At 36.4% G+C, this 144,179-nt stretch overlaps 7 protein-coding genes across 13 annotated transcripts; 3 read left to right on the top strand and 4 right to left on the bottom strand.

The window, feature by feature from the left end:
• Positions 1–11,148: 11,148 nt before the first annotated feature.
• Positions 11,149–18,881, bottom strand: olfml2bb (olfactomedin-like 2Bb). Of its 2 annotated transcripts, XM_067363181.1 has the most exons (8): positions 18,476–18,881; positions 17,923–18,189; positions 17,617–17,724; positions 16,361–16,522; positions 15,716–15,905; positions 13,874–14,305; positions 13,613–13,789; positions 11,149–11,861 (listed from the first exon to the last, which is right to left on the bottom strand). In XM_067363181.1, the coding sequence occupies exons 1-8, from the start codon at positions 18,617–18,619 to the stop codon at positions 11,272–11,274; spliced, it is 2,070 nt and encodes a 689-aa protein (XP_067219282.1). In that variant the 5' UTR covers positions 18,620–18,881; the 3' UTR covers positions 11,149–11,271. The 2 variants fall into 2 exon arrangements, with proteins under 2 accessions (XP_067219282.1, XP_067219283.1); XM_067363182.1 differs by lacking the exon at positions 17,923–18,189.
• A 4,678-nt stretch (positions 18,882–23,559) lies between these two features.
• si:ch211-267e7.3 (ADAMTS-like protein 2) lies at positions 23,560–46,650 on the top strand. The gene is made up of 18 exons (XM_067363531.1): positions 23,560–23,926; positions 26,961–27,103; positions 29,782–29,857; positions 30,085–30,187; positions 30,512–30,657; positions 31,611–31,734; positions 32,230–32,310; positions 32,400–32,575; positions 33,105–33,537; positions 34,957–35,305; positions 36,237–36,340; positions 36,430–36,556; positions 36,696–36,909; positions 38,661–38,816; positions 38,916–39,086; positions 39,212–39,388; positions 45,503–45,647; positions 46,529–46,650. The coding sequence occupies exons 1-18, from the start codon at positions 23,828–23,830 to the stop codon at positions 46,648–46,650; spliced, it is 2,946 nt and encodes a 981-aa protein (XP_067219632.1). The 5' UTR covers positions 23,560–23,827.
• Positions 46,651–47,246: 596 nt separating this feature from the next.
• LOC137003300 (putative defense protein 3) lies at positions 47,247–51,180 on the bottom strand. Its single transcript, XM_067363409.1, has 5 exons — positions 51,087–51,180; positions 50,761–50,950; positions 50,152–50,276; positions 49,824–49,918; positions 47,247–48,280 (listed from the first exon to the last, which is right to left on the bottom strand). Exons 2-5 carry the CDS (start codon positions 50,948–50,950, stop codon positions 47,869–47,871), a joined length of 822 nt encoding a protein of 273 aa, XP_067219510.1. The 5' UTR covers positions 51,087–51,180; the 3' UTR covers positions 47,247–47,868.
• Positions 51,181–51,941: 761 nt separating this feature from the next.
• On the top strand, positions 51,942–55,817 carry LOC137003780 (putative ferric-chelate reductase 1). Its single transcript, XM_067364063.1, has 5 exons — positions 51,942–52,067; positions 53,879–54,068; positions 55,179–55,321; positions 55,467–55,564; positions 55,673–55,817. Exons 2-5 carry the CDS (start codon positions 53,879–53,881, stop codon positions 55,815–55,817), a joined length of 576 nt encoding a protein of 191 aa, XP_067220164.1. The 5' UTR covers positions 51,942–52,067.
• A 188-nt stretch (positions 55,818–56,005) lies between these two features.
• agla (amylo-alpha-1, 6-glucosidase, 4-alpha-glucanotransferase a) lies at positions 56,006–85,390 on the bottom strand. Of its 3 annotated transcripts, none has more exons than XM_067362851.1 (34): positions 85,314–85,390; positions 84,079–84,225; positions 83,041–83,251; positions 82,763–82,932; positions 81,219–81,422; positions 79,351–79,532; positions 79,161–79,272; positions 78,019–78,145; positions 77,649–77,751; positions 77,475–77,572; positions 77,079–77,218; positions 76,547–76,734; positions 74,530–74,653; positions 72,473–72,636; positions 72,281–72,382; positions 72,029–72,184; positions 69,058–69,208; positions 68,419–68,543; positions 68,007–68,119; positions 66,825–66,959; positions 66,383–66,513; positions 64,748–64,884; positions 64,506–64,639; positions 63,818–63,993; positions 63,195–63,297; positions 62,606–62,831; positions 60,037–60,148; positions 59,814–59,949; positions 59,568–59,680; positions 58,957–59,168; positions 58,556–58,653; positions 58,380–58,467; positions 58,157–58,290; positions 56,006–56,644 (listed from the first exon to the last, which is right to left on the bottom strand). In XM_067362851.1, the coding sequence occupies exons 2-34, from the start codon at positions 84,155–84,157 to the stop codon at positions 56,527–56,529; spliced, it is 4,602 nt and encodes a 1,533-aa protein (XP_067218952.1). In that variant the 5' UTR covers positions 84,158–84,225; positions 85,314–85,390; the 3' UTR covers positions 56,006–56,526. The 3 variants fall into 3 exon arrangements, with proteins under 3 accessions (XP_067218952.1, XP_067218950.1, XP_067218951.1); XM_067362849.1 differs by lacking the exon at positions 74,530–74,653 and adding an exon at positions 74,120–74,243; XM_067362850.1 differs by lacking the exons at positions 74,530–74,653; positions 85,314–85,390 and adding exons at positions 74,120–74,243; positions 84,486–84,578.
• A 787-nt stretch (positions 85,391–86,177) lies between these two features.
• On the top strand, positions 86,178–94,776 carry frrs1a (ferric-chelate reductase 1a). 4 transcript variants are annotated; one of them, XM_067363506.1, is made up of 15 exons: positions 86,178–86,408; positions 86,524–86,663; positions 86,952–87,046; positions 87,161–87,305; positions 87,407–87,589; positions 88,175–88,273; positions 88,449–88,596; positions 90,606–90,719; positions 90,964–91,079; positions 92,156–92,242; positions 93,143–93,240; positions 93,366–93,424; positions 93,542–93,685; positions 93,893–93,951; positions 94,131–94,776. In XM_067363506.1, the coding sequence occupies exons 1-15, from the start codon at positions 86,213–86,215 to the stop codon at positions 94,221–94,223; spliced, it is 1,776 nt and encodes a 591-aa protein (XP_067219607.1). In that variant the 5' UTR covers positions 86,178–86,212; the 3' UTR covers positions 94,224–94,776. The 4 variants fall into 4 exon arrangements, with proteins under 4 accessions (XP_067219607.1, XP_067219606.1, XP_067219605.1 ...); XM_067363505.1 differs by having other exon boundaries at positions 93,890–93,951; XM_067363504.1 differs by having other exon boundaries at positions 87,161–87,317.
• Positions 94,777–105,224: 10,448 nt separating this feature from the next.
• On the bottom strand, positions 105,225–113,701 carry palmda (palmdelphin a). Its single transcript, XM_067364062.1, has 8 exons — positions 113,657–113,701; positions 112,407–112,487; positions 112,174–112,292; positions 111,266–111,380; positions 111,074–111,098; positions 110,854–110,970; positions 109,185–110,069; positions 105,225–105,265 (listed from the first exon to the last, which is right to left on the bottom strand). Exons 1-8 carry the CDS (start codon positions 113,699–113,701, stop codon positions 105,225–105,227), a joined length of 1,428 nt encoding a protein of 475 aa, XP_067220163.1.
• Positions 113,702–144,179: the final 30,478 nt, after the last annotated feature.

The raw sequence follows: 144,179 nt of genomic DNA, 5'->3' as shown, positions 1-144,179 counted from the left end.
GTCTTCATCTAGAGGGTAGCTCTCTAGCCCTACTTAAAGGTGCAGTCCGTAACTTTTTTTGGTTAAAAATGATCAAAAAATTTTGAGCAAGTACATAACCAGCCAGTGTTCAAAACTATCTCATTATCTTAGGTTGATTCACAACAGTAAGCTTGTAATAATGTTTTATAATAAGAGCAACATGGTGGATTTCCGCAGGAAATTCGAGCATGCAGCAGTTCATCTGTGCGTCATTACATCACGTCCGTAAACAGAAAGGAAGGAGTCCCGTACAGTCGGTTTTATCATTTATAGCATTTTCTCACAGCAGCTGGAATAATTAAACTTATCATTTTGATGGCGGATTGTAATCCAGAAAGATCCAAATGACAATCATCAGTGACAACTGGAGATTCACCCGTAGCCAAAAGCAAAACACTTTGGACTGTGGAGTGGATACAGAAATTGAAATCTACCGGTAATGCTAATATACACATAATCATAGCAATGCTGATGTTGTTAACATATACAATTTGAGAACAATATAACATTAATAATAACTTGCACGGTTTGGCATGATCCGAGCTAAGGGATCGTTAGATTTAATCATCATTGGCAGCGCAATTTATTGTAATGCTTTTCTCCTCAGTTGGTCAGAACAAAAGTGGCAGACATGTTACTTGTTATTTTCCTGTGAAAATTCTTATATTGGTCATACTTTCAAGACGTAGAATCTGTGATTCTGAAGTACAGTATCCACACCGGTGCGGTGACTGACAGCAAGCATTAGATTCATCCGCTCTGACGAGCTGTGCCGAGGCACAACGCACGTACAGATAACTGTTCTGCATATGACTGCAATCACAGGTTTCAAACAAGAGATGGCGACAAAGAGGAAAAATCGCGGACTGCAGTTTTAAACTCCAATAAACCATTGGAGAGGGCATTAAAGAGGAGTGTGGGATGCATGGCGTTTTACCCAACGTGACTCACTTTACCATAGCTTCGTGCTCACTGTTGACTGATGGCAACCCATCCACAGGGAAGTACATTATCCTACTTGACCCTTATTAATAAGGGAGGATAAAATAAAGATCTTCCTCATTAGTAATACCCTGATAAAGAGCTTCCAGAAATTTAAGCAGAATAGCTGACTGGGATGACTGATTCATCTCTGTTGAACCAGTCCACTCTCCTACCAAGTGAAGAAGGGTGGGATGTCCTTGAACATAACCGACCACCAACACCATGAACTAAAAAGTCTCTGCTTTAACTCTTTTAGAGCTCTCTGAAGTTTTTGATACCATTGATCATTCAATCATTTTGAACTGCATAAATCAGTTTGTCGGGATTCAGGGAATGGTTTTTAAATGGTTTGCCTCTTACCTGGAGCAAAGATCTTTTACAGTAAAGCTTGGTAATTATTTTTCCTCCCCAGCATCCATTGACTGTGGGGTCCCTCAAGGATCCATATTGGGTCCAGTCTTGTTTTCACTATATATGCTCCCCTTGGGAATGATTTTTTATTTTTTTTTAAATGGTATCTTTTACCACTTATATGTGGACGATACGCAAATGTATGTACCTTTGAGGCCAAATAGTAATGACTCAGGAGCAACACTTAAATGTCTAGAGGAAGTAAAAACTTGGATGGCCAGTAATCTTGTCCAATTATCCAGTGATCTTACCAATGATGACTTGTCCAGGATCTTTCAGAAATCATTTTAATATACTGATTTGCTGCTCAAGAAACACACACACACATACACACACACACACACACACACACACACACACACACACACACACACACACACACACACACACACACACACACATATATATATATATATATATATATATATATATATATATAATTATTAATATCATCAATGTTGAAAACAGATTTTGTCAGTTCAGAAGAACAGCATTTATTGAAATAGTTTTAAAAACTGTCACTTTTGGTCAATTTAATGCTTCCTTAATGAATAAAAGTATTAATTTCTTTAAAAAAAAAACAAACAAAAACAAAAAAAAACACAATCTAGTATATGTTGAAAAATGAAAAACAATCAAGAGCAAATGTGGAGAATCAGCCCTTACATGATTCCCTTATGTAAGACACCATGAATTGAGTTATTTATTTTACTATTTTATTAAATGGACAGTGGAGCTGCTGTAACGAGTAATTGACTGTAGAAACACTAGAGTTATGGAAAAATTGAATCAATGTACAGTTACTTTGGTTGTGCTCTTTTGTTCTGTGCTGTCATGCAGAGCAGTGAATCATCTTTCCATTTTAACTTCCCAGCTGAAGACTGAAGGTTATACATGTAATTTGCAGTATCCATCTAAAATATCCCAGTTCCAGCTAAAATATTGCTAAAGAATACTGATACACTGCATTTTACTGTAGAAACAATTTTCATAGCATGAAACAGGATTTTATTCAGTATGTAAGGCTGATTGCATGGTCAGCAACAGAGGCCCCTCAGGGGACTGTCCCAGGCCCCTTCCTGTTCAGTCTCTACACATCTGGTTTCAGATTAAGGGCTGAAATGTGCAATTGTTGGGTGTATTGTGTTAGACAAGTGCTACAGTTTGTGGCTTCTGCCACTCACTCAACTCACTTAAGTTTATTTTAAACAATATATACTGTAGGCTCATTTCAGTCTGATTTTGACAACCATTTAGGCATGGATTTCTTTCTTATCCTGTCACAATGTAATTCAGACTTTGCAGAGCCTTTATTTTAAGAGGCTGTTGTGGGGAGTTAAAACTACACTGAGCATGACAGCAAACCCCTCACCAAAACAACCCGTTTAATTGTAAGGGTCAGAGAGAGGGTGGGAAATTGTCATGAAAAACTGAGTTATGACTTTTTTTGGCACTTTGGTGGGAATATTAACAGAGTTTAAGAACATTTTTAGTTTTAAAAATGTATTACATTCAGGATGGAATAATTTATATTTTATTTGTTGTTTTCAATTGAGTTCTTTGATTGCTGAGTGAATGGTTTTATGAAATGGTTGCAATTTTTTGTATTTTGTAATGGAGGTTAAATGAGTAATGCAATGCACAAATGATCCCAACTTTCACACTCTGCATTTTTTTTTAATGAATAGGTTATATTTACTACATTTTAATAACTTTAATAGAATTTACAAAATTAAATTTGTTCTTCAGTGTAGTTTTGTGTGTGTTCTTCAGGTACAATTGATTCATGTAATGATTGATGCTTATTGAGGTAGACATGCTAATCTCAGAAGATGTGTTGTGTCATAATAACTATACACTCTTAAAAATGCTGGGTTAAAAAAACCCAAGCTGGGTAAAATATGGACAAACCCAGCAGGTTGGGTTAAAAGGCACCTATTATGCCCTCTTTCACATGATGTAATATAAATCTCTGGTCTGGTCAAGTTTCATCTTAAAATACCCCACAAATTTGCCCCTATTTGGGGGTTTTATTGCTGGCTAAAAAAATAAATCCAAAGTTGTTTGAAAAAAATGGCTGGGTGAAAACAACCCAATCCTTGGTTTTGTCCATATTTAACCCAGCAGTTTTTAGAAAGTTTTTTTTTTTTCGTTAATGGGAAATTAAATTTAACTTAATTCCTGAAATATGTCAGAAATGTGCTAAAATTCCAATAAGAAAAACTATTACAAAAATTATCACAGTTTGAATAGGAAGAAAAAAAAAAAGCTTTTTGGCTAGCTTTTTTGGCTTTTATAACCTGCAGTGCTTAGTGCTGGTAAAAGCATGCCTTCCTTTCAGCCCAAATGAGCATAATTGCATTCACTTCAAAGAATTATCTGTAATGCCTGATCTAATACAGATACAGCGTGTTGAGTTCCCCTCTGAAAGGTCTCCAGGAATGCCATGTGTTTGATGGCTGCATAAACAGTCCGACGAGGTTTGGTAAAAGCATTCTCTTGATGCTAATCTGATAAATCAGCATTGAGTCTCACAGTGAAAGGAGTCCTAATGCCATGCAGGGATAACACTCCCACAATTAGCCCTATTCAGACAGCCCCTATGAAGTTTCAGACCTGATTTCCAACGTAATTTCAAGCCGATGACTACTAGATGAGCATACGAATGTGTTTCTGATGATATGCCAGAATGGGGCTCATGGGAACTTGAGAGAGAAAAGCACCATGCCTGATTTCAATCTCAAGGCTTTTTAAGTCTCCAGGAGGGGTAGTTCCTCTATGGGGTTTATATGCATGTGTGTGGAAATGCATGTTTGTGGATACCGCCCTACATGTTTTCTTGTTCGAGAAGCCGTTACAATAGGGAACAAAAGACTATCGCAGTTTCCCTTTAATGCCGACGTTAACATGAACTGCCACCTGTAAGTAAGCCATTTGTAGATTGATTTTTCTACAAAGTGCAAAAACCGTGGCATAAAAGCCTAAACTGAATAGACTTGTCCAGAGGTCTGGCTGACCAGTTGTTTTGAGTCAGAGTATTAGAAGACAAGATACAGTTCCTCTTGGGTCAAAGCTAAAGAAAAGAAGCTCTGCTCCCAGAACCTTCACTGGCTGATTGAATGTCCAGAGCACATACATACATATACAACTGACACAGTGATAGAAAGCACAGACTGGGACCGCACTGGCTTGGTAATAACCCAGCTGCTGTGGGAAAGAAAATCTGGACCTAAAGGCTTTGTTGGAAAGCATTTGTGAAAAAACAGCCATCCAAAGAGACTCTGTTTTCCATAATGGCTGAGTGTAATTTGCTCAGAGTTTCTCCCAAGTCCAGTGAGAAATGAATATACATGTGCTAAATGTCTTTGATGGCTGCAGCTCCATGCTGATTTAGTAGAGGACTAAATTGTTCTGTTATTCTATTTTGCTATTGTCTTCTTTCATTTTAATTATTCTATATTAAACAGAATATTTATTAAGTTCACACAATTTGTGATGTCTTTGAGGTAACACTTTAAAATACTGATCCTTCATTAATGAATAACTACAGGAACAAATGAGTAATGCAGTATTAACACTCTAGTAACTACTATTAACTAACAATAAACTCTGATTAATGAATTAGTAAGTAATAGTGCTCAGTTGTTGGTGGTAGTTCACTATTAACTAATCAGTAACTACTGTTTTTTCATTCCTCCCAGAGAACTACTAAGTATTGGGAGTGATGACTGATATTTATAACCATTTTAACTAAGTAATCTGCTATATATTGCAGTTATAAAAATCTCATTGGTTTACATTACAAGCAGAATTTCCTCTTACTTTTCGGCCATATAAATATCAGTAATGGCACCAAACTGCAGATTTTGCTCAGTATGGGCTTTAGAATGAAATTGAGGTGTTTTTTTCCACCTTGAATATGAGCTTCATATACTCACTATTTTATGCGCCATAAAAGCCTGTTTCAAATATGATACAAGAAACACATATGAAAACTTTTCTAAAATGTATTTTTATAGTTTGTCTGAATGTTCAATAAACTGTTCCATTTCAAAAAATTTGATTTTTTACTTCATTTGTCAGGCTTTACAGGGTTAAAAAATTGGACAAATTCAATACATATTCCCCCGGTTTACAGACAAGGCTTAAATCCAGACTAAATTGCATGTTGAGATGTCTTACCGGAAAGCAACTTGCAATGACACATCTTAAAATATCAGTGCACAACGTGATCTCATGAGAATACGTGTATATTTACGTTAAGTGTGGTTCTATCACACGTACATTTATTTACGTTTTCATATACACAAAAACGTACAACATTGACGTATTTATGGCACTAAAACGTACAGATACTTACGTATTACCAGCAATAAAAACATAAATCATCTAACGTAAAGTGTGCATGTATATGAATTCCCATGTAACTTAGCCTATTAATATTAAAATCGTGCTGAAAACTCGTTTCGGGGATTACATAATGTTAAACGAGACTACACTTTGAAACCTTAAAATCAATACAATTTCTGTAACTGTTTAACCATTTTGTAATATTTAGCTTTAACACAGTCAAAGCCCGCGTTCGTTATGATTCAAATTTGAAAGTACTGTAGCGCCAGTGCGCCTGCGCCACCATCGAGAAGCGTTACGACCTGGTTTACGGCACTAATATCAAACACTCATTGGTTCTCACTTGCTTCGTCACAGATTGCGACATGCCGTGTTTCAGTGGATTGACGTTTGAAATGAGTGCGCGCCTTCACACAGAGAGAAGACAGATTCATAATTTCACGGATTAATAAATCAAATTCTGCTCTGATAAAAAACTATTACCGCCAGAGAGGACTGCGACTGGAACATTTGAACTTATTTTAGTACCACTTTTGACATTTTCTCAAAAAAATAAATGATTGTGATTAACCTTACACTTGTTTGCCTGTTATTCATTTATTTATAACACGTTATGTAGTTTTAAGAAATTGTTATGGGTAGGTTTAGGGGTAGGTGTAGGATTAGTGGCTCAAAATATCATTTTAATGTTATATTTTTACTAAAATTGTCATTTTCCTACACATTTCTGTCCATTATGTTTTATTCATTTAACATTTTGTATAAAACGGGTAGGTTTAGGTTCGGGGTGGGGTTTAGGGATCTTACATTTATCTAAAAAATGATAAAAAGGGAAAATATACATACATTTTTAATGACATGAAAGGTTCGTAAATATTTTTGGTTTTATTCGCTGTAAAAACGTAAGTATTTTTACGTTTTGGTGCCATAATTACGTCAGTATTGTTACGTATTAACAATAAGACCAGGCTGCAGTGCCATTGTTTTGTTTCAAGATGTACACCAGTAATGTTTTGGTTTTTTTTGTTTTTTCTAAGGCACGTTTATAAACGCTACTTAAATGCTCTAATTGAACTGAGGTCTTATCCTGGCTTAATCTAAGCCCTGTCTGTGAAACCAGGCCAGTATGTCCTGCCTCGACATCCTATTGGAAATGCATCAACACAGGAAAGGACATTGTAAAGCCATTTTTTACATAGTCTATAAAGACAGTTTTGTAAGTCTAAAACTATTAGTGGTCCATGAAAACCACCTGGTAAGTTTTTGAGTTTAAAGAGGCCCACAGTAAGAACCAGTCAAAATCCCAAACATATTTCCAGAAGTTCTTGACAATATAGCAAAATTTATGGCCTCCCCTCTCTCATCTTACCTTATTTTTTGCATGACATTTTTAACCTCATTCGTTTGGAGTTCATTTGAAGTGTGTTAGAGAATTATAGTTGAATTTGGCCTGTGGGTCAATGTCTTTGTCCTGTTGTTGTATGTTTTGTTTGCTCTGGAGGATTGCCCAGACAAGTTCAGTGGCCCCCATTACTGTGAAGACATGTCTTTTAAGAGGGAAGATGCATGATGGGCTTAGATACGCCTAGTGGGAGCATTTCTCACTCCAGCTCATTGCATGACAACAACATCCCCTCACCATCCTCTCATGTTAAGGGTCAGCTCTCTGAGGAGCTTCTCAATATGTTCGCTTCCCATTTTCTTCCAGCTTGGGTTTTCCTTTCTTCTTGAGATACAAGGGAAAGTCTACAAAATTGTCAATTCATTTAAAGGGTTAGTTCACCCAAAAATGAAAATTCTGATGTGTGTTCTACGTCAGAACTCTGGCTCAGTATTCACACTTATGCGTCATGCTCATGCGGACAACGTCGGCCAAAAATATCTTAATTTGTGTTCCGAAGATAAACGAAGGTCTTACATGTGTGGAACGACATGAGGGTGAGTAATTAATGACAGAATTTTCATTGTTTGGGTGAACTAACCCCCTAATTCAGATAAACCTTTAATATTGAATATTTAAACTAGGAAAAAAACACTAAAGATGCACAAGTCATGACAGTCACTGATGATTTTGTTTGGTAGACTGATTTTAATCACACATGCCCCTTACGTTAGTGAGGATCCGAGTATAATGTCTTCAGTAGCCTATGACTTACTCTGTTAGCTGTCATAGAGCATAGATCCTAAATCTGGTCCTGGTCGTAGTTCATGAATGCTTTGGATTAAAGACCTAAGATTGATCTTTTTAACTCTTGCACCATTAACGGAATTTTCCAGCTTTCCGTGTTTTCACTGTTAGATGATAGGGGGCACTATTACGAATCTTCTGAAAATGTAGAGACTGGATCAAAACACATGCAAAAAAGGAGCAGAAACAAGTGATAAAAGCATTGAAAAAGAAGAATATTTTGTTGTATGAATATCTGAAAAGAAGAATATTTTGTTGTATGAATATTTGAAGATGCAAGAAATCGCATCCCAATATTGGGATGTGATTTCTTGCATCTTCAGATATTCATACAACAAAATATTTTAGGCACCATAAAAGTTTTCTGAAAATGATCAAAAATGCTGGTGGTGGCTGGCTTTTTTTTTTTTTATGCTGGCGGGGAAAGAGGTAATGAAGACACTCAGCAGGTTATTGCAGAAGAGAAAGCACTGAACATGTAACAAAGTGTAAAAAATGTATAGAATTGTAAGTTTACTGTAAAAAAATCTACGGAATGTTTTATTTAAACAAAATAATATAGTTTACAAAATAATTTGTTAGAAAATGTTACAAATAATTGCTAGAAAATCACAGCCATATTTGAAGTTCATCACAAAAATGTAGCACACTAAAAGGATTTTAGGGGCCATTTCCATGGTAACGCAATGTCCGATTGCAAAATGGTTTTCACAGGATACATTTTTAGTGATTCAAATGATTTTCTAATGACCTAATTATATGTGATAGGGAAAAAGGCAATAAAACAGCGTGCCAAGTGTCCCACTACCAGGAAACTATTAACAGGGTAAAGCACATAATGGTGAAGTTATGGCCAATTGGCGAGTGTCTCTGTTTTCTTTACTAAGGAAAGCCAATTTTTACTTTCATTTGGCACTTGCTGAATGGTAATTTTGGACTTTGGTTGTTGCAAGTCTTTTGTCTGGGGTTCATGGTAAAAGAATTCTGAGCTATCCAACAGAAAGGCTGAACCAACTGAATAAGGTCAGACGAATATTAACTAACTCAAAAGAATAAGAGCAGGGAACCTCGTCATCAACGTTAAAACATGAATGAATGAGTGTGTTGGCTTAGATTAGAGTGAGTGAACATATGAACTCGGAGTATAGCTTGACACCGTTAGCTCGCACAGACAGACGGTGGGCCTGGCCAAAGTAAAGCCTCTGTGAAGACCTCTGGGATTTCAAGCTCTGCTTCTCCAAAGCTCTGCAGATGTGGCTGCCATTCAGGGCCCTGTTAATATGTAGTTGTCTGAATGATTCCCCACAACCCTGCTGGTTAGCCAATTTGTTTTCTAGCATTCTCATAATACTTCAAGGCGATTTAAACCACTTTCTTTCAGTTGACATATGTGGAGTGACTATCAATGACATTTCAGAGTTGTCACTTCAACTTGTCTAACACTGAAACTCTGTCAGGCAGCCATGTTCTTAATCAAGACTGACATTAATGGAGCAGCTTTAACTTTCACAGTAAGGTTTCCAAAAACGAAACTGATTGCATTTTATAAAGAGAAAGACTGAGCATGCTTTTTTCAATGAGAATATAACTATTCATTATAACTATTAATAGCCTTCTATTATAACTGATATTCAGTTATTCCTTTGATTGATCATACATGAGCTAAGGGACATAATATATTTAAATTTTTTGTAGTGTTGTTAAAAAAATAAAATAAATAAAATATATAGGTGTTAAGTCAGCATTTAAATGCAATTTCCAACAATTTTAAATATGGAGCTTTGTAGCCAATCACTGACTGTCTGTTGAACTCAAAATGCAATGGCTTAGTTACATTTTTTTGTAAATTGTAAAAACTAAGTTCTAATTTTTGCTATACTGAAATCGTCACAAACAGAACCATGACATTTTACTGGTATTGGTACCAGCTACTGAAATTTTGGTATGGTCTATTGATTTGTAATTGTTGATATTTATCAATTCCACAAGGTGCTGTCCAGTCCTCTTTCTCAACTGGTTTTCCAAGGAATTTCAAGGAAAGAGGGAAGGAAGTGGAGATTACAGCAGGGTTTGCTGCTTCTAATAACATACAGATGTATACTAAAGTCAATGTGAAATCTTTATACATGTTGTGGCGGGAGGAGCAAACGACAGACACAGTGGGTGTGGCGTCAGGCCTCGGAGAGGCTTTTACTTGACAGAAATAAACAGAAAACCCCAAAAAACAGAAAATAAGTGTTCAAATAAACAGGGACCTGGTGTCCTTGTGCCGGGGAAACGTGAAGGAAGGGTACTGAGCGAATAGGATGGGTCCAGGTAAGGGGGCGGGGTCCGGCGGCACAGCGGCTCGTCCTCTTTAAGCCAAGACAACTGAGGGGAATACCGGCCCGGCGTCCTAACCTGTCGGCGGCGTTACGCATGCTTCTCCATTCCGAACCGCGGGTCCGGCGACTCGCATCTGTGGCGGTGCGGGAGTCCCTCTGCGTTCCCTTCCTGGACCCCAGAGGACACCAGCGTGCATGTACAGGGGAAAGAGACCGGTCTCCCGAGGAGAGGAGCGTTCAGCTTTTAACAGCGGCGGTGATGAGGCTTCATTATCTTCAGGTGTGCCTCATCACACGCCGCCAGACCTGGGTATATCAGCGCCCCTCCTCTCTCTCACACCCACTCCAGTTGGGAACCTGGGTGAAGGGCGGCGATTTAAAGGACGGGGTGGCGCTGACAATAAAGGAGAGGCAGCCGTTTCGACACAATGTTTAATGCACATTCCTAGTCTTTTTGTGCAAAATTCATTATTTCCAAAGATAAAAATGTTTGTCATATTCTTTCATCAGATTTGAATATCTCCTCCTATTCAACCACCTGTTAAACAGAAACCACAAATGTTCTGTTTAACTCTGAAATACACCATATTATGGACGTTTATTGGGTTGTTTGCGAATGACGTTTCATGTTGACCTTAAAATAACTTTAGACTGAGGCAATGACACTCCACAGGTTTAGAAGAGCTTGCTATAAGGTTTATTTTAAATTACATTATATACAACATACATGTACACTTCAAGAAAGCAGTGAAAACCTTGTCATGAAGCTCAATGATATTTTGTAACCCTTTGAGAATAACAAGCATCCATTAAAAAAAAAAGCAATAACAAAAGACGTGCAACAGACAAAAAGACAAAAAATAAGACCTGATGAAATATTCATAAAAATATTTTGTCATGTAGACTGATCTACAACCCACTTAGACACAATCATTTGACTATTTTATACAGAAAGTGCTGCACGCAGTACCTTAATAAAGTGTTAAATTACTGTTAATAAGCAAATATTACATTGTAGGTCACTTGATGGCCATTGTCCCACGCATAAAGCATACGTTCCTTAGGGTTGTAGTCAATTTGTGTGGTGTGGGAGTAGTTGTTTATAAAAGGGAGACGGGGAATCATCTGGGTGTGTGTGTGCGTGTCGAACGCGTAGGAAATATTGGCATGCGTGCGCTCAAAACTGTCAATGGCGTACAGAACGCCGCAGATGACAAAGCAGTTACCATAGTAGTTCCTCCTCAGGCCTGTCCTCCAGCTCTTCTCTTTCTGTAAGTCAGAGGGCTGAAGCTTGCTTAGGATGATCACTTCCTGGTGAAATCCCTCTTCGTCCAGAGCTGGGTACACTAACCATAGCCCACTCTCGTCCACACTGAAGTCAATGTCTGAATGTCCTCCCCAACCCTCCGCCTCCTCTAATACAGCGTCATGAAGGGTGGTCCAGGCTGCTACGTACCGGAGACGAAGATCAAACCTGATTATATCACGAGAAAACGCTCTATTGTAGAAGAAAGAGCCACCGTAGACGACATGACCGGTGCCAATCCAGTTATAAGGGATTTTGTAGGTGTTGCTAAACTGCCCTATGAGAAAAAGAGGAAAAACAATACTGTACTGTACATCTTGATCCTGTTGCAAGGGACCCCCTTCTTAAAATATAAAGGCATATGTGGGTCAATGACATGACGGGTCATTTTTCTGGCCTTAAAAATAATAAAAAACAAAGATATGATATATCCAAAGTATGTAAGGTAGTACAATCCAAAAGGTTTTAATTATATTTTACTACATATAAAAATACTTTAAAGATTTTTGAAGTGTCAAAATGTCATTCGGTCTAACTATCCAAAAGCCAATACAGCCATTTCATTTGTGATTAAAATGAAATCTTAAAATGTAATAAATATTTATATTTTTATTCTGGCATGATTTTATAACATCATATATCAACATAGTGCAAAAAGGTATTAAAATTATGTGTAGAAGTCGTTGCTTTGTTATGAGGTTTTGCATGGATCAATTCATGCGGTCAATATCATGTGACAGGATGTGACATCATTCAAACACCTGCAAAGGATCACATGGTCATGAAGCAAAGTAACTAACTCTCTCTTAACTATTTTAAAAATTCATGTTTTCACTTGCTCATATGCAAACATCAGGTCATTCGGTACATCCGCTACAAAACATGGAAAATGTTGTAATATTTTAAAAGCTAAATATAAAATGTTTGATTGTCCTTTTGCTAGCCAGCTAGATATCAGCCTGTTAGCATGTTTGAAAATATCGTCATTCGGTATAACCAAAAGTGTCTTTCAGTAAAACTGAAATTTTGGTTAATCCGAATTACTTTTTTGGTGACAAATTTTGCCCATCTTGTAAAAAAAAAAATGACAAAAGCAGCGTTAATTGATTATAAAAACCACAATCTTTTTTTAAAAAACCTTATTCATCATTGATCCTCGTATATTTGCATGTATAAAGAATCATTAATTCTACGTGAGAAAAAAAAGTATGATATTGAGATATGTTATCTCCAAAATTGAATAATTGGCTTTTTATATTGTAACTGTACTGCTGAAACGATTCAGATATTATCTGTAAGATGTACTTTGTTTTTTTTTTGTAAATTTGCTGTACATTTTTTGTAGTGTTACTAAAGTAGATATATTACTTTATATGTTACGTTATACTATATTACTATTTGTATAAATGTGAAGAGTTTCAAACTAAAAAAAATCTAAGTAAGATTTATTAATGTTTTTGAAAGAAGGCTGCATTTATTTGACCCAAAATACAGTAAAGAGAGCAATACTGTGAAATAGTATTACAATTTTGTAACTGTTATATATTTCAATATATTTTAAAATGTATTTTATTCTAATTAAAGAAATCATTCAAATATGCTGATTTGGTGCTCAAGAAACATTTCTAATTCTTATTAATGTTGAAAGCTGCTTAATATTTTTTGTGGAAACCATGATACTTTTCTTCAGGATTCTTGAATAGATGAATAGAAAGTTCAAAAGAACAGCATTTATTTAAAAAACAGATTTTTGTAACATTATAAATATCTTTAATGTCACTTTTGATCAATTAAATGCATCATTGATTTCTTTAAAAAAAATTTACTAACCTAAAGCTTTTGAACAGTAATGTATGAACAGTTTTGTTATTATATTTTTACAATTATGGTTTCCAACTGTAAGAATATAAAATTTGATTTAAATCTTTTTTATTTAAATTTACACTTTGTCAGAAATATTCTGCAGACCCCAAGTTGAAAATATATAGTACAGTATGCTTCAAACGACTATTTTAATGTTAGATGTACCTTGTTTAAAAGTGTCCATATCACGGAATTCCAGAAGCTGGTCCCCAAAGTAGTAGTCGGTCACATAAATAACTTTTCCGTTGCCTTTTGGGTCTTTCATCCAAGCACCTACATTCTTGCCGTACGTGTTGTGTGTAACAGGATCAGCAATGCTTGCCAATGTGTCCTTGCAGATCCCTGTAAACAATAAAACCAGATAGGAAGAATCTATATATCACAGGTCATATGGCCTTTAAGCTAATTTTCTGTAATCAAGCTTACCTTGTTCTTTGGTCTTCTTTGGGGCTTGTGTGCTTCTCTGAGTTGTAGCTTCATCCCAGCTAAGTTTGTACTTCTTTGTGGGTGCTGTAACACTGGCCAGCTGTTTTGGCACTGCAAGAGGAGTTGCGATGGTCTCTGTCTTAGTGCTTGTTGTTGTTGTGGTAGTTAATGTCATTGAGGTTCGTGGGATGGCCCTTGCTGTTGTTATTGTGCCTGACTTCTTGGATTTTACAGTCTCTCCTTTAGTTTGCTTTGTCACATTTGCAGCAGTAGGGTCTCCATTCTGTTGGTTGAGGTTCATTAAGGGGGTCTGGGTCACTGCTGCAGCAGTTCCAGGTCTTGTAACAGGTGGCTCTTGCTTATGGAGCTGGTCCTCAATAATTAAATCCACCGAGCCTTCACCACTTACAACCTCATGGACTGCTGTGGCAACTATTGAGAGAAGAAACATACTGTAAAATGCTTAGTTTAACTTGTTTGTAACATTTCACCTGTAGTCTGAAAAGAATGGGTCTTACAGCATCCTGAATGTCTACCCAGCCTTTTAAAAATTAAAATTAAAGTAAAGACATTGATAATGTTACAAAAGATTAATATTTCAAATAATAAAAAAAAAACTTCCTATTCATATAAGAATCCTGAAAAAGTGTTCAGAAAAAATCTGTTTTCAACAATGGTGATAATAATTGATAAAAAAAATGTTTCTTGAGCACCAAATCAGCATATTAGAATGATTTCTGAAGGATCATGTGACACAATATTAACAGTATTACTGTTTTACTGTATTTTTTGGTCAAATAAATGCAGGCCTGCAAAAAGAAAAAAAACATTAACCCGAACTTTTAAATGGTAGTTTATTTAATGCATAATGCATAATGAATTTAATGCATAATGAATTTTAAATTATTGATTTTATACTTACAGTTGACTATAAATTAATAGTTATTATATATAGTTTTAATTTGATTAAGGAAAAATGAAAATAATGTCATTAATTACTCACCCTCATGCCGTTCCACACCTGTAAGACCTTCGTTAATCTTCGGAACACAAATTAAGATATTTTAGTTGAAATCCGATGACTCAGTGAGGCCTGCATAGGGAGCAATGACACTTCCTCTCTCAAGATCTATAAAGGTACTAAAAACATATTTAAATCAGTTCATGTGAGCACAATGGTTCAATATTAATGTTATAAAGCGACGAGAATCAGCGTGTTAAATCAGCGGTTCGGAGCGCCAAAATCACGTGATTTCAGCAGTTTGGTGGTTTGACACACGATCCGAATCATGATCTGACACAGAAGAATCATAAAGCTCCGAAGCTTCCTGAAGCAGTGTTTTGAAATCGGCCATCACTATATAAGTCGTTATTTAGTTTTTTTGCTGCACCAAAAATATTCTCGTCGCTTTATAATATTAATATTGAACCACTGTACGCACATGAACCGATTTAAATATGTTTTTAGTACATTAATGGATCTTGAGAGAGGAAATGTCATTGCTGGCTATGCAGGCCTCACTGAGCCATCGGATTTCAACAAAAATATCTTCATTTGTGTTTCGAAGATGAACGAAGGTCTTACGGGTGTGGAACGACATGAGAGTGAGTAATAAATAACAGAATTTTCATTTTTGGGTGAACTAACCCACAGATTTGTACTGTTGTTTTTCTTATTTTCATATACCTTTTTGTATACTTCATATCATATACCTCATATACCATATACATACAGTACATAAGAGCAGCAACTTGAGGTCCCAGTGTAACAACATACATTTTAAAATAGATATAATCAAAAGTAAAAAATTTGGTAAGTAAAATGAGCTGTTGGACACTCACTGTGTTCTTCCCCCTCACTATCCTCCATTGTGCCGGTTTTGTAGAAGGTCATGCTTTTGATGGTCATGCCATTGGGATCTGCTTTGGTCTTCACAGGTTTATGCGGCTCTTCCTGACCCCCAGAGTTGCTTCTCTTTAGCACAGGCTTGCTGGAGCTCTGATTCCCAACAAACTTCTCCTCATATTTCCTCTGGTCAGGAATAAACAGTGAAAGTGTCAATTAAATTATTGTTTTCAAAAATGTAAGTGATTAACCTGATCACTGTTTCAAATTATTGCATCAAATAAGCAGCATTAATTGTCTCTTTCCAAACGGCCTATTTTGTGGTTGCATAAATCTTCTGGATGAGATGCGGGGAATTTGTGGTGTATTAATGACTTGAGCATGCTGTGGGAAAGTTGTATGACTGTAATCGACTATTTCTCTACTGACATATCTTCAAGCTCAATGGAACAGTAAATTCGACCACTCTTTCCACTGGGCAGGGTTTAGTGCTGGTGGCTTTGCCCTTTGCCTACATTTTATGTATGACATTTGCGGTTCGTCTTCATTTTATGTTTTTTATTTGTCATCTATGTGAAGTGAGACAAATATTAAGGCATTTGTAATGGATTGTGCTAGCGTGTGCTGTATCTGTACTGTACCTCAGTGTGAGCAAATGCAGCTGCCACATTCTTCTGCAGTGAGGGCTCCAGCACGCTGAGACGTTTCTTCTTCTCTTGCCGCTGGTTGGTGCGAGGCCCCTTCCCCTGCGCTTTTTCACCTTTCACGCTCACTTTCTCCTTTGTCAGGTTTCCGGAAAACGACTGTAGGGAGAATGTAAACACAATAGATGTCCATGGGTGGCAGTTCCGCCTAAACCACCTGAACTCAATCCCCCTTTGTCCAGTGGCAACATTTGAAAGCACACAGTGGTTTCTGTTGCCGTGGTAATACTGAATAGTGCACAGAAGCAACATTGTTGTTTTGGGGAACAGTATAATTAAAAATAATTAATGTGACACCCATGTTCTTGTTCTTAATATACCATGACTGGATTGGTCTTCCTGTGATGGTGCTTTTTTTTTCTAACACTAAAAAAACTTTTTAGTTATGGCCCACACAGCAGGTAATTCATTTATTGATTTATCAATGCATTACAAGTAACTTAAGTAATGTAATTAGATTACTTTTTTCAAGTAACTAGTAAAATAACGACAAAATATCTAAGTTACTTTGTTTTCCCATGTATTGACTGACAGCTCTCCCGTCCCCATGTTGAGAGAAATTGTAAGTGCTGAGGCATTGTGTGAACATGATGGTTATTGTAGTTCTAGACTACATGTGAGCAGGCATTTACACTTGCACAAAAACAGTATTTCTCAAAATGAATAAAAACTGTGAAATGCAATCTCAGAATATTGCACAAACCTGCAATATACAGGTATATAAACAAATATACTTTATGTATTTAATCTCACTTTATTGCTGAAGAATGTTGAATTTTCTTCTCCTGCATCCTATTATTATTCAATTCAGAATGGCAGCACAGCTGAAAGGTTTGTTTGAGCTGCACCCTCTACTGTACAGGAGTAAATTTGCATTTCTTATTGCTTATTCGTTTCACTTTTGGTGTGAAATTTGGTGGCCTTTACATTTGCCAAAATAGAACTTTTTTGTTGTTATTAAAAACCAGCAAGCCCAGCGCTGATGAGAAAAAGTAACGCAAAAGTAATGTAATGCATTACTTTCCGTAAAAAGAAACAAGTAATCCAATTAGTTACTTTTCAAGGAGTAACTCAATATTGTAATGCATTACTTTTAAAAGTAACTTTCCCCGACACTGAGATATGCTTTTATCAGAGCCATTGTTTTAATGTTTGGATTTACTATTAAGAACAAGCATTTGTATTGCACTCACTTTCTCTATCTTATCAACCCGTTCCAGAAGTTTTGTTGTGACAGAGTGAAGCTTTAACAAATCCATCCCATAAAATGCTCCCTCTAGCAGGTCCATTATGGTTGAAAGCTGAAAGATCATAAAATAAAAAAATGAGAATTTAGAGGGTTATTAGAAGTTTATAATACTCACTACTTTATAAGTCTAAAACAAGTCATCAAAATAAATAGGATAAGTCTGGTTTTAAAAATAATATTATCCCAGTATTATTAGGGATCATCTATTAAAACCAGTGCAGTTGGTTTTTGTTAAGATGATTCCCTTTACCTTGATATCATCCCGCCCAGCCTCTTGCAGCTTCTTAAACCTAAAGTCTCCTTCACAGGGGTTCAGGGCGGACGGAGGGGCGATGCAGGCACACTTCTGGCAGCTGGGTCCTGCAGTGACTGTCTCCACTGTGTAGAAGTCCTCAGGCTTGGCATGGCCTTCTTCAATGCGCTTGCATGCGCTCCTGCTCAGAGGCCTTACCACACATTTACACCGACAGTCTGAGCCCTCAGATAGAGTCTTCACTTTATCATAGTCCCCAATGAGCTATTAAATAATGGGATAATTATTATTTATAAAATATAAAAATAAAATAATTATTACCCTAATTAAAGTTTTCAAGTATTTTAAAATAATGTTTTATAGATAATTCTTCTTATTCTTATTATATTATGTACATATATGACTTGACATATACTGGACTATTAGAATAGAAATTTCTATAGTATTTAAATACAATTATTGTTAACATTATTATTAATGTAAATTACACTCACTATCACATGTTCATGTAATTTCATTTTTAAAAATGTAGAAAACCAAGAAAAATGACCTGTGTTAAGATGTTTTCTTGATTGTCCATTTCATCTTCTAGAGTTGCACGGTTTTCTATATTGTCAGCAGTTTGTTGCTCCGTCACATTTGCACGTGTAAAACAAAAAGCGCCACAGCAAAAAATGAAAAACAATAATCCCATTATAAAAATGATTCAGACAAGAAGAGCTGCTAAAGCAATTTTAGTAAGATGTAAAGGATACGTAATTTCTGTTCGTCCAAGAAAAAATGCAATTAATCTTCATGTAATCTATGTATGTCCATTTGTCAATCAATAGTCCGTTAATTAATGAAGATGTAAAAAGTGCCCCTGGTGACGTCAAAAGGGTCCTAATTTTGGTGAAAGCAGTTGCTTATGGTTTTTACAGACGGAAAGAAGACCTTTAGTGTGTTGGATAGCCGGTGATGAATGGATATTTGAAAGGTTTGCAGTATGAACAGAAGTCAGTGGGCAGGAACCTCAAGCAGTGTTTGAAGACAGGGAGGAGTTCTGCTATTGGATCAATGACCCAAACATTTAACTGCTCTACAATAAATAAATGCATTACCAAAAAACAAAAAGACAACAGCAAAAAACGGCACAGATATAATTAAAATAAAATGCCCTTAGTTCATGGTAAAAGTATTCAAAAGCATTTCTCTATGGAAATTAATTATGTATTAATTATGAGATAATTCGCTAGAGGTTTTAGATAAATTAATCAGTTGTTTATGAGTCAAAATACGTCTACCTATTTTTTTGCAAGTCACAACGATTCACTGAAAGAAACGCCAAATGCCAATGAAGCTGCATCTGAGGTAGAGCGTTTACGCCATCTACTGCCTTTTAGATCAACTGCAAGTTATCAAAACAAATGGGAAAATGTTAATATGCAAGTTACCTGTGAGAATATCATTATATAAGACTACTTGGTTATTTTAACACTGGGTAATGTGTTCATATTTCAAAATTTATTATTATTTTTTTTTTCAAAATGTGTATCAGACATTCATATTACTATAAAAAGATGTATCTTTATCCAATGTTTTTAAGTGAGAAATTCTTTGTCTTTTCTAGGACAGCCAACTAAGCGCTAAAGATTAAGAAAAACATCAGGGATATGCTTATGTTACACTCATAATTTAATGTTATTCAGACTACATATATGACTATAAAACATGATATGCAATTAATTTGTCATTATAAATGTCCCCTTCATATTACTCTGTCTCTTCCTCTCTCATGCATTCTCACATACACATGCTCTCACTATTGCACAATGCACACATTTATATTGGTGGGATATTTTTTGTGTGTGTGTGCCAAAGTTATGTATCTTTACATTTTGACAATTACAGAGAGATGTCATTTGTTTGTAAGATTTAAAGGGATAGTTCACCCAAAAATGAAAGTTCTGTCATCATTTACCCTCAAGTAGTTCCAAACCTGTATGAATTTCTTTGTTCTGCTGAACACAAAAGAAGATATTTGGAAGGATGTCAGTAACCAAACAGAGCCTGCCCCCCATTGACTAACATAGTATTTATTTTTCCTACTATGGTAGTAAATGAAAAGTGTGAGTAAATGATAGAATTTTTATTTTTGGGTGAACTATCCCTTTAAGGTGACACAACATTACCTTAATTACCTTAATTCACTACCAGAGAACCACTTACTAATGTTTTTTCCCCCTCAGATGTACTTAGCAGAAGTACAATTTCTTACCAAAAAGTGCATATAATTTGTTTTTCATGACTATCTGAGCAGCTAAGGATACAAAGAAATACAACGCAAGTACACTTTTCAAGCAAAACATTCAAAAATAATATTAAGAAAACAATATTTGTTAGGTTTCAGACAAGAAACCAAAAGATATATAGTTCAAAAAAGTATTTACACATTCTGGTTGTCAAAATTTATGAAACATGCAGTTACTTGAAACTACTTAAAGTTACTTGAAACTACAGCAGTTACTTTAAACCACTTAAAGGAACACTCCACTTTTTTTGAAAATAGGCTCATTTTCCAACTCCCCTAGAGTTAAACAGTTGAGTTTTACCGTTTTCGAATCCATTCAGCCGATCTCCGGTTCTGGCGGTACCACTTTTAGCATAGCTTAGCATAGTTCATTGAATCTGATTAGACCGTTAGCATCGCGCTTAAAAATGACCAAAGAGTTTTGATATTTTTCCTATTTAAAACTTGACTCTTCTGTAGTTAAATCGTGTACAAAGACCGACGGAAAATTAAAAGTTGCGATTTTCTAGGCTGATATGGCTAGGAACTATACTCTCATTCAGGCGTAATAATCAAGGAACTTTGCTGCCGTATCATGGCTGCAGCAGTGCAATGATATTACGCAGCGTCTCTCACAAACGTCTCCATGGTTGCAAGGCACGTTCCCTGTGCAAGCAGGGGCTCACAGGCGCTGCGTAATATCATTGCACTGCTGCAGCCATGGAACGGCAGCAAAGTTCCTTGATTATTACGCCTGAATGAGAGTATAGTTCCTAGCCATATCAGCCTAGAAAATCACAACTTTTTATTTTCCGTCGGTCTTAGTACACGATTTAACTACAGAAGAGTCAAGTGGTAAATAGGAAAAATATCGAAACTCTTTGGTCATTTTTAAGCGCGATGCTAACGGTCTAATCAGATTCAATGAACTATGCTAAGCTATGCTAAAAGTGGTACCACCAGAACCGGAGATCAGCTGAATGGATTTGAAAACGGTAAAACTCAAATGTTTAACTCTAGGGGAGTTGGAAAATGAGCCTATTTTCAAAAAAAGTGGAGTGTTCCTTTAACATCACATTGGGAGCAGTTAGAAGTCACTGCAAAAAAAAAAAAAAAAAAAAATTCTAAAACGATTAAGACCTGCTCTGAGAAAAGTTCTAGTATGTGATTTTTTTTTGTGATATTTTGTATCTAATGTAACAAAAGTGTCCAAACCCATTTTTGCAGTCACTGTAGTTTAATTGTAAATGCTGAAGCATGTATGCATCACAACTCCTTATACATGATTGCATCATGATGAAATGGATGTATAAATACTAATCCAATACTGTCATAACTGTCTAACATTAATTCAGCACAATGATAGCGTCATGGATTTTAGGGTGTCTCTGACACTCTAAAATGCCTGACAGATAACTCTTTGTGTTTAGTAATGCTTGATCATTACGTTTCATATTATTTTAGTGGGAATGTCCATATGTCAGTGTCTGTAAGAGGAAGGTTCTTTTAGTTTGGCAGCTCTGAACAAAAGTCTATTGTGTAGGCACAATGCCCTTTAGCAGTGTGAACTGGCGCTGAAGCTGTTCTTGACATTGACTTACACCTACAAGTATGCTGCTATAGGTCTTTAATCAAAAGTCATGTTTTTCATCACAGGTGTCTATTATTTCATATATCAAGTATCTGTAACCGCCTGGCAATGGTCCAGTGTCTCTGTCATGGTGGAGTCTTAATTGATGGAGTCTAAACACACACACACACACACAGATGTTGGGTTTTCATGTTTTACGGGGACATTCCAAAGACATAATGATTTTCAAACATTCTGCATTCTTAGATAAAAAATAATAATAATAAAAAAACATCACTTAGTATGATTTATACGCTGTTTTCCTCATGGGGACCAAAAATGTCCCCACAAGGAAAAGGATTTCGGATATTGCCATCTTTGTGGGGACATGGTTTACCCACAAACACACACACATAAATGCTTGTTTAATCTTAACTGACCACAACTTATTTTGCTATAGACTGGATTGCTTTGATGTTTTAACAAATATAATATATTGGAATTAATAGCAACAGAGTAGTGGGTTTAATTATCCAGCTGTCATTTCTTAAGTGGAATGCACAGTCAGGGAAATCAGTGAAAGGACACAAGGCTCTTTGGTGGGGTGTCTGAACTTGCCTTTGTTGTCATGAGAACATAGTTTCATTATGTAAAGCGATACACATTTATGTGACTGTACCACATCCAAGATGCAATAATGTGTATTTTCCCCCTTCGTAATCTTCATGATTGTTGGTTGCAATCAGCTTTTCACCAGAACGTTCTGGTGTTCTGACTGTAAAAAAATTATCTTTACAAAATAAAGAACACTATAAATTGATATGTAATGCCATGCCTTGTATGTTCATTAAATATAATTTATCTGAAAGACTAATTAATAAGGTAATTAAGATTTTTATGCACTTTTAGGGCATGTACACTACCGTTCAAAAGTCTTATGATCACCAAGGCTGCACTTATTTGATTAAACAGTAATATTGTGAAATATTATTACAATTTAACATAACTGCTTTCAATTTTAATATATATTAAAATGTAATTTATTACTGTGACGGCCAAGCTGAATTTATAGCAGATATTACTCCAGTCTTCAGTGTCAGTTCAGAAATCGTTCTAATATGCTGATTTGCTAACATTTTTTATTTTTTTCAGAGTTGAAAACAGTTGTGTTTAATATTTTTTAGGGAACCGTGATACATTTTTTCAGGATTCTTTGATGAACAGAAAGTTCAAAAGAACAGCATTTATTTGATGTAGAAATATTTTATAACACCATAAATTACAGTCACTTTTGATCAATTAAATGTATCCTTAATGGATACAAATGTTAATTTCTGAAAAAGACAAAAATCTTGCTGACCCCAAACTTTGTGTGTTCAGTGCAGTAGATATGATGTTAAACATTAGACAATATGCAATTTGCATGTTTATGTGCATCATATATTCAAAAGATGGCACAGATTTATCTACATTGTCCTTGAGATATTGATGCTTAGACCTGAATATTTACTACTATTTCATATTTTGACAGACAACCTACAACCGAAAGTAGTCATCATGTTACAGCCATTGAGCATAATAAAAGCAGTTTGCTACATGCAAATGGTCCAATAACCCCTTACGATTTTAAGATTCAACCCCCTAAAACTTTTCTTTACGCATGTTTTTGGCTCAAATTAGTGGCAATAACATAAAACTGACAGGCTGTGATCAGGTATAAGACTATAATCATGTTAAAACATGCCAGGTGATTCTGAGTGAGCTAGTAGCCTTTGTGTAACTTTGTCCTGTTATTAGTAGTAGTTCACTCAGACCTTTTACATGACTAATGTAGGCAAACTTCTGTTTCTGGGTCCTCATAGAGATGGATGCTGTACTTTGAAATCTACAAGGTCAATCGCAGTGGGTCTGACCAGCCCCCTTTCTTTTCTTCCAGCAGGTTGTAAAGCCATTAATGCATCAAGGCTTTCGTTCACCGTTAGACCTCAAAGTGCGAGCCCCTCTCTCTCTTTAGTCTTTGGTTAAGATCAGGGGGGCGAGGTCTCCTTGTTCTCAAATGAACCATGTACTGTCTCTGGACTGCAAGATTCGGACATATTCTACTACACTACTTTGTCTTACACTTATGGATTATTAATACAGCAGCAGGTGCAAATGTTAAGGTAAATCGTGTTCGGTTTTGTATATATCGCTGTGAAACACTCTTTGGGCTTGAAGTCGTATGCTTGATCTACTAAGGCTGGTTTGAATAAGCGCTCAGTTAGAAATGCCGGTTACAATGCGGGAAGCGAGAAGAGCCTCTGTGGCGGGCGTAACGTCAAACTTTCACACCAAAACACGGTTTTGACCACGTCCAGGAGCACGGCATTGCTCTTTTATAACGCGTTGCGTGCTCCTTCGGATTCTGAGATCAAAGCCCAGCTAGAGTTTTTATGTCTGGAATTTCCCAAATTAAAACTGCACATTATTATTACTTTTTTCATCGCGATTTTTTTAAACCGCACGCACGTTTTGCTCATTCGCGAGCACATTTTTTTAATATTGAAAATGTCTTTTTCACGTGCCATCTGGACTCCGTGCCGGTGACAACTTTTCTTTCTGTTGCATGTTTTGAGTTGATTCGAGGTGAATCTAGTGATGGGAAGTCCGCGACTCATTTCCGTGAATCGGTTCTTTCGAACAAACTGGCAGCTCCAGTAGTACTGAAAAGATTTATCTTGAACTCTGTCATGGAAACTAGCACCTTAATTAAACAATTTAATGATAAATTAAAAAGGAATTTATACCTGTTTGATAATACGTTGGACCAGCGGTTTGGAAAGGATGGATGGATGATTCAGCTGCGGGCGCCATCTTCAGGTCAGACGTGCAGACGTCAGACTTTCACAGTGCATTATGGGTATTCTGTTGTCATCTGTTCTACGCTCATTTTTGCGGTGCATTAGGGGATTGAATGAGTGCTCTCGATAACGTTCTATGGTTTTGAACAACACCACTACAAATGGCCTCAAAAAATGCACCCTATTTAAAGGTGCGAAGTGTAAATTTTAGTAGTATCTATTGACAGAAATGCAATATAACTATGTTTTCAGTGGTGTATAAACACCTTACATAATGAACCGTTATGTTTTTGTGACCTTAGAATGAGCCATTTCTATCTACATACACCGCGGGTCCCCTTACATGTTTAGTCGCCATTTTGCGCCGACATGTTTCTACAGTAGCCCTAACCGGACAAACTGCTCTACAAAGTGCATTTGCTTGACTGGCTACTCTCTTCTGTCTCAGACGACTACATCTTTGTCCTGTGTTGGCCATCGTAGCTTCTCTATATTGCAATTCGCAACCTCACCGCTAGATAAAATTTACACACTGCACCTTTAAGGGTATAGGGGACAATTTGGACTCAGTCTTAGTTTCAAAGCGCCTTATTAAAAGACTGATTTAGTCGACATATAAATATGTCACCGCGAAGTTCCATTATCCTGTTTACATGTTGCAAGTTTACATAGGCTATTGCTGTTTTATTTTCGTCTGTCCAGTTCATTTTCTTAAAGACATGATTCAGCACATTGCGGCAAAAGTCATTTAGATCGTAAATATAATTTGCGTACTAAACTGGTTAAAATTCATTTACATCGCTCAGCTGAAAAATGACTTTCGAGAACAGCTGATTCAGTCTGATTCGTGATGGAATGGTTTAAACAGATTTTGTAACAGGTTTTTCTACCGATTCACTAAAAAGATCTGAATCAAAAGAACAATTCGTTTACGAATCAGACACAAAGTAAAGCTTTTTGTCCTGCTATGGTTGTCCATAAATAGAGCATTGTCATTCGCTCAGTTGTTTGGTCTAACATTTATGGGCGTTATAGTCATAGCCAACATGCTGTTTGAAAGTAATACTATTGCTACAAAAGATGTTTTGATGCTCAGTTCGGTGTGTTAATAACCAGTTCGACCTGACCGGCGCCGTGTTCTAGCATCAGCAGACTAAACTCAAATAAAGTGACATTTCGAAACTCATCAGGCCCATATGGTCTCACTAGGGGGTCTCCATTTTAGGACTGCATTAGAAAGTGGGGAAAAGTCTATTGTCTATTTAGAATCTAAACATCTACAGGGCATTCAGATAAAAAACATATGGGCATGCAGACTCTTGTTTGGACAAGATCCCCTTAAGATCCCCTGCGTTTGGGGCGGGGGACACTGGAGTGGCTCTAGCCAAGCTGTTTGGGTTTGTAGAGGGGGCTGCCAAACCCCCTTACTACAAAACATCCCATGATTACGCATTTCTACAAGCCTGCAGTAATAGTCAGTGTTCTTGCTTTAAGGGTCATATTCTACTGTAATCACGCTTCTAAAGAGACTCAGTCATGAAAAAGACAGTAAGTACACATCTATGTCAAAATGTCACTTTCAAACAAGTCGATTTCATGCTTAAATATACCATAACTTTCCAAATGTCAGTTGTGGACTAAACAGCGCACTGTTCGGGATGGGTCAACGGGTGCATAGAGCTCTAGGAAGAAAATGGTCTTTGTGTAAATCCTCCTCCTTATACCGAAAATTCAAACGTTGACCATTAAAGCTGGTTTGAGATCAACCATGCTGGGCAGCTCTTCTCTTTGAGAGCTTCACAAGACTTTCCAAGGAGCCGTGCCTGTGCTGTGTTAAAGTTCACTGATGCACGGCTTGAAGAGGAGTGATTAACCTGCTGTCTAGACAACAGGAGTCTGCTTAATTTGCCTACAGTCGCTTGCCCTTTCATCTGGGCCGTTAGGGGGGCTCCATCCACCTTCGTCTCCGTCTCTTCCCTAAAACTGCCCTCCACTCATCTCCCTCTCCCTCTTTCTCATTCAAGTAGCAAAGTCTATCTCATCTTTAATGTCTAGGCTTGTCTTGTTTGTCTGAGTTTCATTGTGTGTTTTCCTTAATGTCCTATTTTTTTTCTGCTCTCTATTCTCTCTACTGTAATCATTCTCTCACTGTAAATGCTTGAGTCGAACATTGGAAACGAGACCTGTGCAGCAACAACATTTGACTAATATTAGTGCCTTGATAGTCATGACAGCTTTTATCCACAAGTTACACAGAGACGTGGTTGTGTCTGACAATAATTGCCATTGTTTACAGATTTTCCATGTTATCATGCAAGTGTGCAGCAGTGAAGCACTGTGTGTCTGTCTTTGCCAGGACAGCAGTGAGGGGAGGGAGGATTTCCAGAGGCAGCCAGACGAGGTAGCTCAGTGGTGGGGTGAATGGAGCAGCTGGTCCACCTGTTCCCGTACCTGTGGAGGAGGAGTGCGCTCTCAAGAGCGTCACTGTCTGCAGCAGAGGTAAAGCACTCTTAACTAGTACACACATGCTCTTTCAGATCCAGCTCACCCGAGGAAAAAAGACTCTCTGAGTCTTTACTAATCAGAAGTGACAGGTCCAAGGTTCTCCACTATGGGTTGAGAGCTGTCAATTTGACCCTGGTCTGAACCCACTTTTCACACCGGGTAATGTCACCCACGATCAACTTGTAGGTAACAAAATTAATTTAATGTTGGATTATTTGGCCCTGAATGCTCAGTCTCTCTTTAATGGTTTTACTTAGATTTCATGAACAATTTTGATCTGTAACTGGTTTACATTTAAAGCCAGCATGAAACGGAAGTTGTGATAGTCTTTTCTTCCTAAACGCCTTCTCAAACAAGAAAAAATGTAGAATGGATGGTTGTGGTTTGTTATTGCTGTGATCTCATGATGTGAGTGACAGGTTGTCCTGGCTTTGTGCCAGTAAACACGTCATCAGAGAAGAGATGTGTCAGCAAAAGGGAGAGGAAGTTATTTTGATTAAAGATTACAAGGGCGCATGAATTTTTTAACATTTATTATTCATTTTAGTTTATTATTTTCTTCAAAGAAAGAGAGAAAACAATGAACAGTTGTCCCATCTATTGAAGATAAACCTTGTATAAATCAGCGTTTCCCTTCCTCAACCTATACCAGAACACAGACTAACTCAAGTGAACCCTCACATGAGAAAGGGGGGAAGTGGGAGAGAATTCCCCTTTGACTAATATCCTCCAGAGCACCCAGAGGAATGTCATGTGGAATTAAAATCAATCCACTGGTCCACATGACACAGGGAATTCTGCTCAGAATGACAAACATATTTATAAAATGGCTTTTAGAGCAAATGGTCAAACATTTTGGGGAGATTCCATTGGAGATAAGGGCCCTGGCTGAGCCAGTCCAGCTGGCTCCCATTAGCACTTCCCAGTATGGTGGAGGCAGCGAAAGGTGTGTGTGTGGGGGGAGGGAACGGACGGAGAGAGCTAAAAAGATGAGGAGAATCATGGAGACGTTTAGAGAGATCCTAGTGGCGTATGCTGTGTTTTGGATGCTGGTTACCAGTATGGGATGCTGATGTTCCCATTTGGGCTGTTATTGTTAACAAAATCATTAAAACATTTATTGATTTATTTTTTTAGCTTCACTTCAATGAAAAAAAGTTAATAAATATTAGATGAAAAACTTCTAACTAAACGCAAGTTAGAAATGCCTTGGCAACTAACTGAAATAAGTTTGAAATGAAGCACTAAAATTGCCAACTGGAAATAAATACATGCTAAAACTGAACAGAAACTGAAATCAAAACTAACCTAAACTGTATAGTAGTAATATTAAAAAAAAAAAAAAAAAAAATGACAAAAGCACAAAATTCTAAAAATTAAACTAAAATGAAAGGTGCTCTAAGTGATGTCACACGTTTTTAGGCCAAAACATTTTTTGTCACATACAGCAAACATCTCTTCGCTATCCGCTAGCTGCCGGTCCCCTGAACACACTGTAAAAAAATGCGGTCTCTGTAGTCGCCACAAGCTCCGAAAACGGCAATAAAAACAAACTGGTGCAGTCTGGACCACGAAACATAATAAACATGCTCCAGCCAATAACCGAAAAGAATGATTTTAAATGCGCGTTCATGACTGTTTCAGGAAGCACGGAGGGGAGGGGGAGGAGGAGGAGGGAGGGTCTAGCTAGCCTCTGTTTTGTTTGACAACACTTCGAACGTCAACAGGAAGTTACTCTACCCAGGATCGCTTAGAGCACCTTTAAAATGAAAACTGTAAATAAAAAATAAAAGCTCATTCAAAATATAATAGTATATAAATAATACTAAAATAACACTGGTTTCAAACTGAATAAGCTCCAGCCTTGACTGGTTTAGTCCAGTACTGGTGTAGGCAGTTTTTTTTCAATATGAATGATAGCCAAAAACAATTGAAAACTGAAAAACGCATGCCAATTTTCTAGGAATATCAGTACCATATAGGTTATTGGTCCATATTCAAGATTTATTGGTAATAGCTGATATTAGATATTTAATTGTGCAGCTCATTTCCCCTATTTTTACATACATTTTTTAAAACACCAATAACACTGTTAAAGGCACAATATGTACATTTTCGCCGCTAGAGGTCGCTTATTCAAAATAAAGGCATAGCTTGATGACACCTTGATTTCGCGGACTCCTGGGAGGTGTTGTCTTCTTCACGTCTACAGCCAGTGGAAAAGAATAGGGACGGGACTCATGTAGAAATCATGTTCATGGATGAGATTATTAATTTTACTGTAGTATGAAGCAGAGCAGGGGAGAGTGCTGTGCGAGCAGAAACAAGGCCGCTGGAGTGATTGCTAATGTGAGACGAGCGTGACACGCCTTGCGAGCAGCAGAACTTTTATTATACCGCATTATTATACCGCATACCACTTTTATTATACCGCAATCATTACATTTTTTTGTGATGCCTAAATTCACTTGTAGCATTTAAAATGATTTTATAGTGTTGTATTTTATTAAACATTGTTATACTATTTTTTTTAAGAGAGAACAGTGTAGAATTTTAATATCGTCCATTTATTGGTTGTCCGCCATTACACAGTTTCTGTAGATCCTTTCATGAATGAGTAAAAATGTTATGTCTCATCAAGATGGACTTATATGCAGATGAACTGTTTTCAGACTGACGTCGACCCACAACATCAACAGTTCCTTCTGCACTGGACTGTCCAAACAGTATCAGCTGTGTAAAAACCAGGTATGACACAAAGTTTATGAGATCTTCATAAAGATTATTGTGTATAATTAAAGCATGACCTGTAATAATGTGTTACTGTGTTACTGGGTGGAATACTCCATCCGAGCCAACTGGCATAACTGTGCATTTTTACACATGTTGGCTTGAAGCTTTAATATCTGCAGGCTGTTTGACCTGTTGCCTGGCTCACGAACTGTGTCTTTATTGTTGTCTGGATGTTTGCCTAGCCATGCCCAAACAGCAGAATCAGCTTCAAACAGCACCAGTGCTCTCAATTCAATGCCAAAGCCTTCGGCAGGAAGCACTATGAGTGGGTTCCACTTTATCCGGGTAAAAAACGTCCCTCAGTGTTTGCTTTTCCAACTCACTCTCTCTCTCTCTGTGTTTTTTAAAATCACTTTAGTATTCTGAGCTAATTTGCTCTCCTTCTCTGTCTTTCAGCCTTTCGGTGTTCTAGACTCTTCTGAATTTCTTGTCTTGGCCCCTGGCCAGCTCTATTATAGCTCACAGATGCCCCTTTAGGATTATTTCCTCAGCCCATAGTCCCCTATGTACAAAAGAGGCCTCTCAATGCCATAAAGACCTTTTATCTCTAGAGGAATTCTCTAAAGCCTTGATCGTAATGATGTTTTGCTGATGTCACCTCCTGTTCAGATGATTACATCAACATCTCCAATAAGCCATGTGACCTCCAGTGCACCACAACCACAGGAGAAAGGCAGCTGCTGGTGCCTGCCCACGACGGGACATTCTGCAGGGACGGCATCTACCAGGGTGTTTGCATCGAGGGCCAGTGTCAGGTGTGTCAGAATAATGTTTGGTGCTAATATTATTTCAAGCTTTAAGAAGCCAAGGTCCTGAAAGGTGAGAAGAGCACATTAATGCTATATTTAGGATGACTGACATTCTAGCAAAGCCGTTTTTAATTTTTAAAAATTTTTATTGGTTGATAGCATTGGGTCTCTTTTGTGTAGAAATCGTGAATCATCATTAAGTTCACACTTATTGATTTATTTATTTACACTAATTTATTCTAAATGATTATAAAAGCCAGACACGGACACATTAAATCTGTTGAGCTAAAATGTATATTTTATTATTAGTATATAACTGGACTGTAAAATAAAGTGCTACCATAAAATTAATGTAAACATACACTATTTAACGTTTGTCCCTCTAACTGTTAAAAAACAAAACGGCATGCATTTTTTTGCGGAAGAACATTGTTTTGGTTGTGCTTCGGCTCTGTGCATTTATGGCACCTGTGAACACATGGAAATCCAAAAATATTGTCATCTGACCATGTAAATGCAATATTTTATGCTGTTGTTTTGACTAATTGGAAACACATTTTTTAATTAATGATGTTACAAAAGTTGTTATCATGATAATTGCTATTCTGATATGGTCAAACGTTGCAATTTTTTTATAACTGATATTTTGGCAAAAAAGAGAGAGAGAGAGAGAATATCCTACTATGCATAAAAACACACAAAAAAGTCAAACAAATCATTTGCTACACATTTGCTGTTTAGGCATCACAACATTATCATATAAAGGAAATTCATTTTAGTATTTCTAGAGATTATATTTAACAGTGTTATTATGTTATTAGTGATTTTGAAGCGTGACCTAATGGGATAGAGATCAGAGATAGGGATCAGGTTTAAGCTGGTGTCATAAAGTGATCACTGTTGAACTTGTGTTTGTGAGATCATGCTCTGTGCTAACTATTCTGTTGTCTTGGTTGCAGGTGGTAGGGTGTGATGGGAAATTGTATTCCAGTAAAACCATAGATAAATGTGGAGTCTGTGGTGGAAACGGTGGTTCTTGTTATCGTGTCTCAGGATCTTACCGGAAAGGGATCACACAGTTAGGTATACCTTACGCTAGCATTGAGGGTTGATTAGACCATCTCCGGTCAATTTTGTTACCTTTTATCTATGCATTTAATAAATTAAAGGGATAGTTCACCTAAAAATGAAAATTCTGTCATCATTTACTCACCTTCATGTTCTTCTAAACTTGTATGAATTTCTCTCTTCTGCAGAGCACAAATAAAAGATATTTTGAAGAAAGTTGGTAACCAAACAGCTTTGGTTCCCATTGTATTTTTTGTCCATATAATAGAAGCCAGTGGGAATCCAAACTGTTTGGTTACAAACATTCTTCAAAATATCTTCTTTTATGTCCTACAGAACAAAGAAACTCATAGTGGTTTGGAATGACATTGGAGTTAATAATGACAGAATTATTATTTATGGATGGACTATCCCTTAATGAAGATGTTTCATCTGACACAGTCATTAAACACAAGCATTATTTTAATGATAAATGATTTAAAATGTATTAATTTGTCTTTGTGTTTTTAGGATATGTGTTCATAACCAATATACCAGTTGGTGCCACTGATATCCAAATCATAGAGCGGCGGAAAACTGAAAATATTTTGGGTAAGAGTTTCCCCGTTGTATCAGTCAAAATTCTGGTGGGCAAAGAAAACAATAAAGAGTGATTAAATGTATCTTTCATCATCTTCCAGCTCTGTCTGATGAAGCTGGTCACTTCTTCTTCAATGGGAACAGTGTGATTGACAATCCACAGAACTTCCATGTTGCTGGGACAGTCTTTAAGTATAGGAGGCCGGCTAACCTCTTCTCTGATGGCTTTGAGTACATCATGGCTCAGGGTCCCACCCATCAGGCCCTGAATGTCATGGTAGGTATATAGGTATGTAAAATCACAACCATGTTTTTTTTATTTTATCTCATATGTGATCGTCTGATAATATCTCAGACAGTTTGTAGTATGTGGTATTAAAGACAATTAATATTTAGTAATATTTAACTGCACTGACACTATCGAATGAGAACAAAATTTGAATAATGCTGGATAATGACAGTAACTTCAACACTGTTATTGAACAGAATTGAATCAACACTTGAGCTGAATAATGACACTGTTGTCTTCAGTAGAGCTGCTTATTGCTGAATTGAGCTGGTTTCATAATTGATAAGCTTTGCAACATTGACAAGTTATTGAACTGAACTGAAACAACACTGAACTAAATTGAGCTGAATGACTATTATCTTCTGTAGAGCTGTTTTACAGCTGAAATTGATGAATTGTACAACATTAACACTGTTATTTCCTGTTTATTAATGTGAAGCTGCTTTGAAACAATCTATAAAGCAATAAAAACTGTGACTTTTTTCAAGTTGATAGTCTGTTTATTGTTTATGTGCAGTATTACAACCTCAATGGAAAGATGGCTCACATCACATACGAGTACACAGTTCCTCGAGCTGCGGAGCTGAGGGCAGCACCTCCCATGGCCTCCACCCCTGAGCAACCTCAAATAAGCAACCTGATGTCAAAGACATCCAAAGACCCTTCACCGGCAGAGCAGAAGGTTAACACGTCCTCTACGGAGCTCTCCTCCACTCATAATGAAATCGAGGCTCGTAAGGAATATGGAAAGAAAGACAATCAGAGCACTTCTTTGGTAGCCCAAGATAATGATGAGGTGCATGTGGGCCATGAGGAGCTGTTGTGGGGACTTCAGGCCTCTGTAAACTTCAGCGAGCTCCCTGGTCTGGTGTTGTTTAGACCTGCCAGTGAGGTCCTCCAGAACGAGCTTGATGATGAAATGCACCATCTTGAGGCACAAGGCAGTTTTGGTAAGTCATTTTTAGGGGGAAACATTTTGGGTTCGTTCATTGGCATTTCATGTCGCTTTCACATAAGAGGTTTTGGTGCAGACATTTGTGTAAAAGCCGTTTTGCTTGGGAATTGCCCTTGGGTCTGTTTGGAAAAGGGGGTTCTGTTCATGTGAACTACTGTATGGTTCATGATTTATGTAAATGCGGGAATATTTTGGCAGTATGAAACAAGAATAACAAAAACAAACATTGTTCTCAATTTCAGCTTTTGTTGAGGGGAGATGGTGATAAACAGTTGTAGTTCATACTCAAGGTGATTTATCAAGTATAAGTATTAAGCAAATAATTTGAATCAACATTCAATATGAAAGCAAGGAGGGCAATGAAATTTGGTTTTGAACTTAAGTAATTGTACAGAGTGTGAAACATCATATAAGTGCCTATATATTTTAGTGTATGCATGCACTGTAACAAAAAGTATGTTTTGAAAAAGAATTATATTGCGATAAATGCTGTATAATAATTATATTAAAACTAATTCTGATTAATTGTATTACTGTTTTTCACAGATGTAGTTAGAGTTTGTTAAAGAAACATGCTAAAATAGTTTTTTATACTTTATTAACTTAAGTATGAAATGTGTTATTTTTCTACAGTACAATTATATACACTACCTTTCAAAAGATTGGGGTCAGTAAGATTTTTTTGTAAGTAAGATGTTTTTGAAAGAAGACTCTTATGCTCACCAAGGATGCATTATTTGTATTTTATTAAAATAGACATGGTATACACATTAATATTTTGCAATATTATTACAATTTAAAACAACTTTTCTATTTTAATATATTTATAATAAATAATTTATTCCTGTGAAGCTGGATTGCAGTCTTCAGTGTCACATGATCCTTCAGAAATCATTATAATTTGTTATTATTTTCAATGTTGAAAACAGTTTTTGTGGAAACCGTGATACATTCACTCTTAAAAATGCTGGGTTGTTTCAACTCAAATTTGGGTCAAATATGGACAAACCCAACCATTTAATTAAATATTTTAACCCAACGGCTGAGTTTGTCTATATTTGACTCAGCATTTCTTAGAGTGTTGTTTTCTTTGATAAATAGAAAGTTCAAAAGAACAGCATTTATTTGAAAATAATATTTTATGAAATAAATGCCTTTTTGATCAATTTAATCCTTCCTTGCTAAAGAAAAGTAAATATTTCTTTCAAAAAACCGACCCCAGACTTTTAAAGGTGAGTGTATATTTTATTATTAAAAATACAGTAAATGTTTCTATTATACATTCTTTTTAAGTAACTGAAAAATATCCAAATTGTCAAGTGCACATACTGTAAATATTGTATGTGAACAGAACTTTTATAAGATAAAGGAACTCTAATCATGGACTAATTAACTATGCTTTGCTGTTGTCCAGGCCCTGATTCCAACTTGATTGATGGTGATTCGTCTAGTTCCAGTGATTCCAATCACACCTCTGTGCCAGTTCTGAAGAGTCTCTTCTATGATGGGGCGTCATGGCCCTCAGGCTCCAGACAGCCCTGTAAAGATGGTTCTGCACTCTCAGGTTGTGCCATAATCAAGCTCAACTCCAGCTCTTCACTGGACAACAGCCTGACACTGGAGATTTACCCGGGCAGCCTGGACATGCACGGTTCAGATGGAGAGCCTCAGTCTGAGCCCAGGACTAATGACTCCACAAACCACCGGTCCAACCTTCTCCAGCTCCACCAGGTGGAGCCAGTGCAGACCCCCCACAGTGAGAGGTCAGACAGAGGGCATATGAGTGGATTGAGCCTTTAAATGAATGTTCTGACATATTTATTGCCATGGTCTGGCTTGAGTTGTTATGAATGGAAATGTGCACCAATCTTTCAAAACGTCACTGCATCCTTTCCACAGATGTGCTTGTTAGGGTAGAAAAAAGGTAGAAAGCTTTTTCTTTCCCAGCCTTCAACGTTCTATTCTCAGAGGGCAAGTTAACACGAAATTATGAAAAACAAATGAGTCTTTTCTTAAATTATGGATATTCAGGAACTGAGGGGATTTACATTTTCTGCTGTAGTAACTGTATTGATGGTAATGTAGTTCAATGAATCAAATTCTGGTTCAGACTTAAGCAAACATACAAACTGTGAAAACGACGAAAGTGTCAGGGTGGGTGAATTCAAGGTCTGATGAGTTATGTGCACTCGTTTTAGCCTATGTGCGATTAAACAATAGGCTTTAGTTTTTTTAAAAGTTATAATTTTGGCCTTTCTGGCTTTATTCGATAAGACAGTTTGAATTGAGGCAGGAATCACAAGAACAGGATTGGGTTTTCCAAACTACACCAGGATTTTTACGTCATTTTCTTTACAAAAACAATGTATTTACTTTACAAAAAGAAAAATTCAAGCAATGAGAAAAATTATACAGCTATAATATAACTAATGTGTAAGTGAAAACAAAAACAATTTACATATTTTGTCTGTATGATAGCATTTAAAGGTCTGTTTCCTTGTTAAAATAGTTGATTTGTATGTTAACTAATGTAAAACATTGTTTTAACACAGTATAAGCCAAAAATAGTATATAATATATAATATTTCAGTTGTGTGACAAGAAAAAAAAATTGAATCAGTCATTTGAACCAGCACCGCTCATGAACTTTTCTTCTTCTGCCTTTTCTCTCTCTCTTTTCTTCTACTCTGGCAGTAATGAGTTTGAGGTGGAATCTCTGGATCATGACATCAGCATGTCCGATATGTACAGATGGAAAGTATCTGCATATGCACCGTGCAGCTCAACATGTACCACAGGTGCAATTACAAGCACACAGAGCATATACACAGGCACTGATACACATTTGCAAACACACAACGAACCTGACCTTATGCTCTGTCTATAGGTATAAGCGCTTCTTATGCCTTATGTGTGAAGTATGATGGGTCAGAGGTGGATGAGAGCTACTGTGATGCTTTGACCAGGCCGGAGCCCACACATGAGTTCTGCACAGGGAAAGAGTGCCTGCCTAGGTTTGATACGGACACTTCATGCCATTACTTGAGTTGTAATATAATTTGCTATACAGTGAAGTAAATTCTTAAGTAAAGCTATTTGGAAGCCACAGATGCTGATAGATCTTAAGTTGGGTTATTCTGTATTCTGAGGCAGGTGGGAAACTAGTCGCTGGAGCGAGTGTTCGCGGACATGTGGGGAGGGGTTTCAGTTCCGCACGGTGCGCTGCTGGAAGATGATGGCGCCGGGATTTGACAGCTCTGTTTATGATGAGCTGTGTCTGGCTGCGGAGCTGCAGAAGCCCATGACACGGAAAGCCTGCAAGAGCAAAAGCTGCGGCCCGCAGTGGGAGATCTCAGACTGGTCTGAGGTCAGTGTGCACTTTATTTTGAATTTGCATGTGAATCGAATATTAGCTGCCAAAAGTGATGTATTTCTGCACAGTTAGTTGCACTGATCTCAATTTAGTTTATTTGTATAACGCTTTTCACAATACATATTGCTCCGAAGCAGCTTTAAAGAAAACCCTTGAGCAAAGGAAATACATTTATACTAGTATAACTAGTAATTATTACAGTAATTATACTAGTAATTATTACAGAAATAATATACTTTAAAAGAATATACTTAAGTGTGTATTGAATGTAATGTTTTCAGACACTTAATTGAATGACAATTGGAATTAAATTAAAATGTATTATGGTTTAAATTTATATTAAATGCAATTAGCTGAGCTTTTTTAACCCACTTAAGTACATCTTTTTATGTAATAAGTCATTTCAATCACTTTTATTGTTTTTGAAATATGGTTAAAGTGTACTGACGAATGTACTGACAAACATTTATGGTAAAAGAAAATACTTTAATGTAATATCTATTGAAACCTCTATGTTATGCATTTACATATATTTGTAATTACACATTTGTAATGATCAAGTTGCAATTTAGTACATTAAATTATTAACTTTAAATGTAACATCAAATAAAGTTGATAAAATAAAATAAGTTAGTCAACATCATAATAAATGTACTTCTTTAAAGCATGACAATATTTTATTAAAGCATAATGATTTAAAATGTACTTTGAAGTAAAACTTTGTTAATTTGATATTATTACAAAGTGCACTTTTTAAAAAGTGCACTGAAGTGTTTCAATAAGCAGTCATGAATGTGTACTCTTTTTAAGTACACTTAAGTGGTCTTGAATTTTATTAATATTATATTACCTGCAAGTACAGTTTTTCTTTTTACAAGTTTACATTCAGTAAAATTAAGCACACTGTTAATAACAAGGGATGTGCTTTACAAATCCATTGGACCCTTCACATTTCCGGGGTTCTCAGAAACAGAAGTCGTCATAGTTGGGTAAACTTCTATAGCGGTGAATGGTAGATGACAGCAAATATAATTTTTGTATTTGCATTGGCTGTAATAGCAAAAGAAAAAAATCCTCAATAGCATTTCCATGACTTTTCAAAAGAGGGAAAAATGTAGAGAAATTGATTACCGCAGTCAGATCATATGTCAAATTTGCCATCACTTTGGAATCCTCCTCACACAATGGACAGACGAATGTGGATAGTGTCTTTGTTAGACATTATTTCAATGGAACTCTCAACTTCTCGTATGCATGGATCCAATGTTAAGATTGTGAATTTATGGCCCGCTGCTTTTGATATTGTCTCAATTTTCTGAACATCTTAACCATAAATCTCTTTTGTTTTGTTTTGTTTTTTAATTTATTTTGTCTTCCTTCTGTGTTTGTATTATATTTTTATTTCTATTTTCTTGAAGTCTACCAGGGGTGGGATGATTTGGGGTTGGCTCTACATTTGTATAATTGTATTCTCGAATTTCTTTACTTTAAAAAACAAACAAAAAAACTCAAACAGCTGTTAACAAAAAATTTGCCATCACTCCCCAGCCTTTGTATTAGAAACGAAACACCCTCACAGCAGCGTTACTTCGTTTTTTGTCATTTACTGCAAACGTATAGAGTTTCTAAAAAACGTAACTAGATATGCAATGTTAATAACTGTGGAAACGCGTCATTACAGTCCATTTAAAGGGTCCATAGTGAGCCAAATGTGGCAGTTATCGTAGTGAATTTCATTCTGATAGTGTTCAGCACGGTGTGGCGGTCGTGGGGTGAGAAGCCGTGAGGTGCGCTGCTCCATGGAGGCCAGATTCTGTAACGAGTCCACCAGACCAGTCAGCCAGAGAGAGTGTGAGGGGCCGCCCTGTGACCGCAGGTGGACCGTCTCTGACTGGGGGCCGGTGGGTTTCAGGAAACATCCTGTAAAATATCACATAGAAACTTAAAATAGATTGTCCTTTAAACATGACATTATGTGTCTTTATTTCTCCCTCTCTAAGTGCTCAGGGCCGTGTGGGGAAGGCAGGATGAGACGCTATGTGGTGTGTAAGAATAGTAATGGAAAGGTGATTTCTGATGGGCAGTGTGATCCAGAGCTCAAGCCTCTGGCGGTGCATCCGTGTGGAGACAAAAACTGCCACGCCCACTGGGTGGAGCAAGAGTGGGAACAGGTGAGCTGTACTGCAGTTTATGAATGCTTCCCATCCATCTGCTACGCAGTGTTATTTTAGCATTGTTTATATATTATCAATATATTGAGTTTTTTACTATAGTATTTTGTGTTGAACCTTTCCAGTGTAATGCCACATGTGGCCGTGGGGTGAAGACACGTCAGGTGGTGTGTGCAGGGCTGGAGGGTGGTGTGTTCAAGGAGTTCCCCGAACGGATATGTGACAGATCCCTCAGACCTGCAGACAGTGCGGCCTGTTTCGAGAGACCCTGCTCCAAGTGGTTCACCACTTCCTGGTCCCAGGTTAGGAGTGGTTATTATAGTTTAACTGCTTTAGAAACTCTTCTTGTTGAATTTTACATTTTCTTCAGAATTCAAGAGTTTCATGCCATGTGCAGCAGGTTCATTGGGATGTTTACATATGAGGCACATGCTGTGACAGTGTAGTTCAAAATACTATGTATTACACAAAATGTCATGTGCCAAATGTCATAAAGTCACAATTGTGAGACTTATAGTCATGAGAAATGAGGTCTCAGTAACAAGAAAAAGTCACAATGATGAGAAACGTTTAGAGAAATGAAGTCTCCGTTACAAGAAATAAAGTCACAATGATGAGAAATCAAGTAGTTGCAATTGTGAGACATATAGTCACATTGTGAGACATGAAGTCTCCGTTACAAGAAATAAAGTAACAATGATGAGAAATCAAGTAGTTGCAATTGTGAGACATATAGTCACATTGTGAGACATGAAGTCTCCGTTACAAGAAATAAAGTCACAATGATGAGAAATCAAGTAGTTGCAATTGTGAGACATATAGTCACGTCGTGAGACATGAAGTCTCCGTTACAAGAAATAAAGTCACAATGATGAGAAATCAAGTAGTTGCAATTGTGAGACATATAGTCACGTCGTGAGACATGAAGTCTCCGTTACAAGAAATAAAGTCACAATGATGAGAAATCAAGTAGTTGCAATTGTGAGACATATAGTCACGTCGTGAGAAATGAAGTCTCAGTTACAAGAAATAAAGTCACAATGATGAGAAATCAAGTAGTTGCAATTGTGAGACATATAGTCACGTCGTGAGAAATGAAGTCTCCGTTACAAGAAATAAAGTCACAATGATGAGAAATCAAGTAGTTGCAATTGTGAGACATATAGTCACATTGTGAGACATGAAGTCTCCGTTACAAGAAATAAAGTCACAATAATGAGAAATCAAGTAGTTGCAATTGTGAGACATATAGTCACGTCGTGAGAAATGAAGTCTCAGTTACAAGAAATAAAGTCACAATGATGAGAAATCAAGTAGTTGCAATTGTGAGACATATAGTCACGTCGTGAGAAATGAAGTCTCAGTTACAAGAAATAAAGTCACAATAATGAGAAATCAAGTAGTTGCAATTGTGAGACATATAGTCACGTCGTGAGACATGAAGTCTCCGTTACAAGAAATAAAGTCACAATGATGAGAAATCAAGTAGTTGCAATTGTGAGACATATAGTCACATTGTGAGAAATGAAGTCTCCGTTACAAGAAATAAAGTCACAATAATGAGAAATCAAGTAGTTGCAATTGTGAGACATATAGTCACATTGTGAGACATGAAGTCTCCGTTACAAGAAATAAAGTCACAATAATGAGAAATCAAGTAGTTGCAATTGTGAGACATATAGTCACGTCGTGAGAAATGAAGTCTCCGTTACAAGAAATAAAGTCACAATGATGAGAAATCAAGTAGTTGCAATTGTGAGACATATAGTCACATTGTGAGACATGAAGTCTCCGTTACAAGAAATAAAGTCACAATAATGAGAAATCAAGTAGTTGCAATTGTGAGACATATAGTCACGTCGTGAGAAATGAAGTCTCAGTTACAAGAAATAAAGTCACAATGATGAGAAATCAAGTAGTTGCAATTGTGGGACATATAGTCACATCGTGAGAAATGAAGTCTCAGTTACAAGAAATAAAGTCACAATGATGAGAAATCAAGTAGTTGCAATTGTGGGACATATAGTCACATCGTGAGAAATGAAGTCTCCGTTACAAGAAATAAAGTCACAATAATGAGAAATCAAGTAGTTGCAATTGTGAGACATATAGTCACGTCGTGAGAAATGAAGTCTCAGTTACAAGAAATAAAGTCACAATGATGAGAAATCAAGTAGTTGCAATTGTGGGACATATAGTCACATTGTGAGACATGAAGTCTCTGTTACAAGAAATAAAGTCACAATAATGAGAAATCAAGTAGTTGCAATTGTGGGACATATAGTCACGTCGTGAGAAATGAAGTCTCAGTTACAAGAAATAAAGTCACAATAATGAGAAATCAAGTAGTTGCAATTGTGAGACATATAGTCACGTCGTGAGAAATGAAGTCTCCGTTACAAGAAATAAAGTCACAATGATGAGAAATCAAGTAGTTGCAATTGTGAGACATATAGTCACGTCGTGAGAAATGAAGTCTCAGTTACAAGAAATAAAGTCACAATAATGAGAAATCAAGTAGTTGCAATTGTGGGACATATAGTCACATTGTGAGACATGAAGTCTCCGTTACAAGAAATAAAGTCACAATAATGAGAAATCAAGTAGTTGCAATTGTGAGACATATAGTCACGTCGTGAGAAATGAAGTCTCAGTTACAAGAAATAAAGTCACAATGATGAGAAATCAAGTAGTTGCAATTGTGAGACATATAGTCACGTCGTGAGAAATGAAGTCTCCGTTACAAGAAATAAAGTCACAATGATGAGAAATCAAGTAGTTGCAATTGTGAGACATATAGTAACATCATGAGAAATGAAGTCTCCGTTACAAGAAATAAAGTCACAATAATGAGAAATCAAGTAGTTGCAATTGTGAGACATATAGTCACGTCGTGAGAAATGAAGTCTCAGTTACAAGAAATAAAGTCACAATAATGAGAAATCAAGTAGTTGCAATTGTGAGACATATAGTCACGTCGTGAGAAATGAAGTCTCCGTTACAAGAAATAAAGTCACAATAATGAGAAATCAAGTAGTTGCAATTGTGAGACATATAGTCACGTCGTGAGAAATGAAGTCTCAGTTACAAGAAAGAAAGTCACAATGATGAGAAATCAAGTAGTTGCAATTGTGAGACATATAGTCACGTCATGAGAAATGAAGTCTCCGTTACAAGAAATAAAGTCACAATGATGAGAAATCAAGTAGTTGCAATTGTGAGACATATAGTCACGTCATGAGAAATGAAGTCTCCGTTACAAGAAATAAAGTCACAATAATGAGAAATCAAGTAGTTGCAATTGTGAGACATATAGTAACATCATGAGAAATGAAGTCTCCGTTACAAGAAATAAAGTCACAATAATGAGAAATCAAGTAGTTGCAATTGTGAGACATATAGTCACGTCGTGAGAAATGAAGTCTCAGTTACAAGAAATAAAGTCACAATGATGAGAAATCAAGTAGTTGCAATTGTGAGACATATAGTCACGTTGTGAGAAATGAAGTCTCAGTTACAAGAAATAAAGTCACAATGATGAGAAATCAAGTAGTTGCAATTGTGAGACATATAGTCACGTTGTGAGAAATGAAGTCTCCGTTACAAGAAATAAAGTCACAATGATGAGAAATCAAGTAGTTGCAATTGTGAGACATATAGTCACGTCATGAGAAATGAAGTCTCCGTTACAAGAAATAAAGTCACAATAATGAGAAATCAAGTAGTTGCAATTGTGAGACATATAGTCACGTCGTGAGAAATGAAGTCTCAGTTACAAGAAATAAAGTCACAATGATGAGAAATCAAGTAGTTGCAATTGTGAGACATATAGTCACGTCATGAGAAATGAAGTCTCCGTTACAAGAAATAAAGTCACAATGATGAGAAATCAAGTAGTTGCAATTGTGAGACATATAGTCACGTCGTGAGACATGAAGTCTCCGTTACAAGAAATAAAGTCACAATGATGAGAAATCAAGTAGTTGCAATTGTGAGACATATAGTCACGTCGTGAGAAATGAAGTCTCAGTTACAAGAAATAAAGTCACAATGATGAGAAATCAAGTAGTTGCAATTGTGAGACATATAGTCACGTCGTGAGAAATGAAGTCTCAGTTACAAGAAATAAAGTCACAATGATGAGAAATCAAGTAGTTGCAATTGTGAGACATATAGTCACGTCGTGAGACATGAAGTCTCCGTTACAAGAAATAAAGTCACAATGATGAGAAATCAAGTAGTTGCAATTGTGAGACATATAGTCACGTCGTGAGACATGAAGTCTCCGTTACAAGAAATAAAGTCACAATGATGAGAAATCAAGTAGTTGCAATTGTGAGACATATAGTCACGTCGTGAGACATGAAGTCTCCGTTACAAGAAATAAAGTCACAATGATGAGAAATCAAGTAGTTGCAATTGTGAGACATATAGTCACGTCGTGAGACATGAAGTCTCCGTTACAAGAAATAAAGTCACAATGATGAGAAATCAAGTAGTTGCAATTGTGAGACATATAGTCACGTCGTGAGACATGAAGTCTCCGTTACAAGAAATAAAGTCACAATGATGAGAAATCAAGCAGTTGCAATTGTGAGACATATAGTCACATTGTGAGAAATGAAGTCTCCGTTACAAGAAATAAAGTCACAATGATGAGAAATCAAGTAGTTGCAATTGTGAGACATATAGTCACGTCGTGAGACATGAAGTCTCCGTTACAAGAAATAAAGTCACAATGATGAGAAATCAAGTAGTTGCAATTGTGAGACATATAGTCACGTCGTGAGACATGAAGTCTCCGTTACAAGAAATAAAGTCACAATGATGAGAAATCAAGTAGTTGCAATTGTGAGACATATAGTCACGTCGTGAGAAATGAAGTCTCCGTTACAAGAAATAAAGTCACAATGATGAGAAATCAAGTAGTTGCAATTGTGAGACATATAGTCACGTCGTGAGAAATGAAGTCTCAGTTACAAGAAATAAAGTCACAATGATGAGAAATCAAGTAGTTGCAATTGTGAGACATATAGTCACGTCGTGAGAAATGAAGTCTCAGTTACAAGAAATAAAGTCACAATGATGAGAAATCAAGTAGTTGCAATTGTGAGACATATAGTCACGTCGTGAGAAATGAAGTCTCAGTTACAAGAAATAAAGTCACAATGATGAGAAATCAAGTAGTTGCAATTGTGAGACATATAGTCACGTCGTGAGAAATGAAGTCTCCGTTACAAGAAATAAAGTCACAATGATGAGAAATCAAGTAGTTGCAATTGTGAGACATATAGTCACGTTGTGAGAAATGAAGTCTCAGTTACAAGAAATAAAGTCACAATGATGAGAAATCAAGTAGTTGCAATTGTGAGACATATAGTCACGTCGTGAGAAATGAAGTCTCCGTTACAAGAAATAAAGTCACAATGATGAGAAATCAAGTAGTTGCAATTGTGAGACATATAGTCACGTCGTGAGAAATGAAGTCTCCGTTACAAGAAATAAAGTCACAATGATGAGAAATCAAGTAGTTGCAATTGTGAGACATATAGTCACGTCGTGAAAACTTAAGTTTTAGATATAAGAAAAAAGTTACAATGATGAGAAATCAAGTTGCTAAGTGACTATTACAAGAAATTGTGGAATTTAATCGCAATTATGCAAAATGAAGTTGTGTGAAAAGATAAAAGTCAAAATTGTTAGATAAAGCCACAATTATGAGATAGTATGGGATTTAATTGAAATTATAGAAAGAAACTTTAAAATACAAGACGTTGTGTGATTTAAAGTCACAATTACAAGAAATTAAAGTTGCAATTACAAGAAATAAAGTTGCAGTTTTGAGAAATAAAGTCTCGATTATGAGAAATAATGTCACAGTTCTGTCACTCAAGAACATGTCCCATGTGAACGCCTGCTTTAGGTGCTGTCACATTTACCATTGCTTGGCGAAGTTTTGTTGGTGAAATCCAGTCTTTTAAATAGGAATCCGCACGATAGGGCGTTTCATGTGAGGGGGTAAAAGTTCCCCACAATTTTGATGCTCATGTACAGGTTCAGGTTACGCAAATTCACTACAATGACCAACAGGTAGCTTCTTCTTTTATTTCTGTGAGGGGTGCTACATGCATCAAGGACAACATACCTTTTTTGCCTGTGGAAAATGAATTTTCCCTAATGTTTCAGCACTTTAAAAAGCGTTTCTGTATGGCATCTGATGCACATGACTCTAACCCAGACTAATTATACAGGGCTTCTGTAAGACCAACTTTTTAGAAAATATTTACTTTTGCACATTGCACACATTTGCACAAGTCATCAGTGCAAACAGGCTGTGATTTCTCTGTTCCGGATAATGGTTAATTAAAATGTTAACCGCTCACACTTGTATTTGTGTGTGTACCTGTGCCCTGCAGTGCAGTAAGACATGTGGGATTGGAGTGCGTGTGCGAGAGGTCAAGTGTTATCAAGGAGAAGAAGTGGGCCATAGCTGTGATTCAACACTGAAACCAGAGGCCAGGCAGAGCTGTGAGGTGCAGCCCTGCACCACTGGACCACCAGGTACTGTTATAGCAAACCACAGCACTACAAATACAAACAAACTGAGGTCTCCAGACCGGCTTGAGATGGCCTAAGCTTGGATACGCACAGCAGATTTTCAACAAGACAGGCCCAGAGAAAACTGAAAAGAAATCCAATCTATCTTTATTTGGAAAGATGCTATAAGGCCGCACCCTGGCAAGGCTGTTATTTGATCATGCCAGTTGTAAGTAGTTTACGCTGTACCTTTTAATGAAACACAGCAATGGGTGCGTGTTAAAAAGCTTGGCTCAATTAAAAGCACATGTGGATCTATCTTGGCACAACGCAAACTAATTCCTGTGAAATTTAGACCAGATTAATGCTTTGTTGTTTTTAAGCTTTGCAGGGCAAGTGCATCATGCATGTTGTCAATTTGGCAGCCAATTTTGTGTTTTTGGACAGCAGTGACATTCCTTGTTCTCAGTTAGCGATTTAGTAGGGAGAACACGGTACAGACCTGCACTCCCTGATGTTCATTGAGATCTACTTTAAGCACTTTTCTCAACATCTCGGCAAAGATCAATCTTTTGAAATCTTAAATTAATGAATTAACTAATTAATGAATGTATTTATTTATTTTACAGTTTTGTCTTTTTACATGAGAAAAATAAATGTAAATATTTAAATGTATGTATTCATTATATGACTTTCTCTGTTATTAAGCTAGGATTTTTTTAAATGAATGAATGAATTTATTATTATATATATTCTTTGATATAGGTATTTTAACATTTAAAAATAATAAAATAAATACATTTATGTATTTATATAATTCAAATGAATGAGAATAACTTGATTCAAAATTCATATCATCCACATTTATGTCTTTTAAAATTGTCTATTTACTATTTTTTCCCCAGCTGAGGATGCTTGTCAGGATAAAGCGACAGCTAACTGTGCCCTTGTCCTGCGGGTGAAGTTGTGCACTCACTGGTACTACAGGAAGGCCTGCTGTCTGTCCTGCAGGAACAAGAGCCAGTAAAGGCTGTCCGGCTCCTCAACTGTGGCCTTGCAGTTAATGTGAAGACCCTCCTCCACATACTGGACGCACTGAACCCAGAACTGTACCACTGCCTGACCACAGTCCAGCCCTACACCCCTCATTGCTGTCACTCTCTCCTCCATATTGAAAGGTGCTATATCAAAAGGGCACTGGCCCTTAAGTGGTCCTGCAGGGACCTAGTAAAGGCAGCTCCTATAACTGGACTGCAGAGGAGCCGTGGGTCTACTGATGATAGAGACACACTGTCCTCTGATCAAACAACTGTACCGGTTCCTCCTGTGTACTGTAGAAGCCTTGATTCTGCTCTTACACACTTCTAAACACATCGTATGATATATGTACAAAGTTTGTTTGTTTTGTTTTTGTTTGTATTTTGTGTCCACTTTTGATCTAGAAGAAGAAATAAAACTAAGAGCGGTTTTGAGGTCTGAGCTGTCTTTTTTCATACATCCAGACTCTCGTGTTCACACATACTGGAAACATTCATGCTTTTGTAATTAACCTGCTAAAGAAGACACTCAGTAGATTATTGCAGATGTGAAAGCACTTCAAATGAATGAAAGTTTACTGTAAAGCAAATGTACTGTATTTTATTTAATGCAATATATATATTACAAAATAATCTGGACTCTCAAATTGGTAGAAAATCAAAGCCATATGTCTAACTAAGGTGTGTTCCAAATTTGAAGTTGATAGCACAAACATTGAGCTTGTTTTCATGGTAATGCAATGTCTGAGTTTTGAGGGTTTACACTTTCAAATGATACCTAATTTATGATCATTACTAAAATATCTAAAGGCAAAACTAAAAACTAAACTAGAAGACAAAACTAAAAACTAATAAAAAGGCAAAACAGAAAAAAGTTCACCATGTTCCACTACTGGGACACTGACAATTAACAGTCTAAATAGTCTTAACATTTAATACAAGCTTCATTATATACAGTAAATATAAATATTACAGTAGGGTACAATGTGTCTATTACATTGCTGATCAAAATAATTATTTTGATTTATATTACAATATCAGTATATAATTGAAATATTATTTAATATATTTTGAAATCATAAAAATTGCTTTTTTTTAGCCCCATTGTACTTCAACAAATATATAAATCTGTTTTAATATTAAACTAAAAGTATATATATATATATATATATATATAAAAACTGTGACTAAGGATTTTGTCCAGTTTTTTAAATAATTGCCAGCAGAGGAAGAAGAAAAAGACACCATGTGAGAGAAATGGATGGACTATCGTCAGTTGTTCTGTTGGGTGTCGAGACTGTCGCGTTGGTTGGGGAGACTGTCGCGTTGGTTGGGAAGACTGTCGCGTTGGTTGGGAAGACTGTTGTGTTGGGTGGGAAGACTGTTGTGTTGGGTGGGGAGACTGTCGTGTTGGGTGTCGAGACTGTCGCGTTGGTTGGGAAGACTGTCGCGTTGGTTGGGAAGACTGTTGTGTTGGTTGGGAAGACTGTCGCGTTGGTTGGGAAGTCTGTTGTGTTGGGTGGGGAGACTGTCACATTTGGAGGATTTGTCGCCAGGAATCTAACAGGATCACTTTGAACGCCAACCCAGAAGATAGAGGAATTCTGCACAAATGTTGCCCTGCAAAAACCCATTAAATTAATTTACATTAGCAATGACAGCAGAAAAAAAAAAACAGTTTGTATCACTGTGTATCATATAATTAATTGTTGAAGGCGTCTTTCATTGTGTCATTTCTTTAAAATACAACCAGATTAAAAGATTTATGTTTAGTAAATGAGGAAAGGGAACAGTAAATCTTCTACTGCAGCATTATGAAAGCAATGCTTAAAAATGCTTGAAATATAATTAAATTACTTGGGACCAATCCCTGCTGAAAAAAACACCACATGCTGGTAAGGTAGGTTTTGAAGCTAGTATGCTGGTTTGAGCTGGATTATGCTGGTCCTATGCTGGTCCATGCTGGGATAGGTGGTCAAATTGATGTTGTGTGATCAGTGTAAGGAGATAATGACATATACAAACTAAGTTTGGTGTCCATATGCCAAAACATTGAATTAGCTTATGGCACCATGCCATCAATTTCGTTGATGCATTATTCAAGAAGTTTGGTCAGTATTTTGTTTTTGTCAGCATGGTCTGAAGATGATCCCAGCAGATTTTTTTGAAAATCAGACCAAGGGTCTAGTTTGAAAAAGTTCAGAATTCAAAATGGTGGACAGCAAGTTCGACTGAATATGGTATCATTGTTTTCGGTATGACTCAAGGAATCTATCAAGAACAGTTTCATTAAAATAGGCAAAATTAATCAAAAGCTTTTAGCATTTTTTGAAATTTCATTATAAATTTTGACCAGAAGGTCAAATGTTCAAAACATTATGAGAACCTTCAGGGCATTGTCTTGATAACACATACCGAGTTTCGAAACAATATGCTAATGTGTTCAGAAAATACAGTATTTTACAACAAACTACAAAATGGCTGACGCCCAAAATTGCTGATAAAATAATTCTACTGCACTGAATTAAAAGAGACCTTTTTTATGATATTTGAACAAACCGTTCAGAAGTTATGAGCAAACTTAGCCATTTTTTTTATATCTCCTAACCAATAGCTTGTACTATACCGAAACATTGCCTCAGGTCATGCTTGTGATGACTTTTACCAAGATTTGTCTCAATAAACTAAAGCTATGTGGAGATATATCCTCACATCCAGTCTGGCATGCTCGTCCTTAAATTTTTTTGTCTATTATTCAAGAATGGTTGAGTTTATCAAAAAGCTTTTAACAACTTTTTGCCAGCATGGTACGTATATCTGAGCCAAAAAATTGGACGAACCGTGTATGACGAGATTGAAAAAGTAGGTTTTTCAATCGAATCCTCTTGAGCCAATCAGAGGAAAAAATCATTTCTACCCCTTTATTAGCACAAATGTAGGTGCAAATTTGGGCAGTTGGTGGTGCTAAAGGGATTGAGTTAGAGAATCCAGAATTGCTGTGGTTAATATTGACACTGTCCTCTTTCAGTGTGCCAAACTTGATAATTTTCTCACAAGCGGTTCTGTGCTGCCATAGATTAAGTGGAAGAAGAAGAAGAAGAAGAAGAAGAAGAAGAAGGAACATTAACAGATACAATAGGTGCATTTGCACCTTCAGATTTACCTGAACCAAATATCTGTGTTGTTGCTGTTGGGAGCTTTCCACTGAACCACAATATTTGATTTGTCATCATTTGAAGTATGACTGACAGCTGAGTCCTGAAAGACAGAGAATGCTGGTTCATCATCGAGTATATATTTATATATATTATATATCGAGAAATATTTTCATTCCTTCGTTGCTATATACAAAATATGTATCCAGCACTTTAGGCTATAATTATGTAATGCAAGGTCAAAGCTTTCTAAAGTCATAGAGGTTTGGAATTACATGACGGTGAGCAAATGAATGTTCATTTCTGGGTGCACTGTCCCTTAAATAAAAATCTTACATTGGTTCCACAGGTGAGTAATTGAGTATTTTTTCCCATGACTGTGAAAGTTCCTACTGGACCCTTCTCATCCCTGGCCTGAAGAAGAAAGCCCCTGAATCCAGTCTCATTTGCGTGTAGTGTTACTGACAATAAAACAGTTATGTTAACTGTGATCTTGAATGAAACTGACGCATACATCCAGTAAAAATTTCAAGACACTGCGCTGAAAAAAAAAAAAAGATCTGTATGTTTTTACATTACTTTAACTCATGAAAATAATTTAAGTAATTTCAACTTTTTTGTATATACGTTTACGAGACTCAATTCTTTTTTAAAATATAAAAATTTCATAGAATTTAGGTTGAAATGAGTTGTACAGCCAGTTTGATTAAAAATTTAAAGCAGCAACTGAACTTAAGTTTTTAAGTTGAAATAGGTCAATTTTTTTTTTTTTTTTTTTTTTTTTACAGTGTTGCTGAAAATCATTTCCAAAATGGCTAGGAAAAGTGGTTATTTCTGAGAAAAGCTCTAGCATGTGTTTGCAGATTCCACTCATGGCTTGATTTATTGTTTTTAATGAAATTTAATTTATACATGTTTTTACAGATGAATGGAGCTGTTACTAACCTGTGATCACCTGACCATCTGTGTAGTTAGAGGCATCTGAGGTGACAGTATATGGAGGTTCTAATGTAGAGGGATTAAACCCATGTCCAGGAGTCATAGACATGCATGCCTGAGTCACCTGTCCATTTCTGTATGCCGTTAGAGTGTGAAGATTCAGCCAAAAAACCAGGATGAGAAACTGTATATACATCTAAAACAGAATAAATAAATTAAAAAAAATATATATTGATAACAAGAACGAATAATAACATTAACAATTATTGACATTTTAATGAAAACATTCAAGTTAAGTTCACTATTTAATGTTTTAACCGAGAGTTACTAACCTTCACAAAACCAAACAGCAGTGTTGCTTTCCAGGAAATGTCATTAGCGGGTTTGTGTCAGAAAGAAGAGGGATTTATAGGTCCTTGATATCAGGAGTGCAAACAATGAGCAGGCAGAAAAACAACTTTATTGCTATGGGTAAACAATAAAGAAAAGGGAGTGGATATGTGAAGTATGAGGAAATAAAATTGGTGAATTACGAAAAATAAAAGTTGATATTTGAATAATGAGGAAATAAAACCTTTGCCGCTCTTCTACATATACATCTTGACTTTTTCATGTCTATTGTACCTCTTAAATGTGTACAAATGGATGTATGGAGTTGAGAGCTTATCTAAAACTAACAGAGATCAAATATGTTATAGATTTTATCCATGTGACCTTTGAATATGTGACATGACATATAAAAAAACGGACAGGCATAGTACATTAGCTTCTAAGAACACCATGTAAATATGAGAATAAAAGTTAGCATTGAATAACTACTAAGTTAAAGTTTTCTGATATTTTTCTAATAAAGATTTAGGAAGTTTATAACAACAACTATTCCTTTAAAAATTGATTCTCTATTTTTTATTAAAGTATGAGCAATTTTAAGATACATTTTCAGATATACTTTGCATTCATGAAATTTTGACTTATAGATTCAATGAAACTTTAAATCTAAATGTTACTGAAAGAGAGTAAATGTCCCAATCACAACCAAAACAAACTTGAAAACTAGAACACAATATAAAGCTGCGACACAAATTACGCATGCAAAATCACAAATACAAAACAGCTTTTACGCCCACGTGAAATTCAATCAGTCTGTATTTATGGGATAGAAATTTCCATACTGTCAATACAGAGGCTTCAAACAAGCCCACAATCCCTCTGCCGTTTCTGGAGGAGCAAACTTCTCACTCTTACACAGTAGGTTTTTCTTTGCTGTCTTTGAATCTAACAACCGAAGAACATGTTATGTAGAACAAATTAAGGTAAGGTAAATTATACATTTTTTTTTAAACATATTTTATTGGTTCTAATCAGTAACTACAATTTTTTCATACCTCAGAGAACTACTATACAGGTTTGTAATTAATGTGAATAATGGATAATGTATAATTAAATCTAAAGTAAAGCTCATGCAACCCACTGACTCAAATAACACCAAATCCTTCAGAAGGAATTACTACTTATTTAGAACGGTATTTTAAAGGTGCCCTAGAAGCAGTTTTTACAAGATGTAATATAAGTCTAAGGTGTCCCCTGAATGTGTCTGTGAAGTTTCAGCTCAAAATACCCCATAGATTTTTACTGCCTATTTTGGGGCATCATTAACTATGCACTGATTCAGGCTGCGGCCCCTTTAAAATGTGCGCTCCCCCGCCCCCCGAGCTCTCGACTATAATACAGTGCATTTTCAAAGTTCACACAGCTAATATAACCCTCAAATGGATCTTTACAAGATGTTCATCATGCATACTGCATGCATGCGTCGGATCATGTGAGTATAGTATTTATTTGGATGTTTACTTGATTCTGAATGAGTTTGATAGTGCTCCGTGGCTAACGGCTAATGCTACACTGTTGGAGAGATTTATAAAGAATGAAGTTGTGTTTATGAATTATACAGACTGCAAGTGTTTAAAAATGAAAATAGCGACGGCTCTTGTCTCTGTGAATACAGTAATAAACGATGGTAACTTTAACCACATTTAACAGTACATTAGCAACATGCTAACGAAACATTTAGAAAGACAATTTACAAATATCACTAAAAATATCATGTTATCATGGATCATGTCAGTTATTATCGCTCCATCTGTCATTTTTCACTATTGTTCTTGCTTGCTTACCTAGTCTGATGATTCAGCTTTGCACAGATCCAGATGTTAATACTGGCTGCCCTTGTCTAATGCCTGGCATATGCAAATATTGGGGTCATACATATTGATAATCCCGACTGTTATGTAACAGTCTGTGTTATGTTGAGATTCGCCTGTTCTTTTAAAGAAGGTCTTTTAAACAAATGAGATTTATATAAGAAGGAGGAAACAATGGAGTTTGAGACTCACTGTATGTCATTTCCAAGTTCCTTGTTATTCAACTATGCCAAGATGAATTCAATTTTTGATTCTAGGGCACCTTTAAAGTGAAACACATATCTCTCTAGTAATGACTTAAGTCATTGTAAACTTTTTTTGTAAGGTTTCGGATAGTAATTCCTTCTGACAGATTTGGTAACACTTGAGTCATTACTAGTGGGTTACCTTGATCTTCACTTTATAATGCTGATCTAAATCATTTGTAATTCCTTTAGAAGGATGTAGTAACGTTTGTCATTACTATCCAAAACCTTACAAAAACCTCAGTCCAGTCATTACTTGGGTTATCATATCATTGGGCTCCAAATAATTAGTAATTCCTCCTGAAGGATTTGCTAGTACTCGAGTCAGTACTACAGGGCAACCATGTTCTTTACTTTAGAATTAACTATGCATTGTGCATTCATTTTTTTATGTATAGTTCTTAGTAGTCCTCTGGGAGGTATGAAAAAATAGTACTTACTGATCAGCTAATAGTGAACTACCTCCTTCAACTGAACATTATTACTTACTAATTGCTTGTTTGTTTGTTTTTTAAATACTAATTTGTTCCATTTCAATCAATCAATCAATCAATCAATCAATCAATCAATCAATCAATCAATCAATCAATCAATCAATCAATCAATCAATCAATCAATCAATCAATCAATCAATCAATCAGTTACATAAATAAGCCTTTGTTTTTGTTTTGTTTTTAGATGCATGTTTACATTCTCCTGGTCTTGTGTGTGTGTCTGAGGGGGGTTACATCTTTCCCTAATGGGAAAGTGGAGGAATCCTGTGAAAGCATGACCCCCAATCACCCTGAATTTAAGCCCCAGACAAGCAGCTCTCCTTACAAAGTCTCTGTGAACAGCACCACATTCACACCAGGACAAACCATCACTGGTGAGGGCAGTTTCTAACTGCTGCTTCTTCTTTATAGGTTTTTACATATTAGGCTTAATCGGTTACCCATTGTTAAATGAATGAGATTTTTAAAGATTGACAAGCACTTTCTTTCCTATGCTGATGTATTTCCTTTTGAAACGGGAAGTTTGGGCTTGTATCATAGGGCTTGTCCCTTTAAAAAAATGCCAGTAGACTTTCTTTTGTCACAGCTATGAACATAATTTGCTACATGCAAATAAACTGCAAATGATATTGATGGTATTGAGGGGGGACTTTATCATTCTAGGGAGCATCAGATTAGGCAAAAATCTGAGCAGTTTACAATGAGTTATCAATATTTAAGTCTACACAGAAAAAAATTGTGTAGGATTTACTTTGAAATCATTCTCACTCAGAAACTGCTAGTACATTTCATAAATAATTACAAAGACACAGCAGTGACATATTGAATTAAACATGACATTTTTAAGTAGAAAGAATTTTCTTGTAAAATATACCCCAATAATATTTTTTTTTTTGCACTGTATACATTTTTAAATGCATATATCAACTAAAAGTGACGTTGTCAACATTTACACTATCATATACCTTATGCGCCAGAGAAACAAGCACAGAGTCATCTTTTGATTTTTTGTGTTTGAACTTCCGTTTTGTAGCTTTGTCGAGGAGCAATTAGATGGGGAAGTGGATTTATTTTGTAGAGTTAACGAAAGTTGAAGCAGATGTCAGTAGACTGAGAAGATTTTAAAACAAGCAATTCATTCATAAATTCGTAAGATCTTACCTTCATGCTTTCAAAATACAAACCGGAATAGGCGCAGCGCTGAAAAGAGGCAGGGCTATACAAGGTCTATAGATGACCTCAAAACTAATAGATATGGACTAAAAGCCACATTCATGGGGTTTTCTTAAAAACTATCATATGTAATTCAGCTTAAAATTATGCAGTGTTATTAAGAGTAATTTCATGGTCTCACATTATTCCACATCATTACCATAGCAGTTTCCTCAATGAAAAGCTCATGATTATGTAAGCAGCAGGGGTCAACTTGAGTTACGCTGACAAGCCTGGACAGGTCAACATACATCTTTGTGTTTAACTCTCAGTAACCCTGCAGGCGGCAGAGAATGCCTCCGAATTCCAAGGCTTCATGTTACAGGCTCGAGAGGTGGACAGAAAAACTGCAGTGGGACGCTTCACATCAATAAATACCGTCCAATCCCGTGCCCTGAACTGCTTTAATATAGAGGTGCTTTATTGTTATTTTAAGATGGAGTTAATGTATTACATTACTCATTCGTATTCATTGCAGACATTTAAATATTAGCTGCAATATTTGCTTTAATGCTAAAATGAGGCATGAGTCATGGAAACACTCTGGTTTTGGCCCTCAGAACTCAACTCTCAGCCAAGCATCTGCAGACAAGAAATCCCATTTTGAGGCTACATGGGAAGCACCGACAAACTCCTCCCTGGGTGATATTCAGTTTGTGTATGCATTTAACACTTGTTTAAATAGCCAGATTATACATTTGCAGTCTCTTAAATTAAAATGAAAACTCCTTGATTATAATTGTCCATTAATTCAATGCCCTTACAGTGTGACGTTTGTCAAAGACTATCCAGTTTTCTGGACCATGGTGAACAGCTCTACAATTCGGTCAACGTCTCCTATCAACACTCCATCTACAACAAGAGTCACTGTGATTCTACTTGCACTAACATTTACTTCGATCAACATTTGATAAGTATAAACAGTTCTATAGAAAAACACAGATGTTTTATATTAAACATAATAAAACTTGATGGTAAACGTTTTTAGTGTTTATATAATATAACCATGCAGTAATTGTGGAGAACGCAAATGCTTTAAACATGTAATAAAATAGCTGACAACAAAAATGTCTGCACTTTCTGAATTAAAAACAAACGGTTATAAAGGATCTTTAAACTTTTTTATTTCACATTTATCCCTGTTTTTAGTTTTCCTAATAATTCAGTCATTTCGAACATGCAAACAAAAACATTTTGTGAGTTTTAAAAGGTACATCCTAGCCTTACAGCAGTGTGAAAGATGTTTGTGTGCAAAAAAAAAAAGGACAAACATTACACATTGACATACTAACAATGGGTTAATTATAGGTTATACTAGACAAGTTCTGAATATTCTGACAGAATAACAACAACATTTTGACTATGCATCTCAAATCAGCTACATTAAGGGCAAATTCACAGTCTCTAGTGGTCTAGTAGAAGCTGGATGAGAAAAGGAAGGACAATGAAACAAGGGACAAGAACATCTTATTAACAATACTGGAAGTACGGTATGATGTGTTGTACTTTACTCTGTAGCTCAGGGTGTGTTAACGTGTCCTCAGACCTGTTCAAGTAAAGAGCACACAAACAAGATTGCACAGGAACACTTGTAAAAAGATGAGGACGCATGATCTCTGCTCATAGGTCATGAAGAACCTCAAGCACAGCGGCAAGAGACCAGGCCTGAGTTTCACAGCTAAAAGGGCAGAACTGGCCGTTCTCATTAGTGAGCTCTGGCAGTCCCTTCCAGGATGACCTGAGGAACAAAAGACAGATATATCAGATCCAGATGACACATTTCTGCAGATTTGATCTCCAAATACAGCATAAGATATAATCATTTATTGTTCCATTCACATTTAAAAACGTTCAGCATAGTTTCTCAGTTATTGGAACTGCATTCTGATGACTATAGTGGTATTGAAATTACACACTTTAAAAGGTGCCATCGAATTTAAAATTGAATTTACCTCGGCATTGTTGAATAACAAGAGTTCAGTGCATGGAAATGACATACAGTGAGTCTCAAACTCCATTGTTTCCTCCTTCTTATGTAAATCTCATTTGTTTAAAAGACCTCCGAAGAACAGGAAAATCTCAACATAACACCGACTGTTACGTAATAGTCGGGGTGTATGCCCCCAATATTTACATATGCCAGCTCATGTTCCCAACATTATGAAAGGCATTAGACAAGGGCAGCCAGTATTAACGTCTGGATCTGTGCACAGCTGAATCATCAGACTAGGTAAGCAAGCAAGAAGAATAGCGAAAAATGACAGATGGAGCAATAATATCTGACATGATCCATGATTACATGATATTTTTAGTGATATTTGTAAATTGTCTTTCTAAATGTTTCGTTAGCATGTTGCTAATGTACTGTTAAATGTGGTTAAAGTTACCATCGTTTATTACTGTATTCACGGAGACAAGAGCCGTCGCTATTTTCTGCATGAGCAATTAAAGGGGCAGCAGCCCTGATTCGGCGCTTTTTTAATTATGCCCCAAAAAAGGCAGTTAAAAAAATTATAAAAAAAAAAAAAAAAAAAAAAAATCGATGGGGTATTTTGAGCTGAAACTTCACAGACACATTCAGGGGACACCTTAGACTTATATTACATCTTGTAAATAAACGTTTGATGGCACCTTTAAATTGGATTACTGAATAATAATAAAAAGTGTTGAAAATAGGTGTTTAGTTTTACAAACTTGTGTACTGTACATTTCATTTACCAAGGTTCATTTTTTGAAGCAATATTTGCATTATACCAGCCATTTAGAATGCATCTGGATGTTTCTGAATGGTTAGTGGATAAATTTATGTAGCTGATTTAACTCATTGACTAGTATGTGATGTGTTAATCTTTTGTGCAAATCCAGTGTTGAACTGACCCTTGTTTGTGAAGCAGTTCGGTGTAAAATGTCGGCATGATGACAACACTCTACTACAACAACTCTTCCTCTTCTCTAAAGCAGCCCAACATGGCCTGGTTTATGTAAATTTTAGGGTTAGTGATGTCTCTAACCCAGGAAACAGCTGGTTGTAGTCCCTACCAGCCGTTTGTTGTAGTTCTTAAACAGAGAATTCTTTAAAAGAAAATATCTCCCTTTGCATTGAACTTTGAGCGTCGTAAATTTGCAGATGTTGTTTATGTTCTAACAGCAACATTACACACTAACTAAAGTTAAAAAAGTGAAACAATAATCAACCACCCCTTTAAAAATCAATTTTGGTCAACAAAATAATTAAGAGTTGAACATTTACCGTTCCATATGGACATAATGGCGAGAGAGGACATTCTTCACCAAATACACTGTTTTGTCATAAGTCTCTTTGCCCAGCTTTTTAGCAAAGTAGATCTTTGCACGGAGGAAGTATCCGATAGGCCAGAGCCACTCCTGATGAGGGTAAATAAACAGAAAGGTAAGTAATCCCTAAGATTGAAAAGCTAAAAATATGCAGATGAAGCAGTACATATGGATCTTACAGGGCCTTGATGATAATTGAAGCCTCTGGCAAGGTTGTAGCTGTCATTGTCCAGAGAATTGTCATAAACGCCACAGTAAACCATGTCACTGTTCAAACAAATGATCTTGAGTCACACACAGGAAGAGGTAATGCAGTATAATTAATGTAAGGAGATAGGAAAACATGGACTCTCACTCTGGGTCTAAGGTCTTCATCCCAAGAGGTCCAAGCAGTTTCTCTTCTGTAACATTCAGTGCTTCCCAAGCGTGCTCCACAGTAAACAGCTCTGGAGCCTGGGAAGGGAAACCATTAGAAATATACAAACTTCAAATCTTTTAGTAACCAACTAATAATTTGCTGCATACAACTGATTTTCACTGGCACTTTTGAGCATTATGATGGCAGTTTTTCTTAACCATATAAAAATTCAGCATGTCACCCTCTCAAACTTTCAAATCTTTGATGCAACATATAAGTCAAATTAACATAAAACACAAAAATTTTAAATGCTCTAAATCATGATAAATGAAGAAGGAATCTTTGATCTTTCAGATCTGATCAAGCCCTAGTGTGCTACTTTTAGAATGAATCCTCACCACCACCATGGCAATGGTAAAGTTGGGTCTGAGCTGGTAGTCACACCAGGGGCTGGAGGCTCCATAGCTGTCTTTGTAAATCCCCCGCTTATGGACCAACTCAGGATGCTTCTCATTGGGGTCATTCAGGTCATGGGACACATAGAACATCTTCTCAAAGTTCTCTTGGATTTTTCTGTCCCACTCTTCATAGGACACAGAGAGCTGTTTGCCTGTAAGTATAACACAAACACGGACACTTTACAGCATCCTATGATTTGAAATGGAATCTCGCCGAGTTATTTGAAATTTTCACAAACAATTTACACACACAAATGATTGGGGGAAATGATACATGATTAATTCCATAGATTATTTATACTTTTTTTTGTACTGAATTAAATATATTTATAGTTGTCATTACTCTCAACTTGTCTGCCATTATGGATTAAGTTTTTCATTGAACTTGTTGAATAAGGTATCTTAAATGGAAGCAACACTTCGCTTTCTACTTTTTGAAGCCTTCTGTGCATTAGGAGCATGCCTGACGATGCCTTAAAATGCTGTCTAGGTAGGCAGCTTACTAAGTTTTGGAACAAAGTTAAAGCACTGTCAGGGCCATCTGAGCTCACCATCTTTGTGTATGGTCACAGTATTGTAAGGAAACAGCCCTTGCTTATGTAGCTCCACCAGCCAGCGCAACGTAGATTTGCACAGACCCACTATTTCCACAGCTGAGCCATCTCTACATTAGGAACAAAAGAGTCATATTCAATCATGGGAACAGACATAAAATGTGAGACAGAGAAAAGAGATCCACTTATAAATGGAGTCTTATAAATAGATTATATGAGGCTTTAAAAGATTTCAGTGCATGCCTGGGTGTAGCCGGAATCCCTTTATTGCGGGCCCTCTCGCTCTCTCCCATTTTGTCCATCCAGGTCCCACAGTTAAACCGATTTCCACCATATACAAAGCCAGTGTCGGGGTTCACCTTGGCGACTATATTGAAGCCTGAGAAAGTTCATAAAAAAAATGGATTCATCCGTTTTTTTTCAAAGAAATCTAAAAAAGCCTAAAAATTATTTTAAAAGGCTTTACCTTCATCTCTCATGTTGCGGTCAATCTGTGGTCCGGCGTTCCTCTCTCTGAACTCTATACCCTGCATGTGGCGCTCCATGGCTTCATGAATGACCTCATACAGCAGCTGATCCTGTGGCATAACCAAAGCAAAACAATACTGGTGACATCAGTAAAGCCAAAATTTTTATAGAGTACATTCACAATGCCTGAAATAGTCTATTTTCTTAAAGGGGACCTATTATGCAAAATTCACTTTTGCATGGTGTTTGGATATAAATGTGTGTTGGCAGTGTGTGTACACAACCACCCTATAATGATAAAAATCCAACCTTTTTAATCCCCATAAATCATAAGCAGTGTCCTGCACCCGCAGTTATTAACAGCACAACCAACCCGATATCTAGATAGGCAATCATTTTAACCCGTACCTGATCCAACCCATTTGACATAAAATACGCGACCCGACATGAGGTAGCCAAAAATAATTTTCTCATCTAGCCCAACACAAGCAATAAAACCAACATTAGGCATTCTATGTCGCTGCATTTAATGAAAAATTGCGTTAACAAAAGTAAAAATAGTAGAACAAAGAATGTTTTAGTTGGCCTATTTTTAACTAAGCTTACAGCTAGTTAAATATTTTAGCAGATTAACTCGCCATTTAAACGCGGCTGTCTCTTCTGAAACTGAGCAGTGTTTACCTGGCCGCTGGTCCTATTTGCAGCAGCATGAAAAATCTCCTAAACCTTTTATTCAAATCGTGAATAGCCTATATTAAATACACAAACTGAGCAAAATGCACTCCCTTTAATATAATCACTATAGCTTTCAATCAGATGCCGCGCGATTGGCTACCATGCTCAGCGCTGCAAATCGTGCCGGAAGCCTTTAACATTCTTCAGACAGAGCGTGAACACAAATAAGCACGGGACCATTTGAAAGCAGCTGTCAAATGCAACGAATTGAGTTGGAATAGTCTTTGCTATTGGACCCGCAGTCCACCCGTGCCTACCCGACACGTAAATATTATTCCATCCGTTACATTAAATTTGGCGGGTTACCCGTCGGGTATCTGTCCGCGTGCAGGACTCTGGTTTGCAGGTTCCTGGCAATGTGATGTCACATTAGCCACAGGCCCTGCCCACGAATGTTGACAGACACTGAAGATGAGGTGGATTAATTTTTCAAGAAAATGCTCCCTCAACCAATATTACCGAAATTTGTTTATGTCTATGCGAATATTTTCACACCGGACTGTTTTGTGAACGAATGTCAATACAAAGGAACAATACAAAACAGAGGTTGTGCTAAAAATGTGTTACTCAAGGACAGATAAGTACAAACTGTTTATGATCCAGCTTACAGTATCCAGAGTGATACTGGATACGGCAGTAATAAAGGTGAGAGCACTTTATTACAGTTCATCGGAGTTGATTTACAGATATAAAGTTTACCAGTTTATTAAGCACTACCCAAAAAGGCATAAGGTCTTTATATATTTGTTTACTGTTAGTTGTAACGATTGTTTCTGTGTAATTCACTGTGTATGTTGATAATAATGTAAGGGAGAGAAAGAGTTTATGGATAATATTTTAATGCACACTGTTTTATTAAGCGCTTACAGTGATTTTCTAGAGAAAAAAGATGCTTCTTATTTTGTGTGAAGTAAAATAAACATTATAAAACTCATCTGTAAACAGGCTTGTACTAATATAGTGGATTAAAAACAAGAAGACAATATAACTTAAAACTGTATTTAAACTAAACTATACCTGTTCTATCTCCATTCAGCATATATTTGCAGTTTCTGTAATTATAGTGCGTCCTGACTGACTCCTGACATCGAAGAATCAGCTCTTGAAGCTCCGCCCTCTTAAGCAGAGCGAAGCAGCTCATTTGCATTTAAAGGGCACACACTGAAACGGCACATTTTTGCTCACCCCCAAAAAGTGGCAATTTTAACATGCTATAAAAAATTATCTGTGGGGTATTCTGAGCTAAAACTTCACATACACACTCTGGGGACATCAGAGACTTATTTTACATCTTGTAAAAGGGGGCATAATAGGTCCCCTTTAAAAGAAATGAAAACTTTTATTCAGCAAAAGAACTGTACCGAACTGTAATGGGCAACACTGTGACCACAATGAGGAAAAACAGTTATGCTTGAGCATTCTGTCCTTTTTTAGTGTTGCATCTTGTGACATCATGTCCTGTTTATTGTTCGTTTATATGTCTTTGGTCCATATTGCGTTCATATTTCATTTGAACCGCATCACAATTTTATTAAAAGTAGGCCGAGACCCATCTTTTCAGCGGCCTCTGTCCGCTTGTTTGGTGTACACCAGGGTTAGGATGATAGCATTCACAAATGAACCACACTAACAGAGCAATTGCATCAGGGTTCGTTTTAATCGAACCAAACATATAAGTGTGAACACACCCCTTTCTCAAGCAGCTTTGCATATCTGCAGCTAAAATTAAATTGATCTTGTTTTAAGGATAAATGTATACATTTAAAATATATTTTAGTGGAAATCAAGGCAAAAATACTGGTCAAAAAACTATTTTTTGGTGGTGTGCTCACCACAGTGCCAGGTGGCAGGGGTTTTGAGTCGTCTGTGGGGTACATCCTAGACACGGGACACTGGAGGATGTCATTGCCATTGGGCACCATAGTACAGTAGTCCTGAATGCACTGCAGCCACCACCACACTGCATCACGGCAATTAAAACGGGCCCCTACTCCCTCTCCCAGCAGGTTAGGGATCAAGCCATGTCTCAGTGTGCCTGCAAAGCCCAGGATGATGTTCCTGTAAAGCAGGACAAAGAGAAACAGAAATAACTAAGAGGGAAAAATCTCATCTTTACTTCCCACTCAAGAATAAAATCATTTTCCTTTTTCTGAGTCTGAGGTCATCCATATTAGCAGAAGGGGAAAATAAACAATTAATGGTTACATCACCAATCTTTCTCAAATGTTTCTGGATGGATCGATAATTTATGTATACGCTGAATTTACACCTGAACCTGCCAAAAATGTGTGCTCCTGCACTGTTGCTGAAAACCTTCCAGAGTCCCTAAATCAAAATCAAATTGTGAGATACCTAAAGACTCTTACGGCTATTTTACATTGTTCTCAGTGGATTGCTGTAGAAATGAATTGAATAAAGTACCTGGCCTCCAGGTGACGGCCGGTGACCAGCATCAGTCCTCTCAGGGCGATAAACGTGTCCCTACCCCAACAACGAAAAATTCCAGCAGAGAAATGTGGCAGACCTATGGAATGTGGAAATCAAGGCCAAGAATAATGACACAGAGCTTAAACACTGTACCTGTACACTGTACCTTTCAAAAATGAAAGTTCTGTCATCATTTGCTCACCCTTATGTTGTTCCAAATCTGTATGAGTTTCTTTCTTCTGTTTAACACAAAAGAAGATGTTTTAAAGAATGTTAGTAACCAGACAGTTGTGGGTAGCCACTGACTTCCATAGTATTTTTTTTCCAACTATGGAAGTCAATGGCTACCGTCAACTGTCTGGTTACTAACATTCTTTAAAACATCTTCCTTTGTTTCCAACAGAAGAAAGTAACTTATACAGGTTTGGAACAACATAAAGGTGAGTAAATGATGACAGAACTTTAATTTCTGGGTGAACTATCCCTTTAAGTTTAAACCTACAATCCTACGTTAGCAGCCCAGACACTTTGGCTATTCGGCAAGCAACACTCAAAAATTAATATACTCTGGTGATCTGTGCAACTTGTGACATATTTATGATTGTCTATAGAGTCACCTGCAGCCAAGGAGACACAGCACTGCTCCTTTTGCTTAGTGATTTCATTGACACGGTAAGGCACATCGGTCAGGGCTGGTGAGAGAGGTGGAAGAGCTGGAAATCGTCCCACGCCACACATTTGGACCGATCCCAGAGCCAACAGCTTCACAAAAGATGAGCCATTCTGCACAAAACTAAACACACACACACACACACACACACACACACACACACACACACACACAATAATAGCAATCTTATAACAGCCCAAAGAAAACAACCCCATGACAAAATAAGAAACATATTTAAAGCGTAGGTAGGATTGATCTTGGTAAAGTAAGTAAACCATAGTAAAGTAAGAACACCATAGCAGATCTAGACAAGTCGTGCAGGTGAGGAAGAGGATGGCTAAAGAAAATTATCATGTTACACAGTATTAAACTGGACCAGGTTGCAATTGGAATAAATAAGGTTGCTAAATAAGATAGGAGATAGAGATCAATTGATTGCCTGTTTGGGAGAATCAATCAGCTACTCAAAAAACTTTCATGAATGATTTATTTTTTCACACCCTGAAATTCTTTTTTGTAAGCTGTTTTTAAAGGTGGAATCATAATAATAATAATCATACAGCCTAACAATTTGAGGATGGGCGAGGGTAGACAAACACCAGGATGATCATTCTCATTCTTGTTTAGAGACTGACCTTGACATCTGTTTGAAGGTCGCATCAAGTGCAGTTGTGTAAGCCCCAACCAGGATGGCATCAAAGTAACAGGGGATGAGATAGCGAGGGATGTGCTTCAGGTAAGTAAACATAGCCTGGAACCACTGACCCACCTAAGCACACGTTAGATACAAATTTACCTACTGGATTTACAAGTAGGAGCAGCAGTTTTTAACTCTGGCTTATATACAGTATTTATTTTTATCGCTTGACTCATTTACCTCGGCCAGTGTGCCCCCGCGCATCATCAGTCTATTGCTCACGTAATCGATCATCCAATCCCCTTGCCTTAAGTTGTCACAGAACGGGTGGCCAAGATCATTTTTGGGTCGAATGTCTGCCATCACCGACAACAGACCTGAGTGGGTGAAATCACAACAGTTATTGCCAGTTACTGGGATTTATTTAAGACATCTGGAAAGCATTTAATCACACAAAATACAAACCTAAAGTATATTGTCCTTTTGAATAAAAGTTTAAATACAAGTCCTTTTAACCCTTATAGGGTCTTTGGGGTCTGTACTGACCCCGAACGACGTTTGCTCAAATAAAAAAAATGTTCTCTTTGTCCAAATGACATGAAACTTTGTACAGTTGTTAACACTTTCTAGATCTACAAAGAAAAAAAATTGGAGTGATATCTTGTTTTTATGTTAGTGTAAAAAAAGGGGTCACACTCAGGGTCTTCGGGGTCTCCACAGACCCCAGGCAACAATGTGTAAAAAAAATGGAACTTTGTAACAAAATAATTGTTTTTTAAAAAACAAATGTAATTTTACTCTGTTTATTAATGTTTTTACTTCATATTTGTGCAGTTTTTGGAGGATTTGTCATATCTTTTAAATTTATATAAATAAATAAATAAATATTTCTTTAATACAAAAACAGCTTATTATGTAAAATTCACTTTATAAAAGACCCACATTTCTAACTTTCATTCATGGGGATAACATGGATAATTTGACATGGTTTAGTGTAAGATTTTTGCCCATCTTTTGGAAAATGCAGTTTTAAAAGTAAAAAAAAATATCACTTTTACCAGTAGACGGCTGCAGAGCTGACGACTGAAAGACATCTTTTCACAAGTATTTTTCAGTTGTATTTATATCTAAATATTATGAAATCACAATTATGACAATAAAAGACAATAAAAATTACTTTTTGTCAAAGCTTAGCATTTTTTTGTACTGAAAAAAATAAGTTTTTCAAAAATACTGATTTTGAGGATGAATTTTGTCCATTTTCTAAGTGGAGTCTCATCATAATGTTACAATATTAAAAAACTGAATTTTTCATTACAAAAAATACTAAACTTTGACAAAAAGTAGCCTTTATTGTTATAATTGTGATTTCAGAATATTTAGATACGAATCCAACTGAAGAATACTTGTGAAAAGATGTCTTTCAGTCAGTCAAATAACACATAGCAAATATTGGAGCTCTGCAGCCATCTACTGGTAAAAATGATAGTTTTTTTACTTTTATAACTGCATTTGCCAAAAGATGGAAAACCATGTCAAATTATCCATGTTACCCCCATGAATGAAATTTAGAAATGTGGGTCTTTTATAAAGTGAATTTTACATAAAAAGCTGTTTTTGTATAAAAACCTATTTAAAATTTTTTTTTAATTTATTTATATAAATGTAAAAAATATGATAAATCCTCCAAAAACTGCACAAACATGGAGTAAAAACATTAATAAACAGAATAAAATTACATTTGTTAAAAAAACAAAAACAAAACAAGTATTTTGTTACAAAATTGCATTTTGTTGCCTGGGGTCTGTGGAGACCCCGAAGACCCAAGTGTACTTCCCAAACGAAGACCGCACAAGGGTTAAAAACAATCTGTACCTTGCAGACCACCGTATTTGAGTGCCGTCCAGCCGGGGATGTTGTAGCAGCCCCCTCCATCTTCTTTCTCCTCTTCGTCACAGCGAAAGAGCAGAATGTTCATATCAGCCAGAGTCATTTTAGACATAATCCTGGAGTGTAGAAGAAACACGAATAAGCTTCTTTAGAACTTCTCAACAATGAAAAAAACATACATGTTCAGTCCTCTGTGCACAGAAAGAAAATCTATGTGGGACAGAAAGACTATATGGCTGCAATAACTGTTAAGCACAACAAAAAGAGAAACGGTATGTCCATTAGCGTCATTGGGAATGTGAGGAACGGATCTAGAATGATAGCGGTGGAAACTGGTAAATGTGGATGTGTCTTGAATATATTAGAAGGAAAAACAGTTACAACACATTAAAACCTCAAAAGCTGAAATGTGTTAGTGTGAACTCACTGTGTCAGGGTGCTCTTCAGTATGTCGGGTGTGTTTGGATCAGACAGACTTCCTGCTTTATACAGTGGATTGAACTGAATGAGATGGTTCCTCAACACACCAACCAGCTCCTGGGATTTGGGGTCCAGACTCACCCTGAGAAACAAAGACATATTACCACTTAAACATACTACTAAATAAACTTTAATTAGATGTTAAAGCTCAAAACTTTTTGTTCACAGCGGTGGGGTCTGTACAGTATCAGCCGAGTGTGGATAGCAATAAAATGGAACTAACCTTATAATTGAACAAATATATATACACTACCACTACCAAAATGTGGAGTCAGTAAGATTTTTATTTTTTTGAAAATAATAATAATAACTTGTTCAGCAAGGATGCATTAAATTGATGAAAAGTGACAGTAGACATTTATAATGTTACAAAAGTTTTCTATGTCAAATAAATTTTGTTTTTTGAACTTTATATTCATTAAAGAATTCTGAACGTTTCCACAAATATTAAGCAGCACTACTGTTTTCAACATTGATAATAATGAGAAATGTTTCTTGAGCAGCAAATCAGCATATTAGAATGATTTCTGAAGGATCATGTGATACTGAAGACTGGAGTAATGATGCTGAAAATTCAGCTTTGCCATCACAGGAATAAATTACATTTTACAATATATTAATATAAAAATAGAAAACAGTTGTTTTGAATTGTAATAATATTTCACAATATTACTGTATTTTTTCAACTCAAATAAATGCAGCCGGGCTGAGCATTAGAGACTTCTTTCAAGTGCACTGTAAAATCTTACCAAACCCAAACTTTTCAAAACAAATTGTTAGTTGTTGACATTAAATATTGAGTGTCCAATAAAACTCCATTTGGCCATTTTAAAGTGCTTTTAAGATTATTTTAAATGGAGTTTAGGAAGGCAATTCCCAAAAGTATTTCATGTCAATACCAGTGTATAAATGCTGTCCTATTTTGCCTATTAAATGTTTACTTTGTATATTGTCAGGCCTATACAGTTCATTTTAATATAAATACATTAAGGTTTTTTTGTTACTTTTTGCATTATAAACCATTTTGGCACAATGTTGGATCACCACTTCATGTCCAGTGCAAAATCTAGGTAAAGTCCTTATGTAAAACCATTTGAAAACCACTGTCATAGATCGGTTTAGGTCTAACCTGAAAGCAATAACGCTTCCAGGCGTCAGCTGCTCAAACACGATCTCCTGCACATATTCACTGGGCCCTCGAGACGTCACCCCAGCCTGCCGCACCACCTTGCTGTCCTTCATCTGAGCAGACAGAGACGCAAACAAAGGAACATCTGAGACCAAAAGATAAGATTGACTGGTGCAGTGTTGACAGTACAGCAAATCAAAAGGCCATGCAAGTCTAGGCGGCAGACATTTACAACCAGGCAGGAAAGGGGAGGTTTACCAAAACAATTTGTTGAGATGAAACGAGAGCTCTTTGAGGGCTGTAGGGGTAGGGGTTGAGCTTTTGCCATTTTGTGAATGAGTGTTCTCTGCTGAGGCCATTGTGTCGGCTTAGAATGGTTATAATTAGAGCGGTCTCACAGCACTCAAGTTACCTGAATGTGCTCTTTAATTTCCACCGTGTACTCAGGCATGCCATTAATGCTCCTCTCATCTTTTTTGTAGGAGCCCGCCTGCCTCTCCACAGTACGCGCCTCCAGCACCACCTCCTCAATCTTACCTGTGAGAGAGGATTTGTTCCAAGAGATTTCAGGAATTGGCTTCCAGTCAGGCGTTAAGTACAAATGACACATAATAGAGACAGAATAAAAACAGATTCCAGAACCGAATCTCAGTAGCTGCATTTACATGGATCCTAATAATACGATAGTAATTGGACTAGTAGCACAGTCAGAATAGAAAAATCACACGTAACCACGTCAATCGGAATGAATTGGCCAAATCCGATTAAAATTTCATTCAGATTGTAAGGGGTGGTTTAAACCTTTCGTAATCCGATCGTGAGGACATGTGAACATTGAATTCAGGATTAAAACCCGAAACTGAAAAGTACCGTGTATATGCATTGATACAGAAATGGCTGTAGAATGCTGTAGAAATGAATTAATTCTGACTGAAAAAAAAGTGTCCATGTAAACATAGCTAGTGTGAGCAAGTGAGAGAGAATATCTCATCTAGTAAAACACAAAGAAGGTTCAGCGTCTCTGATTAGGAGCAGTGAGCCTGTGACACACCTGGGATGCACATCGGTGGAACCTCGTCTGTATAGCGATGGTGTTTGGGGTTCTTGAATGCAGTGCGGCACACAGCCACCACTGACTGGTGCGTGCTGGGACAATGCCGGGTGACCGCCACAATGTCCTCATCCACTTGGTCCACAAACACCTAAGAAAACCAAAGACATATTAATAAAGCTTGTTAAAGGTTATTATAGTTTTGAATTTCAGTTTGATTTTTTAAAAATATATAATTTACATATTTATTCTAATCTTTTCAGGTTATTTCTAGTTTCTAACTTTATATATAGCATTTAGCATTTTATAGCATAAAATAAATCACACATAATATATAAAATATGAAATACTATCTATAAAAATCTAATTATTTAACATTTATTTAATTAGCTAGTTAGTTTAAGCAATGGTTTTAGTTACAGTTTATTATATTTTCTGCATTTTTCATTTCATTTTTATTTTAACAATTTATTATTAGTAATTCTATTTACTAATTTTTTCAGGTTAATTTTAGTTTATAATATAGTATTTAATACATAAAGTAATTTCTATTTTTATAATATTTAAAAATGCAGCTTATTTTTAATTTCTATTCAAAATGTAATATTTAAAATGTATATTTTAACATAATATTTTAATGTGTTGGCAAAACTAGATGAACTTTAAACAAGTTCTGGCAACCTTACTTGTATCTCATGTCATATCGCTATCTGCAGGTGTGATGTCTTCTCTGTTAACAGACCTACAAATCAGACTACTCCACCATGTGTTCATTACACGAAAACGATTATATCCATTTTGGTTGTTTATTAACTTTTTGTTAATTTTCAACCTTTTTTTTTTCCCCCAATTTCAGCCTTTCAAATTTTTTTTTTAATTTTTTAAACTTTTTATATTTTTGTTCACTTGATTTCTATTTTAAATAGATTTTTTTGTCATTCTTATTTTCATAAATTTACACACAAGTTCCTGCTTTTTTGTGGCCATGATGCGCCCTTCTGCCAAACCTGCATTTGTACAGAATTCACAGTGCAACAGTCCATAGGGGCTTTTGCACCGGCTAATTATAGGAACTCATTTATAGGAACTAGCCACCAGGTGTGCGTTTCCCGTACAACGACTTAACTCGCTGCTTCACTACCATAGTACAATGCATCGTTGAACGGGACATTCTAAAACACTTAACGTGAAAAACGCTTAACGTGGCTTAATGTACTAAGACAGTGATTTTAACCGACCAAACTCATTATATCATGCTGATAAAGTATACTATGTGCAAAAAATCAGATGTTCAACAGGGACAACTAGCCAATTACAATCAACTAGCCAGTCACTATTGTTTCCTGAAACCGTATTGTCGCAAAACTGTCCTTCAGCCACGTTGGTGGATGACATCACGCAGGTGGTGGAGTAATAACTTCTTTAAATGAATCTGTTTGAGACAGAATTAAAGCTAGATTTTTTGCTATAAATTACGAACATGGCATCCCAGTACTAATTCTCATTTTTCTCAGTTTTGCTTTATTTCCAGATTCAATCATAGGCTCGTTCTTACGTACCAGAGCACGTACGCACATGCATGCTCTTCAAAAACGGTGCTTAAAATCTCTTGACAAACAAAAATATGTAAATAACATTTGTATATATTCGAAATAAAAGATATACTTTGTACTTAATGTCAGCTTGCTTATTTTGCTCAAGATAATGATTTATTAAGTCAATATGTCATAAAAACAAGAAACTATGCTTCTAACCACAGCTCCAGAGCTGTAGTTCCAACCACATAAGTTTGCGGTGCATTTTGCGAATGTTTGTTTGAACTATGGTTTCGGGAAACACCAAATCGCTGAACTATGTTAGTAACGATGGAACTTGCGATGTTTGTTGGCTAACAATGCTTTTGGGAAATGCATCTCAGGTCGGTCCCCCGAGAACTACATTTTCCCCAAGGGCCATTTTCCAGTAGGAACTTTGAGGTGTCGTAAGCTGGCTGACAGTGACTTCATTTAAGCGTGGCATTCACCAACGCCAACAACTGGAGGATACTGGACGCCATGATCAGAGCTATGTTTTTGTTGTGTGTCGTGGGTTCTGTCAGGACCACTATCTTCAAATATGATTGATAATAGCATAGAGTTTGTATTGGCTGTATGGTTCTGTTCTGGGCAAGAACTCCCTGTGCATCCATGCAGCCTAGCATGGATAAGAGCAGGGAGAGCAGCAATAACCCCCCTAGGGCAACAGAACAGAACCAACATATGCAGATATCATTAATGTCATAATTTAACGTACACATATTTCAAGAATAAGTCTGATTAAAGGGAATCATAAGCCAAATACTGACTGACGAGAGGAGGAGCTGGGGATGGAGGAGGGAAATTTGCTCCTGAGAAATGCGATAGCTACATATAATACTAAGGAGCTTATATATGAATGCTGTGATAGGCATCGTATTCCTATAGCTTGACACAAGTCACCTGGGAGTCAGCTGATGCAAGCTTGACTGACGTGACCTGCCAGAACTGACGCTAACGCTGGATCTTCCTGATAATGTAGATGGAATGTAGATGTATAAGTTAAGCAACTGAAAGAGCAAAAAGGAGGGCTAAGGGACAAAACCAAAGGCGAAAGGTAAATGCAGTAAGTATATGTAAACTATGTGTTTACACTGCTTTTTAAAAACGGCTCGTGCCGGTGTTTTGTATGGCATGCGTTCAGCCAATCAACATACACTTATGTCACTGGTAGTTCCTATTTTGCTGTGTTAGACCCTACTCTGAAGTAGAAGCTAATTTATTCCCCCCAAAAGGCATCCTATAACTAAATTCATTCTCAGTTCCTGCGGTGCAAACAAGCCAAAAAGTTATAAGAACTATGAAAACATTCCTTATGCGGTATAACCATCACTGTGGACCCCCAGGGTTGAAGGCCTCCTTTGGGATGGGGCTTAAATTCCAAAGGCTGCATTTACCTGGTTAAAGCCTTTTGCAGCCAGTTCCTGGTGTAGCCGATTGAGGGCCAGCTTTCCGCCGATGATTCCTGACTGCAGGTTGACCTCATCAGGGGATGACGGCTTAGCCTGAGGATTCCATTTGCTATAAAAGCGCTCCTCTGATACCACTGAGATCTGATGGTAGAGACAAAAAAGAAGGACTTTCAATATGTACTAAAAAAAAGGAACTCAATCCATGTTTTGTGAGGCTGTATGAAGTTAATATCTTGCCTGGTGGGGTACCAACTCATCGTAGCCTCTGGTGCTACCAGTGGCACAGCAGGCCATAGAAACAATAGCAGAGCTGGGCAGTGAATCATATACAGAGCGGATCTACAACAAAGAACATCAATATAAGAACTCATTCAAGAAGCTCCATCAACATTAACGTATAATGTAATTCAATGTTTTGAAATGCTATACCTGAATAGGGCACTCATTATCATGTGTGATATCCAGGAACATGGCGTGGGCAATGCTAGGCACCAGAGGCCTGAGACTGGGCTGAAGAAAAGCCCCGACCGGTTCCCCTCCGTACCGGTACACCAGCCTGCCCTCCTCGTGACTGTCTCCTGCGCTCATCGCCTCTACAACAGCACAAAAAATGACAAGTAATCCAAAGCAAAGTATCAATACTCCATCCATTTAAAGTGCCCGATTATGCTATTTAGAAGGGTCCTACAGGTTTCCTACAGCAGGTTTACATTCATCCAAGGTCAAAAAACACATTAATTTTCTCATAATATATATGGCACATCACCTCAGTTCTCAAAGAGTTTCAAAACAGTTCTTTGGAGATTCTGTCTCTCTAAACCCCTCCTTTCTGAGAGCCTACTTTCCTCTGATTGGTCAGATTGGTTGAATCACAAACAAAATCCCAATTAACATATCTGAATTTCAGCTGCAAAAGCTTCCTCAGCACTTTTATACACAGTGATACGAACAGTAATCAATTTGGAAAGTGTATGCAAAGTGTCTTCACTTTCGCAGTGCAGAAAACAGTGCCTTCTCATCTCGATATGTCAACAACACTAACTCTTTCAAGCCTCAGCTACAACTACTGTTTGAGGGCGGGTCAGAGTAGACGTTGTTCGCAGGCAACCAATGAAGACCAATGAAGCCTGGCACTATGCAAATTTGTTACAAACCTACGTAGGTTTGTGCAGGAAGTGAGAATGGAATCACTGACGACTCATTTCAGGCAATTCAGATTCTTTAATATGTGCTACTTGCTTCACCTGTACTTTCATTTTCAAAATTGTACACAAACAAATCAGTTTTCCTAACCAGATCAAATGATTCATTGAAAAGATTCAACTGAAAAATGAATCGGACATTGCTACCTCTCATAAACGTGCCAAAGGGAGCTAAAGATCAAGATTTTCAGTATTCAGTAATTTCATCATTTAGCAGACGCTTTTATTTAAAGCAACTAAAAAATGAGGAGAGCAATAGAAGCAATCAAACCAACAATAAGGCAATATTGTATGACATGGGAAAACTTGTAATGTAGTGCCCAAGTCATGTGGTCAACTTTTAGGGTAGTTTTTGTTAGTTTTATGGTGCTTTGTTTCTTTTTTAAAGTTTGAAAGCTATAGTGCAGAAGAAGTAAAGTCATACAGGTTTGGAACAACATGAGGCATGTAAATAATGAAAAGTTAAAGAACAGTGATGTCAATCATTTTGTGGTTAAACTGTCAAGCTATGTAGAATCAGTATGATATTTTCTGTCCACTTACATTACTATTCAAAGGTTTGGGGTCAGTAAGACTTTTATTCAGTAAGGATGCATTAAACTGATCAAAAGTGACAGTAAAGACATTAATAATGTTACAAAATACTGTAATATTATTAGAATATTGCTGTTTTTACTGGAGGTGTGGTTTGAACTTCTTGAACTACTTTCAAAAACAATAAAATCCTTACTGACTCTAAATTGAATAGTAGTGTAACAATACAGGATGTTTGATAATGGAGTTAGATTTCACATTATATACTAATTTAAGAAACATATAACAAAACAGCTACAATTTAATTTTGTCAAAGACCTTAGTTATTAGAAGGCCATACCTCTGATGAGTGACGAGATTCCTAATCTAGTCACAAAGACATTATCCAGCTCCTCGCTGCCTGTGAAGAGCTCGGCTACCACGTACAGGTCAGGCCTCAGTTTGCGGGCAGCATCCAGCATGAACTGCAGCAAGCAGGGTTAGTGCAAGATGTACAGCCAAGAGTAAACCAAACCACGGGTGTTAGTGTGTCAGGTGAGGTGCAAAAAAATGGGTTCAGAAAGGGGGAGAGTCATGCCTCAAATGAAGCCAAAATGAGTGAAAACAGAAAATGAAATCCAGGAGAGAGTTTTGGGATGTAAATATTCAGGAAAGATAGTTCAGAAAAGGAAATGACAGGTGATGCAGTGCAAAAAGAGGGAGAAAACAGATAAGACATTGTTAGTGTCATGCTTAGAGACTCTCCAGTACCTCTGATGAGACTGGTTATTCCGAGCCGGTTTACAAACACATTGTCAATCAGCTCGCTGCCTGTAAAGAGCTCGGCTATCACATAGAGGTTGGGTCTGACTGCTCTGGCTGCCGCCAACATGGTCTGCAGGACACAACATGTGTTAAAAGTGAGAAGTGTTGCAGGCTAAAAAACTGTCGACTGATGCTAAATTTTGTTGGGTTTCATTCATGTCCTTTATATACATATTTGTTAAAATAACTTTAACCCTAGAAAACATGAACCGAAAAACCTACACTAATACATAAAGGGGGTCAAAATGACCCGTATTGGAATTAATGGTTTTCTTCAAAAAATAGGTGTCCTATTAATGAAAAAAGTAAAATAATTGATAATACACAAATGTTTTAATATATCAAACATGTTTTTTTTGTCGTCCAATTTTTTCATTATTAAAATATATATATATATTTTTTTAAATGCAGTTGTACTTTTTCTTAAACTCTAAACTAATATAGATCTACTGTATAGTATATTCAAGTCTGAACCTTCACTCCCCACATTTCTCACAGACCTTGTAAAAATGATCTTTTCAGACAGAGACAGAATCATGGCAGAAGTAGTAGGCCACCTGGATGCTTTTTTTGCCTACTGTTTTCTGAATACCGTGAATTCAGACATACTACTCCTTTCACTGGTTTTCACCTATTATAAAGTAGGGAAATATGCGTGTTGAGACAATTCTTGGTTCAGAGCAAAAGAGTAATCCATAAAGTTTTAAGAAAATAAATATTATTGACAAAACAATCTATACAAAAATACTGTGTTGAGTCAAATTCCACAGGAAATGAATACAGGCGAATTTAACCCCCTTTATGCATTCTTGGGGTAGTAATACAAAACATTTTTTTCCCCCCATATTATGACCAAGAAATATGAAAATTTAAATGATAAGAGTCATGGAATATCAACTAAATAATTGTTTTCACTGATAAAATATATATATATAAAAAAAAAAACACAACATGCTGGGTCAATTTGACCCCCTTTATGCATTCCAGGGTTAACAATGAACAGCTGTTTCCAAATTTCTATGTGTTATTATAGATATTTTTAGAAATGTACCAGCAACTACTTTATTTCATGTTTTACGCTTTTTATTTTTTTATAAGGTTACCTTTTTTGCCCTGTGTTTTTGACTTCTCCTTGCTATATTAGCAAATACGTTAATACACATTTTGAAAGTTATCAGTTTGTCTTTATTCCTTCTATATTTTTAAATTTTAGTAAAATCATAAAGTTGTCTTAGGAAAAGTAGACTAAAAGTTGTTTTAATGACAGAATCGAAAGTGAACTCTTCAAGGAAAAGTCAGTCTCTTTTTTAATATTGTGACAATCTGTAACTATGATTTTGTGTAGTAAACTGAAAACATCAGCATCACTTCTTTTAACCTGTAGTTTTCTGCACACAAGGCTTGTAATGTTGAAATAAACAGTAAAACCATCTTATCCTTCTAAGGGCATTACTACATCCCACCAAGACTTAAGATGGTACAATGCAATTTATTAAGATTCAAACATATCAATTTGTCTAATAAAAGATTTAAAATCTTATGAAACCTTTTGGGACCCACTTAAGTTTCTTTAATTACTTTCTTTACCTATACAATGCACTTATTGTTTTGTAATTTAAAAATCACCATGTTAAACTGGAAAAGGCGTCAGTTGCATAGCATAACTCTTATCCATCAATGATTTATCAATAAGCATAGGATGGAGAATAAGCCACACTTAATATTTCTTAGTGTGAAGTACAGCAAATGACGGAGCTATCGGTGGATGGGGAACAATCAGCAGCCAAAACGTACTAAACCAAGACAGTAACTAACGAGCTCGCCATATACAAATGTGTAGGGGAAAAAACCATTCTGCCCCCCATGTCTAATATTCATCTTTACACATAGTTAATCTCAAACAGGTTATTTATCTGCGATCCAGCCAAACGTAATAATCTATATTTTGACACTGCCGCGGTACCTCAGCCACATGCAGTGGAGTTGAATGGCAGTTGTCCAGACGCACTCCCACAAAGTGCTTGGCCGTGATCTCTGTGTATTTCTGCATGTGGGCCCACAGGTAGGGGCAATCCTCGGGCCTGTTTCCATACCGCAGTTTAACACTGTCTCCCCAGCAGATCAGCTCCCTCCTGATGTAGACATTGGACCCTGACCAGAATGAGGAGAAGAAGAAAAAGCAACTTTGATGGAGCTTACTGCCAAAAAGGCTTGGAAAGTGTTGTCAATGATTAGGATTTAAGAATGTGTTGATATTGCCACCTTGTGTTCAAAGTCAGAATGACACCACTGCCCTCTTACAAATACACTATGGCAGTTTTAGTAAATGGGGGGGGGGGATTTGTGAGGAGTGGATTTAACTATGGTTAAAGGAGTTAAAACTTCAGAATTGAGAAAATTACAATATCAATGGTAGAAAAAACTTTTAAAATTTTAATTCACATAATTAACAAAAAATGTTACAAAATTCTGTTAGTCAAGGTAGACTGCTAAACCTGGTTCTGCAAAATTCCTCAGGGGATCGTCCGCCATGACCCAGCCATTGTGGGCCAGGAAGTGACATGACTTTTCTGGTTGATTCATTAGCTCCAGATCTTGCTCCAAAGTTGCCTCCTCGAATGGGAAAGTAAAATATCTGTATATAGACAAAAGTTTTCAGAAGTGCCATAATTACATATATTGCATTGTATACAGGGCTGCCGCTAGAGGGGTGAAAGTTGGTGATGATTCTAGATTTTAACCGAGGGGGATCCACAGCAACAACCTGCACTGGGGCCCTGGAAACCATAGCTATGGCCTTGATTGTATACATTAATTTTATTATATAAAAATTATGTTAAAACTTAAGACTCTGTTAAAGCAGAGGCTGATGAGTGAATAAACTGTGCTACCTGGTAACCAGAGGATGCTTCCTAGTTACAGGGCCCAGCTTGGGTCCATGGTCAGCCAGTCTTTCATAGCTTACAGTTCCATCAATGCAATTAGTAGCCTGAAAGTAAAGAAATTATATTACTGCACTGGACTACATTGAAATTAGTGGTGAAGGTACAGAGAGAGAGACTCACCTGCTCCTGATGGTGCTTAATTTCATGAAACTGTTCATTATTGAGTTCATCTAATCTCCTCCTCAGCCAGTTACAGCAATCTTCAATGGCACCAGGGCTGCTCCTGCAACAACATAAATGTATAATTCATCTGTAGAATATCATATAAAGCATAATAAGCAGTCTACAGCCCAGCAGAGTTTAGCTTCAACCCAAATTAAACACACCTAATCCAGCTCTTCAAGTCCTTCAGTGTTATTTGAAAACTACAAGCATGTGTGTTAGTGCATGGTTGGAACTAAACTTTGCATGTCTGTGGCCCTCCATGAACTGAGTTTTGCACCTCTGGTCTACACTGAACAAAGGCTCAAACATGCAGCAGCATACTGACCCATGGGGCACAAAGGTTTCTAAAGCGGAGTCCATGTCCACTGTGTTACCAAAGCGCCTGTACTGAGGGTCCTGAATGATCTTCAGTTGTTGTTTGCCATCTGTCTTGCTCCTACCAGGTTTGGCTCCTGTACAGACAATTTAGAACAAACCATTAAACACATTAAAGGGTTAGTTCACAAGACTGGTCAATGTTTATGTGAGCCTAAATTAAAAGCACAATATGTACGTTTCGCCACTAGAGGTCACTTATTCAAAACAATAACAGGCATAGCTTGATGACACTGTGAATGAGCGTGGAATCATGGGAGTTGTTGTCTTTACGTCCACAGCCAATGTAAAGCGATCCGACAGGACAGAAATCATGTTCATGGGTGAGCTAATTTATTAAAGTTTTATTAATGTTACTGTGGTATGGAGCAGGGCGGGTCCGAGATCCTGAGACATTTTAAGATGCTGTTTTTATTATGCTTATATGCTGCAGTCGGCCGCTGACGTTCCTTTTGTTTTGTAGTTTATTTATGCATATTGTATGATTAAAGTTACAATTAACGTTTGTCTCCTTCTTCCCTGAACTTGAACTTTGTTACAGTTGTGTTTGATCACTTAAATTCATTGTTTTATTTAAAGGTGCTACAGAGGATCTCACAAGGAACGTCACGGCAGTGATTGACCAGCCAGAGGGCCAATCGTTTATGCGATGATCGCGTAAACGATTGGCTGATGTTTTTAAGGCCCTACCTCGTGCACAGATGATGTATATTAATATTATTCCTTTCAGTGAACCTAATAAATAGTCTTTTATCAGTTAGTAAAGACAGTTTCAAGTTATATTGCAAAAATGTATAAAACAAAACATCCTCTGTAGCACCTTTAATTGACGTGTTTGCTGGCGCAAAGGCGAGACAAATTGTCACTCACATGAGATTGACCAATAGCAAATCACAACCATCCAGCAATCCAATGAATTCCCCAATGGACAAAATAAAGTCCCGCCCTACGTTTTTCCTTGTTCAAGAAGCCATATCACTCAGCTATACGTCACAATACAGAAGAAAAGACTATTGCAACTTCCGTTTTATACCGACTTTAACATTTTCATTTCTCTTAACGTAAGTGTCTGAGAACCATCCAGTAACTCACCGCTTTGCAGTAAAGCTCTGAACTGCTCCACCGCCGGTTCCACTTTGACTTGGAAGAACTCCCACAGTTTAATTCTGGGAAACACGTCCTGCCAGAGAACTCCACGAATGGCCTAGTGAAAACAAATTACAGTTAGTATTGAAGGAATTGAATTCCATTCTATGGCTTCCACAGACAGCGATTCGCTCACATGGAGGTGCTGGTGATCCTGGATTAGGGCAGGGAGACCCCTGTCTTTGTATTTGCCATCAGCTATAGCACAGGTGACGTGCCACAGGGCCCTGTCCAGCACCCAGGCTGGCTTCAGATGAGGAGAGTTAACCAGGTTATAACCACACTCAGGATGTTTCTCAATCCATTTGCTGTTAGCAGCTGAGAAAGGCGGGAAAACACAGCAGTTATCATGACATTGTAATACAAATAAATAAAAAAGGACATAGAAGATGAAACAGGCATTACATAAAAGTCAATGAATTGGTGATTCTACTTTTGCTGAAACAAACCAAAAAAAAAAAAAAAGATAGATAGATTTATTTAAATATATATATATTTGGATTTAAATTAATTACAAGCAATATGCAATAAGGTCCAAAAGTCTGAGACTTCTTATGAAAATGTCTATTTTGCATTTTCCTAATTTGATGCATAATAATAATACCATTAGTGACCTCAAAATAATGCAGAACCTTAAACATTAATTATTTTATTTATTTATTATTTACAATACTGTTCAAGGGTGGAGGTCAGTAAGACATTTATAATGTTACAAAACTATCTATTTCAAATAAATGCTGTTCTTTTGAATGTTCTAGTAGTTAAAAAAACATGATATCATTTTTTTCTTTAATTTTTGTTTTCTTAAGGATCATGTGACACTGAAGACTGGAGTAATGATGCTGAAAATTCAGCTTTGCCATCACAGGAATTAATTAGAACTATTTTAAATTGTAATAATATTTCAAAATATTAGTTTTTACCATATTTTTATCAAATAAATGCAGCCTTGGTGAGCATAAGAGACTTATTTAAAAAATAAATAAATAAATAAATAAATAAATACATAAAAAATGTTTCCAACCAATGTTTGAACTAAAGTTTATATTTATTTCTTTATAGCATTTTTTTTATTAAGAGAGTTTTAAATTTGACTTTGAATCCTGGATTCATAATGTGGCCTCAGACTTTTGGACCCCAATGTATATATGTAACCTGCACAAATATACATGCACCATGCCGCACTGGACTTCCCCTTGTTTAAATTTGTGGCATTTGTACACAGCTCTAGATAAGGTATCACACACCCCCTGACCTTTAGCTGTACTGAGTTCTGGTAGACACTATGAACTATGAACTTTGCTTTCTATGAAGCCTGACTTCTCTAACATATCTATGCACCGCAAGAAAAGACTGTCCTAGTGACATGCTTAGAGATGTCAAACAGAGACTGTAACAAGACTATGCAAAGCAAGTTTACAGTTCAAATTCCCCTGCAGATATTCATCTGTAAACACAATACAGACAGCCTTCTCTAAACCTCCACAGTCAGTCAGCTTGTCTGAAAGAAAGTTTTAAAGTGTTTCTCTTTAGTATTCGGCTCACATATTGGGCCTTGCTAGCAGCACCATACAACAGCTGAACCTCAGCACAGTACTATATCAGACAGGCCAAATGTTGCGCCAATAGCTCCTTTCCTCTGTAAATAAACTATTTTTAGAATTGAAGTCAATGCAAAGGCTTTTAGTGGGGGCTTACAGAAGATTACAGTCAATCACTTTGGAACTGTGGCTTTTTCCATTGGAATAAGAGAACCCACTAAAGCTGGACCCTGCAAATGGATAAATGACATGCAATACTTTTGGGTGTCCTGTGGGTGTGACATGTTATACTTAATCTAAAATTATTTAACAGCATTTTGCCAGTTCTTTTATAATGATAATGCATGTAGCTTTTATGAGTTATTATCTGGATAATTAAAAAGTGAAAAAGTTGTGCTCAAACTACCAAAAATGCATGAAACATGTCTAGAAACTAGATAATAAAAAAAGGAAAAATGTACACCTGTATGATTGTAAACCACATCCGTGATGCAAAGCATATTCCACTCATTTTTCATTTTCTCTACCAGGTTGCCAACATCTGTCCAGTTATAGGCTTGTCCAGCAGGGGAGAAGTCTGGGTTAAGCTCCAGCTGATCGGCCAGAGAGTAACAGGAGCGAGACTCACCCAGCATCTGCAGCGGTGTGAAGTGAATCATATTATACCCTAAAAAATATGCACATGAAGTCAGTTACTTTGAAACAGAATCCTAACTAAATTATTATGAGATATTTCAGTTAATGTACCAATGTAATAAAAATCTATAGCAAACTATGACATAACAAATTAGCCATATACCTTCATAAATTAATCTTGAAAGCATAATGCTCATGGGAAACATTACAATATATATATAGTAGTTTAAAGAAGTATGATCTACATGCATTTCAATGATAGGCCTTACTGCATATGATTACATTTGGTCATTATTCGGAAATAACATACTCAATAAAAAATAACTTGGCCTAATTAAAGGATTAGTTCACTTTTAAATAAACTTTTCCTGATAATTTACCCCCCATGTCATCCAAGATGTCCATGTCTTTCTTTCTTCAGTCGAAAAGAAATTAAAGTTTTTGATGAAAACATTCCAGGATTATTCTCCTTATAGTAGACTTCAATGGGCACCAAACGGTTGAAGGTCATAATTAGTTTTAAAGCAGCTTAGAATTGTTCAAAACAATCCCAGATGAGAAATAAGGGTCTTATCTAGTGAAACCATCACTCATTTTCTGAAAAAAATTGAAAATTATATAAGTTTTAACCAGAAATGTTCATCTTGAACTAGCTCTCTTCTTCTTCTTCCAGCAGTGTAGACACTGCTAAGCGTAATACTGCCCTCCACAGGCCAAAGTTTGAACTCATTTTTATATGCAATATGCTACTTCAATAGTATATAACAATTAGTTCAAACTTTAACCTGTGGAGGGCAGTAATACACTTAGCAGTGTCTACACTGCTGGAATTCTAATATAGAAGAAGAAGAAGAGAGCTAGTTCAAGATGAGCATTTAAGGTTAAAACTTAAATAATTTTCAATTTTTTTCAGAAAATGAGCACTGGTTTCACTAGATAAGACCCTTATTTCTCATCTGGGATCGTATAGAACAATTTGAAGCTGCAGTGAAACTAATTTTGACCCTCAACCATTTGGTGCCCATTCAAGTCTACTATAAGGAGAAAAATCCTGGAATGTTTTCATCAAAAACTTTAATTTCTTTTCGACTGAAGAAAGAAAGACATGGACATCTTGGGTGACATGGGGGTGAGTAAATTATCAGGAAAAGTTTATTTAAAAGTGAACTAATCCTTTAACTTTGACTGACTTAAATATCTTTGTTCAGTGTCTGCATACTTATTATTTGGTTATAGGTTTGTTCATGTAATTAAATAGACTGCAAAGATGGAGACAAGAGAAGTTCAAATGCAATTAAAGGTGAATGTTTGGTGAACAATTGGGTAAAAGTGTAACTGTAACTAATATAATAGCACCAGCTGTCTTCTTACCTGTCTCTTTGGCGACTCTTAGCCTGTCCAGCCACTCATCCAGCGGCCCGAGGCATTTGGACAGATATGTCTGGATACTGATGCAGTCTAGGGGCAAGATGTGGTTGTCCGCCCCTACCCGGAGCACTGGGTCCACCACGATATATCCACCACCTGATTTCTCCTCATCTCTGAAGAATAAAATATATATATAAACAAGGACGTGTTGTACAATTTTTAATAATATGTAAATATAGAACTGACAGTATACTCTAAGTTTTTTTATGCAACTAACTCACCCATGGCCAAAATAATACTGGTATGAGCCTGAAATCTTGAGGTCAAGGATGCAGAACTTGTCCGAATCATCCTGTCTTCCAGTAGGGTTGATCCAGTCTAAGGCATGGAACTTGTGGCGCTCAAAGAGCTCCCCTTCCGCAGGATAGTTGGTGTAAACGTGCACGTGTTTCCCCTGAAGAGTGGGACCCAGGCGAAACTGGAGCTCAAACCCTGAGCAGAAACAGAACATAAGCTTCATGACATTTTTGACCTACAATAAATATTTATATTATATATAAATTTTTCTTCTTTTTTTTCAAAACTATTATATATTTCAATGTCTTGTGGTAATAGTAACAGTATCAGATGGCAATATGATGATACTTTGTCCTGATTCCATATAATTATGCCATGATATTTGCATGGTACTTCAAAGTTCTTTAAAGTGTATGGTTTTACCATCATAGTAGTGTCTAAAGTAAGCAAGTAAGCATTGTATCACCACCATTATACAATCCCAAAAAGAAAAAAAAAGTTATCATGAAAAGAAAAAAGGAATGGTAATACCATATTATACACTTATGAAGGATCTATCTATCTATCTAGATAAAACAACACTAACTGTATTCAAATGTTTTGAATTTTGTTATTAACAGTAGGCTACCTGAGGATGATCATGAATATGAATTTGACCATATACACAAACTACAACCTCTTCAAAGAGTATCCATGGGATTAAAAGAGAAAAGTTCTGAACAAGATTTGTTTACTGGATTCTTCGCAATCGCAGCCTATAATGATTGGATTACATTTCTCAAATTTATTACATTGTCATAGTGCCAAATTCCTCTGTTATATTACCGTTTATTAGTGCATGAATTAATAGGTACTCAGCCATAAAGTAAAGAACTCCACAGCGTCTATAAATAACCACAAACGTTCCGCACGTAACACAGACTACTTATCAAACTACAATACACTAGTACTGTCATGCCCAAAGACTGTAAAAAAAGATGCCTCAGGACGATGCAAAGCGTTAAACGTGAGCTGAAACTTGCCTTGGTCCAGACGAAAGAGGGTCCTGTCTAGTTTCTCCATGTCATTGAGGACCATCACTCTTATTTGTTTTGGTGCCATGATTGCCCTCCTTATTTTAGAACGTCCTTAATACAATGATGACCAGGAATTCAGCAGGACCCCATTCACTGAAAAGTGAACCAAAAGATATGCGAAACATCACTGTATTACAATATATAACATTTAATTAAACTGAATTAAAATAAAGCCCGTAGTGTAGCTTCCGAATAACCACAGAATTGCAACAGTTTCCTTTATGATACAAATTATTGCAACATTACCATTTATTTACCATGTCTGAACGTAAGAGCCACATAATAACGAGTGAGCACTACAACAACTCAAACTGCCAGAGAACTCTGCCGGAATAAATACATATGAAATATACCTCAAAATTGTCAAGATATGTGTCCGTACGTTAGTATCTATGCTCTATGCACCATCACCACCTCTGAGAGTTTAACATTAGCGCTGCCTGATTCGTGAACGAATCGTTCATATGAGTCGGAACTTTTCAATAGGTTGAACCGGTTCACTGGCTATTTCGTAATGCGCATTTAGTACACTTTAAGTGACCAGAGAATCTAATTAATGGGGCTAAAAGTAAATGTGCAGAGCCGAATTACAGAAATGGCTACACCCAAGAAATGAATTTTAGTTTTATTTAATGTAAATGCAAACCAGATTTAGCTCATAAAATACTTGGTTTATGAGCCGACTGAAACTGAAATTTAACAACACATGAAATTTCAATAAATATTGTTCAAATTATACTATAATCTATAATAACAACCAATATGTGTACGAATTACTAGAATATTTTCGTCTAAAGCAGTATGCAACTCCAAAATGTAAAAAGAATCACTGAATCGTTTTTGAAGCGGTTCTTCGAAAGAACCGACTGGCAGAAATGAATCGTACTTCCCATCACTACAGTAAACATGACTGGTATTTAGAAGGCACGGCCAAAAAAGTATCCTCTATCTAAGACTGGTCGAGGTTAAGAATCTAGCATATAAAGGCCAAGCAAGTCTATTTTAAATGAGTATTCGGGACAACAGTAACATTTGCCAAGCAAAGCCAGTATAAATTACAACATACATAGGCTACTGTCCTCTTCTGATGCACGACAGTCTAAAATCTAAACTGATATAAACATTTAGACAGGTTTGCACGACAATACAGTGTTAAAGAGCATTAGGTTTAAAAGACACACCAGTGTATTTTCCTGTTTTCGGCTTAAGGACGTTCCATTCGCTGGTGAAGGAGGCGTGTGCACGGCTGTAATTCTCCGCTTCCTTCTACCGTAAATACACTAATATAAGACACACTGCCATATTAGTGAAATATTTTCAGGCACAGTGTACAGTATGCTTATGCAAATGATTATACAGACACGTATTGGTATTATGTGTTAAAATAAATAAAAATAAACAAATAAATAAATAAATAAATATATAAAAACAAACAGACAACCTGCTGGGAGATGTTTCAGATTTTGTCTCCATCGTGTGGTGGTTGGCCTACAGAGTCTTAAAATGCGACACGATCCGCCCATTCATGTTCAAACCATAACTATTATCTGCCAACATTACCTGGTCCTGAGCACACAGGTTGCTGACAAGGTAAGAGCAGTGCTTACTTTTGATCCTCTGAAACCTTCATTAACTTTTTATTAACATTTATTTACACACATTGTTAAGTGGTTTGGAAAAGTAATGGGGAATTAAATAAATTGGGCAGCAAATTACTAATGGGTTTTTTAAAAGAAAAAGTGAGTTCAGGATATTTTTCCATAATGGGAAAAACATTTTATATAGGCTAACTTTTATATATTAATTCTAATGAAGTAACAGACATAGCCTACAAAGAGAAATTCACCCTAGCAATCTCTATGATGAATTAAAAATCAATTTCCAGAAATCACAAATGAAGATTTTTCTTTTCTTTTCTTTTTTTTTTTTTGAAAATTAATTTGGCAACAAATAGGAATCCTGTAATGTAATATGAATCCTAAGAAGCAAGGTATAAACTAGAACATAATGACTAATGGCCATAATTGTGCTCCTCTCAGGATCTATCCACAGAAAAGGGATCACTTTGCCTCTGCTGGAAATGTGGAATCTACAAACTTCTCTGGCAATCGTTGGAACATTGTGTTTGACAGCTGTATGTGGATACAAAAATGGAAAGGTGGAGAAATCCTGCGAGAGCATGATGCCAGAACATCACAGCCAACCCAACACCACTGCCAGTCCATACACACTGACAGTGAATGCCAGTAAATTCAGCCCAGGCGTGGGCATCAGAGGTGAGAGGCGAAAACAAAACACATATGAATTAAACAATTCTCATTTTTGCCAATTTAGATGTTTTGAGTTGAACAACCAGTTGCCTGTATTTATTGACACTTCCACTGTCCATAGTCACTCTCTCTGGAAGTGAGCACTTTGAAGGCTTTTTGATTCAGGCCCGAGATGCTACAAACCATGACGGATCAGCTGTTGGCTCATTCGCATTGGTAGATCCCAAGATTTCTCAGCGTTTGACGTGCAACAGCATAGAGGTACTGTATAGAGGAGTCTAGAGTTTCCACAAAAATATTAATCAGTACAATTCTTCTCAAGATTGATAATAATAAGAAATGTTTCTTGAGGAGCAAATCGGCATATTAGAATGATTTCTGATGGATCAAGTGACACTGAAGACTGGAGTAGCCTATGATGCTGAAAATGCAGCCCTGCTGTTGTATAAATCACACTTACCATAAATATTTTGGTATTACAAAGTATGTTGTAAGGGAAATCTGCTTTTATTGTTAAAGAGTGTGATGAAAGTATGATGTCTTTTAAAGGGTTCTGCCGTTAGTCACACCAGTAATGCCAAAAAGACAGAAATTCAGGTGATCTGGAAAGCCCCGTCGAATGCTCCTCCCACTGTACACTTTCTGTGAGTGTTTCTGAACTGACTTTGTCATTCAGCATTGAAAATATTGTATTGGCTCTTTTCAAACCAATATTTGTGATTTACATTCAGATTTAATCTTTGTTTTTTCACATCAAGTGCCACAGTTCTTGCACACTACAAGAAATTCTGGCTCAAACTTCCTAGTCCGGTCATTTCTCAGGGTGACGCGACTCCCGCTCCACCTCAATCTACCACCGTCATGTCTACAAACTCTGCAAGCACTTCTATTCTACCTCATCCAGTACGTTCCAAAGTACTAAATATAATCTGCTCTTATTAGCTGCTTTACATTGACTTTTTTTGTAAAAAAAAAAAAAAAATGTGATACCATTTCTCTTACAGTTCACTACAGAGGGATGTGGCAAGAGGAAATCTTGTCTCATTGACCCTGTCGGCTGTAACTCTTCTATAGACACAAACTGCTTCTTCCTTTCTTATTCTACTTTGGGTCAGACAGTTTCGTTTGAGCTCAGTGGCCCTGCACAAGGATACGTCTCCTTTGCCCTTTCCAAGGATGAATGGATGGTGAGCATGATCAAATGCATTTCACATTCTTGTCCTACATTATAATGAGCTAACTTTAGATATATATTATATTAATGTCCATAGAAAGAAATGAAATTACCACATTCAAGCTCCAGAAAAGTAGTAAATATATCATTAAATTAGTCAACGTCTACAGTGGTTCAACCATAATGTCATGAAGCGACGAGAATACTTTTGCGCTGTCATTCTCTTATGCAGTTTATGTTAAAGACATATTGCAGAGCTTCCATGTTCTACGTCAGAACGCCGACTCTGTATTTAATACATATTAAAATACATTTTTTTGGCACACAAAAAGTATTCTCGTCACTTCATAACATTAAGGTTGAACCACTGTTGTCACGCTGACTATTTTAACGATGTCTTTACTCTCTTTCTGGACATTGAATGTGGTAATTTCATTGCTTTCTATTGAGGATGAAAAACCTCTTGGATTTCATCAAAAATATCTTAATTGTGTTCCGAAGATGAACAAAGGTCTTGCAGGTTTGGGACCACATGAGGGTGAGTAATTAATGACAGAAATTTCATTTTTGGGTGAACTAACCCTTTAATGTTTACTAGGGTGATGATGATGCGTACTTGTGTGTAAATGACGGGGGTCGTGTAAGTGTTGAGGCTGCACACACAACAGGCCGGACATATCCAGAGTTGGCATCCAAGGTGAGAGAGTACTTTAGGATTTTAATGCTGCTTTTGTGGCTGTTTTCAGTATTGCAGTATGTTACAATATAATTTTAAAGCCATAAAAACATTATAGTCCAAAAAGATGACAGCGTGGCCTCTGAACTTTATACAGTGTCACTCATACAGTGAATGTTTTTCATTTCCTCTGCAGTCTGTGCTGACTGATGTAGGCTGGAGAGTTTCGGATGGGGTTATTCAGTGCAAGTTCTCAAGATCCATATACACCCCTCAGGATCCGGTCCGATTCAGTCTTAACAACAGTTACTACCTGTTCTTAGCACACGGCACTGCAGAAAATGGTGAGCTTTTCAACTGCATCAATGACATAGATAGATAGATAGATAGATAGATAGATAGATAGATAGATAGATAGATAGATAGATAGATAGATAGATAGATAGATAGATAGATAGATAGATAGATAGATAGATAGATAGATAGATAGATAGTAGTGTGAAAAAGTCTTAGGCCACCACCAGCTTTCTTGTTTTAGCAATGTTTTAATGACCATCCATATTTATTTTTCAGTCACTTTATTATGATACAAAAAGAAAATACAGGAAATATGTACAAAATGGTTTCTTTAAGCAAAAATCAGTATTTAGTGTGACCTCCTGTACTTCTTCCGTTTCTCAAAAATGATACTCTGAGAAACTTCTCATCAGATTTTTAAATTTTCCTGTTTCTTCCAGTCCTTTTCCATTCCATTTAGGTTTAAGAGAGCCTGGTTCCTACTATTACTCAAGTGTAAGGGGATGTCACTAAATGCTTGCCAATTTAGCCTATAAAAGTTTTTTTTTTTTTTTCTGATTTTTTCTGTTTATTAATACTGCATACACATTTGCTGTATTTTCTGGTTATATTCTAATAAAGACACTAATAAAAATGACAAAAGCACTTAATAAAAATACTAAAACTCAAAGGGTTAGTTCAGCCAAAAATGAAAATTCTGTCATTTATTACTCACCCTCATGCCGTTCCACACCCGTAAGACCTTTGTAATCTTTGGAACACAAATTAAGATCTGATTGAAATCCGATGGCTCCGTGAGGCCTGCATAGGGAGCAATGACATTTCCTCTCTCAAGATCCATAAAGGTACTAAAAACATATTTAAATCAGTTCATGTGAGTACAGTGGTTTAATATTAATATTATAAAGCGACGAGAATATTTTTCATCACTTATATAGTGATGGCAGATTTCAAAACACTGCTCCAGGAAGCTTCGGAGCATTATGAATCAGCGTGTCCAGAGTGCCAAAGTCACGTGATTTCAGCAGTTTGGCGGTTTGCCACGCGATCCGAATCATGATTGGACATTCCTAATGCTCCGAAGCTTCTTAAAGCAGTGTTTTATTTTTTGTCTCACCAAAAATATTCTCGTCGCTTTATAATATTAATATTGAACCACTGTACTCACATGAACCGATTTAGATGTGTTTTTAGTACCTTTATGGATCTTGAGAGAGGAAATGTCATTGCTGGCTATGCAGGCCTCACTGAGCCATCGGATTTCAACTAAAATATCTTAATTTGTGTTCCGAAGATTAATAAAGGTCTTACGGGTGTGGAACGACATGAGGGTGAGTAATAAATGACAGAATTTTCATTTTTGGGTGAACTAACCCTTTAAACTAAAAGTAAAATGAAAGCTGAATTCATATATATATATATATATATATATATATATATATATATATATATATATATATATATATATAATATATATACTAAAATAACACGGGAATAGATAAACTACTGTAGATTGAATGTTTTGTGTTTTGGCTTTTTTTTTTTAACTGCTAGATTTACAGCATGATGAAATATCAGTCTTTCCGGTCGTCACGTCCTTCAGCATTTTCCAAAGGGCTGTATTTCTCTATTATGCATTTTATCAGATACATTGTCACATTCAACTTTGTTTTTATGGCCTCCCCACTGCGTGTTACTCCACAGATCCGGATTTCTGACCTTACTGGTTAACAAGTGCCTGTGATGAGCTGAGCAATCAGTACTTGTTTCCTGTCATTTATTTTATGGCAGGGTCATCAGGTGCACAGGGAATAAAATAGTTACTGCTGGCTTGCTAAAGTCTGAATTAAATTTTTACAAGGAAACAAGCACAAGTATGCCTACATTTCTTAAAACACTTTCAGGTGATGTTCTGAAAGATTTACACCAACTTTTTTTTATATATCCCATCGATATGGTATGTTAAATCACTATTTTTATTGATAGAAATGGTGTGTGAGATAATGCTTTGTTCAAGTTATCTCAGCAGTTTTATTGTTGTTGTGTTGTGCTGCAGGTATGATCCACAGACACACGTGGCAGCCACTGATATCGTCCCATCATCAGATCATTACCGGCCCTCCCCAGATACTGACAGGTTCTCGATCTCCACTGCTCATGAAATGTCATGGTAAGTGTTCTGCTGTAATTAAGTTTACTGCAGGATACAGAGAATTCCACGAATGGTTAAATATATGATCAAGAAAAGGAAATGTTGCTTGTGCAAGTGCAGTTATCATCATTGCACCTTGAATAAAGTAGTTGCTGTGGAATAAAAGCATCAGTTAAATGACAAATTGGTCATGTTATGAATAAATTGGTGTAAATTGCAAAATGCTTTCATTTTCAATGATAATTTCCAAATGTAAATGCAGGAGCTTTAATGCTGATTGCCTGGATGCTAGCAGGAAGCTCTGGAACATTACTCGCTGGCTATTTTAAACCTGACTGGCCAGAACGAACATTGTTTGGGCAAAAAATATGGTTTCAGGTATGGAAAATGTTTTTGTGGTTGCTGCTTAAAGGTGCCCTAGAACTTTTTTTTAAAAGATGTAATATAAGTCTAAGGTGTCCCCTGAATGTGTCTGTGAAGTTTCAGCTCAAAATACACCATAGATTTTATTTTATTAATTTTTTTAACGGCCTATTTTGGGGCATAATTAGAAATGAGCCGATTCAGGGTGTGTGGCCCTTTAAATCTTGTGCTCCACGCCCCTAGAGCTCACGCTTGCCTTAAACAACATAAAAAAAGTTCAAACAGCTAATATATAACCCTCAAAATGGATCTTTACAAAGATTGTTCGTCATGCAGCATGTCTAATCGCATAAGTACAGTGTTTATTTTGATGTTTACATTGATTCTGAATGAGTTTGAGGCTATTCTCCGTGGCTAACGGCTAATGCTACACTGTTGGAGAGATTTATAAAGAATGAAGTTGTGTTTATGAATTATACAGACTGCAAGTGTTTAAAAATGAAAATAGTGACAGCTCTTGTCTCTGTGAATACAGTAAGAAACGATGGTAACTTTAACCACATTTAACAGTACATTAGCAACATGCTAACAAAACATTTAGAAAGACAATTTACAAATATCACTAAAAATATCATGTTATCTTGAATCATGTCAGTTATTATTGCTCCATCTGCCATTTTTCGCTATTGTTCTTGCTTGCTTACCTAGTCTGATGATTCAGCTGTGCACAGATCCAGACGTTAATACTGGCTGCCCTTGTGTAATGCCTCGATCATGGGCTGGCATATGCAAATATTGGGGGCGTACATATTAATGATCCCGACTGTTACGTAACAGTCTGTGTTATGTTGGGATTCGCCTGTTCTTCTGAGGTCTTTTAAACAAATGAGATTTATATAAGAAGGAGGAAACAATGGAGTTTGAGACTCACTGTATGTCATTTCCATGTACTGAACTCTTGTTATTTATCTATGCCGAGGTAAATTAAATTTTTTAATCTAGGGCACCTTTAATATGCTTTAATACTTTCAGTTTTCTGCACATTTATGTGTAATTAGCTTTTTCAGTTTACATATTTTCTCTGTTTACAGGTGCATCGCATGTTGATGTCCCTTACAGTTTTGCTCACAGCTGTGGGCTTCGTTTTTCCTTTTATCTACCGAGGAAAATGGAGCACAGTGAGTAAAGCCTGTGTTCTCTGCCTTGACAATGATTTGCAAATAAAATGCAAAAATGCCAGTTTCACTCCTTGCCAGTAGAGGGCCCTATTTAATGTAAGACCAATTTCAGCATCAGAGTGGGGTGTTATATTGCATAGCTAATATATGTTTATATTGGTTCTGTACAGTATTTATTAATTATAGTATTTATTAATATTTTGAATGAGCTTATATTTTCGTTTTCAGTTTTCATTTTAATTTTAGTTTAAGAGTAACACTTTACAATAAGGGTTTTTTTGTTTACATTAGTTAACATGAACAATGAACAATACTTATACAGAATTTATTAATCCTAGTCAATGTTAATCACAGCATTTATTAATACATTAATACATTTTTAAGATCAAAAGTTGTATAACTTAACATTAGTATATATTTTGGAGACTTCGGGTGAAAATTAGCTTTTAGCTAAATCCGGTACAATGCATGGAATGGAAACATTTATGTTAAAAATTGTACATGGTCCCTTTATAAATAAAGTAAAGTAAAGTAAAGTAGTGCACTATGTGAACTAACATGAATCTGAACATTTTTATTAACTAACATTAACAAAGGTTAAAATATGCTGTAGATATATATTGTTCATTGTTAGTTGATGTTATGTAATCCATTACCTAATGCCAACAAATTAAACTTTACTGTAGTGTTACTAATTAAGGTTTTTTATTTAAATTTTAGTAATTTTGTTATGTGCTTCTCTCTCTGTCTCTAGTTTACATAAACATTTGTAATTTTCGTTTAAGTATTTTCATCTAATATATAGACTTTATTTCAGATTTATTTCCATTTCTGAAAATAGTTTCATAGATTTGGTTTTAGTTAACAATACTATTAATACTAATACAAATGTCTTTGCAGAGAGCAGGTGCTCATCCATACCTAGGTTGCATTGTTATGATTCTCTCTTTCTGTCAGCCTATAATGGCTGCATTCAGACCAGCTCCAGACTCCTCAAGGTAGGCTCATCATTTAACTCAAATTTACAACTTGGTAGTTTTAACACCTTCTGCTTACATATCTGAATTGAAAAACATAATGAAGTGAGTAAAATAACAGCAGGATAATCATTTCATTTTCCCAGGAGGTGGATATTCAATTGGTTGCACTGGGGTGTTGGAAATGCTGCAGAAATTATTGCCGGTGAATTTCTCTCTTTGGATTTTTGTTGTTTATAAAGTTTACCTCAAATAAATCCATTTCTATGAGTAATAAACCAGTCAAAACATTTAAAAATGTAACTTTTTATTATTATTGCAGTGGTTTCCATATTTTTTGGAATGAAGCAACAGTCTCTTTTGCTACCTTACCCGTGGACCACAGGGATTCTCTCTGGTTTTGTGGTCTGGAACATTGTGTTAAAGCTTGTGTTACAACTTCATAAGCATGATGTTATCAGAAAAGGTGTGTATAACTCATTTTAACTTTATATACTTTTGAAAGACTGCACAAAAGCAAAAGTCTGATTCCATTTGGAAGCCTGCTCAGTTTTGTTCCCTCTTCCTGTGGTTCAGGCATAAATTGCAAGATCATTCATACTGAGAGTGAAATGAAGCAAAATATGTTTTCAAAGACAATGTAACATTGTGGTAATTTCTCTTGTTTCAGCAGGAAGTGACAAAGATGATGAACTTCCAGTTCTCTCAGACTTCTTGGAGGATGTAAACTGGGTAAGTTCCCTTTACTCAGACTTAAAGGTGGCGATAAAAAAAAAACCTTAATCAGTGAAATCAGTGTGTTTAGTGCAATAGGCACGACAAAAACTTACCATCAAATTATAAGGCTCAAAAACAACCATGTACATAATGTTCATCTAAGCATCTAAATGCCCTTCTTTCTGCTTCCACAGGATACTAAGTTTAGAGTGGCTGTCCTTGCTGTGTTTGTGCTTGGAAACTCAGCTTTCTGTATCTCACTTCTCAGCTCCATAGGGAACGTATAGCCAACGAATGAATCATATGGCAGCTTTTCAGGACATAAATTGGGATGAAGGCCTAGAATTACTTATAAAGCAGAACAAATCATTATCAATTATCATTTCATTTTATTGCAAGGATTGAACAGAACAGTATTTTGCATTGAAAACATCCTGCAAGGAAGAAACATATCTATTAAGATGCCATTTCAAACATGAATATTATGAAGTGAAATTCACACACTTTTAAAATTATTATTTTCACACAAGAATAAATGTTCACATTATACGCAGGCAATCAAAGCATAAAATATTTAAAAGGCTCACAATGTAATTATGGTACAGAAGCCAGCTACTTATCTGTAACAACTCTGGAAGCTACATCCATTATATACTCTATAATAGAGAAGTGGCCTTCTCTTGTCTTAAATTGCACTTTTGATCGGATTAAATCAATGATAAATCGTCGCCTTGGAATTATAAGGTTCTATCTGCATTCTGAGCAGTTTTAAGATATTATGCGTCAAAATTCCATAGACCTCAGTAGATAGAATCCTTTTTGTTTTCTAAAAAAAAGTCCCAAAATGTACACAGCTTACAAAAGAAACATCACATAATGAAAATAAGAATATGTGAATAACTCAGATGTCAGATAGAACCTTAAAATTCCAAGGTGACGAAATGTATTATTATTTACTTCTGCTCTTCACTGTATGATTAAATTGACAAAATAACTTATAAACAAGAAACTGATTTGTTAATATAAGACTCAAAATTAGTATCTTTTTTAAACAATGTACTGTATGTTATGTGAAATCAGAATAATATATTTCTCAGTGTTTGGCATTATTTTTGTACATAGTGCAATTTAGGAATGCATTACTTTATAAATTTGTCATCTGCAATAATATAAAAGTGTTCCCAAGATAATGAAAATACTATTCGCATCCAAAAAAATGAAAAAGGGTATGACATCAGTTATGAATATATTTACTCACCTATTAAGTTCCAGGTTTGTACTAATGAATGTTTTACTCTGAATCTATTTCTACATGCTTATACTGTAATGGAAACTTGATTTGTGCTTCGGTGCTTCATTTAGGCAAATCATTCAGTCTTGTTGCTGATGATTGGCAAAGATACCTGCCTCCCACCTCTGGGCCAGGGCACTTTTTCGTCTGACTCGAGGGTAAGGAGCCTCAGGGAACTAAAGGAGAAAGCTTCACCTGTAAAACTGCATGCAGTTTCCAGTTTCAAGGTGAAATGGGCACAGATCAATGAGATGTCAAAATGTGAAATGTGAAAAACAGATGCTTTGCAATGGAATTCAGAACAGTTATATATGATACATGGGATGACCAACAGAAAAATATGAAGTTTAAAATCTGCAACTTTGAATCAGCATGCCTAAATTTAATGTACCTTCTGGTCGCAGGACAAAGCGGAGCGATCCATTTTGCGTGTCTTCGATGGAGATGAGGGGGATGACTTAGATTTTGCTAGTACCTCTCCTGTAAAGTGTCCAAATAAAAGAAAGGACATTTGCTGAACTGCGTCTTTATGTAATAACATCAATAAAGTAAATACTCTACTGCAGGGATGGACAACTCCGGTCCTGGAGGGCCAGTTTCCAGCAGAGTTTAGCTCTAATCAAACACACTTGAACCAGCTAATCAAGGTCTTTAGGATTAGTAGAAAGTTATAGGCAAGTGGGTTTTTATCAGGGATGGAGATAAACTCTGCAGGACACTGGCCCTCCAGGACCGGAGTTGTCCATCCATGCTCTACTGGTTGCTAAATGTGCTACCTGGTCTCTCATAATTGAAATTCTGCAGTTGGCTGGGGGACACGAGGACTGTGTCATATCTCTCCTTTACATATAGTTGTGCTCTCTGCCTCCTAAGCTCCTCTTCTCTTTGCCTCACCAACTTTATCTCCTGATCCACCAGAGACTGCGTGCTGTGAGAGCGCAGTTTGAAGAAGGGATTGTTCTGAAACGTGCTCTCTTGTGTCTCTTGACATGCAGTGCTCAGGCAGAATTCCGAGGCACTTCGAATGATGAGATTCGATGTCTCCAGGATGATCACGTTGTTCATGTCTGATGACCATTCTTGAAAACTGCTCGTCCCTGGAGAGAGCAGCCCACCTTTCCCTTGATTACGTGGACTGGTGGGGTATGAATCGGGCTCGAGTATAATGACATTATTGGCGGTCATTTCATGGTATGTGGGACTTTTTCCAGAAGAAGCAGTGATAGACAAAGTTGGAGTTCTTGTACTAGGGGACCTCTGAGACCTGCATCTGTCCTCCGGTGTGTCAAACATCCGTCCTTTCTCCCCAGGCTCTGATCTGCTGTGGTGAAGAGCACTAGGCCTTGGTTGAACTGGTATAGCATCACCAGCAGACATCTTTGCCATTGCCCTCTCTCGTCTGAAATTCTCCTCTCGTTCAAGAGCTTCACGGATCTCCCGCTCCACTGGAGTCTCCGGCTCATCGTAAGGGGACCTGTAGCTTGTGTCGTCCAGGCCAGAGTCCTCCGAACAGGGGCTGAATTGAGTGTACTGGTAATCCCCCAGACCGAGACTTTCTATGTCAGGGTCTCTTCTGGGGCGATCAATGTTGCGGACAGGCGTATACATGAAGCTGTGCCCACCTTGGCAAGATCCCTGCTTCATCACTGGCCGGTGCACCAGACCCTTGGTTTGCTCTTCTATCTTCTGCCATTGCTTGCGAGTCATCCTAAAATCCAGATGCTCTGTGCTGACGTTCTCGCTCTTTATTTCCTGAACCACGCAGAAGTCCTGTGGCAACTTCTTGTCGAGCTCTGAAGTTGAACAAGACAGGCGCTGTAGGTTGTGCTTTGAGGTTTTCCCAAGCTCATCTTCGTCCTCTGCGATCTTTGTTAAGCTGCAGTAATGGACAGAGGAGTCCAAAGAAATATCTTGCAGCTCACATTCAGTGGGACACTCTGGTTGTTCTAGAATCTCAGTTTCAATAATGTTCAAAGCCAGGGCTTCATCTTCAGGTTCAGCATTGCTATCAATCACTTCAATGTCTTCCTGCCTTGATTGGTCTTCCGGGTTTACCTCTGCTTCAACCATACTCAGGAGATCACCATTCTCTTCAATCTCTTCTTTGTCAACAGCTGGTGGAACTATAGATCTCCACGGCTCTGCTTCATCCATACCCAGGAGATCACCGTTCTCTTCAATTTCTTCTTTGTCAACAGCTGGTGGAACTATAGATCTCCACGGCTCCTCAGCATCACTGTCTGATGAAATGATAGCCATTTCCACAAGCAGACAGTCACTCAGGTCATCTCGATCCATATCCGGACAAGTTTCAGTCTGGATTTCAGAAATCACTAGCTCATTCATTTGCTGCTCCAGCACAGATTCTTCTTCTGCCTCCACCCTCTCCTCAGGTTCATTGTGTTCTTCTTCCTGAGCCTCATCAGAATTGATGATTTCCATTTCCTCTTCTGGTTGGTCGTTCAGGTTAGGGTCTTCATGAGACTCAGAGGTCAAAGATTCTGTACCATTTGGCTGTTCTTCTTCGTTGACCTTGACCATAATGCTTTCTTGAGATTCTTTGCTCCCATCAGATTCACCTGAGCTATCACTTTCATTGGTTATGCCTTTGTTGCCTTGCCCATCGAGGTCTTCATGGGGGTTGCTCTCTCTGGTATCCAGGCACTCTGAGAAATATGTGACAAAACATTCATTTACCTCCTCAGTGTCCTCTGTACACCCAGGATCCATTTTACAGTCTGTTAGATCAGCCATTTCTGAAAGCTGGCTGGTCTCCATGGTGACTGTTTCAGAGAGGTATTGCTGCTCTTTTTGTTGCTGATTTACAGAGGTGCTTATGTCTTCATTTAGTTCACTTCCATATAACCTTCGCACACCAGCTGTAGCTCTCTGTGAAAGTTACATTGAAAAAGATCTGTTTAGAATTAAAGGAACCAAGCTTAGGAAGACTCAAAACATCAAACATGACAAAACGCAAAAAAATGTTTTCTCTTAGTCTTGCTCCTTGAAAAATCTTGGATAATTAACATAGACAACCTTGATCTAGAAGAACCAGCCTTGTGCTGTTTTCAGCAGAATTGCACAGTATCGCTTTAGTTTCATCAAGCTATTCTAGCATTCATGCTGTGAGATATAAGTGGGTGGACCTTTTTGATAACAAATAAAGCATGAGAAGTGGTTTCTAGACAAAAAGCATGCAATCTCAATGTAGGCTGAGGCACAAAATATGTAATAAATAAAAATCTGCTTAAATTTTACTCCTAATTTAAAGTAGATCATTTGAAATAAAAACTCTAAACAGCTTCTAAGCTTAAATAAAGAGAAAGGTAACACTTCTGAGAAAGTACACTGTAAAAAGTAATACGCTGTTGTGGCAACAGATTACAAGCAATATTATTAATTAAATTCAACATATAAGAATTGAGTTAGAATTAATCAACTTAATTCCTTAAAAGTTAACCATTTAAAATGTGTAAAATTAGCAAACACCATTAAAAAAACACAAAGTGACATAAAAACAAAACACCGATCACCATAATGGCGACCAAACATTTTCAATAAAATCAACATCTAAACCTCTGTTGCTTCATGTGTTTCTCTTTCTTTCAGTGATTCTGCTTGTTATCATCAGTGATGTCTTCAATGTTGGCAATATAAAATAAAGAGTTCTTAATTAATCTTTGACGTCTGTCTGTTATTCAGATATTTTTGTTTAAATTTTACTCATTTTAAATGGTTGACATTTAAGGAATTAATTTGATTAATTCTAACTCAATTCTATTTGTTGAATTTAATTAATAATATTGCTTGTAATCTGTTGCCAAAATGTTATGGCGATATAGCGTATTACTTCTAATAACAGTGTACACTACATTCTTGAAAGTACTATCAATCGAAAAGCTAATTGGATGTACTCGGTCTAGCTACAATAATTCCTTTTTCCTTATTTATCACTTAATAGTTTATCATTCCTCTATAATAATAATGCAGTATGTGGGTGATCATAAAGTCTGTTTTGTGTTTTTCCCCAGAAAAGTAGTGGTTGCCTGGCAACATGCTCTATCTGAGGAGGCTGTCTTGTTTCTTATACAGTAAGATCCATGTAGAAGCAGCTCACTATAGTCAGAGACAACCTTATCAAAATGACATGCAGTATGTTTATTAGAGCTATCAGCCTGAGTTTATCCAGTAAGAGAGACAGAGAAACAAATCTATTGCTCATATCGAGCGGGTAGGATGTACTTTTATGCATGCCTGCTGGTGCTGTGACCACCATTAACCCCAGATCAACCCTTTCTGTTTTGGAAAATACATTTCCGATGTCTGAACATCACATCCACATTGCCAGAGGTGGAATTCTGCAGATAGCAAAATTATGTCATCAGTTATTATCCAATAAGTGTGACTGTTGCATCAAAGGGTTAGATCACCCCAAAATTAAGATGTGTTGGGGATTAACAGCCTCAGTCACCTTTTACTTTCAGTGCATTTTGTTTCTGTTCAATGAAAGTGAATGGGGACTGATGTCATTCTGCCTAAAATCTCATTTTGTTTTACACGCAACACTATGGGTTTGCTTTTTGGGATGAAGGTTATTTATCCCTTTAAGTTAAACATACCGATCAGTCAAGGTGATTTCGGATATAGACAATGCAGAATCATAACTCTTTTTAAATACACTAGGCACTCTGCCAAGCACGACAGTACAAATGCAGCACACATAATTCCTGCATCATTCGTGCCTTGCGCATGCAGATGTTCGCCAAAGCAGATACAGATGCAACAGATGCACAAAGCTTCAGTATTTTGATACCTACCAGCAGCTTTAAAAAGAGGAGCCAAACGGATATCATCTCCAATCTACCGCAATACGCACATGCCTGAATAATTTGCACAGATAACGCGAGTAACCAAATGGCGACGCGTCGCGAGTAATTCATATGGTTGAATTCGAAGAAGGAAAATCAAGCTCGCGACAAATTCCTGTTCAGACCTATCGATCCGTCAGCAATTGTCAAATGTGAAATAGAGCACGTAAAGATATTGACAGAAACGACAGCAATGCCTGAGCCCCGCCAGCACTGGTTGCACTGATAGGGAGCCGCTCTGTCCCTCTAGGCGCCCACACTTTTTCAACCAACTATTGAACGCTTGGCTTTGCCCACGCGATTTTTGAACATGCAGTCTATAATATTCTGACCAAGGTCACTCTTGGACTCTTCTTATATATATATATATATATATATATATATATATATATATATATATATATATATATATATATATATATATAATTTTTAATCTTTTTTTAATTCTCCAAAATAATGTAGCAACAACATGAAGACAGTAGGCTATATTTTAAATATTTGTTTAATTGCATCTTTACAGTAAAGCACTAAAGGTTACTATGCCTATATATAGCATAATATAGTATATATAGTATAACTGATACTGATGTCTCTAATAAATTGATTTTTCTCTTTCTCAATTTTAGCCATTAATTATGGAAGAGGATTAGGGCCAAGCAATAATAAAAAATAAATAAAACCATCTCGAGATTAAAGTTGTTAAATTTCGAGAAAAAAGTCGAAATAAAATGTTGAGAATAAACTCGTTAAATTACGAGGAAAAAAATCGTTACATTTCAAGAAAAAAGTCGAGATAAAATGTTGAGAATAAACTCGTTTTTACGAGAAAAAAAGTCGTTAAATTACGAGAACAAATTCGTTAAATTATGAGAAAAATGTTAAATTTCGAGAAAAAAGTCGAGATAAAATGTTGAGAATAAACTTATTAAATTATGAGGATAAAGTAATTAATTTAACGAATTTGTTCTCGTAATTTAACGACTTTTTTCATAATTTAATGACTTTATTCTCAACATTTTATCTCGACTTTTTTCTCGAAATTCAACGAGTTTTTTTTTCTCGTAATGTAACGAGTTTATTCTCAACATTTTATCTCGACTTTTTTCTCGAAATTTAACGATTTTTTTCTCGTAATTTAACGAGTTTATTCTCAACATTTTATCTCGACTTTTTTTAAACAACTTTAATCTCGAGATGGTTTTATTTTTTTATTATTGCTTGGCCCTAATCCTCTTCCGTAATTAATTCTAGCCATTCAGCATAACATAATTGAAAGCTATGAATTTATGAACTGGCTTTTAAAAAAGACCAACTTTTAATTTAAGTGAACTTAAACAATCTCCACATAAACTCATTGTAATTAATGTCACATTTATATCAGGGCTCAATGCTGTTTTTTTCTGCTGGTCCAGTCAGGACGGTTCCGGTTTTTACCTGCCCTCTTAGTTATTGTTTTCTCTGTTTTTGATATTTTTTTTTGTAAATATACAGAAATTGAATAGCTAATCAAACACTTCACTGTTTTCACTGCATACATTATAAAATTACAGATGAATCCTTATTAAAGCTCCAAAAGTTGTTCAGTGGAGAGCAGTGAGTGATTTTCTCTGTTTTGTTCTTTGAATAACAGTAATGACACAGACGAGTTAAAGGGATAGTTCACACAAAAATGAAAATTATCCCATGATTTACTCACCCTATATGACTATCTTCTTTGAGAGGAACACAATCAGAGATATTTAGTCCTCCAAGGTTTATAATGTCAGTGAATGGGGGGCTGCGTTTTGAATAAAAAATAATGCATCCATTCATAAAAAAAAGTAATCCATTCAACTCCAGTGGGTTAATAATGGCCTTCTGAAGCGAAGCGATGCGTTTTTGTAAGAAAAATATCCATATTTAGAACATTATAAATTTGGTCGTTCACCGGAAGCTAGTTATTTGAATTTAAAAAGTTTTAAATATGGATATTTTTCTTACAAAAACGCATTGCTTCATTTGTGTTTGTCTGAAAGAAGATAGTCATATACACCTGGTTTGAGGGTTAGTAAATCATGGGATAATTTTTATTTTTGAGTGAACTATCCCTTTAACAGCAGGTTTATTATAGGCTGCTGTCACTTTAAGACCTGAGGCAAGACGTGATCTGACACACATTTTCTCACAACTCTTTACCTTCATTAACCATTTTAAAAAACTCATTTAATACAAGGATACTGGACAAAACATGATTTTGTGTGTTTTTGTCCGTTCAAGAAAAAAGAACTCAATGCAGGCGCACTATCAAAGCGGCATTCTGTTTGCGTGTTTTGCGTTTTTGTTTACAGAGAGCTCTTTAGAGGCAGTGCATCAGAACAGATTAGGAATAGTTCACTCAAAATGCTATGGAAGTCAATGGGGTTACCCATATTCAGCAGAACAAAGAAATTCATAGGTTTGAAACAACTTGAGGGTGAGTAAATGATGACAGAATTTGTATTTTTGCTGAACTATCACTTTAATTGTATTGAAGTAAAGAATGCAAAAAGAAGTGGTGTGTGAATTCCTTATTTCAGTGCTCTTTTGGTGTAAGGGAAAGTACTTAATAGTGTTAAGTATTTTTATATTACATTGGGGCAAAGGGAACTTTTGCACTTTGGAGGATGAAAAACCTATGTTGTACTTTACATTGATTTGGATTGTTTAATATCGGCATTTAGCCTCACTTATATGCAGTTTGGGAAACCTAATGAGCGATCAGTTCATGTGGGCCTACATATATTTATTTATTTGATGAGTAGCTGGGTAATAATGTACCCCAGCTGGTCATTATCACTAATTAAAAATTTTATGAGCGGTACAAGACAGACATTGATCACACTGCACAAGTTCATTTTGTGATGATAACCAGCTGAATGTATTTATCTATGAATCTATCTATCTATGGACAAAACTCATCCTCTCATCCTCCACTAAGCCAAACCAATCCTCATGAATCAACATGTTTTTTCCAGGAATAACCCAGAATGTATTATTACACACCTACCACATCTGTTCTATTGTGATGCAGACTCTATTCATTGTTTAATTCCACACTCTAACTTCATATCCAAATGTTTGCATATGTCTTTTTGTAAAACAACAAATCCAATGACTTGATCGTGAAATTAGAAACCATGTTTACAACACCAATTTTGGGTGATCTGGTTGCAAATTGACAAATGCAAAGATCCGATGCATCTTGTAGATTATCTTTGGATGTGTCAGGGAATGAGGCAAAGCGTCTTTTTTCCCTCAATATAAGCAGTTCAATTCTGCTTGCAGAGCATAAGAGTAAAAATAACGACAATAAGTTTGGTGGAGCATATTCTGTCTTGTTTGCTGCCTGTGTTACTGGCTACTGGCATGTTTTTTCCCCCCATCCTCTCTGTTTTTGTAGCTACCATCCCACACACTTGACGGAAAAGCAGCATGAGTACTCTCCAACAAATTGCAAATGTAACACCAAAAAAGGCATCTTCTCTCTCTCCTCTGTCTATTCTCCTTAAGACCTTCCCACTACAATTCACAAATTCGCCAAAAAAGTGCACATCTGAGCTCTTTTTGAACTCTGAAGATGCATAAAAATGTGTCTCACCAGATACAGGTGCACACTACTGACTCTACCCATCCAGACAGATGTGTCACACTACAGTAATGTGTATTCCATATCAATACAAAAGTTTGGAATGTGAATACTTACTGTCATGGAGCTTTGAGGTCGGCTGGTTTAACAGTGAAGGTCTCGTTTCTTCCTCTGAGTGCATGTGTGTGTGTGTTAATGTGTGTGACAGAAGACACAGCTCTGATTGAATGCGTGGGAATCGACCAATGGCAGCACAGTAACTCCACTGACAGACATGACAAGCTCAAGCTTAAATAAACACAGACACATATAGGGAAAGGAGAATATACGTAAAAAAAAAAAAAAAAATTTTGCACACAATCCTCACTGCTCTGGAAAAAAAACACCAGACGTCTGTTATCAGACAGTTTGCTGCGAGTCGCCAGTGAACAGAATCAAATACAGAGGCTCAGTGTATTAAAGGATCAGCTTTAATCTGATTTAGTATTTTATTATTTATTTGTACCATCACTTTTGCAAACTACAGAGTGACCAAAAAAAAATATTTCATGAAAGGGACAGTTCATTAAAAATATGTCATTTCTGTCATCATTTATTATTGTTACAAAAACCCTGTATGACTCTGTGAAACTCAAAAGCAGATATTTAGCAGATTGTCCGAGCTGCTCTTTTCCATATAATAAGAATGAATAGAGACTACAACTATCCCTGGTCCCCATTCACTTTCACTGTATGACAAAGAGTTTCAAAAATATCAGAAATGTCAAATATAATTAACATAAAAAAAATCTAATAAAAAGATCAGCTTAGAATATCAGGAGAGAAAGTTTTTAAAAATGAGGTTGAAAAAATGTTGACAAATTATTCATTTTTGGGTGAGTTATGCCTTTAATGTTTGTTAGTTGTTTTAATAAAGGCAACACTTATTATTTTATCTAAATATAAAGAAAAAAAAAAGCAATGAGCCCTCATTTATAATGAATAAGGGCTCACTAAGATGACCTTGACATGGACATCTGAATAAAAAAACCCCCACAAAAACACATGACAGAAAGGCTCATTCATTAGCACAGATAAACCGATAATAAAGGTGTCCCGAACAGCTGTCAGCCACAAACACACATTGTGAGGTTTGACTGTCACTCGGGTTTAGCTCTACAACAAGAGCACATCTGAAAAGAAGCTTCAGACTGTGACATATGACAGCAATTTCTTCCTTTTTGGAGGTTTAGTCTCTTACTGTCTCATATATGGCCTTTTATTGGCACGTAATTTCAAATCAGTCAGTGTCATTTACAGCAGATATGTGTGTTGTATTTCTTTCAAGCACCATTATGAATAAAAGAAACTGACAGAGTCATAAAATGTTAAGCTGTATAGAATTATAGAATATTTTTTCTTGAAAAGTGTTAATATCGCATCCTCCTTTCACATTCAGAAGACTCCGCCGAGATGCTGACTTGTGTTTCTTGCCTCGCTGGCCACTTTGGACAATCTCAGAGTTCCACAAAATGCGTGTTGGGCACTATGCGGTTTGACCCAGTTTCTCCATCTGTATCTGTAATGCTGTAGGGAGCATGAGAGAAAAGACATTGATTTAGCTGCTCAATTCTATCCTCCCAACCAAACAGAAGTTAATGGACAGCTGATGCGCACCCTCTCGGGCACCATACCTCTCAGCAGTGTTCCACCTCCTCACTGACTAATCTTTTGTGTGTGCAAAGGCAGTTTAAGTAAAAGGGTAATCTTAATAACTCAAGCTATAAAGACATTTGTCCACATGAAACAAGCTATCCCCATTTATATAATCCCCAAGATTGATTATATAAGAGTGTTTCAAGCACACCACCCAGCCTTCTTAAAAGCCTCTTAAGGTTGGAATACATGCGCTGCAAATTATCTGCCCACCACCGGAGCGCTCAGACTGTGCCGTTTCTGAAGAAGATTGACAGGGCTGGATTGCTTATTCTACAATGAGATGACAGAGAGGGTGTCATGTGTGGGAGTGTCCACTATTTTTTTTTTTTTTTTTAGATAAAGCATACTGTTATATACGACATAATTCATATTGAATCTATAGCAGCAAAATATTGCCATAATGGTTTGTAAGTTAGTGTGGCATCAAAAGTTGTGAGTCACTTATCTTTTCATGCAACATTTGTGTGGGTGGGGATGTCGTAATCAGCTTGTTTTTCAGCATTAAAGGAATAGATCACTCAAAAATGAATATTCTGTCATTTACTCATGACTTTCAATATGTGTGTGCTGTTACAGTTGTGGTGGAACACAAAAGGAGGACTTTTCAAAAAAACTTCATGCAGTTCTTACAATATAATAATGGTTAATAGTGACAGCTGCTGCCAGGAAAAAAAACAAACTATGTATTAGTTGCAAAGTTGCTATTGTTAACTAAGGGGGCATTTACACAACACCGTTTTCAACAGAAAAATGAAAATTATGTCATTAATGACTCATCCTCTTGTCGTTCAAAACCCGTAAGACCTCCGTTCATCTTCGGAACACAGTTTAAGATATTTTAAATTTAGTCCGAGAGCTTTCTGTCCCTCCATTGAAAATGTATGTACGATATACTGTCCATGTCCAGAAAGGTAATAAAAACATCATCAAAGTAGTCCATGTGACATCAGAGGGTTAGTTAGAGGTTTTTGAAGCATCGAAAATACATTTTGGTCCAAAAATAACAAAAACTACGACTTTATTCAGCATTGTCTTCTCTTCCGGGTCTGTTGTGTATACGCTTGCACTCCACAGTGACGCTGCTTCTTCTTCTTCTTTCCTGTTTTACGGCGGTTGGCATCCAGCTTATTGGTGCATTACCGCCCCCTTCTGCTCCGGACAGTGACGCGATTAGGACATCCGCAACATGCACACCTATGCACCATTTAAAAAAATATAGCAATACCAAAATACAAACAATGTAGAATAGCTTGAATACAGACTGTAAACGAAGCTCGGGCGCACTACATAACACGTCATCAGCGTCACACTCCGGAGCAAAAGGGGGCGGTAATGCACCCATAAGCTGGATGCCAACCACCGTAAAACAGGAAAGAAGAAGAAGCAGAGTCATGAACGCGAATTGACAACAGACCCGGAAGAGAAGACAATGCTGAATAAAGTTGTAGTTTTTGTTATTTTTGGACCAAAATGTATTTTTGATGCTTCAAAATATCGCGGATGTCCTAATCGCCAAAAACAACTACCGTGACGTAGAAGTGCATTACCAACGCTGACAGATGAAAGGATTCCATGGAATCAATTCAATGGAAAGGATTCCGGAAGAGAAGACAATGCTGAATAAAGTCATAGTTTTTGTTATTTTTGGACCAAAATGTATTTTCGATGCTTCAAAAAATTCTAACTAACCCACTGATGTCACATGGACTACTTTGATGATGTTTTTATTACCTTTCTGGACATGGACAGTCTACCGTACATACATTTTCAATGGAGGGACAGAAAGCTCTCGGACTAAATCTAAAATATCTTAAACTGTGCTCCGAAGATGAACGGGTGAACTAACCCTTTAAATCAGTTTTACGTTTACAATGTTGTCGTGTAAACGTGCCCTAAATCTAAAAATATTAAAACCGTTGTTAAAGCTGAAATAAAATAAAATATAAATATTAGATTAAAAAACGTAAATACTAAATGTTACCTTGCCGTCAATAATCAAACAAAATGAGTCTTGTGGAGTACTAAAATGAGTAAAAGTGAGAAAAAAATAATAATAAAATAAATATATATATATTTATATTTATTATATTAAAGGGATAGTTCACCCAGAAATGCTAATTAATGCAATTTTTTAATATATATTTTCAGTCTTCATTTTAGTTTTAATAATTGTTATGTTGTCTTAAGTTTTATATTTATATATATAATATAATATAATATAAAACTTAAGACAACATAACAATTACTATAACTACAATGAACACTGAAAATATATACTAAAAAAATTGCATTAATTAGCAATTAATTAGCATTTCTGGGTGAACTATCCCTTTAAACATAGCTTATTAGGATATTAAAAAGACAAAAAACAACACGCATTCAATCAGTTTTATTACAAAGATTCATCTCTCACTCTTTTCATACAACGCTCTCATACAAACAATGTCAAAGCAAAAGAAAAGATGCATGACAGAAAAGAAACAATCCATGACAGCAAACATGACTGTTCATATGTCACAACAGATGGCATGCTGCCATGCTTATTATTGCAAGTGGCAAAAGCACAGTGAGGAAATTATATGCAAGATGTGAAAAAAAAGAAATATAGCATAGAAAGTTTGGCAGTTGAAAAAGGAGAGATTGCATATGTCATGTATTCATTTGAAAGAGATTTCTGCCCTTTCACCACTAGAGGGAGGTAAAGCTCGAAATCAGGGGTCTTCAACCTTTTTTCAATGAGCCCTTGGTGGATAGAGACGCATTTTGTATAAAATTTAATTTAAAAAAGGCATGTTAAGCTTGACCATTAATAACATGTAGAAAGGCCCGTATGAATGCATTTACATACTTATGTGATTCTGAAAATAAATACAGATTATTTTTAATGAATTTTCAATTTAAACATATTAAGTGAAATTAAAATGTAATTTGGAAGGTACAATGACATACACTATACCATAGACTCTGGAGTCAGAAAGATATTAATTAATTTAAAAAAAATTAATGATTTTATTCAGCAAAGATGCATTTACTCTATCAAAAGTGATAGTAAAGACTAATAATGTCTATTTCAAATAAATGCAGTTCCTCAGAACTTTCATCAGAGAATGCATCCCAGTTTCCAAAAAAAAAAAAAAAAAAAAAAAAAGCACAACTGCTTCCACCACTGATAATACAAAATGTTTCTTGAGCAGCAAATCAGCATATCAGAATGATTTCTGAAGGATCATGTGACACTGAAGACTGGAGTAATGATGCTGAAAATTCAGCTTTGCCATCATAGAAATATATTAAATTTTAAAATTTATTCAGATAGAAAAGCAGTTTGTTTTTTTTGAAAAAATATTTCACAATATTACTGATTTTACTGTATTTTTGGTCAAATAAATGCAGCCTTGGTGAGCATAAAGACTTCCGTAAAAACATTAAAAACTCGTACTTAACCAAAACTTTTAAACTGTAGTGTATTTAGAAGATCTCAGATTTGTTTTTAGTTAACTTTCAGATATGATAATTGTTGGACCCCTGCAGTTGAAGACCCCTGCTCATATGACAATGTGTTTCTACAAACATTGTCGGACAACATAAGCAAATGTCAACATGAAGGACAGAAAGCGGTTTAAGACACTGGAAAACTGAAAACCACAGCAGTGTCCAGCATGCAGAGTGAGGGAAGCCAGTCTGGTGAGAAGCTGCATCATAGTAGAGCTGATAGAGTGTTAGTGAAACTACATCAGGGTACAACAAGGCTTGTGTCTCCCCTTGACTTTTTTAATCTTTCGGGTACCTGTAGTTGACGGGTCCTCCGCGCCGTCTCTTTTTCCCTTCCGTCCGGCAGAGTAGGAAAAGGCGTTGTTGACATTGGAGCTCGGATGAGGGTGAATGTTCCTGCTTGCATCATCTTCACCATCTCCAATGATCACCAGCTCTGCCCGAACTGAGCCCTCATAGCTCTGGCTGTTGTCTTCAGCATTCTGGTAGCCCATGAAGATCATGGTGACGGGCTCGTCCGATGGCATGGCGTTCAGGATGCTGACTTTGGAGTCTTCAGAGTAGGCCGAGCACGGGGTGTGGTTTCTGATGTCACAATCCAAATGCCGCGTTCCCAGGTTGTTCTCTCTTCGATTGTGATATTGTCCACGCGCGTGTCTTTCCCCTCTATGTAACTCACGGCTGTAGCGGTTCCCATTGCTGTTGTGATAGTATTCCTCTGGTCTGTCATTATAATCAGGCATTGGAAGGAGTGGAAGTCTCTGACCCGCAGCCTCCGGGTAGTGAACGCCATCATTGTACACAAGCTCGGGCCATGCAGATAAGTCGATGCTGTAGGGATCTTGGTATCCATTGGATTTGTTGATCTCTCTGTTGTTGGGGTTTGATTGTAGTTCATGGGAGATGTTGTAGGGATATGAAGGGTCCTGATTGGACCTCTTCTTTTTCTCAGAGGCCTGTCTTAGCAGCTCCTCAACCTCCACGGGACTGAGTTCATCCACTCCGTTCGCACCAGGCTGGTGGCCATCCGTGCGTAAGGCGTAGACGGACTTCCGGCCATCGTCGTAGACTTTAATGCCTCTCTGCTGGAGCTCTTGGGGAGAAATGGCGGAGGTGGACAGCACTTGGCTTTCACCTGTGCGCAAGTCCTTCTGAACGTTAATTTCCATAGCAAACAAAGCTGTAAGACACAAATGGAATGTGTTATATATTAGAATTTTTAAGATTGCTTTAAGATATTTAAATATTTACTGTTATCGTTGAATATTAAACTAGGATACCATAAAGTAAAACATTTGTGTGTCCATATCCATGAAAGTGTAGAGACTGTGGCTGTAGTGGTATCAAAACATTAGCTCTACTACCAATGGTGTGACTTTGGAGGCAGGACTCTGACCAACCAATGACATTTCAAAAGCATCGTAAGCCTAAGTAGATCGTAGAACCATTGGCACCAATAGTCATATGATCAACTTTGTTTGCCATGTTTGATTGAAGCGAAACATCTTTGAAAACGATCATCATTTTTTTTCTCTCCATTTGTTGGCACAGAAATGACACACTTTTAAAGCAGGAATTCCCAAACCTTTTTGTCAGCAGAAAGTACACCCTGCAGATTTTAAGTGAATATTTTAATAATTTAAAAAATATATTTGCATGTTCACAGTTTTCTGATTTGGTTAATGGTCACATGACAAGCAGGTAAACAAATAAAATTTTTGATCTTGGTTTCATTTTGATTGTTTTTATTTAAACTTTTTTTAAACTTATGATTTAATTATTTAGCTTTAATTAATTAATTAATTAACTCTGCTATTCCCCAGGGATTCGTGAAACCCAGTTTGGGAAACCATTTTTTTTAATTATTATTTATTTATTTATTTATTTTTTTTTTGCTGATTTGTTTTGCTGTTCTGCATTATAGAAATATATTGAAGATGGTTTGAAGTCTTCTTTCAGTTTACCAGGTTTGGCTTGGTCATTTTTTTCTTTAGTTTCCAGGTCTTGTTTCTTCCTCTGGTTTAATAGAGGTGCGCTGGGCTTTGGCATATTTGGAATTGTTGAATGAATATAGATTGGGTCTGGGGAGAAAAAAAAAAAAAGTTACAATATTCATAAATAATCTGCAATTTGTTTTATGGTCCATAGAATGTTGTGATTGTGATGTAGTTTTACAGTATTTACCAGAAATGAAATCTGCATTCACTGCCTGTGAAGACATAAACAGAATCATCTTCTACAATAAAGTGTTATATTTTATATATATATATATATATATATATATATATATATATATATATATATATATTTTAGTTCATTAAAGCAAAAGGCACAGTTTCTATTCATTTTAAATGAACCATAACAAAAGCACTGTACCTTAATAATGTCCTCTGGAGATTTTTCAATGGCTTTTAGCCTCTTTAGAATCAGCCCCTCATTTGTTGAGATGTTCATTTCCTCTCTCTCCAACGCTTCAATTTCTTTCTCTATCCTACAGAGAATTTGTTACAATAATAGTTTAAATAAGAGTCCTCTAGAGTTCTCGTCTCACTCACACACACACACACACACACACACACACACACACACACTTGCTTCTGTTACCGGGTCAAGTCACACAAGAGTCAAAACACCCGTCACTTTTTTTTGCATAGACATGCTAGACCCAATAGTTTAAAGACACAAAGAGTTGTTAAGAGGGTATGAAAGCATTTAAAAAAAAAAAAAAAAAAAACAGACGTTAGAATTTACTTTCTCATTCAACTGAGGTTCAGTCAGAATCACCATCAGTCTGAATCATTTAAAACACTCGCAAAGAATGACACAGATAGCAATATTTGTACCAGGGTGTGACCTGCATGCAGCAGCTTTTCAAAGACATGGAAAAAGTTTTTTTTAACATCCTTCTCTGACTTCATTGCCATACTACAATGCAATGCGATTACAAAGCATTGCACACCTCTTGCCTCATACTTCACTCTAAAAAGATTTCATTAGGGCACCACAGGGCAAATGACATTAGCTGAGAAACATCAGGCCAACTCCTGAAGCTAAATACAAAAGACCTTTCAGTTCAGATTGTTTGAACTGTATTCATAAGATGCTACTATGCCATGATAATCTCAAACTAACTGGCATGCTTTATGAAAAAAATCTTAAATAGCAAAATGTTTGGATCAAAAGCCACTCTCTTGTGGAAAATATGGTTTGGATAATACTACAGTAATTAAACCAATGAAATGAAAAATACGATAAGACACATAAGATACAATAATTTGTCTTACTGATGTATATTACTCTTGAGGTGTTTCGTTTGTTGTGCATCTTCAAGAGCTTTTTGGGTTTCCTGTGCATTACTGCTGTTCATCCCATCCATGAGCCACAGATCTCTCATGGACCTTTTCTGTAAAAGACACATAGAGATACTTCAAATTTCAGTTCTTCGACCAATTCAAACTATAAAATTCAGTAAAACGCTGATGAAAATGAAACTATTCTTCTAACATCAAGAAGGTACCTTAACATGTTGAAGCTTCAGTTTCTCTCTGTCGATCTCAAGCCGTTTGTGGGCAATTTCCTCTTGGATTTTTTTCTTATTCTGTGGACAAACGGACACGAAATAGAGACACGAACTATACAGTAGCACAACTCTGTGATAGGAAAGCGGTTGTCATTATACAGTTGTAAACGATTAAAAATTGTTTTCGTTAATTAAAATAAAGCTGAAATAAAATATAAATTTGACTAAAAATATCTTAAAATCAATGAAAATTAGAAATGTCAAAGGATCAGTTCACTTTAAAATGAAAATTACACCATGATTTACTCACCCGCCTTCCGTATTCAACTTACAGGAAAAGCATAACTGACATCGCATCAGTTAGGCTTGTTTCGTAAGTTGAATACGGAAGGCGTAGGATGTAGCGTAAGCGCTTTGAACTGTGAGAGTTTTACACTTTCTTCGTAAGTTGAATACAGTCTGGCGGAAGCTAGTTATTTTATTTTATAACATGTTAAATATGGATATTTTCTTACACAAACACATTGCTTCGCTTCAGAAGGCCTTTATTAACCCCCCAGAGCCATGTGGAGTACATGTTTATGATGGATGGATGCACTTTTTTGAGCTTAAAACAGGTGGTTCCATTGAACTGCCATTATAAATGTTAGGAGCATCAGGGTGATTATTAATATACTAACTCTGATTGTATTCATCTTAAAGAAGAAAGTCATATACACCTAGGATGAGTAAATCATGGGATAATTTTCATTTTAAAGAGAACTAATCCTTTAACAACTAACTGAAATAAAATAAACTAGTAAAACTGAAATAAATATAAAGCTAAATAGGAATTTTTTAAAAAGCATGTATAAAATATTTAAAGGGATAGTTCACACAAAATCTGGTCATTTGGTGGAAGTTAGTTATATTAGATTATGAAGTTTTAAATATGGATATTTTTCTCACAAAAAACCATCGCTTCACTTCAGAAGGCCTTTATTAACCCCCTGGAGTACTTTTATGATGGATGGATGCACATTTTTTGGCTTCAAATTCTGGCCCCCCATTCATTGCTATTATATAGCTTGGAAGAGCCAGGTTATTTTTAAATAATCTCAGATTGTATTCATCCAAAAGAAGAAAGTCATACACACCTTGGATGACTTGAGGGTGAGTAAATCATGGGGTAATTGCAACATTTTACCAATCACAATCAAGTATTTCAGAGAGCTTTGAAATAAGTAGACAACCCCATGTGAAGTTACCGTAATAGCTTGAAGCCGCTCCTTTAAGAGTTCTGCTTCCTCCATCCTGCTTCTGGAAGAAAAGAAAAATACATTAACCTTTATATGACATTATAAAATCATCGTTCATATTAGTGGGGCCTCAAAGGGTGTTGGCCGATATGTAGGTCAAACTCCATACAGTGACACTGATATTTTGATACATAAATTAATGTCCATTCATCACCACTTGCTTCCTGCTTTCTAAAGATCACTGTGCTTCCATGAATAGCAGCTGTGGTAAAACAGTCTCTGCAATGCACCATAAATAATCTGCCTGACAGGATTTGGTTGCCCGTGTCTGAGTGGGTGACCCCCTTGTAGATATTGTCGGTTTTAATAGACATCCAAGTAAGGCCTTAGGCTAGAACTTGCCCCTTGAAGTATCTTCATGCTTCATTCAGTTAAAGATCTCTTACAACTGGCCAGAAGTGACCTGCTGTGATTGCCACATCAGTGCAATGCAAGAGTATGAAACAATATTGCAAAGATAAACAAAAGATAGCATTTCCTACAGAATTCTGATATATTAGCAAGTGTACATTTTATTAGGTTCAGTTATGCTGACTTTTTGACCTCATAAATCTATAACAGTTGTCCTGCATGTTTGAAATTGCATGCAGCCACAAAGACAACGCATTTGAAAGACATGCTGTCTGCTTTATTTTGCAGTACTTTTAACTAGAGTAAGCAGTGGAAAAGTACATAAAAACATCACTTACTATATAGAATTAATTTCAATTCACATTCTGATACCCTGTCAGTCATATCTTTGCTAAATATACGTCAGTTGCAAGTTTTTGAGCAACAAGTATTTGAACATTTAAAATGTAACACTGTCATGTTATAGTGACAGCAGTGCCTGTGTCTGTGGGTCCCCAGGCTTCTCTTTCTTTTCCCAGGAAATGTGAGAGCGACTCCAGACTTCCTGTCTCTGTCCATGTTTCATACATAGACAGTATCCAGTGCTGACTCGACACAACCCTGCTCATCTGCTTTAGTTATAAGGCCTCTCACTGCCCTGGACTCAACTTCCACAGTTCAATGTTACGATGTTAATTTCAGTAACATATTCTAAAAGCTGCTATGATCACAAGAGAAACCGCATTATGAAAATGCAATCAGTATTAACACACAAAAACATTACTCAATATATACACTACCATTCAAAAGTTTGGGGACAGTATGATTTATTAAAGGGATAGTTCAACCAAAAATAAAAATTCTGTCATCATTAACTCACCCTCAAGTTCTTCGTAACTTGTATGAATTTCTTTGTTCTGCTGAAGGAACAGTTCTCGCCCCCCATTAACTACCATAGTAGGAAAAATAAATACCATGTTACACAATGGGGGGCAGGCTCTGTTTGGTTACTGACATCCTTCCAAATATCTTCTTTTGTGTTCAGCAGAACAAAGAAATTCATACAGGTTTGGAACTACTTGAGAGTGAGTTAATGATGAAAGAATTTTTATTTTTGGGTGAACTATCCCTTTAATGTTTTAAAAGAGGTCTCTTATGCTCAAAAAGTCTGTTTTTAGTTGATCAAAATACAGTAAAAACTGTATTGTGAAATATTACAATTTAGAATAACTGCTTTCTTCAGTCTTCAGTGTCACATGATACTTTATAAATCATTATATTTTGGGGATTTCGTGCTCAACAATCATATCTTATTATCAACGTTGAAAACGTGCTGCTTACATTTTTGCAAACTTTCTATTCAGTATTCTGAATAGAAAGTTCAAAAAGGTCAATGTAAAAGTCTTTGCCGTCACTTTTGATCAATTTAATGCTTAAATCTATCTATCTATCTATCTATCTATCTATCTATCTATCTATCTATCTATCTATCTATCTATCTATCTATCTATCTATCTATCTATCTATCTATCCGTATTGAACCCCTTATGCTTCAGAATTCCAATAGTCTCTGTAGGCACAATCTAAAAATAGCAAGGCCACCCAGGGGTACATTGCCTATAATGAGGCTGAGATGGTGGCACACCAATGCTCTAAGTCTCTGTTCTCCTAGCCACAAAAACCCACCAGTTGTTCTGAAATGGATCAAAGTGATAAAACATTTGTGAAGCTGATATGTCCTAAAGAAAGGACACAGGCAATGAATTGGACTATTAACAAACACCCTAATTCATATCTGTATGTTTTTAAATTGACCCTTAAGTGAGGTCAGGGTTTAAAACCCAAAAGAAATGCAAAGATAACCAGATACATTTGCAGTTGCTTATTTATGAAAACTATGCATTAAGAGTGACAATAAAAAAGTTACAGCTGACAGCTTTATGGCATATAGAAACATTTCCGCACAGATCCAAAACAAACTGAACAAGCTGATTGGCAGATACAATCACATGAATATGATGACTATGCTTTGCAGGCCTTTCCCGCACATGGTCAGCTTCCCTGTCAGTTTTAGCAAGAGGAAGTTTCTCTCTAATCTCCTCTAATCTGATCACCAGCCAGTTAAGATGTAAATCTCCTGTGGCATCTGCTCCCATAACAATATCCTGACTGGACAAACATCCAGGAACCATAACGTTATTGTATATTGATAATTATTGTATATTAATATGAATAATAAAGACAAAGAACATCTTAAACTTTATAAAACTACTTAAAAAACATTTTTTGTTTCGTTTTTATGAGCATACAAGTGTGTTCACATGTGTAAACAATATAGAAAACAAAATAAATGAGTTTCCATATGTCACCGAATATTTTAATGACTTCCTCTTTTTATGACTTGTGAGGGTTTAAACTTTCACCTTATATTAACTTTTTTCCAAACTAAATGTCACCCAATTTAAAGGATGCATGGAAGTGACGGCAGAATTCTGCCGCCTTAATGACATTTGAGAGGATATGAGACCCTCGATTCATTTACAAATTAATTCATTAATTCTACACAACTTTAAACAAATCCATGGCACATTATGGCATCAGTTGATTGACTTTCACATTGTGTTGTATGTGAATCCCCTAAGAGAAGTAAAATAGCAGATAACACACTTACCGGGCCACGAAGACGAACGGATATCCAGAAGGGTTTTCTGAGTTCACACGAAGTCGTCACGCAGAGCTCATTTAATGGCTACAGCTCTCGCAGGTGCTGTAGGAATGATTGACAGTCCTCCCCTCAGCCAATGAAATTCCAGTGAGCTTTTTCAGTTGTTCAGTCTCATCAGCTTCATCAGTGAATGTTTGAAGTGAATGACGACAGCCCACACCCATGTAGGCTTGTGTCAATTTATGCTTCTGTGTTTGATATCTGGAACGAAACTTTGGACACTGCATTTTCTTGGAAGAACACAGTATAATAAAATGCTGGAAAATTTGAGTATTTTTCACTTAAAGTCACCATGAAATCAAAATGTACAGTTGTTATTTTTATGGTTATAATGCAGTGTTTATTATAAATGATTTGTCCGTGCACATTATTATTTTTGGGTAGGCCTAAATTCATGTCAAAATAACTAACTCATAATAAATAACTCTTCCACAAATCTTCTCTGGTGATGTGTGTGTGTTTACTGGAGCGAGGGCGGGACAACCTGTCAATCACATGAGATCGACCAATAGTAAACCACAATGATCAACAAAGCGATTTGTTCACATTCCCTGTTTCACTTGGATATGTGAAGTGCAGTTATTGATTTTGACTTTGTATATAGGGAAGAATATAGCACTGTAGCCTATATGGTTTCACTGGAAAGCTGTTCTTTTACTCTAATTTGTTTAATTGTTTTTACTCTCTTTTAGGGTATGGAAGCCCGTTTCCGCCACAGTTGAGTAAAAAAAAATAATTCCGTAAGTCATAATAATGAGAAAGTTTCTCATAATAATGACTTAGTATGTCAGAATATTTCTCCTAATTATGACTTATTTTCTCGTAATAATGACTTAGTTTCTCATAATAACGAAAAACTCTCGTAATAATGACCTAGTTTCTCATAATAACGAGAAACTTTATCGTAGTTTCTCATAATAATGAGAAACATCTACGCATGCGCAGAGCGGAGCAGTGACACGCTAGCGACATCCGCTGGTCAAATGCGAGAACTCCGCAACCATGGCACGTTCTGCAAAAGTATAATCTATAATATCATTAAATAAATAACATTATTGATAAATTATCAGTAGCCTATATGAGACGGGATAGTCTTCATTTGTAACATTCATTTGTATTTTTGTGTATGAACAAGCAGAAACACATTGGTGATCCATGGATTTCAAACAGATAGAGGAATGATAAGACAACACACACCTACATATCCAACTATGGTAAAGGTCCCGTTCTTCGTGATCACATGTTTCAAACTTTAGTTAGTGTGTAATGTTGTTGTTAGAGTATAAATAAAATCTGTAAAATTTTAAAGCTCAAAGTTCAATGCCAAGCGAGACATTTTATTTAACAGAAGTCGCCTACATCGAACGGCCAGTTTGGACTACATTCCTCTACTTCCTTCTTTAATGACGTCATTAAAACAGTTTTTTGACTAACCTCCGCCCACAGGAATACACATAAAAGCGTGGTCTTGTTGCGCTCCCACGGAGAAGAGCAAGAGTTGCGTTTGTTTGAAGAGTGTGTTTGTCGCCATGTCGTCGAAACGCTGTTATTTTCATCCCACAGTCCAATCACCTTTGTTTGGCCTTCCCAGGGACACTGTGCTTAGAGATCAATGGTTACAATTTATGTTTAACTCGGTTCCGAAAATTATAATTGTGGTATCCTTACTGCAATAGTTAATGTTGGACTGCAGTGCACATAATGGCCACAAGAGGGGACTATGTTTATGGCTGTTTTCCTTATGAGGTACTCTTCTGAATGAGTGCTAACGTTGTACATTTTCTGTCGCTGCTTGTGGAGATTAAAGAGTTCAGTCTCTTGGGAATTATTGTCTTTTGTGTTCATTCGGCACAACACAATAATCCACATGTAAAACTGTGTGCATCTCCACGTTATGGGAAGAGGCGTGACCTTTCCGGGCAAGGTGCGCTAAGCTGCTGTCGAATCACAACACAGGAACCGCTGGCACAATCAGAACTCGTTACGTATTTCTGAAGGAGGGACTTCATAGAACAAGGAAGTCATCAGCCCGTTTTTATGACAGTGGAAACAGCGGTATACAGATAAGTAAATTATGTGAAAAATACTGTTTTTTTACACGCGAAACATGAACACATGTTATATTGCACACTATAAACAAAATCAAAGCTTCAAAAAAACACGAAAAACGGGACCTAACACTTCACATGGAAAGCTGTCTTTTGCATACATTCTAATGAGTCATAAACATCTTAAAAGGTGTTTTCTGTAGGAATATCGCTGGAATGAAGGTTTATGACTGGCCAAGTGCTTAAGGACCCGGTTTATATTAGAAAAGCTTTCCAGCGCCTATGTCTAGGCAAACCTGCACATCAAATAGCCTAGACTCATCAGCGAAATACGTGTTAACGTTAACACATAAACACACATTTTATGAAGACGTTGCACTTAAACTTAACGAATAAATGTCATATTCCTTCGTTAATCTGATAGTTTTGAAAGCCTTCGCGTTCATGCAGCAGTTTCCACTGTTAGCACGGAAACCACTTTGCGTTCGTGCGCATGGAAAAATATTGAAGATATACTGATAATTTATAACTGATGTTATTTAATGATACTATAGACTGCACTTTGTATATTATACTGACTTTAACGAAAACAAAAGTGCACGAATGCAGAATGTGCCACGTTTGCTGTTCTCGCATTTACAAGATTTTGACCAGCTGATGTAGCGTGCCACGCCCTTCTGCTCCGCTGCTCTGCGCATGCGTAGAAGTTTCTCATTATTATGACATAGTAAGTCATTATTACGAGAAACTTTCTCGTTATTATGAGAAACTAAGTCATTATTACGAGAAAATAAGTCATAATTACGAGAAATTGTCTCATTATTCTGACATACTAAGTCATTATTAAGAGAAACTTTCTCAATATAATGAGATACTAAGTCATAATTATGAGAAAGTTTCTCATTATTATGACTTACAGAATTATATTTTTTTACTCAACACCATATTTTAGGGTGTACAGCAATGTCTCTTAATTTCAAATCACCATTAGGCTATACATTTCAGAGCTTCTTTCGGAGCAGAAAAACAGTGTCACAAATCATTTTGACGTGGGGCGACTCACAAGCTGCAGTCAAGTGTCAGACATTCCTACATGCTCTCTCACTAGCTCTAGAAAATGAGACCGACAGCAAGATGGGACATTCCTACTGTTGCATCTAATGAACAGAATGAAGAATGCTGTGATCTTTCATGAACTTGCAGCTCAAATTGATATATTTATGTTCATGCATTTCAAGCAATAACATGCATATTTTATTTGAATGTAGTTATTTTTTTAATCATAAAATCTATATTACAGTTTTACAAATTAACCAAAAGAGTCAAAGTAAAAATATTTAAGATTCAAAATATTTAAGATTTGAAGATTCCGAAACAAACTTTGTGGCATAATTTTCCTGTTATCACTGTAAAACAATCTGTATTGTAAAAAGCGCTAAACAAATAAAGGTGACTTCTCTTGACACTGCAAATGTAAAGCAAAACTATTCAAAGGATAGTGCACAAGCCTCCCTGCAGTAGCATCTGTCATACTTTCTGCTTCCTGATCAAATGACACGTGCTTTTAGATATTTAGGGTATGTGTGAGGTGGGGCATTCACAGGCTCTTGCCCTACTGACAGCTGAGGTCACCCAATGCTTTTACAGAGACCTCTGGAAAAAAGCAACAATCATCAGACTGTAAGCCTGCTTCAAATAGCATAGTGATAACATATGCTACCATTGTATTAGTTGTAATAATTAAGACAGAGAGACTTTTCACTCTACACATTGGTAAATTTGATTACTTGTCATTTAACTGATTATTGTTTTTATCCAAACCATCTTGCATTACACTAAAATACATCAATTACAGCTACATCTAATACAGATTCTTGCTGCTCTTAAAACTGGATACATGAATGAGCCAGATTCACATTCACATTTTTTGTGTTATTATTATTACATTATTAGTACATTAGTACATTATTATTATTATCATATATAGTATATAAATATAATAATATTTGATATTATATTGTATGTATCTGTAAACCATAATGTTAAAATAATTGTAAAAAAACAAATAAATAAATAATGTAAAATAATTAATTGGTTTGAGTAGAGTAAACTTAAAGTGTTAGTTTACCCAAAAAATGAAATTTCTGTCATTAATTACTCACCCTGATGTTCTACACCCGTAAGACCTTCATTTATCTTCAGAACACAAATTAAGATATTTTTTGATGAAATCCGAGAAGTTTTTTATTTTTTATCTCCCATAGAAAGCAACGTAATTACCGTCATTCAAGGTCCAGAAAAGTAGTAAAAACATTGTTTAAATAGTCAACGTGACTGCAGTGGTTCAACCTTAATGTTATGAGGCGACGAGAATACTTTTTATTTGTAAAAACAAAACAAAAATAATGACTTTATTCAGCAATATCTTCTCTCCCCTGTCTTTCTGCTACGCTGTTTATGTTCAGCGCTTCCAGGTTCTAACGCCGGCTCATTATTGGCCGACTCCTGGACCTATATATATATATATATGAAGAGTTTGGTTCCAAAACGCGATAAACGGCATTTTCAAAAAATTGAGTTTTCGCCAAAATCAGTATTGTATCTGGTCGGCATTGAAATGTCATTTATTAATTTTACGCAAAATGCGATATCCGTCGTGTTATTCTGTCATGTTTTCTCCCTTTCTTTCCAAAACGCGACAAACGCCAGTCTCCCTTCTCTGCAGAACGCGATATATCCGCTCTCAACCAATCACAGCGCTCCATTCCACCCACTGTAAACATTGAAGACTTTTTTAAAAACGGTTTTTAATACCAATGTACTCGGCAAATGTGTTTATTTAACCGCGCGGTGGCGCCAGATACTCTTTAATCGGTAATGACAAATAATTTATAACATTAACAAGATTCATTTTGGGAGTGACGGCTGAATGTATTTTTAGTAAAATGCCTGTATATAAGATAAATATTGGCAAAGTTTAAACTCTGTCATGTATATGAATCAACTTTGAAAAACATTTGAAAAATAACTTTTATATTGATGGATTAATTGCATTTTGAAAAAAAAGTGTCATGGATTTATTGCATTTTGGGAAAAAAAAATATTTTTTATATTATTAATATATTTTTTTTATAACCAAAAGATGCTATTTGAAAGTTTGAAACAGAAAATAGTGGTTTTCATCTTGCCACTTTCTTGGTAAAGAAAACACCTTTTTACTCAAATTAATCAAAATGGAGTTATTGCGTTTTGGAACCAAACTCTTCAAATATATATATATATATATATATATATGTATATATATATATATATATATATATATATATATATATATATATATATATATATATATATATATATATATATATATGTATATATATGTATGTATACATATATAAAATCTGCCAGTTCTGCTTACTTAAACTTTAAATTTCCTAACTTAAAAATTTTGTTGTAATTGATTACTTTTTTGAATTTTACCAACTTGATTCAGTGTATTTGCAGTATTATTCTTATAATCTTGTCAACAATTCTAGTATCATATGAATGAATTTTCAGTATATGTATATTTATTTAATTAGTGTGAATTTGATGTTCTAATATTGACTGATCAGATCAGCTGTGTCAAACTCATATTCTTTACTGACCTCTAGAGATGAGACCTCTAGTTTGTCTCTGTCACTTTCAACTCTTCTAAATTTCTATAGAATTCAAGGCCTTTTTTCCTGTTTGGGAAGTGACATAATGCACCTTTACGTCTGATATATTTGTGGCATCCAAGAAGATGCTTAACCCACTTTTCTGTTCTAATCCAATAAGGCCGTGACTCTTTCCAGAGTATTGATCAGACAAGTGGAGTGTAATAGAGTGTGTGTGTTCAAAGGTCACATGATCGTCATACTCAATTTAAATTGCTTTTTAAATGTAAAGTTTTTTAAAAGGAAAACTCTCCCCCCCCAAAATACATTATCATTATCAGTCCTTCTTCTTACACAGTCTTACACTGATTCACTATAAGCCTATATTATAAGTGTTTATATTTTAGACCTGTCGGGATAGTTTTCATGGGAAATTGCGTACTGTACATACGTCACTCACCCACAATGAGTGAGAAAAGTTGTAATGGAGCACAAACCCGTAATAAAATCTTGAACCCATTTAAAAAAGAAAAAGAAAAAAAAGTGCTGAACAGAGGAGAGTCTGCTGGCAAAAAACAGAATGTGACAGAGCTTGTACAGTAATAAAACAAGATTGAACATTTGCTTGGCTTTTGAGCTGATGAGAACTGAGGGATTTGAAATGTTGTAAAAACGACACGGAGATGACGTTTTTATTACAGATGAGTAAGGTATTTTATTGAACAGATAACTTGCCAAATGTAGCTCTCTAACAGAGTTCATTGTAAAGCATTATCTATTGTGAAGGGTCATATTCAATCACACAGTCACGCAGAGCCGAAGCACAACCAAAATAATGTTCTTCCACAAAATGCATGCAGTTTTGTTTTTTAACTGCTAGAGGGCCAAATTAAAAGTTACATAATGCACCTCTAAAAGTTACAGAGTTTCAGAGTTCCATTTACTTTCTGTTCTGTTCTACTTTTATATTAGTATAATGTTTGAATATGTTATTATTTATCATGACCGGATCATGTTTTCCCATACCCTGTCATTTTTAACTCATAAATTTGTGGGTGCTACATGTTACACAGCAGAAAGGCATTTGTAGGGTTCTTGTGAGACAACCAAGGTCTGGTCATCCTCATAAAAGTGAATACCTGAGAAATGTGCTAATTTTCGAGCTCTGTTGCCAAGTCATACAAAATGACTTCAGTGTGACCTTCTTTCTCAAGAAAATTTAGTGCTGTAACTCTTAGAAGGAACAGAAAAGTGACAGGAATGTAATAAGAGGTGAGAATGTACTCTTTATATAGTTTAAATGAATATTCTAAACTATTTTTGTGATGAGTCACATACTGTAAAAATATATCTCAAACAGGGTACATGTGGATTAATAAAAGGGAAAAAAATCTGATTATTCTGAGGTGTAACCCATATTAAACAGCAAATGAGCATAAAGCAAGCCCAAAAGGGGTCATAAGTCACTGTGAGTGAACTGTCATGTAAATTTAATATCTAAAGCCTGCACAAGAAAAAGGATTTCTGTCAGCTCTTTTCACTAGACATAATGATAATGTTTCTATGTAGATTTTGTGACCTTTCATTTATTTGTCATGTCTGTTTAAATAGTGACAAAATTTCCATACACAGTCTTATGTGTTATGTGTTATGATGTTTAGGACAACAGTCTCATTTCTTGTATTTATATTGCAAAACATACAGTATCCACAGAAAAACAGTGTAAGAGAGATCTGGGATCTATACCATTAATAAACATAGAATGAGAAAGAATGTCAAGTGCTGGCCCAATTATATAAAACTGTAATATATTTTCAGTAATGTAATATATAAAGTTATAGTTTTAGATTTCAGGAATAATGTGTTTAAAGTTTAAATAATAAGTGGAACCTAAATTATGATTATCTGAAATAAAATAAAAAACTTTTAAGTAAAATAAGGTTGATCAGCTGATGTGTCAAGAACAATTTTCCATTAGATACTTAAAAAAAAAAAAAAAAAAAAAATCAGTCATACAATTTTGAATTTAAAGACCTTAAAACAAGACAGCAGGAAAAAATGGACAACAAAAATATGTTTACCTCAGCACTAATTTATAAATTGTGTTTTATTCAAAGTTCCAGTAGATGGCATTGTTCTGCATCAGATGCTCAAACCAGGTGGATTGTTCAAAAGATAAAGAAAAATCAGTAGCATATCTAATATACAGCAGCTTGACACTGACAGTGTTGCTCATGAAGGCAATATGATAACTCAGTTGTGCAATAGCATCATAGAAATAAATAGCATCCTACATAATGAAAGTGTGTTGACCTTGCAAAATTCGATAAGAGCTTTTCATTTTGAATAGCTGCTTCACTCCAGTTATGTATCAAGGGCTATTCTTTGACACATTTTCATGCCGTGGCCCGTGGATAAAGGAAAACAGACTGCCGACATGACTACAATACAATCGTGTGAATTATTCTATTACATTATGGTACCTTCAAAAAAAAGGTTCTCACCTTGTCCTCATTCAGTCTGTCCAGACTCATTTGAGCTTAAAAATAACAATGGATTTGCTCCAGCACCGGTACAGACTGTTTTAATATGCTAATGCACCTGATGTAGCCTTAATCACACACTTCAGTTTGCTTCAACAAAGGTTTTGGGGCAGCTCCAAATAACACTTCAATGTTCTTTGATAGGGGTTGTGATAACAGCACACCTACCTTCACATTTACACACCTGAACACGCTCACACACTCAGACACACAGCAAATTGCATGCCTACTGACATTGGCCCATTAGGAAACACAAATAACACATGCCAAAACCTACATACTAATTTGTATGCATGAAGTAAATGCATAATTGATTGCTTTATTAATAATAGATAGATGAATACTGTACATATTAAAAGATTAATCTGCAATATGCAAGGATGTGACAGTATTCGGGCTATGCTGTGTCAAGCTGAGTCGTCTATTGCAGTGAATGACGCTCTAGTTGCTTCAGTGGCATGGTTGCTATGGTGAATTTTCACATGGGCAACGGTGGATTGCACGTTCTCTAGTGCCATCCACAGTATGTCATGCAGCTAACTATGAAAATGCTTTGGAAAAAAAGATGAAAAAACAAACAAACGTAGGTCTTTTATGCCTCTCTGCTCGTGAATCTCAATTATAAAGACAGTTTTCTTAGATTATATAAACATTATTCATGATCAAACCACATTAGATAGATGTAATTGCAAAAGGAAATGTAACTGATTTATTTTAATGGATATTGTATCACTAACTGCATGGGATGTATTGATTGAAAACAGGTGTGCAGTCACCCCTGAAATGTCATAAAGTCACCTTTACCCACGTTTCTTTAATCAGTGTGTCAAAATAAGATTTCAGATCATTTTGATGTGAATCATTGATTGTCACAAACATCACATGGTTTTCTATTGATTCCTTCTTTATTATTCAAACCAAAAATCTCTTTAAGATTCAGTTATATACAGTAAACACACTAATATAGAAGTTTGTAAATTAGAAATATTTACAACAGCATACTTTAATCTTTTTTATGCCATATTATACAATATGTACATAATCTGTTACATATTGTTTAAAACTGGGTAACACTTTATTTTGATGGTCCCCTTTAGACAGGGTTGCCAGGGTTTCACAACAAAACCCCACCCCCCCACCCCCCAAACACATTCCAGGGGCAAAATACGATGTTATTTGGGGTTGTTTCAACCCGCGGACATGTGTACAGTGTTAAAGTAGCCCAATTCTGGGGGAAAACCGCAGATTTGGCAACACTGCCTTTAGACATTCTGTTAACTAACTAACGTTGTACTTACATGTCAACTAACTCATACTAGAGTATCAGTAGACTGTCTGTTTAATATCTGCTAACACTTTATAGTGATGGTCCCCCAACAGACATTCTATAACTTTGCAAGTACTGTACAGGTCAACTAACCCTAACTCCTTATTCTACTATGCTTAACCCTATAGTCTACTAATACTCTAATGCAGATTGGTTCACAATTTTTTTTCTGCCGGGCCCCCTTTTGTAGAGAAAAATATTTCTCTCTGAGTGTTTGGCATGGTATGACAATGTTGATATGTTTGGTCTTGTCGGAATAGATCTACTACGCTGCTGCTATTTTTGCTGCTGCTGTTGGTTTTTGCTACAGGACTTGCTACTGCCAATATATACAAAACATGCTGCTGCTAACAAGTAAGACATGCTGCTGCTGTACGAAATAGCATAAAAGAATTACCCGATCTATACAGGTGGAGCTGGGGAAGATGGAGGGTTTCTGAAAGCGTGCTGCAGTTGCAACAGAAAATTCTGACAAGTATCTGAAGGTTGAGCAGCAAGTTCATTGGCTACTGATTAAATAAGCTGTGCCCTATAGAGAACAGGGCCGTACGCAGGGTTTTATATTTACCAAGGTCATAAAATTTGCTAGGGGGGTTCGGTGGCATGCTCCCCCGATAAAAATTTTGATTTCCTTGATGTACATATATGCATTTTAAGACGTTTTAAGGCCAACAAAGTGGATAACAATAGCTTTAAAACCATGTCAACAAATACATACATGCATGCACAGTTTTGAGGCAGCTTAATCGCATGTTTGGTAATTCCATGACTTCATTTACCTCAGAATAATGATGGTGCATGCCCGTAGTTTCTTTAGCGCTTTAGTTAAACTATAATGCAGTAATATGCAGCACGCTCCGCGCATTTGCGCGAGCAATTCTTGAGTTCATGCTTCGAGCACAGTAGGCTATAGCCTAACAGCTGATTGGAGTTTTACTGACATAGCCTGACAACATCTCATCTGACCAGAGTTCACTGTTGTTCAAATGAAGCTACATTTTCCGCGCTCGTTTGACTTGCGCCTGGCGCTGAGCCGAAGGTGGAATGCGCGTCTGAAATTGTCCCGTTTGTTGTGGTCGTAAAGAGACATTTCTTTATAAACGCAGCGTTTTACTTGGCGATGTTTTAAAAAATATTTTTATTTTTGGTATTTTTTATGCTCTGTTGGTGGTTTGTGGAGTAGCAACACCTGGGGGGGATTAGAGACGGTAAAAGTGATTGGGTCCAATATCATTGGTCTTAAAAAGTGGGTGGGTCTTGTCCCACCCACATACAATGGTTCCGACGCCCATGGAAAATACAGACGACATATGGATTCGGACACGGACCGGGTTCTGTGTTTGGCATTGATCATCACTGCTGGATTTCAGCTTTGACTAATTTGAAATTTAGGGAAAAAATCCTCAATGGTAGATACGGCCATCATAGAGAACGATGTGATTGCAAGCAGATTGAGTTAAGGACCTATCAGCCTGCGCCATCTAAAGTTTGCACCCAATTAAGCATAACCTCTCTCGACATGACCTTGCTTGCAGAATCCTATAGGTAAAACATTGTAATTAATACACTACTACTTCTCAACTTCAAAGGGTTTCTCTTTGTGTTCGTCATGTAAAGTTTCTAAGTGCCGTCTTAACTTGTTTGGATTTATACTGTCAGAAGCTAATATTTTGAGGCACGCAATACAATGTGGTTTCTATTTCAGTTTCTTCACTGTCAGTGAACTAGGTCTGTGCGGCATGCAGTACACCACCTTTAATAAAGACACCCCCATGGTCTTCTTGGGCACAAAAGCCTCAGGACTTTTTCTTAGCGGAGGTGGCGGCCCTCAAATCCGGTCTCCTTTTAGGCTGCTGAGCGTAGCGAGCCGGTCCCCAGTCTCCACGAGTGGCAGCCCGACAGCCCCTCCCCTTGAGTACGGTGGGGAAAAAATGTAACAAAGGCGTCCTCATATATGGAAATATTTCAGCAGGTCAGCCTGGTATGCCTGCAACACCTCCATGGTGTGCAGAGCAGCACCAGCCTGACCCGCTGATTGAAACGCTTTCCAGCTGTTTTTAATGAGGATGAGCTCCCAAGGGAGAGCTCTTCCACCTGAGGCATAATCGTATAATCACATGCCCTTGCACCCACGATAGCTGAATAGGTCGACGTTGAAAGCACAAAGACATGAAATGAATATGGTTTCCCACATGTACAAGTTAACTCATCATGGAGGTCCTCGAAGCAGGGGAGAGACCATTGCTCAGGCCCCTCCACTTGGACACCAGAAAGAAATCTGTCCTCTAACATTGAGCACTTGGGGTTTCTTGTTCCTGTGGTCAGTCTAGCTGTAACCTGGCAACTGCGCAAGTCACCACCTTGAGTAACTCCTCATGTACTTTATCATTGTGGGAGGAGTGCTCGGAGGCGGCACTCACGAAATCCATCTAGCTAAAAACAAGAGATGCAGCATCCTCTGCCCGATCTGCACTCAGGGATAGGCAACGAACACATAGGTACGCATCTCTTGATCGATTGACATGATGTTCTTTTACTCTTTTTACTCTTCAATGCAGTCCTGTTTCACATGTATTTTCAGCCATTCTTTAACTTACTGTAATGCATTTTGTCCACAGTGAAACATTCATCTGCACTTTTGCTGAACATTAGTTAACTTTTTTATTTTATTTGGTTACATTTTTGTTTGTGCATATTTTCATTTTTCACAAAACTTAGTTTGAGATCAAACGATAATTGGTGGAGCACCTGCAGTACCATCATGGACCCCCTGTGAAGAACTCTGGTTTACAGTGTATTCAGCCACACAACCATACATGCTTGCAAATCCTGATTTAGCCAAGTAGACACAAGCACAGTCTAAGTTCTTCAAAGATGCTGTCCCTGTCAGGATGATGCCTAATGAGTGCCATTCATAGATGAGCTGAAGATGATTCATCCACTGCCTGTCTATTATACAGGAGGGACATCATTGAGTTTGCAAAGGCAGAAAAAAAATTGGGTGTACTTAGATGAACTCATATTTTATGAATATTTTGTCCCTACATTTATTTATAATAGTGATGCATGTGATAAATCATATACTGTAGGTTGTGACTGACAGTAAATGAATTACAAGATAATTCTGTCATCATTTACTCACTCTCATCTCACTCCAACTGTATATTATTTTATTTATTTTCATAAACTTAAAATTAGATGCTATCCAGACTGTCTGTGTTGCTCCACTACATAAAATTAAAGTGTATGATGACTTTCATACCTGTACATCATGATACACTAGGTCACATAACATAACACAAATTCAGACTGATGTGATTTTCAGTGAATAATGGCTAAAATGTCAGTCACATATAACTATTATTTGATTTCAGAAGACAGGAATATATTGGAATAGTCTTATGGACCACATAGTATACACTCTGCCATGTAAAAGTTTAGGATCGGTAAGATTTTTAAAAACATGTTTTTGAAAGAAGGCTCTTATGCTCACCAAGGCTGCATTTATTTTGAATTTTGTGAAATAATATTACAATTTAAAACAAATCTTCTATTTTAAATATTTTAAGATAGAATTTATGCCTGTGATGGAAAAGATGATTTTTTTAACAGCCATCACCACAGTCACACGATCCTTCAGAAATATTTATTCTAATTATCAGTGTTGAAAACAGTTTTACTGCTTAATACAGCAAATATTTTTCTTGAGAATTCTTTGATGAATAGAAAATTCAAAAGAACATTTATAGTTTTTAAATAAAAACATTTGAATAAAAAATATTTGAAACAAATCTTTTGTAACATTATACTGTCACTTTTAAACAATTGAACATATTTAATAATATTTGCTGAATAAATGTATTAATTTCTATAAACAAACACTTTTGAACGGTACACAGTACAATCCACAGAGTTAAATGATTTCAATTAAATGGGTTTGGCTGAAGTCACTTGTAGTTCTTGTGTTTCTCTTTTCTTCAGTTATTCTGCTTGTTAACAGCAGGTGTTCATCATTAATCTTCAATCATCCCTGAATTAATAGCTTAATTATCTCATTAACTTTAACTCTGCTTCAGTGTTATTTTAACACTAATTCAGAGAGGGACCAAATGTTATCTGAACAGAGTTGATTTAACTCTGTGGATTTTACTGTGTAGTGTAAATCCTATTTTCCCTAAATGAACAACAGAAGTCCACCTAACATCTCCTATTGTGTTTCACTGAAGAAAAAAATAATAATACAGGACTGAAGACATGGAGATTCTGGAAAAATAATGAAAAGTGCCTTGGGTACTGCAGCCCTTGTGGGTTTGAGCTCTTCCATCACTGCCTGTAACAGCACATTTACTTTACCACTCAATTCAAACTCTTCTGACTCTCATCTAGGCCAAGGCGTAACTTCCTACATACAGGCTGAGCTTCTGCCAGTTCTGCGCAGTTCTGTGTGTGCTGCCCAGCAGGGGGGAGGCTAACAAATTTTTTGTTTTTTTGGAAAAAAGGCTGCTGCACGTTCACATGCATGAGAACAGTTTCTTCCCCTGCAGGCAATGAAACCGCCTGCTGATCACTCCAATCTACAAGCAAACACTATACACATTTCTCTTTAATATTACAGTGGGGTCCAAGCAGAAACAAAACATGACATATAAGCCTCACAATAACTACCCAGCTAACAAAAATATGCTCTAAGAACGTTCCCAGTAGGATATGAAATGTTTTTTTTTTTCAGAATGTTCTCAGAATGTTCAAAACGTCCAATTTATTAAATGTTTTAAAATGTTTTTATTGGTTATATGAATGTTAAAGGGTTAGTTCGCCCAAAAATGAAAATTCTGTCACGAATTACTCACCCTCAGGTGGGTCCATACCCGTAAGACTTTCATCTTTGTAATGCAAATTAAGATATTTTTGATAAAATCTGATGGCTCAGTGAGGCCTCTATTGCCAGCAAGTTAATTTACACTTTCAGTGCCCATATACTAAAAACAGATTTAAAACAGTTCATGGGAGTACAGTGGTTCTACTTTATTATAAAACGACAAGAATACTTTTTGTACGCCAAAAAATACCAAAAAATACAGACAACGTTTACGAAAATACAGAAAAAAAAGAAGAAAATATATATCTAGTGATGGACAATTTCAAAACATTGCTTCAAATCTTTTGTTTCGAGTCAGCAGTTCGGATCGCATGTCAAACTGCCAAACTTCTGAAATCATGTGACTTTGCCGCTCCGAACCACTGATTCGAAACAAAAGATTATTGATATTGTTGAAAAGTCTGTATTTTTTTGTATTTTTTGGCGCAGAAAAAGTATTCTCGTCGCTTTATAGACCTTATGGACTAGAGAAACGTGCGCGCAGCCATCTTGAGAATTTTGTCTTTTAACTTCCGTTTTTGCAGTAGCCCTGTATATTTCTATGGCATCACTGTCAAAGAGTAATTAGCTGGTGAAGTGTATTTACTTATTGTAGAGTTAACAAAAGTTATCATGAGCATTGTAATGTTTAAAGCACGTCTTAACAAATGTCAATAGACCGGGAAGACTTTAAAATGAACAGTTCATTCATAAATACATAAGATCGCTGTGGAAATACAAACCAGAAGTCAAAAGACAACAAGCGCAGTGCTGAAAAGGGGCGGGGCTACATAAGATCCATAAAATTAAGGTAGAACCACTGTACTCACATTAACTGTTTTAACCCTTGTGCATTCAAAAAAAAAAAGTTACACTTAGGTTAAAAATGGACAAAAATGTCCATGCCAAAAAACTGTCATAGAAATATGATTTATTAATATTTTTTTCCACTTTCACTGATGTCAATTTTTTAACCAGCATCTGTTCTATCCATAGATACCAAATATTCATTAATTTTAAGAACTTTAACCCTTTAAATGCTGGTTTGTTTACATAATGCCATAGGTGTTTTTTTATGAAAAAATTAAAAATAGTAGTTAATTTTCATAAACTAAATGCTAAGCAGAATTTTTTTTCTTTGCTTATTAGATTCTTGGGTGGGTCAATGAAGAACAACAACATTAATTTTGAGGCATTTATATTTTTTATGTAGTGTCAGATTTTTTACAAAAAATAACACTTAGGTCGATAATGGACAAAAATGACCATGCCAAAAAACTGTCATAGAAATATTATATATTAATATTTTTTCCACTTTCACTGATGTCAATTTTTTAACCAGCATCTGTTCTATCCATAGATACCAAACATTCATTCATTTTCAGAATTTTAACACTTTACAAATCGGTTTCTTTACATCCTCGGCTTCTAATGCACCCATGTGCTCAGTGTCAGTGGGCAGCACTAGTTTCAGAGCTTCCTCTGCTGAGTAACGTCTCTTCAAACAATGAAATGATCAACCCCTCAAGCACCACATATTTATAGGTTTGGCTGTGAGGATACCTGTGTGAACTCAAACTTTGTATAAAATCTACCAGACTAAAAAATCAGTATTTTCTTGTGGTGAAAACTAAAATAATGTTTAGGGGCTTCTGAACGTCTACTTCAAATTCAAGCGTAACTTTTATCTCCGTACAAAAACAATAACAAGTGAAAAAGTGCAATCAAGGGTTAAGATGCGTGTTTGGTCAAAAAGAAGAACCTTAAAGCCTTCTTTGACCTTTTTCATAGTTTTCACCTGACCCTATGACCCTGCCAAGGGTGTGACTCATACATGGAGTGGGATTTTTGATTGCCAGTATGATATAATTTCTTTCAAACTAATTACACAAATTAAATTTTCAGTAAACACCTGCAAACTACACTCTGACATCCTTACCAGTATACCCACACAATTATAGCTGCATTATTTTTCAAATTGACTCTATCATAGACTATAATATGCATAAGCAGAAAACTGGAAATGAGGGTAAAATATTAAAATTCCAATAAAAATAAACACCTGAGCCAAAATTCATGTAGTTGGCATTAACAAAGGCACACTTATAACAAAAAACAAAACTGAAATGGACAAAAATGTCCTTAAGGATGCACAAGGGTTAAATATGTTTTTAATACCCTTCTGGGCACTGAAGTTGTAAATTAACTTGCTGGCAATAGAGGCCTCACTGAGCCATCGGATTTCATCAAAAATATCTTAATTGTATTCCGAAGATGAACAAAGGTCTTACAGGTGGGAAACGACATGAGGGTGAGTAATAAATGACTGAATTTTCATTTTTGAAATGACTGAATTTTCATTTTAGTTTGAACTAACCCTTTAACATCCTTTTTTATCATTTTTCAAACATTATGGGAATGTTACTTTATGAAACAGTAAATTAATTGGATTTGTCAATACAAGTACAGAAACTTCATTAAAATGTAAACAATAGTTTATTACTGTGATTATCTAACAATTACTCTCAGACATTTTTAATTTATTTTACCATTTACCATGTTTAAATCCACAGAATTTCCCTCAAAATCAGTGCAGAAATGCAAAAACAATCCACATATTCCAACATAGCCTATAATAAACCAGATTTTTAAAAACATGGATTAGCATATTTTAGTAAACAGCAAAATTTTTTTTATCAGAAGTGTTTCTGTTACATCATTACTACAGTTTCTTTGCATTTCCAAAGCCTCTGTGTGGATCCTTGTAACAGGATTTGGGGGTCTCACATGGCATGACCTACATTTTCCACAATCACCATTTCCAGGTGTTTCAGCCCAAAGGACACACTGCTATGACCTTTCAGCTAAAGTTACAAATAAAAGCCTGAGAAAAATGTGAAACAGAAACAACAACAAAAGGAATAAATGGACTGGTGATCCTACAAAAAGGGTGAAAAGCAGACAAAACTGTTCTGTTGTGTCTGTTTTGAGAGCATGGTGCTCACTACATGCTGCACACTGAGGTGAGAAGCATATAAAACAGCAGGATTGATCTATCTACTGAGGGAGGAGAGGAAAACAGCCCTGCAGCAGAATGTATGAGACTGAATGATGATGTCCTCTACTTCATTACCAACACATTTGCTTTTGGATTGGCTTAACAAATTCAGACAGCAGCCAGACTGGAGTCAAGGGAGGTCCTTGGAAGCCCTCTTGCATATCTGCTGATAAACCAGTGTCATTAGCTTTTTTCACATATTAAACTAATTATTGTAAAATTATCTGATTGACTTAGTACACCATAACCACATTTACATATTAAACTTGGTCAATTCAAATTCAAATTTTACTTGTGATTTCAAAAAAATCATGTCTGCTGTTAACACAAGCAATAGCTTTCCATCTTTTTTACCTTTAAGGTATCCTATACACTTCACACATCAGTAGGTAAAAACTGATGACAATAATCAAAAATTACCTTTAAAGTCAGCATGAAATGGATTTTTTGATAGTATTTTCCTACCTATTGTTATATATATCTATGGAAGCTTGTTTCTACCACTAAATAAAAAAACTAAAAAGGTAATTGTGATTTCTTATTTCACAATTCTGACTTTTTCTCTCACAATTGCGAGTTTGCACCTCACAATTCTGACTTTTTTTTCTCAGAATTGTGAAATTTAAAGGTGCCATCAAATTGAAAATTGAATTTACCTCGGCATAGTTGAATAACAAGAGTGCAGTATATGGAAAAGACATACAGTGAGTCTCAAACTCCATTGTTTCCGCCTTCTTATATAAATCTCATTTGTTTAAAAGACCTCTGAAGAACAGGCGAATCTCAACATAACACAGACTGTTACGCAACAGTCGGGGTGTACGCCCCCAATATTTGCATATGCCAGCCCATGATCGAGGCATTACACAAGGGCAGCCAGTATTAACGTCTGGATCTGTGCACAGCTGAATCATCAGACTAGCTAAGCAAGCAAGAACAATAGTGAAAAATGGCAGATGGAGCAATAATAACTGACATGATCCATGATTACATGATATTTTTAGTGATATTTGTAAATTGTCTTTCTAAATGTTTCGTTAGCATGTTGCTAATGTACTGTTAAATGTGGTTAAAGTTTCCATCGTTTATTACTGTATTCACTGAGACAAGACTGTCGTTATTTTCATTTTTAAACACTTGTAGTCTGTATAATTCATAAACACAACTTCATTCTTTATAAATCTCTCCAACAGTGTGTAATCCAGGGATCACTATAAAACTCATTCAGAATCAAATGTAAAATCCAAATAAATACCATACTTATGCGATTAGACATGTTGCATGATGAACACTTTGTAAAGATCCATTTTGAGGGTTATATTAGCTGTTTGAACTTTGTTTATGCTGTTTAAGGCAAGCGCAAGCTCCATGGGCGGGGAGCGTGAGCATTTAAAGGGGCCGCAGCCTAAATCGGCTCATATTTAATGATGCCCCAAATTAGGCAGTTAAACAAATTAATTAAAATAAATCTATGGGGTATTTTGAGCTGAAACTTCACAGACACATTCAGGGGACACCTTAGACTTATATTACATCTTTTAAAAATACGTTCTACAGCACCTTTAAACTCACAACTGTGAGTTATAAAGTCAGAATTGCGCGATGTAGTCTCAATTCTGACTTTTTTTCACACAATTGTGAGTTTTTATCATGCAATTCTGCCTTTATAACTCACAATACTGACTTTTTTTCCTCAGAATTGTGAGATATAAAGTCACAATTATGTTTTTTATTTTGGTGTGGAAATTTTAATTTTTCATATGATTTTTACCTGTATTCTTGTGAAATATGATGCTTATGGAACATGGTATGATGTTGGCTTAAGTGGTAATGTTTAACATAGATGTTAGAAATAGAAAGAGACCACTGAATATGGTATGGGGACATGCAAGATGTATGTTAAAAACATGCCTGTGCTGGTTACAGCCGCTAAGAGATGTTCCTAATATGGTAAAAGGACAGAGGCTTCGGCCTTAGAGGTTAGAGATATAAAAGTGAGGGGAAGCAGAAACACAAGTAGCTGCAAAGTGTAAGACAAAGAACGAATTCTGACCTTTCTTGCAAGAAATAAAACCTTTAAAGACAATTGGATGCGTTTATCTCTTATGCAGTCGAGTAGGGTTGATTTTTTTTGCCACAATTTCATTCCAGAAACAAGCGTCCATATTAATATATCTGACTGAAATGGCTTATACATTAACAAGAAATAATGTAGGGTGGGACTTGATTTTGTCCATCAGAAATTGATTGGATCATTGTGGATTGCAATCGTTGTGGCTCTCATCAAGTCAATGAATTTGCAATTGTGAGATATAAGGTCACATGAAATATAAAATCAAAATGATAATAAAGTTGGAATTTTGAGATGTAAGGTCACATATGAGATATAAAATCAAAATTATGAGAAATAAAGTTGCAGTTGTGACATACAAAGTCAACATCCTTAGAAATAATGTTGCAATTACGAAATGTAAGGTTGTATTGTGAGATTTAAAGTCAAAATTGTTAGAAATAAAGTTGTAATTATGAGACATAAAGTCACATTATGAGATTAAAAGGAATTTTTATACTCTGTGGCAGAAACGGGCTTCCATAAGCAAAAGCCCATAAGCTCATTGTCTGCATACAAAGAATATTGTCATCATTAGAAAAGTACCTTACTGTTTCTTCTGCTCATGCTGTGAGGAACCATAAAGATTAAAATAAATAGGACAGAAAAATTAGTACCGCATCTCAGAGGAAACATCCAGACTGATAATACTGCTACATCATCATGCAGTCTCTCCTAGATTCACATGGGAATGAATGATAACATAATAGCTAAACGACTTCATTTACATGCCAGGTTGTGCACGAATACAGTTTTACAACTTATTTACGCATCACTATTCCCAAACAGCTCTTTGAGCCTCCCAGGGAGATCCCATTAAATTAGGAAAAACTCTGCAGGAAACATAAATACAATTTCCTCATTCAACTCATGAGAGTTTTCATTTGGCGGTTAAACCCCAGGCTCACCATAATGGGCTGGCTTCTATTAAAAGTTCAGTATTATTTGCCTGCCTCTATTGCCTCACACCATAATGTGGTTGTAAGAAGAGACATATACTGTAGACATGCAAATGTTCAGTGGCTTCAGCTGCGACGTGTACAATAATCTTCATTCAAGGATAAGTGTAGGCGTCCTGTCCTTCTGGTAACCTCAAGATGTCTGCACAAGCATTTTGCACCTTGCTTAGATCAAGCATAAGGGTATGAATAGTGTCTAAAATGTTGTTTTTCAGATTCAGAAGCGGCTCCGCCAAGGCCATCGGCTATACAATGTGCTCTCACACTCATCTTAGAGCGAAAAAAAGCATTGATTGGAAACACTCTCGTTCTATCCAGAGTCTGCTGCGGAGTTGCCATGGCAACCTCACAGAGATGGAAAACTTGCAGTTCTTTGCCTCACAGATTCATCGTCTGGTTGTGGTTAAATAGGACAGTGTGTTGATAGCACTGTGTGTGATGGACGGACCTGATTGTGTTAGGTACATGCGCTTAATGTCTCTGTGTATATCTGTTTATGAAAGTAAATATGTGATTCTGGAAAAATACCACTTTCTGAGGCAATAGAGGTAGGAGGGCATCAAATCACGTCCCAATCCACTGTTTACGTAACATCCTGTCAACTCAGATGTTTTTTTGTATTTTTGAAGGAAGCATGCATAAATGAATTCTTCGCTGTCTATGATATCGCACAATTCTGTGAATGTTGTTTGGGCAGATGGTGGAACATAAACAAATAGCATCTGATGAAGATGTTGAAAGTAAATAAACGTCATGAACGTCATTTCCAACTTTATTTAACTTAAAGGTGCCCAAGAATGCTTTTTCACCAGATGTAATATAAGTCTAAGGTGTCTCCTGAATGTGTCTGTGAAGTTTCAGCTCAAAATACCCCATAGATTTTTTTAAATTAATTTTTTTAACTGCCTATTTTGGGGCATCATTAACTATACACTGATTTTGGCAGTGCCGCCCCTTTAAATCACGTGCTCCCTGCCACACAAGCTCTCGACTATATTACAGTGCATTTACAAAGTTCACACAGCAAATATAACCCTCAAATGGATCTTTACAAGATTTTTGTCATGCATGCTGCATGCATGCTTCGAATTATGTGAGTAAAGTATTTATTTTGATGTTTACATTTGATTCTGTATGAGTTTGAGGCTATGCTCTGTGGCTAACGGCTAATTCTACACTGTTGCAGAGATTTATAAAGAATGAAGTTGTGTTTATGCATTATACAGACTGCACATGTTTAAAAATGAAAATAGCGACGGCTATTGTCTCTGTGAATACAGTAAGAAACGATGGTAACTTTAACCACATTTAACAGTACATTAACAACATGCTAATGAAACATTTAGAAAGACAATTTACAAATATCACTAAAAATATCATGCTATCATGGATCATGTCAGTTATTGTTGCTCCATCTGCCATTTTTCGCTGTTGTTCTTGTTTGCTTATCTTGTCTGTGCACAGATCCAGACCTGAATACTGCCTTTCCTTGTCTAATGCCTTGAACATGGGCTGGCATATATGCAAATATTGGGGTCATACATATTAATGATCCCGACTGTTACGTAACAGTCGGTGTTATGTTGAGATCCGCGTGTTTTACGGAAGTCTTTTAAACAAATGTGATTTATATAAGAAGGAGGAAGCAATGTGGTTTGAAACTCAATGTAATTGTCTTTTCCATGTACTGAACTCTTGTTATTTAACTATGCCAATATAAATTCAATTTTTGATTCTAGGGCACCTTTAAAGGCATAGTTCACCCCAAAATGAAAATTCTGTTATCATTTACTTTCATGTCGTTCCACACATTGGTTATTTATTCTTTGAAACACAAATTAGGATTTAAAAAAAAAAAAAAAAATACAACCTAAAAGGTTTCTGTCCTCCATTTATTCCACCAAAACTTAGATGATCATAAACCTTAGAAGGTCATAAAGGCAATATAAAATAAATCCATATGAATCAGGTGCTTTAACCCAAGTCTTGTGAAGAGATATGATCGCTTTATATCAGATTTAAATTAATATAGACATTAATTTGCATATAAAGACACACACATAGAGCACATCAAATATGGTAAACACAGAAGCTCAAATGTGCCTGCATCATACGCTAAAACAAACCTCATTGGTTCGTGTTTGAGCTCCTGTGTTTACCATATTTGATGTACTCTACGTGTGTTGGCTGTTGTTTAGTTGTATATAAAAGTCTAAATGAAATATGTTCATATAAAGCGATCTAATGGAATGCTATGAGGGTAAGTAAATGACAGAATTGTCTTTTTTGGGTGAACTTTCCCTTTAAGGTTGCATTTCTGCTGATAAATTAGCACAGTCCTTAAATATTTGCTTGGTTATGTCTAAAGCTCACTTGAAGTTATTTCTAGATCATTAGACTTGACATAATGGTGCCATGTAATAAACTGGCAACAAGTCACATTCTGTGTTACAGGGCATCAAAAGAACAAAAAATATGTATGTGTTGCCAACGTTACCTGTGAAAATGGTCTAAAAGGAATGCAACATGCAATATAGTTCAGAAGTGTGAAGTTGTGCCGTGTGAAGTTTTATTTGACAGTCATGTCTGTCGCTCTCTGTTGAAGGAACCACCTTGACATCACCTTGACAGGTCTTGCCTGACAGCCATGAAATGAACTTGACATTGTCTCTTCCCCTTGCAGTTGATTTGTGGATGCATTATCTTTGCCAGATGACCCCTCCATCTGTCTCCCTCTGTGTACTGCATTCAGACTGTCCCTCAAAAAAGCAAAGCAAGTTTAGACCTTCTTGCACGTATAATCTCAAATATTTTGATAAGTAGTGTTGAAAGCTGAGACATTACAAGGTGAATTGATGGGAATAAAATGTGGCCACAATTTCTTTTAAATGGTTAAAAGAGCCGAACATCCACTTGTTTACTCTTGAACACTTGTGTGCATTAGCTGGATCAGCCTAAAAATAAAGTTTTTGAGATTTAATTTATTACTGTGATAGCAAAGCAGTTTTTTTTCAGGTTCAAGTGAAAGTTCAAATAAACAGCATTTATTTGACTTATAATTGTTTTTTTGTAACAATATAAAAGTCTTAAGTGTCACTTTTCATCAGTTCAGTAGCTGTGTCTCATTTCATTTAATTTCAAAGGCTGCATCCTCAAGAGGACGAATCCTGTGAAGGATGCGGTATATGGAGTGTCCTTAGCCAGAATTAAATGAGACGTCATTCGTAGGACACACAGGCAGGAAAGGAAACAGGAAGTATATCGTTGCTATGCCAACGCGTTCACGGCAGCCTTGTTGTGCTCTAAGCAAATGAATGAAAATTATTAATAAATTTGTATTTAATTTGGAAATAAAATGTATTTACTTGTTTTATTTTGGTTAATGCTTGAGGAGCTGGCTTATGTACCACATATCTGTTACAGAGACAAAAGAGGAGGATATTAGGAAGAACAAAGTTTAAGGATGCGTTCACACTTGTCATGTTTGGTTCGATTAAAACGAACCCTGGTGCGATTGCTCCGGTTAGTGCAGTTCATTTGAACATATGTGAACGCTGCCATCCAAACCCGGGTGCGCACCAAACAAGTGGACCGAGACCGCTGAGAAGATGGGTCTCGGTCCGCTTCCAAACGGACTCTGGTGCGGTTCGAATGATAGGCTATATGAACGCAACACGGACCAAAGACATGTAACCGAACCAAAAACAGGAAGATGAGACCCTAAAAAGGACAGAATCCTCACGCATGTCGGTTTTTCTCATCATAGTAGCGAGTTTGCTCATTACAGGCATCAGACGCGCGTCTCCACGCAGCAGATCATTTGTGCGTGTGACGGATGGATTCCCGCCGCTGTTTTGACTACTTTACACATTTTATAAGCTCTTCACGAGTTCCCAGCTGGCCAAAATACCATCACATGCAGGCTACGCACCGCTACGCACCGCTACGCACACACAACGAGCGCATTTACCTCAGCAAACAGCACTGTTTTGGATATTCGGCAAGTTCCGTCTCAAAATGGGCAATACGTCATAAAATCCAACCAATCACGATGTGAATGTATCCCTATGCCTTAAGGTATCTTTTGGTTCGGTGATAAAATTGCCAGTGTGAACGCTAACCGCGGACCAGGACTAAATGTTTTTTTTTCTTCTTTGGTCCGGACTAAATGAACCAAACGAACCGAACTACAAGTGTGAACGCACCCTAAAAAAAAAAAACAAGCATTAAACTACTTACAAACTACATCTTCGCTTGTATGTACATTTGCCGATGACATTTATTTTTTCTAATAAATGACGGTTGTTAACACAAAGAATTGTGGGCTATCTGCAGCAGCGAAGGATAGCCTACACCTCATGCATCCTCCGAATTCCTGTGAAAGAAGGACGCATTCTAAGGTCGCGTTCGGAGAGTCCTACTTACTTTTCTGAAACTATACAGCCTCAATGACGTATGCAACCTTGGAATGCGACCTCCGGAGGATGCAACCTTCGAAATGAGACACAGCTATATCATTGCTGAAAAACTTCTAAACCACCAGTTCAGGAAAAAAATAAAAAAATAAGATAACACCGGCAATAATTCAGATGTCTTATTTGTTGAAAACCAAAATTGTCTCTTTCAAAGTCTTGAAATAAAGCAGTAGTAAAGCAAAAAGAGCACATTAACAAAATACCATCACATGCAGGCTACGCACCGCTACGCACACAAAACAAGCGCATTTACCTCAGCAACCAGCACTGTTTTGGATGTTCGGCAAGTTCCGTCTCAAAATGGGCAATACGTCATAAAATCCAACCAATCACGATGTGAATGTATCCCTATGCCTTAAGGTATCTTTTGGTTTGGTGATAAAATTGCTAATGTGAACGCTAACTGCGGACCAGGACTAAATGTTTTTTTTTTCTTCTTTGGTCCGGACCAATTAACCAAACTAACCGAACTACAAGTGTGAACGCACCCTAAAACAAAAACAAGCATTAAACTACTTACAAACTACATCTTCGCTTGTATGTACATTTGCCGATGACATTTATTTTTTATTTTATATAATAAATGACGGTTGTTAATGCAAAGAATTGTGGGCTATCTGCAAAAAGAGCACATTAAAACTGTGTGATACTGAAATCAGTCAGTCTTATTATAAACAATCTGCTGTTACTGGTAAATGTGATAAACCCATGTTCCTCCCCCATTTTGTCCAGTAAACTAGGGGACAGATGGTTTGGATGTATACTACATGAAGCATATTTTTTGACATGCTTACTACATGCTGATACATATCAGAGAATAAACACTATGGGCCAGATTTACTAACAGCTTGCGCCAATGCAATATTGCATATGCATATAGGAGTTTCAGTTTCAGATGCAAAATTTATGGGAGGAGACTATTTAAAAAATGTTGATATGTCTATCTGGTGTTTTTAATATGCTTTAAGACAAAACCATGTGCAAATTCATAAGTCAACACCGTTGCTGAGACTTTTCTCTTTAAAACTGCAGTAAACCAAAGACTGTCTCAAACCCGTGGTTTGAAATTGCTGGTGTTTCTGACGTCACAAACAACCTTATAACCAATCACGTCAACGTGCCAGCGGGCTTTAGCATATAATTAACCAACCGCACAATGGAGTCTCAAAAGAAGGTTATCTCGGTATATTTTTCTGTTGATATTAAAAATCGGGTAGATTTAGCAATATGGTGGGTGTATGATGCATATTACAATGTTATGATGAACTATCTGCCTTTCTACATTGACGTTCTGAGTTGTTCAAAGCGTTTCTAAGGGTACTGATTGTAAGAAGCTAGCTGACTTGTGAATGTGAACATGGTTTGTGTAACATTAGCAACACATTATTAGCTGTTAGATAACATAGTCAAGCAAAACGCTAATCATTAATTACCGTTATGTGTCTGACTTTGTAAAAAGTGATACCATTGGGCAGTGTTTACCTCAGTAAGTTGACCGAGTGGATCTCGTCTGAGCTTGTGCGAGTTAGTGGAGAAGGGGCTAATTATCATATTTATAGATCCATGTATATATGACCCTTTAGGGTTAGTTCACCCAAAAAATTAAAATTCTGTCATTTATTACTCACCCTCATGCCATTCCACACCCGTAAGACCTTTATTAATCTTCACAACACAAATTAAGATATTTTAGTTGAAATCCGATGGCTCCGTGAGGCCTTCATAGAGAGTAATGTCACTTCCTCTCTCAAGATCCATAAAGGTACTAAAAACACATATAAATTAAACAGTGGTTTAATATTAATATTATAAAGCGATGAGAATATTTTTGGTGCACCAAAAAAAAACAAAATAACGACTTATTTAGTGATGGCCGATTTCATAACACTGCTTCAGGAAGATTCGGAGCATTGTGAATCTGTGTGTCGAATCTGCAGTTCGGAGCGCCAAAGTCACGTGATTTCAGCAGTTTGGCGATTTGACCCGCGATCCGATTCATGATTCGATACGCTGATTCATTTATGCTCCGAATCTTCCTGAAGCAGTGTTTTGAAATCGGTCTTTACAAAATAAGTCGTTATTTTGTTTTTTGCCGCACCAAAAATATTCTCGTTGGTTTATAATATTAATATTGAACAACTGTACTCACATTAACTGATTTAGATGTGTTTTTAGTACCTTTATGGCTCTTGAGAGAGGAAGTGACATTACTCCCTATGAAGGCCTCACGGAGCCATCGGATTTGAACTAAAATATCTTAATTTGTGTTCTGAAGATTAATGAAGGTCTTACGGGTGTGGAACGGCATGAGGGTGAGTAATAAATGACAGAATTTTCATTTTTGGGTGAACTAACCCTTTAAATAAGGCAAGGGTGTAGAGTTACATTCAAGCTATTTTAA

Source organism: Chanodichthys erythropterus, chromosome 16 (assembly GCF_024489055.1).
Source record: "Chanodichthys erythropterus isolate Z2021 chromosome 16, ASM2448905v1, whole genome shotgun sequence".
In the NCBI taxonomy this organism is placed as follows: Eukaryota; Metazoa; Chordata; class Actinopteri; order Cypriniformes; family Xenocyprididae; genus Chanodichthys; species Chanodichthys erythropterus.
Note: the sequence above shows the minus strand (reverse complement) of the source record. Positions and strands in the feature narration are given on the sequence as shown.

What these genes read in the sequence shown, in the direction of transcription:
- olfml2bb (XM_067363181.1), bottom strand. Translation starts at nt 18,619, where the DNA reads ATGGGATTATTGTTTTTCATTTTTTGCTGTGGCGCTTTTTGTTTTACA. An exon ending in CTGCATTTGCTCACACTGAG is followed by an intron (nt 15,906 to 16,360) that starts GTACAGTACAGA and finishes ATTCCTGACCAG; the next exon opens with AGGAAATATGAGGAGAAGTT. An exon ending in AAAGAAGACCAAAGAACAAG is followed by an intron (nt 13,790 to 13,873) that starts GTAAGCTTGATT and finishes TATTGTTTACAG; the next exon opens with GGATCTGCAAGGACACATTG.
- si:ch211-267e7.3 (XM_067363531.1), top strand. Translation starts at nt 23,828, where the DNA reads ATGTACTGTCTCTGGACTGCAAGATTCGGACATATTCTACTACACTAC. An exon ending in GAAAGGGATCACACAGTTAG is followed by an intron (nt 31,735 to 32,229) that starts GTATACCTTACG and finishes TTGTGTTTTTAG; the next exon opens with GATATGTGTTCATAACCAAT. An exon ending in GAAAACTGAAAATATTTTGG is followed by an intron (nt 32,311 to 32,399) that starts GTAAGAGTTTCC and finishes ATCATCTTCCAG; the next exon opens with CTCTGTCTGATGAAGCTGGT.
- LOC137003300 (XM_067363409.1), bottom strand. Translation starts at nt 50,950, where the DNA reads ATGTATATACAGTTTCTCATCCTGGTTTTTTGGCTGAATCTTCACACT. An exon ending in TACTCACCTGTGGAACCAAT is followed by an intron (nt 49,919 to 50,151) that starts GTAAGATTTTTA and finishes TCTGTCTTTCAG; the next exon opens with GACTCAGCTGTCAGTCATAC. An exon ending in AACACAGATATTTGGTTCAG is followed by an intron (nt 48,281 to 49,823) that starts GTAAATCTGAAG and finishes GGGTTTTTGCAG; the next exon opens with GGCAACATTTGTGCAGAATT.
- LOC137003780 (XM_067364063.1), top strand. Translation starts at nt 53,879, where the DNA reads ATGCATGTTTACATTCTCCTGGTCTTGTGTGTGTGTCTGAGGGGGGTT. An exon ending in TGAACTGCTTTAATATAGAG is followed by an intron (nt 55,322 to 55,466) that starts GTGCTTTATTGT and finishes TTTGGCCCTCAG; the next exon opens with AACTCAACTCTCAGCCAAGC. An exon ending in CTGGGTGATATTCAGTTTGT is followed by an intron (nt 55,565 to 55,672) that starts GTATGCATTTAA and finishes ATGCCCTTACAG; the next exon opens with TGTGACGTTTGTCAAAGACT.
- agla (XM_067362851.1), bottom strand. Translation starts at nt 84,157, where the DNA reads ATGGCACCAAAACAAATAAGAGTGATGGTCCTCAATGACATGGAGAAA. An exon ending in CTCCACTGCATGTGGCTGAG is followed by an intron (nt 74,654 to 76,546) that starts GTACCGCGGCAG and finishes TGTGTCCTGCAG; the next exon opens with ACCATGTTGGCGGCAGCCAG. An exon ending in CTGTGTCTCCTTGGCTGCAG is followed by an intron (nt 63,298 to 63,817) that starts GTGACTCTATAG and finishes CACATTCCATAG; the next exon opens with GTCTGCCACATTTCTCTGCT.
- frrs1a (XM_067363503.1), top strand. Translation starts at nt 86,213, where the DNA reads ATGTGGAATCTACAAACTTCTCTGGCAATCGTTGGAACATTGTGTTTG. An exon ending in TTTCCAAGGATGAATGGATG is followed by an intron (nt 87,590 to 88,174) that starts GTGAGCATGATC and finishes AATGTTTACTAG; the next exon opens with GGTGATGATGATGCGTACTT. An exon ending in ACCGAGGAAAATGGAGCACA is followed by an intron (nt 92,243 to 93,142) that starts GTGAGTAAAGCC and finishes ATGTCTTTGCAG; the next exon opens with AGAGCAGGTGCTCATCCATA.
- palmda (XM_067364062.1), bottom strand. Translation starts at nt 113,701, where the DNA reads ATGGAGGAAGCAGAACTCTTAAAGGAGCGGCTTCAAGCTATTACG. An exon ending in AAATGACCAAGCCAAACCTG is followed by an intron (nt 110,070 to 110,853) that starts GTAAACTGAAAG and finishes TGTGTCTTACAG; the next exon opens with CTTTGTTTGCTATGGAAATT. An exon ending in GGAGGACCCGTCAACTACAG is followed by an intron (nt 105,266 to 109,184) that starts GTACCCGAAAGA and finishes TGCTCCCTACAG; the next exon opens with CATTACAGATACAGATGGAG.